Source organism: Scyliorhinus canicula, chromosome 2, assembly GCF_902713615.1.
Source record: "Scyliorhinus canicula chromosome 2, sScyCan1.1, whole genome shotgun sequence".
Taxonomy (NCBI): Eukaryota; Metazoa; Chordata; class Chondrichthyes; order Carcharhiniformes; family Scyliorhinidae; genus Scyliorhinus; species Scyliorhinus canicula.
The window spans coordinates 99139052-99283230 of NC_052147.1; the positions used below are offsets into that span (position 1 = coordinate 99139052).

Here is a 144179-nt window from a genome sequence, read left to right on the forward strand (position 1 = left end):
AACCTTCTGTCTACAGAGGAGACAATGAATGATTTCTAAAGGAAATTGAATGTGCACTTGACGAAAATAAATTTACACAGCTATGGGAATAGAATCCGGGAGTGGGGCTGTTATCTGGAAATTATCAGACACTTCGACCAGTTCATCAGTAAAATATTTTACCCAGGTGCCCTCATTTGCGACATGAACAAAGGACAAACACAGGTTCACGATTCAACCCAAATTTATTCACCAACACAATTCAACAGTTTCCTCCCAAACTATCAAAAGTATTCTGAATTGGATGGATTTGTTTATTGTTCCATTTACCAAGGTACAGTGAAAAGTATTTTTCTGCGAGCAGCTCAAACAGATCATTTAGTACATGAAAAGAAAATACATAATAGGGAAACATAAGGTAGTACGGTTATAAGAGATGTAAAAAGAGCGCCATCTTGTCCACTCAGCCCAAGATTCTAATACTACCCGTGCTGATGAATTTGATCGAGCTGAGGGTCCAATATCTGCGCCTCAGTCATCTCAGGGCCCTCGTCTGCGAAGGTGGGTCTTGCACGAAGAGTGCTTGTCACCTAGGGATGTGACCTCAGTTACTTTTGCTTGTTGAGCTTCAGCCCATTTCTCCTGACGCTTGTTAGAACTTTAAGCAACCACATATTGTGCTCTTCTACGGTTGAGCCCCAAACGATGATATCATCCATGCACACATGTACACCTTCGGTGCCTTCAATTATGGCACGGTGAAACATTTCTTATGCCGAAATTATGCCAAACGGTATTCTCAGAAAACAATGCCGTCCGAATTGCGGATTAAAAGTGCAGTACTTTGTACTTTGTTCCTCTAGCTTTAGCTGCCAGAAACCTTGAGATGCGTGAAGTTTCATAAAGAATTGTACACCAGCCTGTCAGATGTGACTTCCTCACGCTTTGGTATTTGGTCATGTTCTCTTTTGATATTCCTGTTAAGATCTTTACGATCCATGCGTATGCGAATATCGCCATTCTTTTTCTTTACACAAACCATGGAGTTTACCCAATCGGTAGGTTCTTCTATCTTTCTGATTACTTTTCATTTTGTCAGTCTGTCTGGTTCCATTTTGAAGCGATCCCGAAGAGGTGCAGGTACTCTTCTTGGTGCATGCATCACAGGTTTTGCATCCTATTTGAGTTGTATCTTGTAGGTGAATGGTAGCATACCAAAACCTGTGAACACATCGCTGAATTTGCTGATAATGTTCTCAGAACAATTGGAGTGTTGATCCAATCCTTTGTGGATGTTATATACCAACTGCATTAGACCTAATTCTTCACAGGTCTGATCACTTAATAATGAATCCAAGCCCTCGGATACAATATAGAATGGGACAGAATGTTCTTTACCACTACACTCAGGTCATAAGCTCCATAACATTTGATGCTTGAACCACTGTAATCTCTCAGAGATATTTTGTCATTTATTCTAACCGGCTGAATTTTTAGATTTTTTAAATCAGTCATGCTGATTAAGTTGGCTTTGGCACCAGTGTCTAACTTCAATCGGCCACTGTACCGTTCACTTCAAGTGGTAGCAGCCATTTGTCCTCATGAACCGTATTTATTTCAAATGGAGTATCAGTTTGCATTTTTAAGTGCTAGCGAATTTTTTGATGTCTCCAAAAAATTCTTCTCTGTTATTACTCCAACAAACAACGATGTTTCATCACTGGAGACTGTGTCTCCCAATGTGCTGACTCTTCTGGGGTTGAGCTTAGAGTAACAATTCTGAGCAAAGTGATTTTTTTCCTTTGCGTCTGGAACAAAACCTGCCAAACGCTGGACACTACCTTAATTTGTGCCTTTGACCACATCTTTTACACAGAAATACTTTGTCCCGATCTTTAACCTGTTTGCTGGTGTGCGGGGAGCTGCAGGAACTTTCCCACCTTTTTAAAAAGTTTCCTGCCTTTTCGGAACAAGGGCGGCAACCGGGGTGTTTTCCTCCAAGAAGACGCCGCCATTATTGGGAAACATTTTAGAATACCATGCTGCTATCTCGTGAGCCTGACAAATCTTAACTGTTTGTTCCAAATACAACTCCGATTCCCTCAGCAACCGTTCCCTCAGCAACCGTTCCCTCAGCAACCGTTCCCTCAGCTTATTTTCATTCACACCAAACACGATGTCCCGAATCATGGAAGATTCCACTGCAGAAAAATTACAGGTTTTAGCTTTTAACTCTGAATCAGTGAGAAAATGATGTATGGACTCCCCTGTCTTCTGTAAACCCAATCTAAACACATAGCGTTCATACATTTCATTTATTTCTGGGGCGGCGATGTGCATCAAATCTTTGAATTACTTTGTTAAAATTTTTCTTATCTTCGTCGTTTGCAAATTTAAACCTATTAAACATTTGCTTTGGGCCCTGCTGCTGTTAGGAGCATTGCTACCTAACACAAACATGATTGATCTCCTAAATTTACTGCAGTAAGAAACAGATTAAATTGTTGTTTAAACATTTGCCAGTTTCTGACCACATTATCTGAGACTCATTGGTGGCTTCAAGGACTCCATTTTTGCAGTCTGAAAATTCTTCAAATCTCTGTGAGCCTATTGGCAGGCTTGTTTTTTTTCCTCAGTGTTTTAATACCATCCAATACTGACATGTAATGTTTTTGTCAGATGGCCTGATTTATATTACAAGAACACTTGTAGCTAAAGCAATAAATGATTTATTAACTTTAACTGTGGGTAAACTATATACAAAACAACAGATGAATAACAATAAGATCAAGCACAAGCAACCTCTCCCTCCAGCTTCCTCCAGCCAGTCTGAGGGGTCACCTGACTCTGACAATCACTTATACACTAATGACACTCCTAATGGTCAGTCGGTGAATTACAACACAACCATGATATCACTACAAAGTCTAGTTCTAGTCTTACATAGTTAATCTTTTCTCCTAAGGTTGACACAGTGGCGCAGTGGTTAGCACTGGCGCTGAGGACCCGGGTTCGATCCCGACCCTGGGTCACTGTCCGTGTGGAGTTTGCACATTCTTCCCGTGTATGCGTGGGTTTCACCCTCACAACTCAAAGATGTGCAGGTTAGGTGGATTGGCCATGCTAAATTGCCCCTTAATTGGAAAAAAATAATTGGGTGCTCTAAATTTATTTGAAAAATATATATTTTCCCTTTAGTTCTCCTCAATCTGTTAAACTGGAATGATATCTCAATAGGCACGCTGTACAACCCTTTCATGGTGGCATAGTGGTTAGCACTGCTGCCTCACAGCTCCAGGGACCAGGGTTCAATTCCGGCCTCGGGTCACTGTCTGTGTGGAGTTTGCACTTTCTCCCCGTGTCTGCGTGGGTTTCCTCCGGGTTCTCCAGTTTCCTCCCACAGTCCAAAGATGTGCAGGTTAGGTGGATTGGCCATGTTAAATTGCCCTTAGTGTCCAAAAGGTTAGGTGGGTGGGTTACTGGGATAGGGTGGAGGCATGGGCTTAAGTAGGGTGCTTTTTCCAAGGGCTGGTGCAGACTCGATGGGTTGAATGGCCTCCTTATAAACTGTAAATTCTATGATATCTTGGATCTTACCTAAATCTGGGTTACTCTAACATAAACAGGCTGAAATCTATCTGAATAGCTGAGGCTCTTCCAGCTAGGAATCAATCACAGCTCTCTGGTTCTTTTTCAAGCCCAATATATCACTCACCATGTCAGACATGGTTATAATCAACTCAAATAGTTTTGTCCTCTGTTGTATAGTTTTGCAATATAATATCCTACAAATCTTCGGCATAATATAAACATTTAACAGCGTAATATCTACTTCAGTGACTAGTCAATGTTATAAAATAAACATCTTCCCAGCCTGAGCAGCCAGTGTTAACATCCAATTTCATCAGGAATAAAAGGACACTCAAACCCTTGAGTATGTTCATGGCTGGTCTGTATTTTAACTCTTTTTACCCACTGTGGCTCCATAACTTTAATAGTCTTTCCCAAAAAATATCTATCAATCTCAGTTTTTAAATTTAGGGGGATAGTTCCAGATTTCCATAACATTTTGGAGACTGAGTGATTTTTGACTTCAGCCCCAGAACGGCCTAGCACTAATTTTGAGGTAATTCCCCTTGTCCTGGACTCTCCCGCTATAGAAAACATGGTTTCTCTCTATTTATTCTATCAAATTCTTTAATCATCTTAAACAACGCAGTAAGTTCACCAAACTTGTGTACTCAAGGGAATACACGTTTAGTTGGTGAAATCTGTCTCAGCCCTTTTAGCCGGGATTATTATGGTGACATTGTGCTGCATCTGCTCCAAGGACAATGGGTGCAGTTGTCCGGAACAACTTCGAAGTGTGGTAGTGAGCTGGAATTGCCGTGAGCTTCCCGCTGCTCGGCCCAGCGAGGTCGGCAACACAATTCAATGTTAATTGGTCCACTTAACAAGGCCCCAAGGGCTTCTCGCCGCAAATGACGGCCCGCCAGCTGATTCACCGGGACCCCTCATGCTGGCCCCCCCCCCGCTCATAAGGTCGAACATCACTTAAGCTGCACTTGCTCAGCCAATCCCAGCCAGCTCGCAAGAATGGCGCCGAGGAAGTCGGCCCCAATATTCGGGAATGCTGACCAGGGGAGGCTCCGAGACGCATTGGAGGCCAGGAGGGCTGTCCTGTTCCCCCGAGGGTCCAGGAGAGTCAACCACAAGGCAGCCAGTGGTGCCTGGGATGAGGTGGCAGCAGCTGTCAGCTCAGGGAGTTTGACCAGGAAGACTGGCCTTCAGTGCCATAAGAAGCTCAGCAACCTACACCGGCAGCACGAGTATGTAGACACCACCCTCCACATGCTACTTGACCTGCCCACCCATGGGAATCCACTTGGCATCTGTAAATGCTCACTTAACCATGATTGCCAATTCCCTATTGGCAATAGCCTTCAGCCATGCATCCAGAGGCCTCAGCAACTGGTGGGGGTTATGGGTGGTTGTTGGGGCAGACGGGCAGGGACAAGGGTGGTCCGCGGAACGATTAAATGATCCAGCGGTTGGCATGGTGGTGTCGCCACTGGTTGCCCGCCCAGTTGCCCCCTCAGCACATTCACCCAGAATCTCCCAAGGCGGCCCACCCCTGTGGCCCAACCCCAGCTGAGTGTCCCCCCCCACCCCAGCCGGGGTCCCTCACACCCCCCCCCCCCCCCCCCCCCCCCCGAGCACTGGGGTGGCAATCCCAGCATCCCCGGGGCTCTTTGCCTGTGAGCAAAGATGGCTACTCACCTCCTCAGCTCCCCACAGAAGCCCTTCTGCCAGGTTCACATTTTTCAAAAGGAGCACTAATCAGCACCAGCGTGGGCACTTGCTGGGGAGGCCGCTGAATGACAGGAGACCGTTAGGTATGGGGTCGCTCTCGTTAATTGAATGGAAATGGGGCTTATGTGGTGATAATCTCTTGTTAAGAGGAAGAAGGAGGCCTATGTGAAGATGAGGCGTGAAGTTTCAGTTGGGGCGCTTGATAGTTACAAGGAAGCGAGGAAGGATCTAAAGAGAGAGCTGAGACGAGCAAGGAGGGGACATGAGAAGTCTTTGGCAGGTAGGATCAAGGAAAACCCAAAAGCTTTCTATAGGTATGTCAGGAATAAAAGAATGACTAGGGTAAGAGTAGGGCCAGTCAAGGACAGTGGTGGGAAGTTGTGTGTGGAGGCTGAGGAGATAAGCGAGATACTAAATGAATACTTTTCGTCAGTATTCACTCAGGAAAAAGATAATGTTGTGGAGGAGAATGCTGAGACCCAGGCTATTAGAATAGATGGCATTGAGGTGCGTAGGGAAGAAGTGTTGGCAATTCTGGACAAGGTGAAAATAGATAAGTCCCCGTGGCCTGATGGGATTTATCCTAGGATTCTCTGGGAAGCCAGGGAAGAGATTGCTGAGCCTTTGACTTTGATTTTTAGGTCATCATTGGCTACAGGAATAGTGCCAGAGGACTGGAGGATAGCAAATGTGGTCCCTTTGTTCAAGAAGGGGAGTAGAGATAACCCCGGTAACTATAGGCCGGTGAGCCTAACGTCTGTGGTGGGTAAAGTCTTGGAGAGGATTATAAAAGATACGATTTATAATCATCTAGATAGGAATAATATGATTAGGGATAGTCAGCATGGTTTTGTGAAGGGTAGGTCATGCCTCACAAACCTTATCGAGTTCTTTGAGAAGGTGACTGAACAGGTAGACGAGGGTAGAGCAGTTGATGTGGTGTATATGGATTTCAGTAAAGCGTTTGATAAGGTTCCCCACGGTCGGCTATTGCAGAAAATACGGAGGCTGGAGATTGAGGGTGATTTAGAGATGTGGATCAGAAATTTGCTAGTTGAAAGAAGACAGAGAGTGGTAGTTGATGGGAAATGTTCAGAATGGAGTTCAGTTACGAGTGGCGTACCACAAGGATCTGTTCTGGGGCCGTTGCTGTTTGTCATTTTTATAAATGACCTAGAGGAGGGCGCAGAAGGATGGGTGAGTAAATTTGCAGACGACGCTAAAGTCGGTGGAGTTGTAGACAGTGCGGAAGGATGTTGCAGGTTACAGAGGGACATAGATAAGCTGCAGAGCTGGGCTGAGAGGTGGCAAATGGAGTTTAATGTGGAGAAGTGTGAGGTGATTCACTTTGGAAAGAATAACAGGAATGCGGAATATTTGGTAATGGTAAAATTCTTGGTAGTGTGGATGAGCAGAGGGATCTCGGTGTCCATGTACATAGATCCCTGAAAGTTGCCACCCAGGGTGATAGGGTTGTGAAGAAGGCCTATGGTGTGTTAGCCTTTATTGGTAGAGGGATTGAGTTCCGGAGCCATGAGGTCATGTTGCAGTTGTACAAAACTCTAGTACGGCCGCATTTGGAGTATTGCGTACAGTTCTGGTCGCCTCATTATAGGAAGGACGTGGAAGCTTTGGAACGGGTGCAGAGGAGATTTACCAGGATGTTGCCTGGTATGGAGGGAAAATCTTATGAGGAAAGGCTGATGGATTTGAGGTTGTTTTCGTTAGAGAGAAGAAGGTTAAGAGGTGACTTAATAGAGGCATACAAAATGATCAGAGGGTTAGATAGGGTGGACAGCGAGAGCCTTCTCCCGCGGATGGAGGTGGCTAGCACGAGGGGACATAGCCTTAAATTGAGGGGTAATAGATATAGGACAGAGGTCAGAGGTGGGTTTTTACGCAAAGAGTGGTGAGGCCGTGGAATGCCCTACCTGCAACAGTAGTGAACTCGCCAACATTGAGGGCATTTAAAAGTTTATTGGATAAGCATATGGATGATAAGGGCATAGTGTAGGTTAGATGGCCTTTAGTTTTTTTTCCATGTCGGTGCAACATCGAGGGCTGAAGGGCCTGTACTGCGCTGTATCGTTCTATGTTCTATGTTCTATGTTCTAATTGGTTTCTTGCCTATGGGAGTGGGATGGTTGCATCGCAAGCTATTTGGCGCCTAGCACAGATCTCGTTTTTGACCTCTCCCGCTATTCACCGACCTTTTTACGCTTGAGCGAGAGCGTAACGAGGCCGGAGAATCATGTCCTATATATTTTCCCTGAGTTTCAGTACTCAGAATTCAATGTAGTGCTCCAGCTGGGGCCTAACCATCCCTTTGTCTTCGAGAGATAACGGTTAACATTTCATTAGCCTTATGGTTGTTTGGACTAGCTTTTAGTAATCTTTGTACTTGGAATCATTAAATCTTTCTCTCACAGAACAAAACTCACACTTTCGCCTCATTGAACTCCACCTGTCACAGTGTTGAAAAATTCATTCATTGAATATCGACGTCACTGGCCCACTCCGAATTCTTGAGTGCTTGCTCAGCCGTTTCAGAAGGCATTTAAGATCATTGATCTTTTAAAAATAAATTTAGAGTACCCAATTATTTTTTCTCCAATCAAGGGGCAGTTTAGCGTGGCCAGTCCACCTCACCTGCACATGTGAGGGCGGAACCCATGCAGACACGTGGAGAATGTGCAAACTCCACACGGACAGTGACCCAGGGCCGGGATTCGAACCCAGGTCCTCAGCGTCGTAGTCCCAGAGCTCACTACTGCGCCACGTGCCGCTCCTGTCCACATCATTGATGTGGATCTGGTGTCACATGTAGGCCAAACCAGGTAAGGGTGGCAGGTTTCCTTCCCTGAAGGACATCATTGAACCATTCTTGGGCTTTCATGGCAATGCTTTTAGTCATCGTTAAACTTGTCATTTCACATTTTTATTGAACTCAGATTTCACAGTGCTGTGGTGGGATTCGAACCCCAGTCTCCAGAACATTAACCTGGGTCTCTGGATTACTAGCCCAGTGTCAATGCCACTATGTCACCCCCCTCCCTAGCTTTTCCCATTCACTTTATCAAAGACCCTTTTACAGATCTCTGCTCTTATTTGTGCCACCTAATGTAACATCACCAGCAAACTTAGATAGATGGTTCTCTATTTCTTTCTCCAAGTCATGTATACATTCAGTGAAAAGATTTAAACGAGATTAGGGAGGTGGAATTGCTCTGAGCCTAGGGTCTCAGCATGTTGATTGCCTGGCAAACACGTCTCTCCACATTCCCACCAGGCACTGCTCCTGCCTCCAGTTCAAATTGCATGGTAGATTAGCCACATACCCATGTGGGAGCATGCACACATGTAGCAAGCACATGCTTGGAATACACAGAAAAACACGTACGATTCTCAGCCAGGCCATTGTTACCTGTGGGCTCGACTACTTCAATGCTCTCCTGGTTGACCTCTCACCTTGCACTTTCCATAAACGTTAGCTCATCCAAAGCTTCATCGGTGGTTTTTCTGCACCCCGCGGTGTATTTCATGGCGGCGGAGGCAGCCTGCCCATTTGCCAACTGTCAATGGGGTTTCCTGTTCTATATAAACCCTCCCATTGCTGGGAAACCTGCTTTGGAGGCTCTCTGTCAGATGACTGGATGATCCCATTGGCGAGAACGGCTGAGAACTTCCAGCCCATATCTTACCTCATCCATCACTCTTGGCCCAGCAATGCCTCAATCTAGCATTTATGACCTTATTTTTAAACCCCTCCTTGTCTTTGGTCCTTCCTGTGTCTTCTCCAGCCCTACAATCCTTTGGGATCTCTGAGCTATTAAATTCCAACCTATTGCACATTCCCGATTTTAGTTGCTCCATCTTTGGCAATCATGCCTTCAGCTACCTTGGCCCTAAGTTCTGGAAATCCCTCTTCAAACCTCTCCACTTTTCTCTTCCCCCTTTATCAGAGCTCTCTCTGAAAACCCACAACAACATAGAACATCTTTGATCAAACTGTTGGTCTTCTTCCCTGACATCTCCTCATGTTGCTGAGTATTAGATATTGTTTGATAATAAAGAATTATACAGAATGTGCAGCACAGAAACAGGTCATTTTGGCCCAATCAATCTATGTCGACATTTATGCTTCACTCAAGCTTCCTCCCATCCATCCATATTTAACTCCATCTGTATAACTCCCCGAATCCCTTTTCCCCAGTTGCCCTGTAAATGTATCTATACTATTCACTTCAACTGCTCCCTGTGGCTGAGGCTTACACATTCTCACCACTCTCGCAGTACAACGTTTTCCCTTTTAGATTTCTTGGTCGCTGCCTTGCATTTTTGGCTTCTAGTTTCACTATTCCCCATGAGTAGAGCACTGTGTGTGTGTGTTTGTGGTGTGTGTGTTTGTTTGTGTGTGTGAGTATATGTGTGTGTGTGTGTGAATCTTCAGGTACCATGCTTTCAGAGGGTGTTCCAGAGGTGTGGATCATCTTTGTTTTTGGTGCATTGACCCAGTTTGCGAGGCTCATTAGAAAGGCCGTTCTTTGTCTCTCTCTTTTGCCATCGATCTTTCTCATCAGCAATAGAATTTCAAAATCATGATTTCATACTACATGCTCAAGAAATTCAAGAACTCGCTCTTCCTGATCTTGGTCAGCAGAGTTCTTTTGGTCTCAGATTTTACTAATATCTTTTCATTGGCAGTGTGACTTGCCTGAGACGGACACTAAGGGGCAATTTTAGCATGTCCAACTCACCTAACCTGCACATTTTTGGACTGTGCGAGGAAACCAGAGCACTCGGAGGAAACCCACGCAGACACAGGGAGAACATCGTGCAAACTCCACACAGACAGTCACCCAAGGCCAGAATTGAACCCGGATCTCTGGTCCTGTGAGGCAGCAGTGCTAACCACTGTGCCACCCTTTCATTAGTCTTTCATTAATTTTAAGGTCCCTATTAGGTTCTAGTAGAAAGTTCATCAGTAAAGGTTCATCCTTTTCTGACAGGAGGAATGCTCTTGTCGATGGTTTCGGGCCATTCTACTACGTTAGAAATGCTACATACATGTAAGTTGTTGTTGTTCCACACCATGTTCTGCCTTAAGCGGCTGTTCGAGTCATTGAGTCATTGAGTTCTACAGCACAAAAAGAGGCCGATCGGCCCATCCTGTCTGCGTCAGCCATCAAGCAACGATCTATTCTAATCCCATTTTCCAGCGCTTGGTCCATAGTCTTGTATGCTATAGTGTTTCAAGTGCTCGGGCGCGATTCTCCGACCCCCACGCCGGGTGGGAGAATCGTGGGAGTGCCAGGCGATTCATGCCACGCCGCCTTGGCACCCACGTGCAATTCTCCCACCCCCCCCCCAAAATGGCGTGTCGCGTTTTGCGGCATGCCACTCGGCGAATCGCTCCGGTCGAGCGGCGATTCTCCGGCCTGGATGGGCCGAGCAGCCTGCCTAATCCGACCGGTTCACACCGGCGCCAACCACACCTGGTCGCTGCCGGCGTGAACAGCGCGCGAACGCTGCATGTGGGGCCTGTGGGGGGCGGAGGGAGGATCGAGCACCAGGGGGGTGCTCAGGAGGGGTCTGGCCCATGATCGGTGCCCACCGATCGTCGGGCCGGCGTCTCTGAAAGACGCACTCTTTTCCCTCCGCCGACCCGCAAGATCAATGCTCCATGTCTTGCAGGGCGGCGGAGGTGAGGACGGCAACTACGTATGCGCGGGTTGGTGCCGGCCAACCTGCGCATGCGCGGGTGACGTCATTTAGGCGCCGCCGGCCATGTCATTCAGGCGGCGGCGCTTTGATGCGGGCGCCAAGGCCCGGCGCGCAAAATTGACGCGGCGCCGCTCCTAGCCCCCTGGGGGTGGGAGAATAGGGGGCTGGGAGCGGCCTCCGACGCCGGAGTGAAACACTCGGTTTTCACTCCGGCGTCGGCACTTTGTCTCCCTTTGGGAGAATAGCGCCCCTCATCTAAATGCTGCTTAAATGTTGTGAGGATTCCCGCCCCTCCCACCCTTTCAGGCAGGGAGTTCCAGATTCCCACCCCACCCTCTGGGTGAAAACATTTTTCCTCAAAGCCCCTCTGAACCTCCTGCTCCATACCTTAAATCTATGCCGTATCCACCCTAATTTTATACTCCTGTACTGTTACCCACAACCTCAGCATATTGTAACTGGAATGGAATTCTCAAAGCAACAAACCTGAAAAAAAATACACTTTTTCAAAAAATATTGAAGAATGCAATTTTCTGCATTCTTAATTTTCTGTTAAGGAAGCCCACTCATCTTCATTAATAGGTACGTGGATTTCTTTCTAATTATACTGGGTTGTTAAAATCCCCTGGTAACATCACGATGAAAAAAGAATGAATTTCCTACACATTTGAGTCAATTCTTCAGGGACTGTTGGGCTGAATTGTTTTTCAGGGATCACTGGAATGAAGGCATCAAGTCTAATAGAACGTGATTAGTTATTGTGAGGGGAAATGAATACAAAAGTAGGGAGGTTATGCTTCAGGGTGTTTGTGAAACCGAATTCGGAGTATTCTCTACTTGAGAAATGATGTTTAATGTATTGGAAGCAGTCCAGGTTTACTGGACTAATACCTGAAATGGGCGGGTTGTATTATGAGGAAAGGTTAGACAGGCTAGACATGTATCTGCTGGAGTTTAAAAGAGTAAGAGGCAACTTGATTGAAATATAGAAGATCTTGAGGGGTCTTGACAGGGTGAGAGTGGAGAGGATGTTTCCTCCAGCGGGAGAGTCTAGAACTACTAGGGGCTAATGTTTAAAAATAAGGGGTCGCCCATTGAGGACACGAATGAGGAGAAATCTTCTTCTCTCAGAGGGTTATGAGTCTTTGGAACTCTTTTCCTCACAAGTAGCCTTAACCATTTATGTGTTGTCAGGCCACTAGGGCCCCTTCCATCCTTATCAAGGGGAGTGCTAACCTTCCCTCCTTTCATACAACTCGGGCTGGATTCTCCGCCCCTCCACGCCACTTTTCTTCCTTGACCCGCCGGCGGGATTCTCCGTTACTCCGGCCGGTCAATGGGGTTTCCCATTGTGGGGCCGTCGGGAAGCCCCGAGCGGAGAATCCCGCTGACGGAGAATCCCATTGCACGTCTTTTCCTCACAAGGTGGTGGAAGCAGAGTCTTTAAATATTTTTAAGGCTGAACTAGATAGATTCTTGATAAAAATTCATTTACTGGATGGCGCTGGCTAGGCCAGTATTTATTGCCCATCCCTAATTGCCCTTAAGAAGGTGATGGTCAACTGCCTTCTTGAACCGCTGCAGCCCCTGAGGTGTAGGTACGCCCACAGCGCTGTTCGGGAGGGAGCTTCTGGATTTTGACCCCGTGACAGTAATATATTTCCAAGTCAGGATGGTGAGTGACTTGGAGGGGGACCTGCAGGCGATGGTGTTCCCAGGTTTCTGCCAGTCATGTTCTTCTAGATGGTAATGGTCATGTGTTTGGAAGGTGCTGACTAAGGAACCTTGGTGAGTTCCTGCAGTGCATCTTGTAGATGGCACACATGGTTGCCACTGTGTGTCGGTGGTGGAGGGTTTGATTGTTTGTGGAAGGAGGAGCAATAAAGCGGGACTGCTTTGTCCTGATGGTGCTGAGCTTCTTGAGTCTTGTTGGAGTTGCACTCATCCAGGCAAGTGAAGAGTATTCCATTGTACTCTTGATTTGTGCCTTGTAGATTGTGGACAGGCTTTGGGGGGGGTCAGGAGGTGGGTTACTCACCACAGGATTCCCAGCCCTTGACCTGCTCTAGTGGCCACAGAATTTATATAGCTAGTCCAGTTCAGTTTCTGGGCAGTGGTAACCCCCAGGGTGCTGATAGTGGGGGATTAAGCGATGGTAATGCCAGTGAATGTCAAGGACTGATAGTTAGATCCTTTCTTGTTGGAGATGGTTATTGCCTAGTACTTGAATGGCATGAATGTAACTTGCCACTTGTCAGCCCAAGCCTGAACAATGTTCAATTCTTGCTATATTTGGACATGGCCTGCTTCCATATCTGAGGAGTCACGGAAAGTACTGAACATTACGCAGTCATCAGAGAACATCCTCACTTTTAACCTTATGATGGAAGGAAGATCATTGATGAAGCAGATGAAAATGGTTGGGCCTAGGACACTACCCTGTGGAACTCCTGCAATGATGTCCTGGAGCTGAGATGATTGACCTCCAACAACCACAACCATCTTCCTTTGTGCCAGGTATGACTCCAACTAGTGGAGGGATTTTCCCCTGTTTCCCATTGACTCCAGTTTAGCTAGGGCTCCTTGATGCCACACTTGGTCAAATGCTGCCTTCATGTCACAGTAAGAAGTCTTATAACACCAGGTTAAAGCCCAAAAGGTTTCTTTCAAACACGAGCTTTCGGAGTACTGCTCCTTCCTCAGGTGAGCATCTGTGAGCAGGTTGTTGCTGGGCAAAAGTTACTCGATAGCACTGTTGATGGCCCCTTCCACCGCTTTACTGATGATTAAGATTAGACTGATGGGGAGGTAATGGGCCGGGTTGGAGTTGTCCTGTTGCTTGTGTACAGGACATACCTGGACAATGTTACACATTGCCGGGTACAAAGAACAAATAACATTATAGCACAGGAACAAGCCCTTCGGCCCACAAAGAGTGCGCCAATCCAGATTCCTTAGTTATACCCACCACTTATTGGCCAAACGATCTGGATCCCTCCATACCCCGCCCGCTCATGTGTCTATCAAGATCCATCTTAAATGTTGCTACCGTGCCTGCCTCCACCACCTCCACTGGCAATCCGTTCCAGGCTCCCACCACCCTCTGCATGAAACAAATTCCCCACACATCTCCCCAAAACTTTACCCCTCTCACCTTGAATCTCTGCCCCCTTGTAATTAAGCCTTCCACCATGGGAAAATGCTTCTGACCATTCACCCTGTCTATACTTCTTATAATTTTGTAGACCTAAATCAGGTCCCCCCTCAGCCTCCGTCTTTCCAATGAAAACAATCCGGGTTTATTCAACCTCTCTTCATAGCTAACACCCTCCAGACCAGGCAACATCCTGGTAAACCTTCTTTGCGCTCTCTCCTTCTGGTAGTTTGGCTACCACAACTGCATGCAATATTCCAAATGTGGTCTAACTAAATTTTAATCTAATTGTACTACGACCTGCCAACCCTTATACTCAATACCCCGGCCGATTAAGTCATGTATGCTCCTCCATGTTGAACACCACTTGGAGCGAGCCTTTGCCTGAATTCCCACCTGTGGCGGCTGGAAGTTGTCAGGTACGTCTAGGCTGCGGCTGGTCCTTCAGGCAGCGATCGCGGTTCCTTGAACTTGGCTGGCTGATGTGCTGCAGTTGGTGGGGCGGAGGCCACTCCCAAAAGGGACAGAATATTGGTCGCGCAGTGCTTCTTATCCTCCGATCTTTTGCGCTCTTTTGGGCGGTCCCAACTCGGGATCCAATGGATCGATAGGGTTTTGATCACCCTAATCAATTCTGGCCAATTAGGGGCGGGTACCTTGCTAGCTGGCGGGTCCTAGTTGTTATTGTCCAAGGCACGTATGCACTCCAAATAAGGTAAATAGGCGCCCCCAAGTCTGTTACCACTGCTATGTTTCAATCTGTTTCCCATTGTCCTGGGGAAATCAATGATTGACCTTTAACAGGTGCAGGTTTCTGTGTACGTCTGGTGTCCTCTGCACATTACACAGATGCTGTGCATCGTCTGTGACCCAACCTGACCACAATTCCCATTATCCTTTGCAGGTGGCCATTTTAGATTATCTTGATCCTGAACGCGAAGCATGGTGGATCATAGACTCGAGCCAATATCGTCCCTGTTTTTCCCCAGTCACCTACCGGTCAATTCAGGTCCTACTCTACTCTATCCTAAATGAATCATAGAATTTGCAGTGCAGAAGGAGGCCATTCAGCCCATCGAGTCTGCACCGGCTCTTGGAAAGAGCAACCTATCCAAGGGTATTGCACAATTGTACCTAAGTCATTATTACATACATAGTTTATAAAATTAATTTGTTTCACTTCTAAATTACATTCATTTTAAAGACAGGTCATTTCTAAGCTAACCTACTCTCATGCTGCTTGCTCATACATTAAAGAACTTATTTACAACACAAAATTTAAAACCTGCAGCATCCTCTTCCAACCTACTTATCTTCACATTAATACAAAGGCACAAATGGCTCATTGCAGCAGCGGTTGTTTTACATTCGTTCAGCGTCTGCGACAACGGATGAACGGACATCACGCGACAATTGCCAGGCAGAAATGTTCCCTTCCAGTTGGGCAACACTTCAGCAGTCAAGGGCATTCAGCCTCTGATCTCCCGGTAAGCATTCTCCAAGGCGGCCTTCAAGACGCGCGACAACGCAGAATCGCTGAGCAGAAACTTATCGCCAAGTTCCGCACACATGAGTACGGCCTCAACCAGGACCTTGGATTCATGTCTCATTACATTCATCCCCCACCATCTGGCCTGGGCTTGTGAAATCCTACCAACTGTACCTGGCTTGAGACAATTCACACCTCTTTAACCTGTGATTATCCCTCTCTCCAGTTGCTCCATCTGGACCTGTAAAGACTTAATTACCGGCAAAGACTCGCAATAAAGTATCATCTTGCATCATTGACTTTGTCTGTATATATGTTTCTGGAACCTACCTCTTCATTCACCTGAGGAAGGAGCAGTGTTCCGAAAGCTAGTGATTCAAAACAAACCTGTTGGACTTTAACCTGGTGTTGTAAGACTTCTTACTGTGCTCACCCCAGTCCAACGCCGGCATCTCCACATCAATGCTGTACAAAGGCATGGACTACTTCAGTGTCTGAGGAGTCATGAATGGAAGTGAAAAATGTGCTATCGTCAGCGAATATCCCCACTTCTGACAGAATGAACATCATTAGTGAAGCAGTTGAAGATAGTTGGATTGAAAACATCTCATGCATTCTAATCATGATGAAAATGAAAATCGCTTATTGTCACAAGTAGGCTTCAAATGAAGTTACTGTGAAAAGCCCCTAGTCGCCACATTCCGGCACCTGTTTGGGGAGGCTGGTACGGGAATTGAACCGTGCTGCTGGCCTGCCTTGGTCTGCTTTCAAAGCCAGCGATTTAGCCCTGTGCTAAACCAGCCCCTGATGTGATGAATGTAAGACATCGGTACATACCTTGAATTTTAGATCTGTTGCTGGAAATTTTTAATGCCCGAGTTCATAAGACCATAAGATCAAAAGACATAGAAGCAGAATTAGGCCATTCGGTCCATCGAGCCTGCTCCACCATTCAATCATTGCTGATATATTTTTCATCCACATTCTCCTGCCTTCTCCGCATAACCCCTGATCCCCTTATTAATCAAGAACCTATCTATCTCTGTCTTAAAGACACTCAGTAATTTGGCCTCCACAGACTTCTGCGGCAAGGAGTTCCATGGATTCACCACCCTCTGGCTGAAGAAATTCCTCATCTCTGTTTTATTGGGGTCGTCCCTTCAGTCTGAGGCTGTGCCCTCGAGTTCTAGTTTTTCCTACAAGTGGAAACATCCTCTCCACTCTCTCCAGGTTTCTCTGTATTCTGTAAGTTTCAATTAGATTTCCCCTCATCCTTGTGAACTCCAATGAGTACAGACCCAGTGTCCTCAACGACTCCTCATATGACAAGCTCTTCATTCCAGGGATCATTCCTGTGAACTTCCTTTGGATTCTTTCCAAGGCCAGCGCATCGTTCCTGAGATACGGGGTGCAAAACTGCTCACAATACTCCAAGTGGGGTCTGACCAGAGCCATATACAGCCTCAGAAGTACATCCCTGCTCTTGTATTCTAGCCCTCTTGACATGAATGCTAACATTGCATTTGCCTTCCTAACTGTCAACTGAACCTGCACGTTGACCTTAAGAGAATCTTGAACTAGGACTCCTAAGTCCCTTTGTGCATCTAATTCCTAAGCATTTTCCCATTTCGAAAATAGTCTCCATTATTCCTACTAAAGTGCATAACCTCACACTTTTCCACATTGCCTTTCATCTGCCACTTCTTTGCCCACTCTCCTAGCCTGTCAAAGTCCTTCGCTTTCCCCCTGCTATCTCAATACTACCTAACCCTTGAATATCTTTGTATCATCTGCAAACTGAGCACCAGTGCCCTCAGTTCCCTCTTCCAGATCATTAATATATATTGTGAAAGGTTGTGCCATCCTGAAAAAGAACAAACAACAAAGAACAAAGAAAAGTACAGCACAGGAACAGACTCTTCGGCCCTCCAAGCCTGTGCCGACCATGCTGCCCGTCTAAATCTAAAATCTTCTGCACTTCTGGGGTCAGTATCCCTCTATTCCCATCCTATTCATGTATTTGTCAAGATGCCCCTTAAACGTCACTATCGTCCCTGCTTCCACCACCACCTCCTCTGGCAGCGAGTTCCAGGCACCCACTACCCTCTGTGTAAAAAACTTGCCTCGTACATCTCCTCTAAACCTTGCCCTCGCACCTTAAACCTATGCCCTCTAGTAATTGACCCCTGTACCCTGGGAAAAAGTCTCTGACTATCCACTCCGTCTATGCCCCTCATAATTTTGTAGACCTCTATCAGGTCAGCCACTCAACGTCCATCATTCCAGTGAGAACAAACCGAGTTTATTCAACCGCTCCTCATAGCTAATGCCCTCCATACCAGGCAACATCCTGGTAAATCTCTTCTGCACCCTCTCTAAAGCCTCCACATCCTTCTGGTAGTGTGGCGGCCAGAATTGAACACTATACTCCACGTGTGGCCTAACTAAGGTTCTATACAGCTGCAACATGACTTTCCAATTCTTATACTCAATGCGCCTGGCCAATGAAGGCAAGCATGCCAGTACTGCCTTCTTGACTACCTTTTCCACCTGTGTTGCCCCTTTCAGTGACCTGTGGACTGTACACCTAGATCGCTCTGATTGTCAATACTCTTGAGGGTTCTACCATTCACTGTATATCCCCTACCTGCATTAGACATTCCAAAATGCATTACCTCACATTTGTCTGGATTAAACGCCATCTGCCATCTCTCCGCCCAAATCTCCAAACGATCTACATACTGCTGTATCCTCTGACAGTCCTCATCGCTATCCGCAATTCCACCAACCTTTGTGTCGTCTGCAAACTTACTAATCAGACCATTTACATTTTCCTCCAAATAATTTATATATACTACGAACAGCAAAGGTCCCAGCACTGATCCCTACGGAACACCAATCGTCACAGCCCTCCAATCAGAAAAGCACCCTTTCCATTGCTACTTCTCTGCCTTCTATGACCTAGTCAGTTCTGTATCCATCTTGCCAGCTCACCCCTGATTCTGTATGACTTCACCTTTTGTGCCAGTCTGCCATGAGGGACCTTGTCAAAGGCCTTACTGAAGTCCATATAGACAACATCCACTGCCCTACCTGCATCAATCATCTTTGTGACCGCCTCGAAAATCTCTATCAAGTTAGTGAGACACGACCTCTCCTTCATAAAACCGTGCTGCCTCTCGCTCATATGTCCATTTGCTTCCAAATGGGAGTCGATCCTGTCTCAAAGAATTCTCTCCAGTAATTTCCCTACCACTGACGTAAGGCTCACCGGCCTGTAGTTCCCTGGATTATCCTTGCGACCCTTCTTAAACAAAGGGACAAGATTGGCTATTCTCCAGTCCTCCGGGACATCACCTGAAGACAGTGAGGATCCAAAGATTTCTGTCAAGGCCTCAGCAATTTCCTTTCTAGCCTCCTTCAGTATTCTGGGGTAGATCCCATCAGGCCCTGAAGACTTATCTACCTCAATATTTTTCAAGACGCCCAACACCTCGTCTTTTTGGATCTCAATCTGAACCAGGCTAAACACCCTTCTCCAGACTCAACATCCACCAATTCCTTCTCTTTGGTGAATACTGATGCAAAGTACCTCGCCCATTTCCTCTGGCTCCACACATAGATTCCCTCGCCTGTCCTTCAGTGGCCAACCCTTTCCCTGGCTGCCCTCTTGCTTTTTATGTATGTGTAAAAAGCCTTGGGATTTTCCTTAACCCTATTTGCCAATGACTTTTCGTGACCACTTCTAGCCCTCCTGACTCCTTGCTTAAGTTCCTTCCTGCTTTCCTTATATTCCACACAGGCTTTGTCTGTTCTCAGTCTTCTAGCCCTGACAAATACTTCCTTTTTCTTTTTGACGAGGCCTACAATATCTCTCGTTATCCAAGGTTCCCAAAATTTGCCGTATTTATCCTTCTTCCGCACAGGAACATGCCGGTCCTGAATTCCTTTCAACTGACATTTGAAAGCCTCCCACATGTCAGATGTTGATTTACCCTCAAACATCCGCTCCCAATCTAGGTTCTTCAGTTCCCGCCTAATATTGTTATAATTAGCCTTCCCCCAATTTAGCACATTCAACCTAGGACCACTCTTATTCTTGTCCACCAGCCAGCATTTTAAAACTTACTGAATTGTGGTCACTCTTCCCGAAATGCTCCCCTACTGAAACTTCTACCACCTGGCTGGGCTCATTCCCCAATACCAGGTCCAGTATAGCCCCTTCCCTAGTTGGACTATCTACATATTGTTTTAAGAAGCCCTCCTGGATGCTCCTTACAAACTCTGCCCCGTCCAAGCCACTAGCACTAAGTGAGTCCCAGTCAATATTGGGGAAGTTAAAGTCTCCCATCACAACAACCCTGTTGCTTTTACTCGTTTCCAAAATCTGTCTACCTACCTTCTCCTCTATCTCCCGCTGGCTGTTGGGTGGCCTGTAGTAAACCCCCAACATTGTGACTGCACCCTTCTTATTCCTGATCTCTACCCATATAGCCTCGCTGCCCTCTGAGGTGTCCTCCCGTAGTACAGCTGTGATATTCTCCCTAACCAGTAGTGCAACTCCGCCACCCTTTTTACATCCCCCTCTATCCCGCCTGAAACATCTAAATCCTGGAACGTTTATATTCCAATCCTGTCCTTCCCTCAACCAGTTCTGTGTAATGGCAATAACATCATAGTTCCAAGTACAATTCCAAGCTCTTAAATTCATCTGCCTTAAAGACCCCTTAATCCTCACACTTTGTCTTCTGCCAGTCAGCCAATCCTATAACCATGCCAGCATCTGACCCTTAACACCATGGGCTCTTAACATATTTAACAGCCTTCTATGACTTCATGGCTCTTAACATATTTAACACCTTGTCAAAGGCCTTCTGGAAATCTAATTAGATCATGTCCACTGGTTCTCCTTTGTCTTGCTTCCTTGTTACCTCATCAAAGAATTCTAACAGATTTGTCAGACATGACCTCCCCTAGACGAAGCTGTGCTGACTCAGTCCTATTTTATCATGCATTTCCAAGTACTCCGCGTTCTCATCTTCAATAATGGACTCTAAAACCTTACCAATGACCAAAGTCAGGCTAACCGGCCTATAATTTCCTGTCTTCTGCCTCCCTCCCTTCTTAAACAGTGGTGTTACATTAGCCACCTTCCAGTCCTCTGGGACCCTTCCTGCCTCCGATGATTCCTGAAAGATCACCCCCAATGCCTCCACAATCCCCTCGGTTATCTCCTTTAGAGCCCTGGGGTGTAGTCCATCTGGCCCAGTTAATATATCCACATTCAGAACTTTCAGTTTCCCCAGAACCTTCTCCTTAGTGATGGCCGCTACATTCACCTCTGCCCCTGGAGATATCCTGGAGTTCTGGTATCCCACTGGTGTATCCCACCACGAAGGCTGATGCAAAGTAACTATTCAGTTCCTCTTCCATTTCTTCGTTTCCTATTACTACTTCTCCAGCTTAATTTCCCAGTGGTTCAATGTCTATTCTTACCTTTCTCTTACTTTTTAATATATTGAAAATAACTCTTGCTATCTTCTTTTATAATACAATCTAGCTTACTCTCATATTTCATCTTTGCCCCCTCCCCCGTTATTGCCTTTTTAGTTATCTTCTGCTTGCTTTTGAAGGCTTCCCATTCCAATCCTCTAGCTTCTTTCTTTTGCTTTTATGCTGTCCTTGACTTCCCTCATCAGCCATGGATGCCTTGTCCTCCCCTTAGCATGTCTCCTCCTCCTTGGGATGAATTTCTGTTGCGTATCCTTAATAACCCCCAGGTATTAATAAACCCGCAGTAATTTGTTGCAGTAATATTATTAAAGAACCCAGGTTAAGACACTGTGGCTGCATAAGGTGCAATTAAGATGTTGTAACAGTAAGATCATCATTTATTCCAGCCATATATATTTTACCTGTATAGGGCTAATGAAATGTTGTTCTGGAAAAAATGTTTCCCGGGGTTTAGATAATTGAGGGATTGAGATTAGCTTTATTAAGATTGTCATAACCCAGTTAGTGTGATAGAGATTATGTAATTAATGGGAAGAGCCAGGTCTGTAGCTGGCAGTTTAGTTTGATCTTTGTGGGGAGCTTTTGAGCTGAGCAGCAACTTTTGCAAAAAGCTGTCAAGTTAAGCAGTAGTCTGACACAGACAAGAATCTGCAGGCTGTTTCCTGACAGGAACAATATCTTCAAGCAGTATTTCCAAGATATCTTCATTTGAGCATATAGCTGGTAACCCTGTGTTAGCTAACTGTATTTACAAATGGCCTTTGACCTGTGATGGGTTTTGCTTAATTGGATATAGAGAAGGTATTAGTTAGAAGTTAAAGTGTTTCCTTTTACTGTGAAGAATTGGTTAACTGTTAATTGTAAGCTATTTTCTGTGATGTTAATATAGTTTAAGCCTTTGTTTGGGGTTGTTATTGAGTATCCTAACAAATCCTAACAAATGTTTGGGTCTGGTCTAGGATCTTAACAACAGGCATCCAATAACAGATTCACATGGAGTTTTGCAACATATGTAATTCAAGTTGACATAAAGAGAAAAATATTCCATTAGCACAGTCTTGCAGCGTCATTAATGTTCCTTCACTTGTACAAGGCATCTTAGATTCAGAATCAGCGCCAATGTGTTACTCAACACTTTATTCAAAGTTCCGCTAAGATGCCTTGTACAAGTGAAGGAACATTAATGACGCTGCAAGACTGTGCTGAAGGAATATTTTTCTCTTTATGTCAACTTGAATTACATATGTTCCACTCTGTCAGAGTGACTCCAGTTCCACTCTGTGTCAGACTGACTCCAGTTTCACACTGTGTGTCAGAGTGACTCCAGTTCCACTCTGTGTATCAGAGTGATCAGATGACTCCAGTTCCATTCTGTGTGTCAGAGTGACTCCAGTTCCACTCTGTGTATCAGAGTGACTCCAGTTCCATTCTGTGTGTCAGAGTGACTCCAGTTTCACACTGTGTGTCAGAGTGATTTCAGGGTTCTGTCTGTCTTGCGAATACGTGTTATCGTCTCACCCTCCAGTCCCAGTGTTTTCCGGAGAATGCAGCCTGAGCTGCTGTTTTCTCCTTTTGCTCTCTGCTCTCCCGAATCTTCACTTTAAATTGTGTTGCATTGCATCCTACCCGGGCAGAATACTGTGATTCATATCAGAGGGATTCTTTGAGGATCGTTGAAAATAAACCTACAGGTCAGTTTAAAGCTTTCTCATTAACGCAGTAACAAGCATATTGAACAGGTAGTAACCATAGATCGATTTTTATGTTGTCGTTTATGTGTGCAACTTCGTTTAAAGCTATAAATAGCGATTTTATTTGGACGGTACTTTTTCTATTATTTATGTTTTGAGTTCACTTAAAAACTTGTTAAATCTGTGCTGGAGATAAATTATTTTGAAATTAGCTCTCGTAATCTAATGTGTGGGCGCTTATTTATGTCAGTGTTAAGTCTGGTGTTTTTGTCGCAAAGAACTCACTGCAGTTTCGTACAATGGACAGGGATGGTTGTAAGAGAGATGATGGGTTTACATTTGCTCCATCACGGATCTTGCTGCCTGTAATGCAACCTGAGGCAAAGTGCTGTTGAAGTATTTCAGTTTGAGGTATTACCCAGGGTGACAATTGCAATCTAACCTCTCCGTCTGTATCAAGAGCTCACGGTGTTGGGGGCATGGTTTAGCACACTGGAGTAAATTGCTGCCTTGTAATGCAGAGTAAGGCAGCAGCATGTGTTCAATTCCCGTACCAGCCTCCCCGAACAGGTACCGGAATGTGGCGACTAGGGGCTTTCCCCAGTAACTTCATTGAAGCCTACTTCTGACAATAAGTGATTATTATTATTGACAAACTGTGACTGGTGAGGTGCCACAGGGATGAGTGCTGGGACCTCAACTGTTTGCAATCTATTATTGACTTGGATCAAGTCATTTAGGTGGGATAGTGGCATTGTGGTAAACAATCCAGAGGACCCAGGCTAATGTTCAATCATGGAATCCATACAGTGCAGAAGGAGGCCATTCGGCCCATCGAGTCTGCACCGACCCTCTGAAAGAGCACCCCAGCTAAGCCTGCCCTATGCCAATAACCCCTTAACCTAACCTGCACATCCGTGGACACCGAGGGACAATTTAGAACGGCCAATCCAGCTAACCTGCACATCTTTGGGCTGTGGGAGGAAACTGGAGCACCCGGAGGAAACCCACACAGACACGGGTAGAACGTACAAACTCCACACAGAGTGACCCAAAGCCGGAATTGAACCCGGGTCCCTGGTACTGTGAAGCAGCAATGCCAACCACTGTGCCACCGTGCCGGGGTAGCCGAGGTTGGAGCTGCCTTGGTTGGCTGGTGTAGTGGATAGGTCCCCATAGACATGGTTCCCCCGGGGAAGGGCAGAGGGGTCAGTCAGAGGGTGCTCCTAGGGCGGGAACAAGGTTCAAATCCGGTCCCTTACTCTCTCTGGCAGGGAATGGGTGCTCGTAGGGTGGGTACAAGTTTCACATACTGTCCCTTACTATGTGGCGGGCAGAGAAAGCTCCTTTGCGGGGACATGGGTTCAAATCCCACCATGGTAGCTGGAGTTTGATACTAAATCTGGAAATGAAAGCTTGTCATCGATTGAAAACATCGATTGCCATTTTATAAAAAAGCATCTGGTTTGCTAATGTCCTCTGCCACCCTTACCATGGCCTACCCCCCAGAGTCACCATAATGTGGTCGACTGAAGTAAGCCACTTAGTTCAAGGTAAATAGGGGTGGGCAACAAATGCAACAACCACATTCCATGAAGGAGCAAAGAAAAGTTATGAGAATGATGCTAAGGGGTATGGATGGGTTAAGTGAGTGGCCAAAAAGCTGGCAGATGTGGGGAGACTATGAGATTGCAATGGAAAAGCAAACTATTATTGAAGTGGAGAGCGATCATAGATGTTACAATGCAGAGACCTGGGTGCCCTCATATATGAGTCACAAAACGATAGCCTTCAGAGTCAGGAAGCAATTAAGAAGGTCTTTATTACAGAACATATTAAATAGGGAGGTCTTGCTCCAACTATGGAGGGCATTTGGTGAGGCCACATCTCGAGTGCTGTCTGCAGCTCATTTAAGAAGGGATACAATGACATTGGAGGAGGTTCAGAGAAGGTACACTGGGCTGATTCCTGGGATGATGGGGTTTGTCTTATGAGGGAAGCTTGAGCAGGTTGGCTAATACTCATTGGTGTTTGAGACGACTGAGAAGGGCTCGTATTGAAATGTATAAGATTCTGAGGGGTCGCTTGCTGTGACGATGCTCTCCCCTTGTGTGGAATCTACAAATAGGGGGAACAGTCTCAGAATAAAGATCTTCCATTTAAGATGGAGATGAGGAAGAATTTCTTCTCTCAGAAGATCATCAATCTTTGGAATTCTCTTCCTAGAGAGAAGCGGAGGCTGGATCATTGAATACATTCAAGGCTGAGATAGACAGATTGCTGGCAAGTTTTAGGGGGACAGGAAGGACATACTGGCACTGGAGCGGGTCCAGCGGAGATTCACACGGATGATCCCAGGAATGGTAGGCCTAACATACGATGAACGTCTGAGGATCGTGGGATTATATTCATTGGAGTTTAGGAGGTTGAGGGGAGATCTAATAGAAACATACAAGATAATGAATGGCTTGGATAGGATGGACGTAGGGAAGTTGTTTCCATTAGCAGGGGAGACTAGGACGCGGGGGCACAGCCTTAGAATAAAAGGGAGTCACTTTAGAACAGAGATGAGGAGAAATTTCTTCAGCCAGAGAGTGGTAGGTCTGTGGAATTCATTGCCACAGAGGGCGGTGGAGGCCGGGACATTGAGTGTCTTTAAGACAGAAATTGATAAATTCTTGATTTCTCGAGGAATTAAGGGCTATGGGGAGAGAGCGGGTAAATGGAGTTGAAATCAACCATGATTGAATGGTGGAGTGGACTCGATGGGCCGAATGGCCTTACTTCCGCTCCTATGTCTTATGGTCTTATGGTCTTATGGACAGGCAGAAAGGCAGATTTGAGACTATGATCAGATCCAGCCATGATCTATTGAATGGTGGAGAAGACTCGATGGGCAGAGAGGCTTACTCGTGCTCCTATCTCTTATGTTTCTGTGAATACTAATTCCAGTTTAGCTCTCCCTGTCCAGGTCAACTACATGGGTGTTAGCCGTCTGGGCTGACTGACAATAAGAAGGTCACTTCACGTTCCTTCAGAGATGGACTTACAATGAAACCCACCATACCTAGGCACAGGGCCTTGGCCAATGGGGAGGCCCCGTACTGGTCAGTGTCTGTGGCTGGTTCTTGGGCACCAGTCAGAGCTCAATAGCTCTGTGTTTGCTGATAGGCCAAACAGCAGGCAAGGCAGAACAATATCAGACGCTGATTGGTGAGTCCCCTGAGACCAGGAAAGCACTGATCTAAAGTCATTGAGGTGACCAAGAGAGAGAGAGTTGCAGCAGTGAAGGTGAAGATCTCCTGTGCTTTTGCCTGAATCAGCAGCAAAGCAATGTCATTGCGATGAGGAGGGCTGACTCGACCCCGCCAAAGCTGAGGAGGGTTGAGAATGCGAGGCCATAGCCAGGCAGCCAGCAGCGAGGCAAGGCCATCGTGCAAGGTGAGGTGAAAGGCACTGGTCGTCAAGGGGAGCAGCAAGGCGAATCGACCCCCAGGCCAGGGCTGAGCAGGCGAGGCAACAGCCAGGCAGCCTGAGCCAGCAGTGAGGCGAGGTAGTTGAGGTGTGAGGCGGGGCAAGGCTGGAATAGGGGTGGCAAAACTGGGAGAAAGGAGAATGGGGAAAACCTGTGATGGGGTTGATAACTGGGGGTGAGGTACAAAACTGGGAGTGAGGGGGCTATGCTAGGAGGAGGAAAAGTTGAGAGAAGGGACAAAGGCAGTAAAGCTATGATGGGGATAAAGTTGGGAGAGAGGGGGCAAAATTCGGAGAGAGGCCAAATTAGGTGGGGGAAAGACTGGAGTGGGGGGGGGGGGCAAAGCTGGAGGGGGAACAAAACTGGAAGGGGATCGAAATGGAAAGTTGTGTTTTACAAGTTAAAAAGCATTAAAGCAGTTAAGCAGTGATCAATTTCTGTTTTTGCGTTCTGTGGGGCGAGGGTGGGCAGGGTCAGGAAAGGCGCAACACCATTGAGGGAGGCCCTGAAATGGGGATGAGCACTGGGCTGCACAAAGTGTAAGTCCGCCACTGTGCTCCACAGAGCCACTGCCATTTCTCCAGGGTAGGGGCCTCAGCAATCCTAGTATTACAGCAGTAATCCGAGTAAAAGGGTGGCACGGTATCTCCATGGTTAGCACTGTTGCTTCACTGTTGTGCTAGGGACCCAGGTTCTCCCTCTGTGTACCTGAACAGGCACCAGAATGCGGAGAATGGGGCTTTTCACAGTAACTTCATTGCAGCGTTAATGTAAGCCTACTTGTGACAATAAAGATTATTATTCCTATAAAATGCTGAAGCCCAAGTTAATGGACTGCTGAGAGAGACCGGTGTCCACAGCCACGGAGGCAGCAGTTTGTAGCTGTGTGGGACCAATCTGGGCTTACAGGGCCACAAACATGGATCTCATGACCCAGGCTAAGTTTTCAACGTGGCACTCAGGTGTTGGGTGGTCTCTATCTGAGCAGCAGTGGCAGCTCAGACTGCAGGCACCAGGCCCACATCATGTCTGGATCCACAAGTGTTCTCATTGGAGTTGGCCACCAGCATGGGTTTCAAGCTCTGAGGGAAGCCCTGTGCCAAGATGATGCTGCACTCCACCATGCTCCTTGACAGTAACTGTGAGCCATCTTGCTGTACTTGACCATTAGTGTCTGCCCCATTGAGATCCTCAATTCGCCTTCTGTGGAAGAATCTATCTGTGAACTTGCCCTCCAGGGAGATGTGACCCAAGCTCTCTTTCGCCCTGGTCTGGCTGAAGCCCACTGATGATTCGCCACATGCAGCTTCCAAATTGAAGCTACCCTGGAAAGTACACACAGTGCCAGTAACAGATATGGTGGCTGCAAGGGTCAGATCAAGTGTGAGTGCTGCTTCCTCAGGGGTCTGTTATGTCTATCACTGACCGGCCAGATGGTAGTCCATCAGCATCTGAAAGCAAAAAAAGGGGAAGGGCTATCCTGAGGGAAGGTGCTGGTGGAAAGCAAGGTGTCTATGATCACACCATCTGCAGCTTGCACTTCAGGTGAGGTGGGATTTGAAAGGGGGCACAATGCGGGAACATTCCCTCATCCGGAATGTTCTTGGTAATTCTGGAAACAACAGGTTCGGTCACAGCTGTCCCCAGGATGTGAGACACTGTCTTCTCTCGAGGGCATGATGCAGGGGTGCTTGACCCCACTCTGGTTTTACCCCTCCCGTTATGGGCCACCTTTACCGCCGCTGTGTTTCCATGTGTTCTGAACCTGAAGTGCCAACCACAGTTGAATAGCTGGGGGAAGGCTGGTGGGGGTTCTGAGGAAACAGCAAAAGGAGGATTGTGAGGCTGACTAGAAGGTGTGTGAGGGTGAGGTGAAGTATCTGAATGTTCAGCTTGAATCCTGATTTTGAGAGGCTGCTAATGGGTGAGTTATGAGTGGTGGGGTGGGGGTGGGGGAGGTGCTGCACTGAGCATCAAGAGAGGTCAGTGGTACAGTGGGCAGGAGATGTAATGAGATGATGTATTCACTGACCATGATCACCCGTGTGAGATCATTGAACTTCTTCTGGCACTGCTGTCAGCTCCTGGACCAGACTCCAGGAATTGACCCCCCTGACTACCTGATTCCATTCCCTCCCCAGGGTTTGGGACCTTGAGGACTTCCTGATTCCCTGTGGAATCATTGCTTCTCTTCCCCTGCCCCCCACCTGTACGAATACCTCATAATGTCACGTGGGAAAACGTGAGATCTTTCTCTTCTCCCTGTTGCTCCACTCAGTGTGTTCCTGTTTGTGGCCAATAACTACACAGCACAGCTTGTGTGTGATGAGTGCGGCTCCCCTTTGAGAGGGGCAGACGAGCTGTAGCAGATGCTTGCCACTCACACCTCTGGCCCTCCCCGTCGAGCCTGCAACCCGCCAGCACTTGTGTTCGGTGCAAGGCACACGGATATCATTGAAATGAGATACGAAGGTGAAGTTTGTGTGCTGCCTATGTCTCACCTTGTCTCGGGGCAAGCTAATCTCGAATGGGCCTTGGAGGTGGCTGCCTGTGACCTGTGTGATTTACACACTCCAACCCAAACGGCCGTAAAGGATTTGTGGTTTTACTTCTGAGAAGAAGGACTTGCTTAAAGTAAAATCCCAGCCTGTACAGCAGAAAGGCAATGGAGCTGAACTCCGTAATGTCTCTCTGGGTCTGCTGCTGGGACAAAACAAATCTAAGACTGACACTAATAAATCCGTGAAGGAATTCAGCCTTGGTCCAGGGAATTGTTAGAATGCACAACTCACTCCCGGGTAACATTTAAGCGGGACTGAAGAAAACAGGAGGGGGGAAGGGAATAGAGGGAACTACACTTGTGTGGTTAGATTAATTAAAATAGGAGGAGGCTCATGTGGAACATAAACACCAGCGTAGACATGGCTGAATTCATTGGATGTGTGCGCCATTGGCTGGGCCAGCTGTTGTTGCCCATCCTTAATTGCCCTCCATTCCAGAGGGCAGTTAAGAGTCCATCACATTGCTATGGGTCTGGAGGCACATGTGGGCCAGACCAGACGAGGGCAGCAGATTTCATTCCCTGAAGGACATTAGGGAACCAGTTTTTACGACAATCCACAATGATTTCATGGTCATCATTAGACTTCCAGATTCTTAATGAACTCAAATTCCACCATCTGCCATGGCGGGATTTGAACCCGGGTTCCCCAGATCATTGCCCTGGGTGTCTGGACAATACCACTACACCACCGCCTTGCCTTATATTGGACACCTTTACATATCTTAGTTTGCAATTGAGCCTGTGGGAACATTAGGATTGAGGAATGCCATTCAGCCCTTCGAGCCTGAACCAACAATCAGTTAGATCATTGCCGATCTACTCTATATTCCTGTCTTTTTTATCATGTCCCCATGTACACTTAATGAACAAACATGTATCGATCAGAGTCTGGAATGCTCCAGTTGTACCCCAACATCGACAGCCTTTTGGCATCAGTCTTGTCACTGAGTCAGAAGGACATGGTCACAAGGTCCACTCCAGAGACTGAGCACTTAACCCACACCCCAGGGCTGCACTGAGGAGGGACTCAAGATGTTAAACTCGGGCCTTGTTCATCTACTGAGGTGCATGCAAATTCACTCAGAGAGCAATTCAAGAAGAATCAGGGAATTGTCCCGCTCCCCTTACCAACATTCAAGCCTCAGGTAACATCACTGATGACCGGATTTATCTGGTCATTGGAATTTCTTTTGGTTCACTGCTTTTTACCTATAAAATTATGACTATGCTTCATTAGTAATTAATTGGCTGTGAATTACTTTGGAATGCCTGAGGGACGTGAAAGGAGCTGTATAAATACTGAAAAAAGAAAAGGAAGGACTTGCATTCACACAGCATCTTGCACAACCTCAGGGCTCCTCAAAGCTGTTCAAAAACAGTGGAGTACTTTTTGAACCATCGTTACTCTTATAATGTAAAAAAAAACAGCAGCCAATTTGCATGCAGCAAACTCCTGCAAGTCGGCAAATGCGATAAAGGATCAGATACTCGGCTCAGTTTCATTGATTGAGGAATAAATATTGGTCAGGACATGAGGGAGAGAGAACTCCCCCCCCCCCCCCCCCCCCCCTCCCCCCTGTATCGGATAGCACTTTTGGAGCCTTTATATCTACCCGAGAGGCCAGACACGGTGCCACAGTGGTTAGCACTGCTGCCTCTCAGAGCAAGGCGCCAGGTTCAATTCTGACCTTGGGTAACTGTCTGTGTGGAGTCTGCACATTCTCCCCATCTGTGCATGAATATCCTCTGGGTGCTCCGGTTTCCTCCCACAGTCCAAAGATGTGCAGTTTAGGTGGATTGACCATGTTAAAATTGTCCCTCAGTGTCCATAGGTTAGATGGGGTTACGGGGATAGGATGGGGGAGTGGGCCTAGGTTGGGGTGCTCGTTTGGAAGGTCGGCGCAGATCCGATGGGCTGAATGGCCTTCTTCTGCACCGATGGGATTCTAAGATGACAGGATCTCGGTTTAAGGTCCTCATGCAAAAAACAGTCTGGCACTCTATCTCTCCCTCAGTGCAGTACAAGCCCTAGATTTTGTTTTAGTGCCAGGAGTTAGGAGCTAACGTGTTTTTACTTATTTTCTTTTTGACTGTCGTGATGAATAACCTTGCCACCTTTGCTTTGAGCTCCAATGGATGGTTGGCTGAATCGCAAGTGTCGGTTTTGTAATCTGTTTCATGATTGTTTTTCTGATCTCCCTTGTTTGCCTGCAAAGCCCTGACCACACTACACAGGACATGCAGCCAGTGGCCAAGTTCTGTGCAATATTCTTTTTCTTAACCAGGAAACGGCAATGGACACATGCTGAAATCTTTATGCTAAAACCTCTGCATGATCTTGCCCTACCCAATTCTTCACCACAATATCCTCTGACGAATGGCTCAGGGGGGGTCTCGTGACTTAGTCAGAAAGGACGGCATCTTGGTAAAGGGATTTCTATGCAAGCGTCCCAATGACAGCTCCCCATATGCAGAGCAACGAGCCTATGAGGCCAATCTGTGTATTGCATTAATTCAACACCTTGGCTGCTATTTTTAAACTCCATATTCCACACTCCCGCCGACATCCTGCCCTAACATCACACAGCTGACCATCACATTCAATGGCATTAAATACCTACCTCATCCTGCCACCCACCCACCCCGCCGTCGGCCCTATTGAAAGTGATCATGAACAACCTACTGTTGAGTTGCTGCATTCTATTTTCCTCTTGGTTGGTTTGGCAGCTTGTTCGAGCTTCCTCACTCTGGGAGTGGTCTGGCTGACCTTGTTTGTGCCATTTAAACTGTTGCATTGAAAGAATTTGCTCCCAGCCACGGGCAATCTGGTCGGGTTTCCTTTGGGCATTGAGTATGGCAGAAAGAATGAAGAGCGGCCACGCAGAACAGACCAAGCTTCGAGGAGAGGGAGGAATTGGAGTGGGGGTGGGAGGGCTCTGAGCAGGGGGCTGCATTGACCCAGGATCTTTAAGACCAATTCTCTTATCTAAACTTCAGCGACCCCGGTGGATGAGCCTTCACTAAGAAAGTTGTGGCCGAAACCTGTCAAGACTAAATTCAAAGCAGAGCAAGGACAGCCTGGTGGTTGTCAAGGAGACCATTGAGGTCAATACTGTGCCCTTAAGCCATTTTGTTTTTGTTTTTACCCAGTGCACTTCTTTCTACATAAGATTGGTTTTAAAAATACCCAGTTGTTTCACTGTGCTATGCTCTTTCCAACCTTGCAGATTGTTGCTCAAGTGTTCTGCCATTTCCTAAATGAAGGCCCCTGACAACCCGGAAATAGCATTACATTTGAAGGCAGGTTTGATTATAAGAGTCAAGTCCAATTGAGTCCAGCCTGACAAAGGAGGCAAGGGCAGCACGGTAGCATGGTGGTTAGCATAAATGCTTCACAGCTCCAGGGTCCCAGGTTCGATTCCCGGCTGGGTCACTGTCTGTGCGGAGTCTGCACGTCCTCCCCGTGTGTGCGTGGGTTTCCTCCGGGTGCTCCGGTTTCCTCCCACAGTCCAAAGATGTGCGGGGTAGGTGGATTGGCCATGCTAAATTGCCCGTAGTGTCCTTAAAAGTAAGGTTAGGGGGGGGGTTGTTGGGTTACGGGTATAGGGTGGATACGTGGGTTTGAGTAGGGTGATCATTGCTCAGCACAACATTGAGGGCCGAAGGGCCTGTTCTGTGCTGTACTGTTCTATGTTAGTCATGCCTCTCTTTAGAAAATTAGAAGCTTTCGATACTGCTGCAGAGGACTGGGTACAGTATGTGGAGTGTTTGAAATATTTTTTTAGGGCTAATGAAAAAGAAGGGTAGGACAGAAAGAAATCATTTTGCTGGCTGCATGTGGGGCCCAGACGTATAACTTGATCTGGAGTTTAACATCCCTGGATGCTCCTGACACAAAGACATTTGTTCAACTCATTGAGCTAGCAAAGGGGCATTACCACCTGATGCCCTCAATAATGTTACAAAGCTACCCCATCCCCAAAATAGAGGATCTTTATGCCAAGTTGGCTGGAGCTTTGACAAATATCAAGGACATGAACCACACTACCAACAGTTAGAACTAAAAAATACCAAGAGGATTTGTCACCATAAATACTAACAAGGAGTTCTTCCAACTATACACGACTACCGTTTGGAGTTTCAGCAGCTTGTGCTATTTTCCATGGGAGAGTTTGCTGCAGGGCTTTCTCAGGGTTGTCATTTATTCAGACAACGTTTTAATGACGGGATCCACTGAAGAGGACCATATGGCTAATTCGGACGAAGTTTGGAAGAGGTTTCAGGAGGCAAGCGTGTGCTTGGAGAGAGAAGTGCACCTTCGAAGTAAATAAGGGGGTTTACCCTGGTTATTGAGTGGATGCTCAGGGATTACACGCCATAGAAGAAAAAATGAGAATGATTAAGGAGGCACCGGCCCCTAGGAAAACCTCAGAACTCAGATCTTTCCTGGAAATTATCAACTATTATGGGCAATTACTCCCAAATCTATTGACATTGCTAGCACTATTGCATGTGCTGTGAAAGAAGCGGCAGAGATGCGGTTGGAGAACACTACAGGAAGAGGTTTTTAACCAAGTTAAGCAGGCACTTCAGCCTTCATGTTGACTGGTACATTTCAACCTCTCTAAGACGATACAACTTACATGTGATGCATCACCATATTGAGTAGGGATTTCTTATCCCATACACCGGAGGATGAGTCCAAGAGGCCCATTGGATACGTATCAAGAACCCGAACAGACATGGAAAGAGGATGCTCCCAAACTGAAAGGAAAGGCCTGGCTATTTCCTACGACATCAACAAGTTTCATCAGTACATCTACCGGAGGAATTTCACTATCATCACAGACTGCAAGCCACTTTAAGGGTTCTTCAAATTGATTCTACCAATTGCTTCCGTGAGGATGAAGCATTGGATGCTATTCTTATCGGCCTACTAATATACGTTCCAACATCAGCCAGTGTAGATGCCTCAAGTAGACTTCCGCGAGCAGAAAGCACGACACTCCCTCTAGTACCGGAAGAGATTGCAATGGTCTTAAGCTTTCTGGACTCTAATTACCTGTGACGGTGCAACAAAGTAAGTACTGGACTAATAGAGACTCATTGTTAGCGAAGATTAAACATATGATACTGCATGGATGGCAGAATGAGAAAACTTCAGAGGAAATTAAGCCTCATTAGCTCAGGAAAGATGAAATTAGTTGCGAGGATGTTAGCTGTTTGGATACGAAGAGAATCACTGCTTGATGAGTTATATGCACCTATTTGGGTGTCCCCAAGATGTAAATGCTGGCGATAAGCTACATATGTTGGCCTGGCATCAATGCGGGTACAGAAAGGATTGTGAAACAATATAACCCATGTGAGTTATACCAAAAGTTGCCAGCCATAGGTCCCTTGCACCCCTGGTAATGGTCGGTTCAACTTCGGGTGAGAATTTAAGTAGATTACGTTGGCCCATTCATGGGGGCTATGTTCCTTTGGCTAGTGGGCAGCCATTCAAAATAGATGGGAGTATTTGAAATTAGGTCAATGGGTTGGATTCTCCAAAAATAGGGCTTTGTCCCCACGCCAGCGTCAAAACGCGGGCGTTTCACTCAGGTCTTTCCTTAAGAAAATCCAGAGTGACCTGCAGGTGGCTAGCAGGCCCCGGAGTGCTCCTTGCAGCTCTGGCTGTGGATATGGGGCCCTGCATTTCTGGTCCAGAGTCCGCGCATGCGCACAGCGGTGGCCTGCGGCGGCCGCCCTGTGCGACATGGCGGACTCACACCGCGGACCATGATGAACGAAGTAGGTCCCCCCCCGCCCGAGATCGCGCGTGCCCGTGGATAGGTGCCGCCTGATCGCTTGCCTGGCCGTCTGTGAGGCCCTGCCCCCTGGTGAAGGATCCGCCCCGCCCCACCAGGGCAGCCGTGTACTGAGTCCACAACCGCCACTGGCCGTTCCCGACGGCTGATAGGTAGTTAGAACCACGCCATCGGGATCCTGGCCAGTATTCTTTGGAGAATCGTCACGGGGGCCTCTGTCAATGGTGGCCTACCCACACCGCGTAGCTCACGCACAAGAGACTTCCGAGCAATTCTCCAGGGACCGGAGAATCGCGGGAGCAATGTCGGACTGGATTTCGGCGTAAATGCCCATTCCCTGCCCCCGTGCCAATCGTGATTTTGGCACGGTGGCTCAGAGGATCCAGCCCAATAACTTCATTATCCACATTTGAGAAACTGCGCAAATACTCCGTCACCCATAGTGTACCAGAGGCACTTGTCTCAGACAATGGTTCAATTCCCGTACCAGCCTCCCCGAACAGGTGCCGGAATATGGCGACTAGGGGCTTTTCACAGTAACTTCATTTGAAGCCTACTTGCGACATTAAGCGATTTTCATTTTTTTATTTTTTCGTTTCATTCACAAGTGCGGAATTCCAGCAGTTCATGACGTTTACCAAAATAAAACATATTTGTATTGCATCATATCACCCATTGTCGAATCGGTTTCTGAACGCGCAGTTCAGACGTCCAAGGCTGGTCTCAAGAGCAGTCACCTAGTGTTACTAGGAACCAAAATAGCACGGTTTCTGTTAGTCTTCAGAACCACCCCTCCATACCACTACAGGCATAGCCCCAGCTGAGTTGCTGATGGGTTGCCACTCGAGAACCCGATTGAACCTGGTCTTTCCAAATTTGGCGGGGAGGGTGGAGACAAGGCAGAGTTGTCACAAAAGGAATCATGATTCGGCAAATGTGGAAAGAACATTTGAGATGGATGGCCCAGCTTTCGTAAAGAGATTTGGAAGTGGGCTAAGTTGGGTACTGGGCGTTGTGGTGACCAAGCTGGGACGCTGCCTTATGCGATGAAAGTGCAGGACAAGTTTTTGAAGAAACACATGGGTCACTTGTGAAGAGGGGAACCATCTCAGTGTTACAGCCTGATCCAGTTGTGCCAGCAAGCAGTGTTGAGCCCTATGAGTGAAGCGGTGGATCAGCCAGTGGCCAGCCAAAATATTGCTCCCAGTGGAACTGAGGAAACAGTGAAAAGTGATGAACTGCCACCAAGTGGGAATTTCAGTCAAGCAGGCCCAACTAAAGCTAGCTTCAAAAAGTATAAATTGTTGTTTCCTTTACATTTGGTACTCTTGTGAATTGTCCTGATGAGTCCCAGATGAAAAGCTTCAACAACATGTGTCTTTTTTCGCAGTTTCAATCGGTGAAGCCGGTTGCCAGTGTCCACTGCATTGCCAGTGAACACTGTGTTGCCACTGCCCACGGCGTTGCCAATGTTAGATACAAAAGCGAAATAGTGCGGATGCTGGGAGGGGAAAGTTGGGTTTGATTGGTGTTTTGTATGTAAAACTGCAATGTCGGGATATTTACCATTGACTTTGTCAGAATTTCAAGGGAACTGAACTCGATATCAATTGGTCACAGCAGAAATCAACACATTACAGTGCGTAGGCAGTAAGTTACAGTTCCGAACAGATCCAACCTGCTAGGTTACTGGACAGAGTAGTCTGCTTTGCTACTTCATCTTGTACAGCTTCTTCAGCAGGTGAGTGTTAGAGGCTCCTGCCAACATGATTCCTTATCCTTTTTCTCCTGAACCTTATTGTTGAAATTCTCTCTTTATACCTCAAGGTGATGGTCACCTGACCCAATAAATTTCTTATTTTTGTCCACAACGGCTCAAACTCTGCTGGTTCAGAACATTTACACATCTTGAGCTCAATCTGTGTGGGCATTTCCTGCTGCTATCCATCAGAGGCATTCCATTTATCCTGCCTCTCTTTGAATGGGATCAACAAGCAGCCACTGGTACATTTATTATCGATCCTTGACAGACAGTGATACTTGCTGAAGTGGTCCATGGGTTTCAGTAATTAATCACCAGCAGCTCCTTATTTACGCCATCCTGTTTTGGCAGACGATCCATTCAAATATGCAGGTTACATTTTAAAACTACTGCTTTTCCACATGAGTTGCTGCACCGTTGAAAGTTACCCAGGTTATTAGAAGGTAGAAGAAAACGAGATAGAATCCCGACAGGAAAGAAGGAGGCCATTCGGCCCATCAAGTCTGTACAATCCTCCAAAAGAAGACCGTACCCATGCCCACTCCCCTGCCCTATCCCCGGAACCCCACCTAACCTGTACAACTTTGGACACTAAGGGCAATTTTAGCATGGCCAACCCAGCTAACCTTCACATCTTTGGACTGTGGGAGGAAACCAGAGCACCCGGAGAAAACCCACGCAGGCACGGGGATAATGGTTCTGACTAGGTGGAGCAGTGAGTCATTACAAAAATGTGTATCTGTCCATATTGATGAAATATTAACAATATTATAATAACTTGTGATTACAGATCAACATCCCTAAGGTGGCATGAAGACTCCAATTAGTTCAGGTGAGCATATACGATGCAAATAAGCCTGTGCCTGAATCTTAGTACCAAGGTTTAGTAGTGTAGTTATTCTGCCTGGCTTCGTCTGCATTCACTATAGATGTACTGTCACCATATACCATAATATTTATTCATAATAGACTCGCTGATTAAGGAATCTGTCTTTAGAAATCTTTGTGGGTGACATTAAAAGGAAGAGAAATGGGATAAGTGATCAGAGAGATGGGACCGGCTGGAAAGCAATGGGGACCTAGGTGATGTGGAGCTGGAAAGAAAGGTGGTCCAGGGCTGGGAGGTACTCGGACTGGGAAGAGGTAGACCGAGAGAAACAGCTGTAATTATAATAACTTTGAGTTGATAACTTTCCGAGATGGACAATTATTATATGTAAATATCGGCAATCTCTAAAAAGAGCTGGAACACATTTCCCTCGGTTATGAAAGGACATCTTTGAGGGCAACTGAAAGTAACACTGATTTCACACACTGTTGCCCTCTTTTCCTTTCACAATCGTGTTTTAATTTAAGATTAGAAAAGTCATTAGTTGCAGCTATTTTTCTCGTCGCCGACACCAATCTTTCGCTCCGCCAAATTTGGCTCACTGTCTGACAACAACCTAACTCACCCCAAGTTTCATTCACCCATCGCCCTGTGCTAATTGTTTCACATTGGGTCCAGCAATTGCTTGATTTTAAAATTCACGTCCTTGGGTTGGATTTTATGGGGTGCTGTGGCCTCCAACCCCTTGGCTAAAACATCAGACTGTGGGGCACTACCCTCGTTCCCACACATTGCCTTGCTGCACTTCTGTCTCAGGGGAAAGTTCCACCTTAGAAAGCTCCCAGCCAGTCGGGTGGCTGACAGCTCTGCAGTCCCAGGAGCGCCGAGGAGTGGGAGCCACGGCTGGACTACAGATGGTCTCACCCCCCTGAGGAGCCAAGGTAAATCTGGGATTAGGTGTCTCCGTGAGGGAGTTGAAGAGTTTGGGGGAGCAGGTTCAAGAGGCTGGAGGGTAGGGTTAAAAGGGGAGCGGGGGGGGGGGGGGGGGGGGGGGGAATTACCTTGAGGGTTGGTGCCTCCAATGTGCCAAGAAGACTGGCAAAGGAGGCCGCTTCCCATCTTGCCCCTCACCAGTCTGGCCAACTTCCCGCTTCACCTAGGCTTCTGTCACCATGGGTAAAAAAACACCTGAGGCAGGATAAAGCATTTGAGTTGTTGTGTTCTATGGCTCCCCTGATCATGAAGACATGCGTAGGACATGTGTGGTTGGCTATAAGAAGTATTTATTATAAACACGTGGACAGGTAACCAACATGTACGGACAATTGGATCTAAGTTACTGGAGAGCTACGGTGAGATGCGACTCTCCTGTTGTCCGTCCTGCCACCAACTGCCATGTCCCATTAGTCACCTGATGTATATCTGGCACCATGTGTGTCTGGCTCCACTACTGGCAGGAGGTCATAACTGTCACTACATGTATTGATGATCAGCTTTATACATTGATACAATTATATACAGATTTGCATTTGTGTATTTCACCACATGAGTGACCATTCATTGGCAACTTTAAGGCTTCAATGGGTCCACAGGTGAGCGGACCCATGCCCCCATAACATTTCAGGCAGGTCAGGGGCAGGCAAGTAGGTGCATGAAGGCCATCAGCTGGATTATGTGTTCTCCCCCCCACCTTTAAACCTCCTGGAGGGGCATCGTAAAATCCAGCCCCTTGTTTTCAAATCCCTCCATAGCTTCCCTATCTCTGCAAACTCCGCCAGCCCTACAATCCTCTGTGATACCGGCACTCCATTAATTCTGGCCTCTTGTATGCCCACTTCCTTCACGTCACTATTGGAGGCCGTGCCCCAGGCCCTAAGCTCTGGAATTCTCCTCCCTAAACGGCTTTTAAAGCAGACCAAGCAGGCCAGCAGCACGGTTCGATTCCCGTACCAGCCTCCCCGAACAGGCGCCGGAATGTGGTGACTAGGGGCTTCTCACAGTAACTTCATTGAAGCCTACTCGTGACAATAAGCGATTTTCATTTCATTTCATTTCATTTCTCTGCGTCTACCTCCTCGGAGCTGCTCCTTCACACCTACCACTTTGATTATGATTTTGCTCGCCTCACTCTTTCTATAGCTAGGAGTCAGTTTCTTCTGATTTACAATCCTGTGAAGCATTTGAACATATTTGATTACAGTAAGAGTGCAATATAAACACACGTTCTCATAGTGCTTAAGAATTCTCAGTCGAGTAATTAATTCTGGGTCATTGCTCAATAAACCCACTGCAATGATGTCAGCGGTTGAAGCTTTGTGTAACCTTATATTATCCATCAAGATAATTGAGTGCAATCAAACTTAGTATTCGTTCAGACAATTGCTACTTCTGAATAAAAATGAACAATAATCTATCAACCACCTCCTCGCGAGTATGAAGCAAAAACTATGTATTACAGTCTAAACATCAGAACAGATGTGGGCCATTCAGCCTATTCTACCATTAGAATTATTGGAGTCTACAAAACAGGCCATTCGGCCCAACTGGTCTTTGCTAGCGTTTATGCTCCACACAACCGTCCTCCTGTCCCTCTTTATCTAACTCTATTGACATTCCCTCCTATTTCTTCTTCCCTCAATGTACATATTCAGCCTCGCTTTATGTACATCTATGCTTTTCACCTCAACTACTCCATAACGATTCTGCATTCTAACGACTCTATGGGAAACGATTTTCTGCCCATTCACACTGGTGGGTTCTTACGGTCCCACTGACGGCAATCCCTCTGCCGTGGGTTTCCCGGCTGCACGGACACGCCATTGACAGCGGCGGGGCCAGAAGACAGCGCCGCCAGCCACTGACGAGCTGCCCCCTCCCGCTGCACGGGGAGGAAAATCCTGCCTGAGGTTTTCCCCAAATTCCCTCTTATTGATGTCCCATGTTTATGGCACCCAAGTGTCGTCTCCCCGTAAATGACAGCATTTTCTCTACCTCAACCCGATCAAACCGTTTCGAAATGTTAAAAATCTCTATGAGGCCACTTCTCAGCGTAACTAGTCCCAACCTATTCATTAAGTAAATACTCTCAATTCTGATCAGATCACAGCTCATCCTAATCTTAAATCCATCAACCCGCCTTGGTTCTAGCTCTCTCAGTTTGGAATTTTCAGTTGATGCTCTCAACCTTTATATCGCTTTTTAAGGGAGAAGTCCAGATTCACACCATCCATCCCTCCCCATCCTCTCCACTTTTATCCTGAAGGCTGGGAAATGGGACAGGGGCACCCACCTTTCTTGTCCAAGGTGTTCATCTTCACACATGCGTTTAAACAGTCCCATGAAGCTATTCTTCTACAGGAACCATCACAGACGAGTGCAATCCAGTCCTGATCTGATTTGTGGAGGGTGCCTGCGATCGAGAGTAGGGATTCTGGCTAGTTTCCTCTTTGTCCGACGCAACTCTTTTGTTTCCTGCCGCCCCCAAAAGTACCGGCACTGAGGCCAATGGCGGTGCTTGTCACATTGAGGTTGAGATGTGGGAGGCAAACCTTGGGCCACTTGGTCCCTGCAGCTTAGTGCGATACTGGGAGGTACCTTTATCCACCAAACAACAAACCAGTTTTACACACGGACAATCAAAAATATTATTGTCCCATTTTTGACTCACCCTCGGCAATGCTACAGCACAGGTAGATGGGACCAAGGCTTCATCAGTGAATACTGATTTCAATTCATCTACACATGTTTTTCTTTTATTCGTTTATAGGACGTGGGCATCACTGGCGAGGCCAGCATTTATTGCCTATCCATAATTCCCCTTGAGAAGGTGGAGGTGAGCTGCCTTCTTGAACCGCTGCAGTCCATGTGGGTGTAGGTACAGGCAGTGCCAGTAGGGAGAGAGTTCCAGGATTTTGACCCAGTGACAGTGAAGGAACAGTGATAAAGTTCTAAGTCAGGATGGAGTGTGACTTGCATAAGAACTTCCAGGAGTTGGTGTTCCCACAATCTGCTGCCCTTGTCCTTCTAGGTGGTAGAGGTCACGGGTCTGGAAGGTGCCGTCAAGGGAGCCTTGGTAAGTTGATGCGTTGCATCTTGTGGATGGTTCACACAGCTGCTAATGTGCGTTGGTGGCAAAGGGAGTGAATGTTTCAGGTGGTGGATGGAGTGACAATCAAATGAGTTGCTTTGTCCTGGATGGTGTTGAGCTTTTTGAGTGTTGTTGGAGCTGCACTCATCCAGGCAAGTGGAGACTATTCCATCACATTCATGACTTGTGTCTTGTGTGTGATGGACAGGCTTTGGGGGGTCAGGAGGTGAGTTATTTACCACAGAATTCCCAGCCTCTGACCTGCACTTGTAGCCAGAGTATTGATACAGCTTTTCCAGATCAGTTTCTGACTATCGCATCTCCCCCCCCCAGCCCCGGCCTCACTGGCTCGATTATTCCAGCCCTGGACCCGACCCAACTACCTTCCCAACCGAAGTATCCGCCTACCCCTACAATCACCAATGCGCCCCCCCATGCACCTATCCCACACAATCTGACCTGACTGCTAACCCCCCCCCCCCCCAAACAGGGCCTGACTATCCCACTGAACACAACTACCTCCGACCTGACACAACTGCCTCCAACTTGACCCCTACCTTACCCATGAAAGACCTTACCCATGAAAGACAATTAAAACCTTATCTGAATATGTTGTGAAAAGTGGGCGTGTGCGCTCCCTATTCATCTTTTCTTGCATCTGATGGTCATTTGCAAGGATGACTGTGCTCACCATTCAATACTTCAGCTGGGATCGAGTTCCAGCTGAAAAACCCCAGAAAGGTTCAGTCACAGGCAGCGTAAATGTGTGCAGCCATTGCTGCTAACTGGAAGATCTGGCGGGACGGAGCATAACTACAGACCATCAATGCAAGATGGTCACCAAGAAACCTAATCAGGAATTCAGAGAGTGGTGAGAATATGGACCTGCCGACCACTGGGAGTGCTGGAAGTGAATAGTGTAGATGTATTTAAGGGGAAATTAGGCAAGCAAGTGTGGGTGAAGGGAATAGAAGGTTACAGTGATAGGTTTAGACAAGGAAAGATGGGAGGAGGATCGAAAGAGCATAAACGTCAGTGGTTGTGCTGAATGGTCTGTTTCTGTGGTGTATACCCCATGTATGTTTGCAATGAAGACTTTGCATTGAGGTTATTCATGAAGGCCCCACCTTCTCAACCTTGCCTCCTCAACTGAGGTGTTGTGATCCTCAGGTTAAATCACCACCAGTCATCTCACCCCCCCCCCCCCCCTCCCTCCCCCCCACCCCCTCCCAAAAGGGGAAAGCAGCCTGTGGTCATCTGGGACTAGGATGACTTTACATTACAATGTAGCCAAGCAGAAAATTAGTTCTGTGTTGATTTTTAATTGTTACATAAGTTTTATGGGATTTGAATATATTCCGCTTCAGGCGCCACCCATACTTCTGAATTGATGGATTTGTACATTGTAAATTCTGTTCCACAATGTCTCAGAACCTTCATGAGTCATACTGGTGTCAAAAATTGACAGCATCTGGCAGCAATTTGCCCGTCTATTCCTTGCCTTCCTGTGTTTTGTGAATCGCGTTATTACTTGCGTCAAGACCTTTTTAATTCTCCTCTAGTCCCTTGTTCGACACATGGAAACAGAAGGAGAACATTCAATCCCTGAAGTCTGTTCTGCTAGTCAATTAGATCATTGCCTGATCTAAATCTTAACTCTGCTAAGCAGCCTTCTTTCCACATCATCTGTGAACGATCTAGATCTAATTTTAAGGTGATGTCCCCGTTTTCTACACTCAGACACCAGAGCAAAGAATTTTTCTCCAGCTAACCTTTTAGTCCCTTTAATCATCTTAAACACTTCATGTAGGTGACATCCTGCAACCAACTGTCACCGAGGCTCCAGCCATTCGGTGTTGAGAGGGCCTTGACCATCTCTGGACATCTTCTGTGATGTTTCTCCAGAACAGCACCCCTTCTCCAAGATCAGGAAATTAGTTGTTGTATGGCACTGAGCTCAGGTCCCACATCCTTACAGGAAATACGCACTAGAATCATCGGAACAGGAGCAGGCCATTCTGCCTACTTGAGGCTGCTCTTCCATTTAATGAGGTCATGGCTGATTTGTATCTCAGCTACATTTTGCCTAGGCCCATATCCCTTGGCCCTCTCACCTGCCAATCACAGTTGTCATGGCACCCAGGCTAGTCCACGGTCAATTCCAGCCCCACTTGACCCAGAGACGCAACACCAGTGAAATTCTGAGTGATTTTAAAATACCTGAGGAGCTTGGCTGAGCCCAATAAACTGCAGCCAGGTTTGTAAACTGTAAACACAAATAACCTTTTATTATTTAACAGTAATATAATTAAACTGACAAAATTGTAACTGACTACCTAATACCCCTTTCCCAACCCCCCCCCCCTTCCTAATTACCCCCACTCTCTCTACACACACACACACACAAACAACACAGAAGGAAAAGAGAGAATCAGGGGTCAAGAAAATATTAATAAAACTAAAAGGATAAAGGATCTATGATGCACTAGGATGGCTTCCACTTCATGTCTTTCTGGAGTTCAAATTTATGTTTCATTATTTCTTCCTTCTAGGTTTGAGATGGTTGCCTCTGGCAAGAGTATCTACTTTCTCTGTAGATTTAAGGTCATTTCAAGTTTATAGTAAAGATATGCCAGACAATAACTGGTTTTAGAACAATAAAGCAGTTACTTCAGTAGCACGCGAGAGAGAGAGAGAGAGTTCCTTCTCCTTTCAAGATCTAATCACTTCTGCCCAGCTCTCTGAGAAGCATCACTCAGGGACTCTGACTATTATCAGGCAGAACACTGTCCCTGGCCAACCCACAGGTTGCCAGCCAGCCAACTGAACAGACTTCCTCCAAAGCTGGTTGTTGAGATTCCCTCGGTGCCGACAAGTCGGCTTCCTCCTCCCCAAATACAAAACCTGGAAACACCCTATCCTGCCTAGCAGGCCGCTTCAGCTTCAGTCCTCTGCTGAAAGACACATTCTGAATATGGGTCCATGGACCAAAAATAATAAAATACGATAAAAGGAATGGGAACAAAGGAAACAACAGGAAGGCCTCTTCCACAGTTTTGAAAGCTTAAATCATCCCCAAGCACCCACAGCCTTTTGAGGTAGTGAGCTCCATCTTTCCATTTTTCTAATGAACAATGCCTCCTGATTTCTCTTCTGAAGGCCTGGCTCTAATTTTAAGATTGTAGACCTTTGTTCTTTATTCTCTGCCAGAGGAAATTGTTTCTCTGAGAATCTTTCCAGTTGAATCATTTCAAAAAATGTAAGCACCTTCATCAGATCACACCAAGGTCTTCTATTCTTCATAAAACACTCACCATTTTCAAGATATTTAATATCTCATGTACAGAAATAATTAATTTGTACAAACATGTCCTTGGAGTCGTTGGCAACTGGTTAACTTAATTTGTATAAGGTTTCCATCTCTGCACTTTCAGGTTAGTAATACACAAAGTGGTAATAAATCATTCCTGTTTAATTAACGCAAGACAAGTCTGAGAAACGAATTGTTCCAATATATAACAAAAGTAAATATGAAAATTAATTGACTTTATATAACATAGTTCATGACGTCAGGAGTGATTTTACACTCTCCCCCTGCTTCAGTTACCATGGCCTTACAAGGGCGTAAGCTGCCATGGACTTCCATTGGATTGGTCCATGAGGATGTTTGGCAAAGTATTGCAGTGTTGCCTTCTGCAGTACGGCCGACCTGGAAACTCTCCCACTCATACCACCCACCATCCAGATTATTGGAAGGATTCACAGGCTGATAGTCAACCACATTACCAACACACCTTCCATGGCCATCAAATTGAAGTGGGACTTGAACCAAGAGTTTCTGATCCAGAGGTAGCGATGCTACCACTGTGCCACAAGACCTCTGCTTTGCGCTGTGCACTTTTAGCATAGTCATGATGGCATGATCCCATGGACAGCAACATTTGAAATGATCAGGTCACTTGTGTTTTTGTGTTGTTGGTTGAGGGGGGAATATTGGCCAGGAGCCGGGGAAAATGCTCCTGTTCATCTTTACAATAGTGTTGCAGGATTCCTCACGACTACCTAACTAGCCAGTTCAACATCTCTTCTCAGAGGCACTTTCAAAGCCCCCCCCCCCCCCCCCCCCCCATGCATGTTTGGGTCTCTCCCACCATGCCCTCTTTCTTGTTGGACTTTCAAAATCCCTACATGATTCAGGAGGCACAAAGTTAATTTTAAAAAGTGTATTCTGTAAATGCATATGGAACTGGAGAGATTTCCTGAATTCGTGGGATTCTCCTGAAACTTTTTGTTGGGATTGCAATCTTGCTATTGAGGGGTTACATCCGTTTTCTCAGTAGGTAAAACCAGAACATGGGAGGGTCCTCTAGCCTACAGATCAGGATAGTCTCAACTTAGTTGACATCCATGGCAGAAATGCTACAGTTGGATTCAGTGTCCCAGCGGTAGGCGGGGAGCAGGGGATGTTCACAAAATCGTTCTGGATTTCAGCTCCTGGTGATATGGGAATGAGGTCAGCTTGCGAGGTCAGCTTTTCAAACCCACAACTTACACCACCGAAAAGGTCAAAACCCTGGCACTCCCTACCTAACTGTGGGAGCACCTTCACTATATAGACTGCAGTGGTCCAGGAAGATTGTGTAATACCACCTTCTGAAGGGCGACTAGGGAGCCAGCAACCCCCTATCTCCCAAGAGTAAATGAAACAAAAACTAGCGAGAGGGTTTGGGTATTTGAGGGATTGTATCTTAATTTGATTAACAGTAGTGGAAGAAAATGAGAGAGGAAACGATGCCCAATGCTTCAAAATAAGTGAGGGTGAATGAGTGGTTTACAACATTTTAATTCTTTGTATTTGTTTTTATACAGGTGATCTTGCATTAATCTTGAATGAATCTGGCACATCAGCCATGACCCTGAATGCTTCAATGGACAATGTGACTATGGTTCCTTTGTTCTTGGGCCTTAACCTCCTCTTTGAGTTGAAACCTCTCTTCATTCCACTGTATACGTTGCTGGTGATTGTGGCTTGTGCGGGTAACCTCCTCCTCGTGGTCCACATCTCTGCCACCAAGAAGCTTCACACCACCACTAATTTTCTCATTGGCAACTTGGCAGCCTCCGACTTGGTGATGTGCATCTTCTGTGTCCCAATGACCGTTTCCTATGCATTTGAAACCAAAGGGTGGCTTTTTGGAATCTTCATGTGCTATTTTATAACCCTCATGCAATCTACCACTGTCTTTGTGTCTGTCTTGTCGCTCACTGCCATAGCTGTGGATAGGTATGTGGTCGTGGCATATCCAATCCGCCAGAGAATCAGGCCTCGGTACTGTGCCTACATTGTCGCATTCATCTGGCTGGTCTCCATCGGTGTTTCAATGCCTTCATCTTTGCACACAAACTATATAGACCTCAACCAGATTGGGTATAATATGATCATCTGTGAGGAGGCCTGGGTCGACTTGGAGAGGCAAAGGCTGCTCTACTCCTGTATCATGCTGCTGCTGTCCTACATGCTCCCTCTCTGTGCGGTCTCCATCTCCTACTGCGCCATCTCGTGTCACCTGAAGAAGAGAAATATCCCGGGAGCGGCCTCGTGCAGCCATGAGAAATGGTCGAAGAAGAGAAGGAGGACCTTCTGGATGCTCGCCATCTCTGTCCTGTCCTTTGCACTCTGCTGGATCCCCCTGCAGACAGTAAACCTGATCCGGGACATTGACCTCAACATTATAGACAAGAGCTACATCAATGTGATCCAGGTGTCCTGCCATTTGGTTGCCATGAGCTCAGCCTGTTACAACCCCTTCATCTATGCCTCCCTCCACAATAAGTTCCGATTCCAGCTGGACAACCTTGTGTGCTGCAACAAGAGACGGGCAAACGGCACAATATCCAGCCAAACATCCCGCTTGAACACATGTATCTCTCTAGATGACCCCACCATCATCAGCTTAAAGGGGAAGCTCTTTGTGAAATAGAACGACATGTCTCTGCTAGATAGGACTAAAATGTTTCTTTGCCCCACTGAGTCTTCTGGAACCCACCTCTTCATTCACCTGAAGAAGGAGCTGCGCTCCGAAAGCTAGTGATTCGAAACAAACCTGTTGGACTTTAACCTGGTGTTGTAAGACTTCTTACTGTGCCCGCGCTGACATCTCCACGTCGGGTCTTATCAAGGCACAGTACCGCAAGACAAATTGGCTGGTGCCTTCCACCAGAGCCCACTGGAAGGACCACTCCACTGGACCACAAGTCAAGTTGAATGAGTCCAACTGTATTGCTTTTAAGAAACTGTAGCATTGGGCAGAGGTTGTTGATTAGTCCCAACACCCACGCTCAACACATCCCAAGAGAGCGGAGAGCGGGGGTTCGAACCATTGGACTGAACTCTAAAATTCGCTGTACTAAGAAACAAAATAATTGGGTGACTTCCAGTTGCGGTGATGCGGAGCTAAGCCGCATGTTCCATAGCTCCCGCTATTTTCGGTCTTTTGGGCTCTTTTAAGGGCCCGTAGCGGTACTGGTTGGACTTTTCCCCGTGTGGGAACACTTCCTCTAAGATTCTCCGCCAGTGGATGGCCTGGATCAGGAGCGGAGCGGTCAAAAAATCGGCTTTGGAGCAGAGAAAGGTGCGAGGCAGGAAAGGCAAGATGGCGGCGGGCGGGGAAGCAGCAGGAGCGTGGCAGCAGTGGGTGCAAGAGCAGCAGGAGCTGCTTCAGCGCTCCTTCAGGGAGCTGAAGGCAGAGATCCTGTACCGCTTAAGGCCTCACTGGACAAGCTCATGGCGACCCAGACGGCTCAGGGTGCGGAGATCCGAGAGCTTCGGCAAAAGGCCTCGGAGAGCGAGGACAAACTCCTGGGCCTGGCAGTGAAGGTGGAGTTGCACGAGGCGCTCCACAAGAAGTGGTCAACGAGGATGGAGGAGATGGAGAACCGGGCCCGTCGGAAGAACCTGCGGATTCTAGGCCTCCCAGAGGGGCTGGAAGGTTCAGATTTGGGGGCCTATGTGACTATGATGCTGAACTCGCTAATGGGCGCGGGGTCGTTCCAGGGACCCTTGGAGCTGGAGGGTGCCCATCGGGTGCTGCTGAGGAAACCCAGGCCAAACGAGCCGCCTCGGGCGGTGCTGGTCCGTTTTCACCGCTTTGTCGACCGTGAGTGTGTGCTGAGATGGGCGAAGAAGGAGAGGAGTAGTAAGTGGGAGAAAGCGGAGATCAGGATCTACCAGGACTGGAATGCGGAGGTGGCAAAGAGAATGGCTGGTTTTAATCGGACGAAGGCAGTGCTCCACAAGAAGGGAGTCAAGTTTGGCCTGTTACAGCCGGCACGCCTCTGGGTCACTTATAAAGACCGCCAGCTCTACTTTGACTCTCCGGAGGAGGCCTGGGCTTTCGTCCAGGCAGAGAAGCTGGACTTGAACTGAGGACTGGGGGCTGGGGAACGGTGTACACAGCCCGGAGGCTTTGTCCTCCTTGGTATCCTTTCGCTTTTATCAGTTCTATTTGATGTCTTTTTGCTGTTCTGCTTTTTCGCTTTTTTGGGACTGTTACCTGTTTACTTGGGCGTTTTGTCACGTCTGTTTTTTTTTCACTGGTTGAGAGTTAGGGAGTGGTTTGCGGTCCTGATGGGTCATGTGCCCGTCTTTTCCCGCGTGTTGGGTCGGGGGGCGGGGCTTGGGATGGAAGCGCGGGCTTCTCTCCCGCGCTGGAGGAGCAGTGGGCTGGGCCAGCACGGGGGGTGGGGGGGGGGGGGAGCGTGGTGGTTGTGTTGCACTGGGGAGGGTCATTGGGGTGGCGGGAGCAGCCGGGGTCAACAGGAGTCGGCTGACTGACGGAAGTACAATGGAAGGGGTTACGCAGCTAGGGGTTCCCTAGCTGGGGGGGGGGGGGGGGGGGGGGATGTGGTGGGAAGGCTTGGGGGGGTGGAGGGGGGGCGGAATAAGGGGGGGTACCAGGTTGCTACTGGAATGGCCGTGAAGGAGCTGGAGCATGTAGAGGGGGTCGGGATGGGGGTCTGTCGCCGTGGGGCACGGGCTCAGCGGGGGGGCGTAGGCACGTGGCGGACTGAGGCTAGTCGATGGGGGAGGGGGGCAGGTAGCCCCCTGATCCGGCTGATAACCTGGATTGTGAGGGGACTGAATGGGCCGGTCAAACGGGCCCGCGTGTTTGCGCACCTGAAGGGGCTGAAGGCGGATGTGGCCATGCTTCAGGAGACGCACCTGAAGGTGGCGGATCAGGTTAGATTGCGGAAGGGATGGGTAGGCCAAGTGTTTCATTGGGGGCTGGATGCAAAAAATCGGGGGGTGGGGATCCTGGTGGGGAAGAGGGTGTCGTTTGAGGCGTCGAATGTGGTGGCAGACAGCGGCGGGAGGTATGTGATGGCAAGCGGCAAGCTGCAAGGGGAGCGGGTGGTGCTGGTCAATGTATACGCCCCGAATTGGGACGATGCGGGTTTCATGCGGCGCATGTTGGGTTGGATTCCAGATTTGGAGGCGGGGGGCTTGATAATGGGGGGGGGGGGGATTTCAACACGGTGCTGGATCCACCACTGAATCGATCCAGATCCAGGACGGGTAGGAGGCCAGTGGTGTTGAGGGGGTTTATGGAAGGGAGGGGTTGATCCATGGAGGTTTGCGAGGCCGAGGGCCAGGGAATTTTCATACTTCTCCCATGTGCATAAGGCCTATTCCCGGATTGATTTTTTAAATTATGAATAGGGCGCTGATTGCGAGGGTGGAGGATGCTGAGTATTCGGCGATAGCCATTTCGGACCATGCCCCACACTGGGTGGACCTCAAGCTGGGGGAGGAGAGAGACCAGCGCCCGCTTTGGCGCTTGGAGGTGGGGCTAATGGCGGACGAGGAGGTGGGCGGGCGGGTTCGAGGATGTATCGAGAGGTACCTGGAGGCCAATGACAATGGGGAGGTCCGAGTGGGAGGCGCTGAAGGCGGTGGTTCGGGGAGAGTTGATCTCCATTCGAGCCCACAGGGAGAGGAGAGAGCAGAGAGAGAGGGAGAGACTGGTGGGGGAGATGGTGAGGGTGGACAGGAGATACGCAGAGGCTCTGGAGGAGGGATTGCTGAAGGAGCGGCGTAGTCTCCAGGCTGAGTTCGACTTGCTGACCACCAGAAAGGCGGAAGCTCAGTGGAGGAAGGCACAGGGAGCGGCGTATGAATATGGGGAGAAGGCGAGCAGGATGCTGGCGCACCAGCTCCGTAAGCGGGATGCGGCCAGGGAGATTGGTGGAGTTAAGGATAGGGGAGGAAATGTGGTGCGCAGGGGGGTAGACATTAACGGGGTCTTCAGGGACTTTTATGAGGAACTGTATCAGTCCGAACCCCCAGCGGAGGAGGGGGGGGGATGGGGCGCTTTTTGGACCGGCTGAGATTCCTGAGGGTGTAGGAGGGACAGGTGGAGGGACTGGGGGCGCCGGTTGAGTTGGAGGAGCTGGTCAAAGAGATAGGGAGAATGCAGTCGGGGAAGGCGCCGGGGCCGGATGGGTTCCCGGTCGAATTCTATAAGATGTATGCAGACCTGTTGGGCCCCCTGTTGGTTAGGACCTTCAACGAGGCAAGGAAGTGGGGGCTCTGCCTCCGACAATGTCTCGGGCGCTGATTTCCGTGATCCTTAAGCGGGACAAGGACCCCCTGCAGTGTGGGTCATGTAGGCCGATCTCGCTGTTAAATGTAGATGCCAAGCTGTTGGCCGAAGATTTTAGCCACAAGGATAGAGGACTGTGTGCCGCAGGTTATCCATGAGGATCAAACGGGGTTCGTGAAAGGGAGGCAGCTGAACACGAACATACGGAGGCTTTTGAATGTTAGAATTATGCCGGCGATAGAAGGGGAGGCGGAGATAGTGGTGGCGTTGGACGCGGAGAAGGCCTTTGATAGGGTTGAGTGGGGGTACTTGTGGGAGGGGTTTGTCAGGTGTGTGGGGCTGTTATATGAGGCCCCGATGGCGAGCATGGCCACGAATAGGAGCAGGTCGGAGTATTTTCGGTTATACCGAAGGACGAGGCAGGGGTGTCCCTTGTCCCCCCTGCTTTTTGCACTGGCAATTGAACCCCTGGCCATGGCGCTGAGGGAGTCGAGGAACTGGAGGGGGCTGGTGTGGGGTGGGGAGGAGCACCGAGTGTCGCTCTATGCGGATGACCTATTGTTGTATGTGGCGGACCCGGTGGGGGGAATGCCGGAGGTGATGTGGATTCTCCGGGAATTTGGGGATTTCTCGGGGTATAAGCTCAACTTGGGGAAGAGCAAGCTGTTCGTTGTACACCCGCGGGCCCAGGAGGGGGGGATTGGTAGGCTCCCACTAAAAAGGGCGGAGAGGAGCTTCAGGTACTTGGGGGTCCAGGTGGCCAGGAGCTGGGGGTCCTTGCATGAGCTTAACCTCACAAGGCTGGTGGAGCAAATGGAGGAGGAGTTTAAGAGATGGGACATGTTGCCGCTGTCCCTGGCGGGTAGGGTGCAATCAGTCAAAGTGACGGTGCTCCCGAGATTTCTGTTCCTGTTCCAGTGCCTTCCCATCCTTATCCCGAAGGACTTTTTCAGGCGGGTTAACAGGAGCATTATGGGGTTGGTGTGGGCGCACGGGACCCCGAGGGTGAGAAGGGTGTTCTTGGAGCGGGGCAGGGATAGGGGGGGCTGGCGCTGCCCAACCTCTGTGGGTATTATTGGGCTGCCAACGCAGCGATGGAGCGTAAGTGGGTAATGGACGGGGAGGGGGCGGCATGGAAGAGGATGGAGATGGCGTCCTGTGTGGGCACGAGCCTGGAGACGCTGGTGACGGCATCGCTGCCGCTCCCTCCAACGAGGTATACCACGAGCCCGGTGGTGGCGGCTACCCTCAAAATTTGGGGGCAATGGAGATGTCATAGGGGGGAGGTGGGGGCCTCGATGGGGTCCCCGATACGGGGGAACCACCGGTTTGTCCCGGGGAGAATTGATGGCGGGTTCCTGAGTTGGCACAGGGCAGGTGTTAGGAGGTCGAGGGACCTGTTTGTAGACGGGAAATTTGCGAGCCTGGGTGAGCTGGAAGGGAAGTTCGGGCTCCCCCCGGGGAACACCTTTAGGTACATGCAGGTGAGGGCGTTTGTCAGGCGGCAGGTGGAGGACACGGGGGGTCCAGGACAGGGTGCTCTCGGGGGTGTGGGTTGGAGAGGGGAGGATCTCATCAATGTACCAAGTGATGCAGGAGGTAGACGAGGCCTCGGTGGAGGAGCTGAAGGGTAAATGGGAGGAGGAGCTAGGTGAGGAGATTGAGGAGGGGACATGGGCGGACGCCCTAGGAAGGGTGAACTCCTCTTCTTGTGCTTAGCCTCATACAGTGTAAAGTGCTGCATAGGGCTCACATGGCCGGGACAAGGATGAGCCGGTTCAAAGGGAACGAGGACAGGTGTATTAGGTGCTCAGGGAGCCCAGCAAACCATGCCCATATGTTCTGGGCATGCCCAGCACTGGGGGAATTTTGGAAGGGCGTAGCAAGGACGGTGTCAAGGGTGGCAGGATCCAGGGTCAAACCGGGCTGGGGGCTCGCAATATTTGGAGTTGCAGAGGAGCCGGGAGTGCAGGAGGCGAAAGAGGCCGGTGTTCCGGCCTTTGCGTCCCTAGTAGCCCGGCGGAGGATTCTTCTTCAGTGGAAGGATGCGAGGCCCCCAAGCGTGGAGGCCTGGATCAACGATATGGCGGGGTTTATAAAATTGGAGAGGGTGACATTTGCCCTAAGGGGATCAGTGCAGGGGTTCTTCAGGAGGTGGCAACCATTCCTAGATTTCCTGGCAGAACGGTAGAAAAAGGCCAACAGCAGCAGCAACCCCGTGGGGGGGGGGAGGGGGCTTTTTGTTTTGGGCTGAAGGGACGTGTATATTTGTTCTTTGCTAATGACGGCCATTAATTTATTTCTGTTTTGTATACACGGAGGGGGGGGGGGGGGGGGGGTTGTTTGTTCTGTTCTTAGTATTTTCTGTTATTGATATTTTGTGAAAATTAGAATAAAAATTATTTTTAAAAAAAAGAAACAAAATAATTTACTGCTTCCCTGTTGTGTAACAGAGAGGCAGAAATTGTCTAATCATGTTGAAAACCAGTTGACATTTCACTCAAAAATAGAATGTTGACTTTTGGACACCAATCCAAGAGCCGTGTGACAGCGCAGGCCAACCAAAATGTACAAAAGAAAAGTGCACATGAAGGGATGGAGGGCCACCCGGCGTTTTAGTTCCATTTTGCTCAAGTAAATTCTGAGCTGAATTCTTCAGAAAGGAGGCAAAATGAAACTTGTGTTTAATTGAAGAGGTAAAACACGGGGACAAAGGAACAGGAGGGCATTCAACCCCCAGTGCCTGTTCTGCCATTTAATTAGATCCTGATTGATCTGTATCTTAACATCACCAACCTGCTTTGGTCTCATAATCCTTAAGGTTTTGGGAGGAGTGAGTTCCAGGTTGCCACTACCCTGTGTGTGACTGAGTTCATCTCAGTTAATTGAATTAAATATGGAAGTGTGGTGAATATAACTCTGTAATTCACACTGTATTGTATATACATGAGACCATGCATTTGTAAGTGCAGTTGCATTGCCCGACCACTAGGGGAAGTAGCGCTGGGAATGCTTAGGAGTTTGAACAGGGCTCCACCCTTGGCTCCGCCCACGACTCCTCCCCCTGGACTGCTGTATAAATACCAATGCTCAGAGCCAGTCGTTCAGTTCATCGAGAGTTCAACGCGGAACAGTCTGGCTCTGTTGTAAGTAGATTAAAACCACTGTTCATATCTTAAAGCACGTGTCTAGTGAATTGATGGTTCCATCAGGAAGTTAAAGAAGCCAGGCCAAAAGAGACAACCGCAAATGGCAGTCAATTCTGATTAAACATGCAAGGGCAGGGAGAGCAACACTTCTGAGTTAAACTTGCTGGATGCTTGGGTTCCTACTGTGGAATAAAAAACGATGTTTGTGGCTGACTGAGCGAGTTTGGGAAATGTGGTAGTAAAGCCTTGGGGTTGATCAGAGAATCCTGACTTCTTGCAGCTAGCGCTGGGTCAATGTACCATGTCCACACAACATTCCAGGCTTGAAGCTGCCAACCCGCAGGGGTTGCTCTCCATCTCAAGGACTGAAAGACAACTCTCTGGTGCACTGCAAACCTGGGACAGAAATCCTGTGGTACTTAAAAAGAGAAGTGATGCGTTTGGGGAAAAAAAACATATTTGAACACTTATTTATTGGAACAAAAATGATCAGACATGGGAATAAAGACAGTTGGACTGATAGTGAAGCATTGTCCAATCAGGTTGGCGGGACCAGGCGACGCATCATCAGGATGGACAGACAAGGTGGCCAATGGCAGGAGAGTGAGGCGCACAGAGATCATATGATGAATACTCCTGAACAAACTCGGAAAGGAAAAAAATAACCCCATCTTGAGAATTCAATCTATTGTTCAGACTGAGAGACCGTTTTTAATGCAACATTGGACCTGTGGTCAGATCACACGTATTGTATCCAAGTGTTAAGATATGAGAAGGCAGCTACAGTATAGTCAATGACTTGGGAACTCTGTTAGGGAAGAAATGGTCTCGCTGGGACCTGTCTGTGCCAGCTTCTATCATCGTACAGCTTGAGGTGCAACTGTGATCATTGCTGTCGTATTTACATTGGATTATCGATTGTACATGGAATAAAGATCTAACAGCCAGTCGAACCGAGAATTGTGCTGTCTTTTCACAAGTAGAAACATCACTGACATAGCCGAGGATTGGGAGACAAATAGAGTCTGCTTTTATCTTCACTGGTTCCTGATAGCATCCCTACGGAGCAGAAGGAGGCCATTCGGCCCATCGAGTCTGCACAGACCACTCGAAAAACCACCCTACCCAGGCCCAATCTCCAACACTGTTCCTGCAAATTCTGCCCTAAGGGGCAATTTTAGCATGGCCAATCCACCTAACCTGCACATCTTTGGATTGTGGGAGGAAACCGGAGCACCCGGAAGTAACCCACGCAGACACGGGGAGAACATGCAGACACCGCACAGTCACCCAAGGTCGAAATCGGACCTGGGTCCCTGGAGCTGTGAGGAAGCAGTGCTAACCACTGTGCCACCCTGCCACTCAGATAGAGGTATTTAAAATTCTGAAAGGGTTTAATAGGGTAGATGCCAAGAAGCTTTGGGGAAGTCCAAAACTAGAGGTTACAAGTATAGGATAATCACTGATAAAAACCCAATTAGGAATTCGGGAGAAACCATTTTTCTGGAACATGGTTAACATGTGGAAATCACTGCCACATGGTGAGGTAAAGGCAAATAACATAGTAGCGTTTAAGGGGAACTCAGACAAGTATGTGAGGAGAAGGAAAGAGAAAGATATGTTGGTGGGGCAGATTAGAGCAGAGAGTAGGGAATGCTTGTAGGGAATAGAAGTATCCGTGTAGTCTAGTTAAACTGAATGACTGATTTCTGTGCTCTGTTAGGAGTCAGAGCAGAGCACCTCAGAGTGCTTGCAACTTCTACCTGGGGGTGCACAAAATTAAATATCCCTCAGTTCAAACATCCCTCCCTTCTATGTGACAGAACATTTATTTAAAAATTGTTGAAAAAGTAGAAATGACGTTGGATTATCTAGAATTAAATACTAATCGCTCTTATTAATTCTCAATAATCTGACATAATTTGTACTCTTTCAATCACTTTTGAAATAAATGTTCTGTCGATAGAAGGGAGGGATCTTAAAACTGAGGGACAGAAGACTTTCGCATGCCCCCCCCCCCCCCCCCCAGGCAGCAGTCTCAAGTACTCAGGTGAAACTGTCCCTACTCTGACACTTATCCAGTGTTACCTGCCTCACTAAAGCATCTTTTCAGTCTCACTATCCCATAACTCCTTTGGTTCCGCTGGTTTAGCTCACCGGGCTAAATCGCTGGCTTTTAAAGCGGACCAAGCAGGCCAGCAGCACGGTTCAATTCCCGTACCAGCCTCCCCGGACAGGCACCGGAATGTGGCGACTAGGGGCTTTTCACAGTAACTTCATTGAAGCCTACTCGTGACAATAAGCGATTTTCATTTCATTAGAAACATGTAACTTTAATTGACATATTGGAGGACTGTCTGAAATCAACCAAAATTGCATTGAGCATTTTTCCTCCACTTTAAAACCAGATTACATTATTTTTACTGCCCAATGGCTACTTTGCATTCTTTCCCCACATTGTTAATGTCTCGTGCTTGCTTTCCAATCCTTCCATATCCTCATGTTCTTCCCTATCTTTGCAATCTTTTCTGGCCCCACAACACCATGCGATATCTGCACTCCTCTAATTCTACCCTCTTGATCATCCGCAATTTTATTCGTTCCATCATTAGCAGCTGTGCCTTCAGCTGCCCGGGTCCCTAAGATCAGGAATTTATCTCCTTCAACCTCTTCCCAACACACTTTAACTAATTTTTTCCTGTTCTTTCTTTCTCGTCTTTATTTATATATAAATTCCGCCCCCCCATCTTACCTTTTCTCCTCTTTGCTTCCCCCCCCCCCCCAACATCTGTCACAGTTTACCCTTTGATTTTAGTTTCTCTGCTGTTTGGCTGTTCACACCATTTATTCTCTCTGGGGACTGCCATCAGCACTCTTTTCCATTAGTTTCTGTGGCTATTAACACTCTTTTCCCTAGGTTTCTGTGGCTATGATTCATCTTTCATTCCCTCACTCCACAGTATAAATATCTCCCATTTTTTATGTCTTTTGCTGAACCTGCTCCCATCCCCTTTCAGACAAAGCGTTATCCCCAGACTATCCCCTGTCTCCACACAGCTTATAACAGTTGTCACACTCCAGTAGATTTTGATTTTGATGGGGAGCACACAAGTGTTAGGTAAGCAATGCATATATTGGGCTGTTTTTTGAAAGCACCAGTTGCTCTTGTTAATGAAACTCTTGTACTTCTATGGATAAGGTACGTGAGAAGATATTTAACAGCGTAACACACAGAGTATATCCAGGTACCATTCCCTTTGCTTGAATAGCTCTGCCAACTTTTGAATGTTGCCTTAATGTGACTATTGTTAACAATCTGTTATACTACTAATGCATCTGTGATTCACTCCTTCCCACCGTAACACTTCGGGTGCGATTCTCCGCCCCCCACGACGGGTCGGAGAATAGCGGGAGGGACTTCCTGACATTTTTCCCGACCTCCCGCTATTCTCCCCCCCCCCCGCCCCCCACGGCTGCCCCCCGACACGAATCTCCCCTATCCGATGGGCCGAGTTCCCAGGCCTTTACGGCTGTTTTCACGAACACCAACACACCTGCTCTCACCGTTCGTGAAAACGGCCGCAAATTGCCGTTCTGGGGAACCATGGCACCGATTGGAACGGCCGCACCACGGCCGTGCCAAGGGTGCCATGGGCCCGCGATCGTGTATTATCTCCCGCAAATTGACTTAATCTACCTCAGGGCACGGTAGATATACAATGTCATGAGGCTGTGCTCATTTTCCCAAGATAAATAGTTTCCCCCATTCAAGTCAGCATCACTTTATTTTATTAGTTCAGCACACAGTACAATATCACAAATAATAATCCTGATTCCTACTGAATAAACAAGGACATCACATCAAACTGCTTAATAAATAGGAACATTGCACTGTTACGCAGTGATTAATCCTTCCTTTGAAAAAGAAACAGGAAACTCTGTGCAGTTTTACCTCAGAACCATGCCGAGTCAGTAAATAGCAAGATCACGCAGCCACACATTACAATTATACAGTGACGAACAGGAACTGCACACTGAGTTATCCTTCTGGTGCTGAATTTAAAAGAATCATAGAAAAATAAAGCGCAAATGGAGGCCATTCGGCCCGTTGAACACATGCCTATGTCAGTTCTTATGTAGAGTTATTCAATTAACTCTTTACCACACAGCCCTGTAAAGCTTTTCCCACAGCCTCTTTTGAAAGTCACGATTGGGTCTGCTTCTGCCGCCCTTTCAGACAATGCACTCCAGATCACAACTTGCTGCATAAAATAATTGATTCGTCATGGCCGCCTCTGATTCCTTTGTCAATCAGCTTAAATCTGTTATGGTTGCTTACTGACCCTTCTGCCATTGGTAGCAGCTTCTCCTTATTTACCTCATCAACACAGCTCATGATATTCAATTCCTCTATTAGGTATCCCTTTAACTTTCTCTGCTGTAAGGAGAACACGTGCAGTTTCTCTATTCTTTAGATGGCACGGTGGCGCAGCAGTTAGCACTGCTGTCTCACAGCACCAGGGACCCAGGTTCGATTCTGATCTTGGGTCACTGTCTGTGTGGCGTTTGCACATTCTCCCCGTGTCTGCGTGGATTTCCTCCGAGTTCTCCGATTTCCTCCCACAGAGTTTGCGCGTTCTCCCCGTGTCTGCGTGGATTTCCTCCAGGTTCTCTGGCTTCCTCCCACAGTACAAAGATGTGCAGGTTAAATGGATTGGCCATGATAAATAGCCCTTCACTGACAAAAGCTTTTCAGAATAGGTGGAGTACAGAGATAAAATGGGGGAGTGGGCCTAGGTTGTGGTGCTTTTTTGCAGGGTCGGTGCAGACACGATGGGCCGAATGGCTTCCTTCTGCACTGTAGGGATTCTACGATTCTTCTATGATTCTCCACAAACCTAGTGAACTGACTCCAAGTACCTGAATTCTCTGACCCACAGCACAGCAGTCTCCACCACCGGTAGAACATAAGAAAGGAGGTCCCAACTCCACCCCAGCTGAATGGGGGAATTTGACCTCTGTGCTGTTGGCACCAATCTGATCCACATAGACTGTCCAACCAACTGCACCAACTGGTCACCCAAGGAGTCAGAGTTGCAGCATGTTGTAATCTGGGGCTATGAATAGGCTCCAACTTCCTTTCTGTCACATGGCTGACCAGGAATCTCTTCCATTGGTATATATTGGAAGGAATTGAGACCGATACTGTTATGAATGCTCCTTCCTTGGCCATCAAGTTCTGAAGTGGGACTTAAACCTTGGAGCTTCTGGCCCAGAGGTAGGCACATAACCCACTGTGTCACAAGAACTCCTAATGCAAGAATATACACCTCCCTCAATAAGACCAAATCTGTGTGCAGTGTTCATAACATGATACATGGTGTGGTCCCACTAGTACCCTGTGTAGTTTGAGCTAGATATCCCTACTTTTGTGTTCCATCCCCCTTACAATTAAAACCAACCATTCACTATCGTCCCTGCAAACTAACCTTTTATGATTCATATCCAAGGACACCCAGATCCCTCTGTACCACAACATTCTGCAGCCTCTCTTCATTTCAATAATTTTCTCCCCACAAAAGTGGACAAACTCACATTTTTCCTCATTATACTCCACTTGCAAAATTTGTGCCTTCTCCCATAATCTATCTATATCCTTTGCAGAATCTGTGGGTGGAGTTTCCTCATATTATTGCAGAGTGCAGCTTATAAACGACTCCCAGAGGGCAGCACGGTGGCCTAGTGGTTAGCGCAACCGCCTCACGGCGCTGAGGTCCCAGGTTCGATCCCGGCTCTGGGTCACTGTCTGTGTGGAGTTTGCACATTCTCCCCGTGTCTGCGTGGGTTTCGCCCCCACAACCCAAAAATGTGCAGAGTAGGTGGATTGGCCACGCTAAATTGCCCCTTAATTGGAAAAAATAATTGGGTAATCTAAATTTAAAAAAATAAAATAAATGACTCCCACCAGGAACTCAATTGAATCCAATGAAAAGCCGTGTACCGTTTGCCGGGGCCGCCATTGCCACTCGAGAGGCTGACAAGCTGCAGCCGCGAAATAGCGATCCACTCCCCACACGCACTCATCCCAGCCAACAATGTGGTACACAAAGAGCAGCACCCCGGTTTGCAGATGCAGAGCTGGAGACCTTGCTGGACATCATGGAGGAAAGGCAGTCCAGCCTTTTCCCCGGGGTGGGAAGGAAGGAGACCACCGGCGGCAATGCATTCTACTCCGCATGTACAGTAAACGCCTTTGACAATGCGATCCATTTTAAATTTTACACTCCAGATGCTTGTTTGCTGCTGACAAAATGGATGAATCGCAATCGCGCCCAGAGCACGTGACGTCAGTGCTCAGGGCGTGTGACCTGCTCTCTGCCATCGCTTCAGGCAGGAAGACTGCATTGAATTTAAAGGAAAATCTTTTTCTGAGTCATGGCGCTGACGTCAGCAGTAGACGGTCTTTCCCACTGGGCTCCGGGCTTGGGCACTGATGGATGGGATCACGTGTGCAGCACGGCCGGTGTCTTGTTATGCTCTTGGCGTAGCATAAGCTGCTTCCTTGATGTTCACTCTGACAAAGGAAGGTTCAGGCGTGGAGATAACTTCAATACGTTTATTAAACTATTTATAATTCTCCTACTCGGATTCACCTCTACTGTTAATCCTTCTATAGCTACTCAGACTGACAAACCAGTCTGCTGCAATCCACGTGGTAGGTGTAATATTGAATCAACCCTGTGTCTGTACTCACGGAGTGTCTCCACTGGAAAGAGGAACATCATGTGTGCTGTGTCCTTTATATATGGGTTGGTGTAATGCCCTCCTGTGGTAGTGTCACCTCTGTGTGTATCGTGAATGCCCATTGGTCGTGTCCTATCTTACTGGCCTATTGGTTGAATGTCTGTGTGTCATGTCTCTGGTGCTCCCTCTAGTGTCTATCTAGTCTACGTGTATTTACATTAACCCCTTGTGTATTTACAGTGATGCATATCACCACAGCCAGCGTTTTGAATGCCAGTCGCAGCTGTTATTTTTAAAAGCCGGCTGCTGCGGCTGTTGCACATTAATTCCCGCGATCGGGAACGCCGTGATGAATGGCTCTGCAACCCTCCTGACGCCCATGGGTCCTGACCCCGACTTTGAAAATGACTGGTCTACAGGACTCACACTCTCGGCTACTGCCACTACATCCCTTTCTCGTCTGCCCACTTGACTAGCCCCTGTACCATGGCGCTGGGCCAATTTGCTGATCCTCACTGAAGTCCCTTATCCTCACAGGCCACACAAGAGGTTTATCAAGAGTCAGTGTGCACGTTTGTTTTCCTCTGGCAGGAATACAGGTAGGGGCCGGAACATTCCGGTCGCCACGATTCACTGTTCTCGCTAGCAGTGCAGCCCCCCCCCCCCCCCCCCCCCCGTGAGTGTCCCGGCGGCATGGGGTATTTTCAATGGGAAATCCCATTGTCAAGCGATGGGAGTAGAGAATTCCATCGCCAGCGAACGACGTGTCGCTGAGATACAAGCAGCCGGGGAACGGAGAGTCCCGCCCATGGTGTCCATTGTATCAAGACAGAGATGGTTGCCGAGCCATTGAAGTTACTGTAGCTGCTATAGTTAAACACCAACTTGCACCTTTGCATGCTCATACCTCCCAAGGTGCTTCACAGAAACCTTACTGAACAGAATTTGACACAGAGCCATGTAAAGAGATATTTAGCCAGGTGTAAATATACTTTATTCATGAACTATATAAAAGACTAGGTTATAGAGGTAGTTTCTAAACTGCATCGTCAAGGATGAGAGTGAGGTAGAGAAGCAGGAAGGCTTGGAGAGGTAATTCCAGCGTTCCTTAGTTTATATTTGTTTTGAATGGTGAACAGGCTCAAATGGCTGAGGGGCCTACTCCCAATTCACACATTTTGCTTTTTCTCCGGTTTCCTTCACAGACTGCATTCCAGGTCTCAATATTATCCACCCGTTTGATTCTTCTTCTTCCTCTTGTGTTTTTATCCTCAATTTCTCCTTCAGTTGTTGTCGGATCTTTGTTTCCAATGTCTACAGTTGGCTGCCTTTCTCTCGCGAACTGTACTTAGCAACTCTTTCCATTCCTCAAATACTGTCGATCTAATGCACTCCTTTGTCTTTCTGTCCATCCAGCTGGCTCTGGAATCTTTCACCATTCCCAGATTTCAAAAGCTGTTATCCTCCTCCCCATCCTCCTTGTTCCGAGTCCAAATCTCACATCCGTCGACTTCAATACTCCACACCAGTAACTGCACAGGATAGTTTTACAGCTTCGTGCTGATGCTTTTGCATTTCCAGACACTACTCACTCTCTCGTCACACCTCTTGCTGTCGCCAATCTAACCTGGATTTCATTCCTGGATGTAATTTTGGTGCTTATTATTGGTGCTTATTATTGAACCAAGGTACAGGAATTTTCCCATTGGCTCCACAGTAGCATTGTGGATAGCACAATTGCTTCACAGCTCCAGGGTCCCAGGTTCGATTCCGGCTTGGGTCACTGTCTGTGCGGAGTCTGCACATCCTCCCCGTGTGTGCGTGGGTTTCCTCCGGGTGCTCCGGTTTCCTCCCACAGTCCAAAGATGTGCCGGTTAGGTGGATTGGCCATGATAAATTGCCCTTAGTGTCCAAAATTGCCCTTAGTGTTGGATGGGGTTACTGGGTTATGGGGATAGGGTGGAGTTGTTGACCTTGGGTAGGGTGCTCTTTCCAAGAGCCGGTGCAGACTCGATGGGCTGAATGGCCTCCTTCTGCACTGTAAATTCTATGATTCTATGATTCTATCTCAGTGCTTCCAATGTTGACTTTCTCATTGCCATTTAGAATGCTGGTTTTTGTGCTGTTTTCAGTTCTAAAGAAGCATTGTGTCTTTTGAAGTGACCTGCCATTATCACAAACTCTTTTTTTAAAAACATTTTTCCAAAAATAAACTTTATTCATGAACTATATAAAAGTACATAACAACATATTTCCTCTTGTAAGCCTTTGACAATGCAGTAGGATATTCAACTTGATTTTCTTTCAGCATGTTACCTGTCTGAGGTCCTTCAATACAATTTCAGTGTCGTTGATATTGAGAATAAAAACAGAAAACGCTGGAGAAACACAGCAGGTCTGGCAGCACCTGTGGGGAGAGAAACAGAGTTGACGTTTCGAGTCCATATGACCTATCTACAGAACAATATGCATTGGCTTGCCAGACATACAGCCAAGAGGATCCACCCAGTTTCTAGGCCCTCGGTGTGCTGAAAGATCTTAGACAGTGACTTTTCCCCATTGCACCCTGCAGCGGCTACCCCAAGCTTTATTGCCCCAACCTTTTTAGCACACAGTTCTGGACATTGAAGCATAGTTCATCCTTTGTTCATGTATGAGTGTGATACCATCTGCATGCTTGAGATTCCATATGCTAAGACCCCCACTGATGCAGCCACCTCTCTGGTAATTCTTTCTGCAACATCCTCATTATCTTCCAGCCCAAAGTATTAAACCGGCACGTGTGGCAGAAGTCAGGGGTCCCATCTGTATTTTTTAAATCAGCCTTCTGAACTTGTTCTGCCATCTTCAAATGTTTGTAAATGTACACCCCTAGGAATCTCGGCTCCTGCAGCCAGTTTAGTATTGCACCCTTTATTGCACCCTTGACTCCTCTCATTCTTCCAACCAACATGTATCTCTTCACACTTCTGCGTTAAAGTTCATGTGCTTCTACCTGCCCTTTGCACCAGTCTATGTCATCCTAACATCTGTGACTGCCCTCCTCATTGTTCGCTATAGAATCCCTACTGAACAGAAGGTCATTCAGCCCATCAATTCTGCACTGACCCTCTAAAAGAGCACCCGACCCAGGTCCACTACCCCGCTCTAACCCCACCTAACCTGCGCATCCCTACACACTAAGGGGCAATTCACCTGAACCTGCACATCTTTGGACTTTGGGAGGAAACCGGAGGAAACCCACACAGACACTGATGTGTTAGGCAGGTTGGTTCGATGTGGACTGCACTCGATACAGGGAAGTTAGAAATAGACGTCTAACACTGGAGAAGATCCAACACTGTTTTATTCAACTATAGAACTGCTATACATATTCAGCTGTGGGTCGACACTATACTGAACTGACTGGAGACCTAGTAGTAGCCTGACCAGACTTACTAGCTACCGCATGGTGTTTGCACTTGCTAGCTCGTGGACTCTGACTGTCTCAGTAGCTGGGTCCCGAGAGAGTGGGAAACCTAGTCCCCTCTGGCTTTATAGTGGTCGTGTCCTGTCTGGTGATTGGCTGTACTGTGTTGTGGGCTTACTGGTCATCCTATGTGTCAATCACTGCCTGTCTGCATCTCATTATATACATGAGTGGATATTATGACAGACACAGGAAGAAAATGCAAACTCCAAACAGACAGTCACAAGAGGTCAGAATCAAACCTGGGTCCCTGGCGCTGTGAGTCAGCAGTGCTAACCACTGTGCCACCGTGCCATCCAAAGAATAAAGAAATTGCATGTGCTCTTCTTAGAGCAGAGAAAGTTAAAGGGAAACCTAATCGAGGAATTGAATATCATGAGCTGTGTTGATGGGGTAAATAAGGAGAAGCTTCTACAAATGGCAGAAGGGTCAGTAAGCAACCATAACAGATTTAAGCTGATTGACAAAGGAATCAGAGGCGGCCATGAAGAATCAATTATTTTACGCAGCAAATTGCGATCTGGAATACATTGTCTGAAAGGGCGGCAGAAGCAGACCCAATCGTGACTTGGCTGTGGGAGGAAACCGGAGCATCCGGAGGAAACCCACACAGACATGGGGAGAAAGTGCAAACTCCACAGACAGTCACCCAAGGCCGAATTGAACCCGGGACCCTTGGGCAGTGAGGCAGCAGTGCTAACCACTATGCCATGTGCTGCTCATACTATATTCATAAATTTCATTTCTTCTGCGAGTTTTGAAATTGTGCCCTCTATACCAAAGGTAAGGCCATGAATGTATATGAGAAAGAGCAGGTATACATACTCCTGGGAACATCACTGCATGTATCCCTCAAGTCTGCTCTCTGTCCCTTAGACAATGTGGTATCCACGCTACCACCGATCCTCTAATCCCACCAGACTTCACTTTGTTAAATAATTCTAGGATTGATATTTTGCTCTACATGCTGGTTGACGTATTGGTGTGTGTTACTTTAACCATCAAAGCCCTGTCCAGAAAACAGGATGTAAGTACAGGCAATGAATACATTTCAAAAGTAATTTATTTCTGGAGGGAAAGGATATGCCACTAGTTTAAAGAAGACAGCCAATTATCACTTGTATCCACAGAGCGGTTTCCAGAGCTTATATCCACACTAGCTGGCTAACACAACTGAATTCTATGTGTAAAGAAGCTTTGCCTGCCTTCTTCAAATTTAATCTTGGACTTTGACCATTTGTTTTGAAGTCCTTAAGTACTGGAAATAATCCTTACACCAGCCCTTTCTAACATTAGAAATTCCGATTATACCACCTTGTAACCCACATTGTGCGAACAGAGAAAGAACATTTTTTTCTTCAAGTGTGTATGTCCTCATGCCAGACATCCTCTTAACTAAACTGTGGTGTGTAGTTAATTCCTTCAAAGCCTCAATATTCTTTCTGTGGTGTGGAATGCACTGCACACTCTAATCTGAGAAGAATTTCTTGTTATACATCTAAGTACACATACCTTCATATCGGGCTGTTCCCCATGCATTTTAGTTTATTCTTCTATCCTATATCCTTCTTTTTAAATTGTTTCTAAGCTCACATGGTGTAGGCACACCCTCAGTGCTCTTAGGAAGGGAATTCCTGGACATTGACCCAGCGACAGTGATATAGACCAGGATTCTCCGTTGTGAGTCTGCCCCCCCCCCCACCCCAACTGCTCTGAGCAAGGATGGAGAAGTTTGGCAGGGCTGGTGGTGGGATCCTCCACCCTGCTGCTTGTCAGTGGGATTTCCCATTGAAGCCACCCCATTCCCTCAGGAAGCCCGCAGGCGGGGGTGCACTGTCGGCAGGACCAGAGGATCCGCCGACAGCGAACGGCCGGAGAATTCCTGTCGTAGTTTCAAGTCAGGATGGTGAGTGCCTTGGAGGGGAGCTTGCAGGTGGTGGTGTTCCCATGTGTCTGCTGCCCTTGTCTTTCTAGATTATAGAGGTAGCAATTTTGGAAGATGTTGGAAAGATGCAAGTTGCTCCACTGCATCTTGTACATGGTGCACACTCTGCACCACGGGTGGAACAAATGAATGTTTACAGTGGTGGAAGGGGTGGAAGGACTGCTTTGACCTGGATAATGTCGAGTTCCTTTAGAGTTTATGGAGTTACACTCATTAAGGCAAGTCACACTCCTGACTTGTGCCTCATGGATGGTGGACAGGCTTTGGGGGATCCAGTGATGGTCATGCCATTTAATATCAGGGGAGATGGTTAGATTTTTTCTTGTGGAGATGATGACTGCCTGGTGCTTTTGTGGCGCGAGTGTTAGTTGCCACCTATCAACCCAAGATAGAATATTGTCCAGATTTTGCTTCATTGTTAGGAGGATGCACCAGATCCCATGGACAATTATTTCGAAGAGGACCAGTTGAGTTTTCTCCAATGTCCTGGTCAATATTCATCCTTGTACCAACACGTAACACAGATTGCCAGGCTATTGACCACTTGGGGCTGGTTTAGCACAGTGGGCTAAACAGCTGGCTAGTAATGCAGAACAAGACAGCAGCGCGGGTTCAATTCCCGTACCAGCCTCCCCAAACAGGTGCCAGAATGTGGCGACTAGGGGCTTTTCACAGCAACTTCATTGAAACCTACTTGTGACAATAAGCGATTATTATTATTATGACATTGTTGTTTGTGGGATCTTGCTGTGTATAATTTGGCTGCTGTGTAACCCACATTAAAACAGCGACTACACTTCAAAAACGGTGTCATGAATGTGCTTTGGAATGCCCTCAGGCTGTGAAGGGCATGATATAAAATACACATTTTGCCATTCCTTCCTAAGTACACCGGACAATATTCAAAATGAAAGATGTATCCTCTACATTTGCCAATGGCTGGTTAATTTGCCTCTGGCAGTGAGGGAAGAATCTGTTTTGACTGGATCTCCAACCCTGGTTTTTAAAATTCCAATTTCTGCTTGGAGAACATGGCAACTATCCTTCGCCTCCATCTCTCCCCAGCTCCCATCACAAAGGTCTTTATTTTCCACCTCGCGTCTCCTCTTCTCCGTCTCTAAAGCAATAAAGGAAAGTCTAAATGAAGATACAAATTTATAAAGACAATGAAAGGAGGAGGGGAGAGAGCATAGGTCAGCGTACATCCAGGTTCAAAGATAATTCAAATATTCTGAGTGGACCAGGTTAACAAAAAAACTGTTGAGAAAAGCAGGAATAATGAAAAATAGAAATATATTAAATTGCCTGTACAGCATCAGAAGCTAAAAGTGTGATTGGACAAAATCAGAATATATAAAGCATGAGGAAGACTACACAGGTAAGTATTCTGTTCTTAAGTGCATGCATCATAAGAAAGAAACAAATCTAGCTTAAAGAATAGATACTATTGCAGAAACCTGGCTACACACTGAGTATAATTGGTTGATAAATATTCCAGGATATCGGATCTTTTGGAAGGACAAGAAAATTGGAAAAAAGGGACAGAGGCTGTGATTTTCTGAGCCCGCTTGCCACAGCCAGCAACCTTGTTATGGCCGTTAATGGCGCGAAGGCCAAAACGGGATTTGCGGTGGTGAGATCACACTTTGAGATCTTTCCCGTCCTCCCATCCCTCCGCCGATGATGTAATCAGGGCGTGAACCTGATTATCATGAATTTGAATGTATGTTAATATTCAAAACCAGTGTGGGCTTTGCTGCTTCTGGGGTTGCCAGATGTTCTCCTCAGCCGGTGTGGAGGAAACCAGTCGTCATGACCATGCTGGGGGGCCTCGGAGGTGAGTATAGCCCCCGGGTGGTGAGGGACATGGCCAGGAAGGGCCCTAGCACAGCTCCCTGACATTCCAACTCTGGCAGTACCAACCTGGCATCGCCAAGTAGGCAGTGCCAGGGGACAGGTGGCACTGAGGGCCTCGACAGAACCCCATTGGTGGGGTTCCCATGATGTGGGGTGATGGTGGCGGGGGTAGTGGTTGTGCATGTATGGTGGTGGGGGCGGACATTTAGAATGGAGAGGTGTCCCCAGGCCTGTGAGGATGACGAGGGGGAGTTGTGTCACCGTGATGCACCTCTGGTGTGAGAGGAGGGGGGGGGGGGGGGGGGGGAGCCGACCACTGAGTGGTGGTCAGATGAGGGGGGGGAATTGTCCTGCTGCGTTGGAGGGTTGGTTGTGTTCCCTTTGGTGGTGGGGGGGGGGGGGGGGGGGGAGGCAGGGTGAGGCCTTTAACTTCACTTTGAGATGAGATTGAATAAGGGCGCCTCGATCTTTGAATCGCTGCTTTACCGAGGGGTCTAGGCGCCAGGCCCCAGCAGTGTGATCCTTGCCAACACTTTGAAATTGCACAGAGTGCCGTTAGAAAAGGCAGCTATCAAACCAGCGAGATTCAGACTGCTTGTCTCACTGCACGCTGCGCAATGTTTGGAAACTTCCACCCAGAGTATCATAATGTGACTCAGAAGCAGACCATTCAGCCCTTTACGTCAGTCCTTCGAACAAACTATCCAATTAGTCCCAATCGCCTGCTCTTTCTCCCCAATCGGTTCTATGTTCTATGTATATAATCATGCAAACTTCTCCAGTTCAAGGACAATATTGAAAACCCTGCCCAAAGAGTGGGAAGTATTCAATAAATTGTGTGATACAATCCAAGCCAGTGAATACCCTGACAAGGGAAAAGGTTCCACTTGTGTCATTACGTCAGGATAATCAACAAAGGAGATAAGAGAAAGAATCAAGCTAAAAGGAAAGACTTTCTCACAGTGTAAGGGCAAGTACAAACCTAGTGGGTTGAGAGAGGAATAAAAGAAGCAATAAAGTGCTTCAGAGAAAGCATTCAGAAGCTGAATATTTCCTTGAATGGAAGGTAGTGGGTGTCTGCTGAGGGTCAGTTGGCAGGAACTCTCAGCTGAGCCAGAGCTTTGTGGGATGAAATCCAACTCCAGAATATTTTCTACAGGCACTTCCAGCATTGCACTGAAGGCAGGCTGCACTGAGGGCAATGCTGCACTGAGGGAAGGCTGCACTGTTGGCAATGCTGCACTGAAGGCAGGCTGCACTGAGGGCAATGCTGCACTGAGGGAAGGCTGCACTGTTGGCAATGCTGCACTGAGGGAAGGCTGCACTGTTGGCAATGCTGCACTGAAGGCAGGCTGCACTGAGGGCAGGCTGCACTGAGGGAAGGCTGCACTGAGGGCAATGCTGCACTGAGGGAAGGCTGCACTGTTGGCAATGCTGCACTGAAGGCAGGCTGCACTGAGGGCAGGCTGCACTGAGGGAAGGCTGCACTGAGGGCAAAGCTGCACTGAGGGAAGGCTGCACTGAGGGCAATGCTGCACTGAGGGAAGGCTGCACTGTTGGCAATGCTGCACTGAAGGCAGGCTGCACTGAGGGCAGGCTGCACTGAGGGAAGGCTGCACTGAGGGCAAAGCTGCACTGAGGGAAGGCTGCACTGAGGGCAATGCTGCACTGAGGGAAGGCTGCACTGTTGGCAATGCTGCACTGAGGGAAGGCTGCACTGTTGGCAATGCTGCACTGAAGACAGGCTGCACTGAGGGAAGGCTGCACTGAGGGCAGGCTGCACTGAGGGAAGGCTGCACTGAAGGCAGGCTGCACTGAGGGCAGGCTGCACTGAGGGAATGCTGCACTGAGGGAGGGCTGCACGGAGGGAAGGTTGCACGGTGGGAAGGCTGCACTGAGGGAAGGCTGCACTGAGGGTGGGCTGCACTGAGGGAAGGCTGCACTGAGGGCAGGCTGCACTGAGGGGAAGGCTGCACTGAGGGCAGGCTGCACTGAGGGAAGGCTGCACTGAGGGAGGGCTGCACTGAGGGCAGGCTGCACCGAGGGAGAGCTGCACTGAGGGAAGGTTGCACTGAGGGCAATGCTGCACTGAGGGCATGCTGCACTGAGGGCAATGCTGCACTGAGGGAAGGCTGCACTGAGGGCAAGCTGCACTGGGGGCAGGCTGCACTGAGGGCAGGCCGCACTGTTGGCAATGCTGCACTGAGGGCGGGCTGCACTGAGGGAGGGCTGCACTGAGGGCAGGCTGCACTGAGGGAATGCTGCACTGAGGGAAGGCTGCACTGAGGGAAGGCTGCACTGAGGATAGGCTGCACTGAGGGAAGGCTGCACTGAGGGCAGGCTGCACGGTTGGCAATGCTGCACTGAGGGAAGGCTGCACTGAGGGCAATGCTGCACTGAGGGCAGGCTGCACTGAGGGAAGGCTGCACTGAGGGCAATGCTGCACTGAGGGAGGGCTGCACTGAGGGAAGGCTGCACGGTTGGCAATGCTGCACTGAGGGAAGGCTGCACTGAGGGGAAGGCTGCACTGAAGGAGGGCTGCACTGAGGACAGGCTGCACTGAGGGAAGGCTGCACTGAGGGAAGGCTGCACTGAGGGCAGGCTGCACTGAGGGAATGCTGCACTGAGGGAAGGCTGCACTGAGGGCAGGCTGCACTGAGGGAAGGCTGCACTGAGGGAAGGCTGCACTGAGGGCAGGCTGCACTGAGGGAATGATGCACTGAGGGAAGGCTGCACTGAGGGCAGGCTGCACTGAGGGAGGGCTGCACTGAGGGAAGGCTGCACTGAGGGAAGGCTGCACTGAGGGAAGGCTGCACTGAGGGAGGGCTGCACTGAGGGCAGGCTGCACTGAGGGAGGGCTGCACTGAGGGCAGGCTGCACTGAGGACAGGCTGCACTGTTGGCAATGCTGCACTGAGGGAAGGCTGCACTGTTGGCAATGCTGCACTGAGGACAGGCTGCACTGAGGGAAGGCTGCACTGAGGGCAGGCTGCACTGAGGGAATGCTGCACTGAGTGAAGGCTGCACTGAGGGAAGGCTGCACTGTGGGAGGGCTGCACTGAGGGCAGGCTGCACTGAGGGAAGGCTACACTGAGGGGAAGGCTGCACTGAGGGAGGGCTGCACTGAGGAAATGCTGCACTGAGGGCAGGCTGCACTGAGGGCAAGCTGCACTGGGGCAAGGTTGCACTGAGGGCAATGCTGCACTGAGGGAAGGCTGCACTGAGGGAAGGCTGCACTGAGGGCAGGCTGCACTGAGGGAAGGCTGCACTGAGGGAAGGCTGCACTCTTGGCAATGCTGCACGAAGGAAAGGCTGCACTGAGGGCTGGCTACACCGAGGGAAGGCTGCACTGTTGGCAATGCTGCACTGTTGGCAATGCTGCACTGAAGGAAAGCTGCACTGAGGGAAGGCTGCACTGAGGGAATGCTGCACTGAGGGAAGGCTGCACTGAGGGAAGGCTGCACTGAGGGAAGGCTGCACTGTTGGCAATGCTGCACTGTTGGCAATGCTGCACTGTTGGCAATGCTGCACTGAGGGAAGGCTGCACTGAGGGAAGGCTGCACTGTTGGCAGTGCTGCACTGTTGGCAGTGCTGCACTGTTGGCAATGCTGCACTGAGGGAATGCTGCACTGAGGGATGGCTGTACTGTTGGCAATGCTGCACTGTTGGCAATGCTGCACTGAAGGAAGGCTGCACTGAGGGAAGGCTGCACTGTTGGCAGTGCTGCATTGTTGGCAATGCTGCACTGAGGGCAGGCTGCACTGTTGGCAATGCTGCACTGAGGGAAGGCTGCACTGAGGGCGATGCTGCACTAAGGGAAGGCTGCACTGTGGGCGATGCTGCACTGAGGGCAGGCTGCACTGAAGGTGATGCTGCACTAAGGGAAGGCTGCACTGAGGGCAATGCTGCACTGAGGGATGGCTGCACTGAGGGAAGGCTGCACTGAGGGCAATGCTGCACTGAGGGCAGGCTGCACTGAGGGAAGGCTGCACTGTTGGCAGTGCTGCACTGAGGGCAGGCTGCACAGAGGGAAGGCTGTACTGAGGGAATGCTACACTGTTGGCAATGCTGCACTGAGGGCAGGCTGCACAGAGGGAAGGCTGTACTGAGGGAATGCTGCACTGAGGGAAGGCTGCACTGAGGGAGGGCTGCACTGAGGGCAGGCTGCACTGAGGGAGGGCTGCACTGAGGGAGGGCTGCACTGAGGGAGGGCTGCACTGAGGGAATGCTGCACTGAGGGAAGGCTGCACAAAGGGAATGCTGCACAGAGGGAAGGCTGCACAGAGGAAGGCTGCACTTTTGGAATGCTGCACTGAGGGAAGGCTGCACGGAGGGAAGGCTGCACAGCGAGAATGCTGCACGGAGGGAATGCTGCACAAAGGGAATGCTGCACAGGGGGAAGGCTGCACAGAGGGAACACTGCACAAAGGGAATGCTGCACAAAGGGAATGCTTCACAAAGGGAAGGCTGCACAGAGGGAAGGCTGCACAGAGGAAGGCTGCACCCGAGGGCAGGTTGCACTGAGGGAATGCTGCACTGAGGGAATGCTGCACTGAGGGAATGCTGCACTGAGGGAGGGCTGCACTGAGGGCAGGCTGCACTGTTGGCAATGCTGCACTGAGGGAATGCTGCACTGAGGGAATGCTGCACTGAGGGAATGCTGCACTGAGGGAATGCTGCACTGAGGGAATGCTGCACTGAGGGAAGGTTGCACTGCTGGCTGATGTGTTCGGCAGGTTGGTTCGACATTGACTGCAACTGGATTCAGGGAAGCTAGAAACAAACAAATCCAACACTGTTTTATTTAACTAGTTGACTGCTGTACATGTTCAGCTGTGGGTTGACACTCTACTAATCCAACTGATGACCTCTTACTGGCTTGACCAGACTTACTAGCGACCACATGGTGATGGTTCTCACTAGCTTGTGAACTCTGACTGTCTCAGTAGCCGTGTCCTGTGAGAGAGGGAGAGTCTTAATGCCCTGTCGGCTTAATAGTGGTGGTGTCCTGTCTGGTGATTGGTTGTTCTGTGTTGTGTGTTCATTTGTCATCCTGTCTGTCAATCACTGCCTATCTGCATCACATTATATTCATAAGTGGATATTATGACATCTCCCCTTTTTTAAAATAAGTTTTGAAACATGGAGGTAAATACATGCCAGACTATGTACAAGTGGTGAGTTAATGAACATATGTAATGGGAAGGTGTCTATCCTGTGGACACGGAGCAAACTGAACAACATTTACAAGAGTAAAGTCTATAGATTCAGTCTTTGAGGCGGGCGACGAATTCTGGTCGATCGGCGCAGAGTGAAGCAGGAGACGTTGGACAGGGGGGATTGCTGGCATTGCGGCGGTGTCGTGGACATGGTGTGGACTCACTGGACCACATTCAGGAGCTTGCAGGCGCGAGCACCGAGCAGGGATGCCCTGTCAGGCCGGACGATCTCGAATCGTAAGGTTGCCTTGATTGCCTTGTGAGATACCCCTAGGCGACATGATCCACTGGCAGCTATGGCATTGCCATTGTAGTCAAGGAGTTGGCAGGCTGGTGGAAGAATGCTTGGTTGGTCATGGATGCCGTCGAGATCTGACTGTGATAAGAGGTTCGCAGACATGCCGGTGTCCAGTTCAAATCGGATGCGAGCCTGGTTGACTGTGAGGATAGCGCACCACTCGTCGTCAGGATCCACACTGAGGATCGAAAGGCGGGTTGTCGGTGCAGTAGACACCAGCTCGCGTGTGGTTATGATGCCCACCCGATATGGAGACTTGAGGCAGTCAGCATCGGGATCCGTTGGGCTGTCGGGATCAGAATCCTGCATGTCTTGTTGTACCGAGCGGACACTTCTGCACCATGTCTGGGATCGCTGGCTGATAATCAGTGGAGCGGACCTGCAGAAGGCCGAGTAATGGCCAGGCTTCCCACACTGTAGACATCGCCGTCCTTTGGCTGGACATTGCCGCTTTAAATGGGCGGAGCCACAATTTGGACACGTCATAACGTTGCCATCAGCGCGTTCTGTGCGCCAACGCACATGCGCAGTGCGGTCGGCCGATGTGTGCACCTGCGCATTAGGGTTTACGGCCTCGTCGTCCACCCGGTCATGGCGCGCATGCGTAGGGACCCGGGAATAGCGCACGAAACGGCCACTCTCCTCGATACTCAGGACTTGCATTTTTGCGATGGCCTGTACCCATTCTGCCTCGTGGGAGGCTAGTTTTGCAGTTTCTGCTGCCCTGATGCGGGAGTAACGATTCCTGGCATACTCATGGACTATGCACGTCTTGATAGCGACGGAGAGGGTCAGCTGTTTGATTTTGAGGAGCTGCTGCCGCAGGGAATCGGAGTGGACCCCGAAAACGATCTGATCCCAGATCATGGAATCAGCCGTCGAGCCATAATTACATGACTGCGCCAGGATGCAGCGATGGGTCAGGAAGGACTGAAAAGGTTCATCCTTACCCTGAAGCCTCTGTTGGAAGATGTACCGTTCAAAGCTCGCATTCACCTCAAGGTCGCAGTGGCTGTCGAATTTTAGCAGAACTGCCTTGAACTTCGTCTTGTCTTCGCCATCGGCAAACGTAAGCTAGTTGTAGATATGGATGGCGTGATCCCCCACAGTCGAGAGAAATAGCTCGATCTTCCTGGCATCCGATGCTGCCTCGAGTTCGGAGGCCTCGAGGTACAGGAGGAACTTTTGCTTGAAGATTTTCCAATTGGCGGCGAGGGTGCCGGAGATGCAGAGCTGCAGAAGAGGCTGGATGTTTTCCATTTCGCTGGATGGCGACTTGCTGGTCAATGCAGATTCACTCGAGGTAGGTTCGGTAGGATTAATAGCACTCTGGTACCATGTTGTGTTCTGCAGGTTGGTTCGGTGTTGACTGCAACTGGATGCAGTGAAAATAGAAACAAACGTCTGACACAGGAGATGATCCAACACTGTTTTATTTAACTAGTGGACTGCTGTACATGTTCAGCTGTGGGTTGACAGTCTACTAATCTAACTGATGACCTCTTACTGGCTTGACCAGACTTACTAGCTACCTCATGGTGATAGTGCTCACTAGCTTGTGTACTCTGACTGTCTCAGTAGCTGGGTCCTGAGAGAAAGTCTTAATGCCCTGTGGGCTTTATAGTGGTGGTGTCCTGTCTGGTGATTGGTTGTTCTGTGTTAGAACATAGAACATAGAACAGTACAGCACAGAACAGGCCCTTCGGCCCTCGATGTTGTGCCGAGCAATGATCACCCTACTTAAACCCACGTAACCCATATACCCGTAACCCAACAATCCCCCCATTAACCTTACACTACGGGCAATTTAGCATGGCCAATCCACCTAACCCGCACATCTTTGGACTGTGGGAGGAAACCAGAGCACCCGGAGGAAACCCACGCACACACAGGGAGGACGTGCAGACTCCACACAGACAGTGACCCAGCCGGGAATCGAACCTGGGACCCTGGAGCTGTGAAGCATTGATGCTAACCACCATGCTACCGTGAGGCCGTGTTGTGTGTTCATTGGCCATCCTTTGTATCAATCACTGCCTGTCTGCATCTCATTACATACATGAGTAGATATTATGACACTGGCAATGGATTGGATTGGATTGGATTTGTTTATTGTCATGTGTACCGAGGTACAGTGAAAAGTATTTTTCTGCAAACAGCTCAACAGATCATTCAGTACATGGAAGAAAAGGGAATTAAACAAAATTCAAGAAAATACATGAGAATACATAATAGGGCAACACAATATATACAATGTAACTACATAAGCATTGGCATCGGTTGAAGCATACAGGGTGTAGTGTTAATGAGGTCAGTCAATAAGAGGGTCATTTAGGAGTCTGGTGACAGTGGGGAAGAAGCTGTTTTTGAGTCTGTTCGTGCGTGTTCTCAGACTTCTGAATCTCCTGCCCGATGGAAGAAGTTGGAAAAGTGAGTAAGCCGGTGGGAGGGATCCTTGATTATGCTGCCCGCTTTCCCCAGGCAGCGGGAGGTGTAGATGGAATCAATGGATGGGAGGCAGGTTCGTGTGATGGACTGGGCGGTATTCACGACTCTCTGAAGTTCCTTGCGGTCCTGGGCCGAGCAGTTGCCATACCAGGCTGTGATGCAGCCCAATAGGATGCTTTCTATAGTGCATCTGTAAAAGTTGGTAAGGGTTAATGTGGACATGCCGAATTTCCTTAGTTTCCTCAGGAAGTATAGGCGCTGTTGTGCTTTCTTGGTGATAGCGTCGACGTGAGTGGACCAGGATTTTTGGTGATGTGCACCCCTAGGAATTTGAAACTGCTAACCATCTCCACCTCGGCTCCATTGATGCTGACAGGGGTGTGTACAATACTTTGCTTCCTGAAGTCGATGACCAGCTCTTTAGTTTTGCTGGCATTGAGGGAGAGATTGTTGTCGTTACACCACTCCACTAGGTTCTCTATCTCCCTCCTGTATTCGGACTCGTCGTTATTCGAGATCCGGCCCACTATGGTCGTATCGTCAGCAAACTTGTAGATGGAGTTGGAACCAAGTTTTGCCATGCAGTCGTGTGGGAGTAGAGTAGGGGGCTAAGTATGCAGCCTTGCGGGTATTGGGGACTATTGTGGAGGAGGTGTTGGTGTTCATTCTTACTGACTGTGGTCTATTGGTCAGAAAGTCAAGGATCTAGTTGCAGAGTGGAGAGCCAAGTCCTAGGTTTTGGAGCTTTGATATGATCTTGGCTGGGATTATGGTGTTGAAGGCGGAGCTGTAGTCAATAAATAGGAGTCTGATGTAGGAGTCCTTGTTTTCGAGATGCTCTAGGGATGAGTGTAGGGCCAGGGAAATGGCGTCTGATGTGGACCGGTTGTGACGGTATGCGAATTGAAGTGGGTCAAGGCGTTCCGGGAGTATGGAGGTGATGCGCTTCATGATCAGCCTCTCGAAACACTTCATTACAACTGACGTCAGGGCCACCGGGCGGTAGTCATTGAGGCATGTTGCCTGGTTCTTCTTTGGTACCGGTATGATGGTGGTCTTCTTGAAGCAGGTGGGGACCTCGGAGTGGAGTAGGGATAGGTTAAAGATGTCTGTGAATACCTCTGCAGCTGGTATGCGCAGGCTCTGAGTGCACGACCAGGGATCCCGTCCGGGCCCATCGCCTTCCGTGGGTTCACTTTCAGGAAGACAATGCTGTCTTTTTGATGAAATGGTAAACCTATCCTCTTTCTTTCAGTCAGCTGTAAAAGATCATTGGATTCTTTTGAAGAAGAGCACGAGCAGCTAGCCCTTGTTTATCCTTCAACCAACACCACTGAAATAGATTACCTGGTTACCTGCTGCGATTGTCCAGTATTTTCTGTTTCTGTACCTGGTTACCCAGCTGTCCTTGAGATCTTGCTTATGCTCATTTCCGAGATAACCTCAGTGACTAAATTAAAAATCAATTACTTCATTGAGTCTAAAGATATTTGGGCCAACTAGAAATGATGGCAGGTGTTCAGGAATATCCTTCTTTATACTTTAATCTTGGATGTTGGCATAGTTTCTGCCTGGCTTTGAGAATTTGTTTCCTAATCTTTTCCTACATTTCCCATGGCTTGAGAACTCCTCTTTTCAACCACGCGTTCCGTCACTTCCCCAGCCCAGTTTGTGACTCCCCTGCCATCTGCTCCACCTTACCTCGGGGCATGTTAGTGTCAATGGCTGTTGCTGTTACCAGACTAAGACTGGGAAGTCTTCCTACTCCGAGTGACCTTCCGGATAGGCAGAGCTCACCACCACCAAAGCTGTGAACTAACCCAGGGACCAGGTGAGGGCGCCCTTCAGCTATACTTCAGTTTTGCACAAGTTCAAGCCTCAGGCACACTTTAACTGAGGGTACAAGAACAATGAACAAAAGGAAGTACAGCACAGGAACAGGCCCTTCGGCCCTCCAAGCCAATGCCGACCATGCTGCCCGTCTAAACTAAAATCTTCTACACTTCCGGGGTCCGTATCCCTCTATTTCCATCCTATTCATGTATTTGTCAAGATGCCCCTTAAATGTCACTATCGTCCCTGCTTCCACCACCTCCTCCGGCAGCGAGTTCCAGGCACCCACTATCCTCTGTGTAAAAAACGCGCCTCATACATCTCTAAACCTTGCCCCTCGCACATTAAACCTATGCCCCCTAGTAATTGACCCCTCTACCCTGGGAAAAAGCCTCTGACTATCCAAAGGCTATTGGTAACTACATTGGTAACTGAGTTTGCATGAGTGTTCACGCATGTGCAAGTGTGTGAATGTGTGTGTCTATAAGTGTGCATGTGTGTTTTTCAATGTGTCTGTATATGAGTATGTGTGGATGAGTATGAGCGTGTTTGTGAATATGTGAATGTCTGTATATGAGTGAGTATGAGTGTTTGTATGTGTGTGTGAATGTGTGAATGTCTGTATATGAGTGAGTATGAGTGTTTGTATGTGTGTGTGAATGTCTGTATATGAGTGAGTATGAGTGTTTGTATGTGTGTGTGAATGTCTGTATGAGTGAGTATGAATGTTTGTATGTGTGTGTGAATGTGTGAATGTCTGTATATGAGTGAGTATGAGTGTTTGTATGTGTGTGTGAATGTCTGTATATGAGTGAGTATGAGTGTTTGTATGTGTGTGTGAATGTCTGTATATGAGTGAGTATGAGTGTTTGTATGTGTGTGTGAATGTGTGAATGTCTGTATATGAGTGAGTATGAGTGTTTGTATGTGTGTGTGTGAATGTCTGTATATGAGTAAGTATGAGTGTTTGTATGTGTGTGTGAATGTCTGTATATGAGTGAGTATGAGTGTTTGTATGTGTGTGTGTGAATGTCTGTATATGAGTGAGTATGAGTGTTTGTATGTGTGTGTGAATGTCTGTATATGAGAGAGTATGAGTGTTTGTATGTGTGTGTGAATGTGTGAATGTCTGTATCTGAGTGAGTATGAGTGTTTGTTATGTGTTGTGTGGCATGTCTGTATATGAGTGAGTATGAGTGTTTGTATGGTCGTGTGCATGTGGTGAATTGTCTGTATATGAGTGAGTATGAGTGGTTTTGTATGTGTGTGTGAATTAGTCTGTATCATGAGTGAGTATGGTTTTGTATGCTGGTGTGATGTCTGATATGATGGCGTATGAGTGTTGATTGTGTGTGTGAATGTTGTTATGAGTGGTATGAGTGTGTGTATGTGTGTGTGAATGTGGAAGTTGTATATGAGTGCGTATGAGTTTTTGTATGTGTGTGTGAATGTCTGTATATGGTGAGTATGCGTGTTGTTATGTGTTGTGAATGTGTACATGAGTGAGTAGAGTGTTGTATGTGTGTGTGAATGTCTGTATATGAGTGAGTATGAGTGTTTGTATGTGTGTGTGAATGTGTGAATGTCTGTATATGAGCGAGTATGAGTGTTTGTATGTGTGTGGGAATGTGTGAATGTCTATATGAGTGAGTATGAGTGTTTGTATGTGTGCGTGAATGTCTGTATATGAGTGAGTATGAGTGTTTGTATGTGTGTGTGAATGTCTGTATATGAGTGAGTATGAGTGTTTGTATGTGTGTGTGAATGTCTGTATATGAGTGAGTATGAGTGTTTGTATGTGTGTGTGAATATGTGAATGTCTGTATATGAGTGAGTATGAGTGTTTGTATGTGTGTGTGAATGTCTGTATATGAGCGAGTATGAGTGTTTGTATGTGTGTGTGAATATGTGAATGTCTGTATATGAGTGAGTATGAGTGTTTGTATGTGTGTGTGAATGTGTGAATGTCTATATGAGTGAGTATGAGTGTTTGTATGTGTGTGTGAATGTGTGAATGTCTGTATATGAGTGAGTATGAGTGTTTGTATGTGTGTGTGAATGTCTGTATATGAGTGAGTATGAGTGTTTGTATGTGTGTGTGAATGTCTGTATATGAGTGAGTATGAGTGTTTGTATGTGTGTGTGAATATGTGAATGTCTGTATATGAGTGAGTATGAGTGTTTGTATGTGTGTGTGAATGTGTGAATGTCTATATGAGTGAGTATGAGTGTTTGTATGTGTGTGTGAATGTCTGTATATGAGTGAGTATGAGTGTTTGTATGTGTGTGTGAATGTCTGTATGCGAGTGAGTATGAGTGTTTGTATGTGTGTGTGGATATGCGAATGTCTGTATATGAGTGAGTATGAGTGTTTGTATGTGTGTGTGAATGTGTGAATGTCTATATATGAGTGTTTGTATGTGTGTGTGAATGTCTGTATATGAGTGAGTATGAGTGTTTGTATGTGTGTGTGAATGTGTGGATGTCTATATATGAGTGTTTGTATGTGTGTGTGAATGTCTGTATATGAGTGAGTATGAGTGTTTGTATGTGTGTGTGTGTGTGAATGTCTGTATATGAGTGAGTATGAGTGTTTGTATGTGTGTGTGAATGTGTGAATGTCTGTATATGAGTGAGTATGAGTGTTTGTATGTGTGTGTGAATATGTGAATGTCTGTATATGAGTGAGTATGAGTGTTTGTATGTGTGTGTGAATATGTGAATGTCTGTATATGAGTGAGTATGAGTGTTTGTATGTGTGTGTGAATGTGTGAATGTCTATATGAGTGAGTATGAGTGTTTGTATGTGTGTGTGAATGTGTGAATGTCTATATGAGTGAGTATGAGTGTTTGTATGTGTGTGTGAATGTCTGTATATGAGTGAGTATGAGTGTTTGTATGTGTGTGTGAATGTGTGAATGTCTGTATATGAGCGAGTATGAGTGTTTGTATGTGTGTGGGAATGTGTGAATGTCTATATGAGTGAGTATGAGTGTTTGTATGTGTGCGTGAATGTCTGTATATGAGTGAGTATGAGTGTTTGTATGTGTGTGTGAATGTCTGTATATGAGTGAGTATGAGTGTTTGTATGTGTGTGTGAATGTCTGTATATGAGCGAGTATGAGTGTTTGTATGTGTGTGTGAATATGTGAATGTCTGTATATGAGTGAGTATGAGTGTTTGTATGTGTGTGTGAATGTCTGTATATGAGCGAGTATGAGTGTTTGTATGTGTGTGTGAATATGTGAATGTCTGTATATGAGTGAGTATGAGTGTTTGTATGTGTGTGTGAATGTGTGAATGTCTATATGAGTGAGTATGAGTGTTTGTATGTGTGTGTGAATGTGTGAATGTCTGTATATGAGTGAGTATGAGTGTTTGTATGTGTGTGTGAATGTCTGTATATGAGTGAGTATGAGTGTTTGTATGTGTGTGTGAATGTCTGTATATGAGTGAGTATGAGTGTTTGTATGTGTGTGTGAATATGTGAATGTCTGTATATGAGTGAGTATGAGTGTTTGTATGTGTGTGTGAATGTGTGAATGTCTATATGAGTGAGTATGAGTGTTTGTATGTGTGTGTGAATGTGTGAATGTCTGTATATGAGTGAGTATGAGTGTTTGTATGTGTGTGTGAATGTCTGTATATGAGTGAGTATGAGTGTTTGTATGTGTGTGTGAATGTCTGTATATGAGTGAGTATGAGTGTTTGTATGTGTGTGTGAATGTCTGTATATGAGTGAGTATGAGTGTTTGTATGTGTGTGTGAATGTCTGTATATGAGTGAGTATGAGTGTTTGTATGTGTGTGTGAATGTCTGTATATGAGTGAGTATGAGTGTTTGTATGTGTGTGTAAATGTCTGTATATGAGTGAGTATGAGTGTTTGTATGTGTGTGTGAATGTCTGTATATGAGTGAGTATGAGTGTTTGTATGTGTGTGTGAATGACTGTATATGAGTGAGTATGAGTGTTTGTATGTGTGTGGTGTGAATATGTGAATGTCTGTATATGAGTGAGTATGAGTGTTTGTATGTATGTTGAATATGTGAATGTCTATATATGACAGAGTATGAGTGTTTGTATGTGTGTGTGAATATGTGAATGTCTGTATATGACAGAGTGTGAATGTTTGTATGTATGTATCGGAAGAATATGATATTTGAAACATGAAAGTAACACTAAGAGTGTCTGAGGCTTTATGAATCAAAGAGAGAAGTCCCACAAGGGGTTAACAGCAGCAGCCTGTTTTGAAAGCAGACAACTTCACAGACAGGGAAGAGAACAGATAGGAGCTTCATTATAAACTACAAATTTAAAAAGTCTTTGGATTGACTTAAATTCTTAAAAATTATATGAAAGGAAACAGTATTTCACAAATCTTGAAGCAATGGAATTTATTGAACAATTAAGAAAGACAGCCAAAATCTAAAGTGTAAAAGATAAGGAACAACTGCCAAGTATGAAAAGTTGCTGATACCGGTAATAAAGTGAAACAACTGATTTACAAATTAAGAAAACTAAAAGGTGACAAGGCCACGCTATAGTTTATATAATTTTGAAGTTAAACCTTGTAGAAGATGAACAAGGCAGATAAAGTTGGAGTCGGAAGGGATAACCCTAATATGACATTAGCTTAACCCAAAAATGACCCGAGTCAAATCTAAGAAAACTCATTAAGAGACACATAAATCCAAAGGAAATGCTAACTAAGACACAGACAGATTAATTACATGTCATGAAGAGCGAGAAAAGTTAGTCAGGAATGGCGAGCTGGTGAGGAGGTATCTGCACGGTTGCGGTTAGGGCAGCGCCACGCTTCTAAATCGATAAAATTTAACTTTCAAACTGTCAAGCAGACAGGCTGCAGGATGCCGGGTGCAGAGATTAAGTGGCCCCAAATTGCTATAAAAACTGGGGGAGATGAGCAGAGAATTCAAACTATCTTCCTTGGTGTTGGGACAAGCAACATCGACAGACCGAGCAGCCCAGAGAAGCGAACAGAAGACCAAAAGTTAAAGAAAACTGATTGTCAAGAGAGACTTCAAAGTCTGCAAGTGGTCCAAACAGGAAAAGACCTTTTTCCCTTTCTGTAAAAGTAGTTATTCTCTTTTAACTTGAAAATAAAGTTAAGTTCAAATTGATAACCTGAAAAAGTGGTTATTAGTATTTTCTTTAAAGTTTACTTTACTTCACTTAGCAAGGTGGACCCGTGTGTAAGTTACTAAGTGGTGAGTAAATAAAAGTCTTCTGCGAAGATACGGGTTATACCGGGGGATAACTTGAAACACTAGTTTGACCTGAACAGCACCCACCTAAGTCTGAGTAGGAGTCGGGGAGTGAGAATCTCTGCTCACCATTTAGAATAAACCGACCCTTTTTGGTATAGGGGGAATTCTAAGAATAGTGGTGAGGTAAAAACTACACTGTATATGAGTGAGTAAGAATGCTTGTGTGAGTGAGTATATTTGTGAGCATATATTGATGAGCAACAGTACACAATGCTTCAAAATGAAGAATAAAATTATCTCATAAAAATGCTTTCTCTATGTTTTCTGTGTTCACTTTTCTTAAGACATTCCTCACCAAATACCATTCAAATAGCTGACATAAACTAGAGATCCTTACTCCATGGCCAACCAGTGAGATGTGTGTGTGTATGTGTGTCCACCTGTGTGTGTGCGTGTGCACCTGTGTGTGCATACCTGTGTGTGCATATCTGTGTGTGCGTCCGTGTCTGTTTACCTCTATAAGTGTGTGTATATATGTGTACTTATGTGTATGTGCACTTAAGTGTACACCTGTGTGTATCTGGTTTAAACGGGCTGGTTTAGCACAGGGCTAAATCGCTGGCTCTGAAAGCAGATCAAGGCAGGCCAGCAGCACGGTTCAATTCCTGTACCAGCCTCCCCGAACAGGCGCTGGAATGTGGCGACTCGGGGCCTTTCACAGTAACTTCATTTGAAGCCTACTTGTGACAATAAGCAATTTTCATTTTTCATATCTGTGTCTATGTGTGCGCACCTGTGTGTGTTTGTGGATGTATGTGTATGCACCTCTATATGTGTATGTACCTCTACCTGTGTGTATACCTGTTTGCATGTATTGTTACAGAACCTGAACTAGACCCCAATTTGTACAAGGACGCTGGACAAGATACCCCAGGTAGTTCTCAATTATTTGAACAGTGAGGAGAGGATACTTCACTCCAGGAGTGATTCCAATGACAACCAGAGATCTTGGGTAGGATTCTCCGTCCTGCCAGACCCGTGTTCTGGCGTTGCACCCCCCCCTGCACCCCCCCCCCCCCCCCTGCACCCCTTGCCGGCAGTGGGACCCTCCGTCCCAGTAGCCAGCCAATGTGCTTTCCCATTGAGGCCGCCCCCACGTGTTTGGGAACTCCACGGGCTTGAGTCCGCTGCCGGCGAAGCAGAGGATCCGGCAGTCAGAGAATCCTGCCCCTTGTACATTAAAACAGACTTTACTACTGTATTAACACAGGATTAACCTAATTAACATCAGAGGAAAAAACACTTTTCAATTAGCAGTTTAACAGTTCTAAAACATAAAGTAAGATCTTTGAGCATAGTTTTCCATCTACTTCTAAAACTTCAATTAAACAAAATCCACACATAAAGGTCAAATGCCATTTATGAATAAAGTTAACAGTGGCTCACAGATTTATTCACAATGTCCTTGAGAGAGAAGCTTTCAGATGTCAGTCTGAGAAACTCACTTTTCCTCAGAAACTGGTGCAGAACTCTAAAAAATGAAACCAGAAAGACGAGAAACAGGCCGGGCTGAAAACAAAACTAAAAATAGACCCAGCCCCTTCCACAGGTGACACCATAGTCTACCTAGCTGTTGACCCCTTAATCACAGCTTCAGCAGACATATAATCTGGATACCTTGACCTAAGTTCTTTAAATAACATTATGTAATACAATATAGATATGTTAAAAAAATCTACAGTCATCACAGTATGTATAGTCATGGTATGAATGTCCCTCCAATTTTCTCTAACTAGCTGTGGGTGAATGAACCACCTTCATTCAGAGTTGGCACTAAGATGTGTCTCCCTCTGCTTCTCCTGTAGTTCCTCCTCTTCCCTTATCTGATGAAACTCCTTGAGTGTCTGGAACGCCTCTGGAGTTGAGGTACAGAACAACCATAATCTGACAGAATAGACTCAAATGGCTGAATGGCCAGGTCCTGGTCCTGGTTAACAAGATTGAAGTTGAATGCAGCACCTCCCAGGATTTACCCAACACCCCAGCGGGAAACCAGGCGGGCGTGGTTTGGTCCTTCCTTTCAAAAGCATTAAGCTGACACAATGGCTTCTGAGGGGAAAGGAAGAGGTGAGTAGCCATATCCATTTTCCAGCATGCAGCTCAAGAGCAACAGAGCAGCTGCCCCAGTGCATGGGGTGGTGGAGGTCCTTTCAGTGGGGCTGGACTTGGTTGGGGGTCAGAGGAGGGGGAGGCCGGGGGCGGGGGAGGGGGGGGGCTTTCCATCTGTGAGGCCTTCAAACCATCTTTAAATATAGTGGAGACCCATAACAGGGACAAACCAGCTGCAGCCTGCCAGTCCTACCAAACTCTTCCAGGACAGAGTCCTACTGCAGCTTCTATCCTGAAAGTCAATTTCACTCCCTTTGACTGTGAGCAGCCTCTAGCTTCACAGCTGATGACTATTTCAAATTAGGGATTAGCCTTGTTTGCTGTGACAGCACTTCATGCTCCTCAACTCCAAACTGCCACCTCGAAGGAACAGGTGTCATGCCTTAGAGTATGATTAGTGCATGTCCAGCGGCCTGAACAGTGTGCCTGAACTCTAGGAGCCCCAACACCGTCGAGGCAGCTGTGGAAAATCAAAGACTGAAGTTCAGGGCCTCACCACTGATGACCCTCTCACAGCCAAAGGGGAAGAGTGTGGATGAGCGGAGGAGGACAGCTGATCATGGCCTCCCTATGCTCCTGGAGTCTAGAAGCTCCAGATGTGGCCAGAGGTGAGTGTGCAGAGTGAGGTTTTCCAGCACAACTGGCTTGCTGGTTGGTACTCAGAGAAGTTGGGATAGTCATGGTAAGGTTTGGGAACGCTTGGGGGTGTTTTGAGGGTCCCATGGAATCCCTAACTGATTGCCAGGCTCTCTCCTCCTATTCCTCCCACATAAAACAATGTTTGCTGGTGTGGACCCCACAGAGGCTGCCCTCACAATGCTTGTGGTAGCCGAGTTGGGCAGACGATATAGAAGGCAGCAGCGCCAAGACAGGCTGGAGGTGGCACTGCATCTGCAGGGGGCCACCACACCCCTTGAAGACCTGGCCGCCCATCAGGCTGAGGAGGGAGCCAGAAGGGGAGGCCAATCATGGCCGAAGGTGTTTAGGCGTTGTTGGTCATTCCATGAGTTGACGGTCACCATGTGCTGCAGAAGACTGCATGAGACACAAAGAGATAGTGCCGCACCTGTGCCACATCTTGTGGACATGGCACCCAGTGGAGGATGAGGACACTCACTCCCGGTGGCTGTGAAGGTCAATGCAGCCCTAAACATCTATGCTAGAGGGTCATTCCAGGGAACGAGCAGGAACTTGTATGCCATATCACAGTCATACGCTCTGTATGCCCCGCAATCTGACTCTATTAAATTCAACCAGGACCAGGCCTACCAGGATGCCTGGGCTTCAGGATTTGCCGCCATTGCCGGGATGCCCCAGGTCCGGGGTTGACTGATGGCACGTAATTCGCCCTGCAAGCACCGGGGCATCAGGGAGTGCCCTATTATAATAGGAGGGTTCTACTCCCTGAATGTTCAGATTGTGTGTGACCACAGCTCCAGTATCATGTATGTATGTGCCCACTACCCTGGGAGCGTGCATGACAGCTAGATCCTGGGGCACTCGGAGATCTCCGGTGTCTTCAAGGACCATCCCAAGATGTCAGATTGGTTTGTGGGGGATGAGGGATACCTGACAAGGTCATAGATCATAGAACATAGAATTTACAGTGCAGAAGGAGGCCATTTGATGACACTGGTGCAGAGGCCTGAGACAAGGGCAAAGACCCAATACAATGATACCCACTTTGCCACCCTCACATCGACAGTGTTGAGCAGCCTTGTCAGGTTGCCATCGCCAAAGCGAGGAGCAGGTCTGTGCACTGCCAATGCTAGTGTGTTGACTGGGAGTGAGTGGTGAGGGAGCATTTAAAAGCAGCTCCTCATTGTTAGGAGCAGGCTGCTGATGCATAAGTCAGGTGTATCAGACTGCGAGGGTACCAGGAATGTCGAGATCCTCATGGGGGCTCATTTTTGGCATAAAGTGCTGTTGAATGCGGGCCACGATCTCACCAACATGGCCAATGCGAAACCTCCAAAATTTCCCAATACTGAACTTTAACCTTTATCTGCTGAAGCACGCCGGTGGTCTCCAATTCATAAACTGGAAATTTTTAACAACATCATGTAAAAACATTTGGAAAACTCAAATCATTTCATACCAGGAGAATGGTAAGTAAAATATGAAACATTGTTCCAATAGGTTACATTCTGCAAGGGAAGAGAGATTGAGGATGAAATGAAACAATGAAGGAGATCGACTTGCATTTATATAGCACCTTTCTCTAGCCCAAAAGCATTGCTAGCCAACGAAATACTTTTACAGTGACACCATTTGGACGGCACGGTGACACAAAGCACTGTTGCTTCACAGCGCCAGCGATCCGGGTTCAATTCCTGTCTGTGTAGCGTGTGCGATTTCTCCGCGTATCTAACTGGATTCCTCCGTGTTGAGAAAAAAAATACCAGCACTTCGAGTTTTTGCCAAAGATCCTTTATTTAACACGAAGTTCGTGGAGGGAGTTAGAGTGACCACAGTCTTTCTAATTGTCCCCACTTTACAAAAAGTAAGGCAGTACTTTATATGGTACAATCAGCAATATTTAGAAAAACGAGGCATTCCTTTGATAAGCCCAGAGACAGAAAAGCGAGCAGTTTTTAAAAAAAATAATTTTTATTGAAAAATGTTGTATTTATATAACAACAACGAACAGCAATAAAATACCAACAATAACAATAACAATAACAGTCATAAACATTCTCCCAACGTCAATGAACAACAAAACATATTAACAACAAATTAAATTAACACAATATTAAGTTAAATAACCATAGAAAAAATAAAGAACACCCTCCTCCCCCCCCCCCCCCCCCCTCCCCCCTCTCCCTCCGCCCCCCTCCCCCCCGGGTTGGCCAAGATACCTATCTTTGAGTCAGAAAGTCCAGAAAAGGCTGCCACCGTTTATAGAACTCTTGTACTGATCCTCTCAGGGCAAATTTGACCCTCTCCAATTTTATAAATCCTGCCATGTCACTGATCCAGGTCTCCACCCTTGGGGGCCTCGCATCCTTCCACTGCAGCAAGATCCTCCGCCGGGCTACTAGGGACGCAAAGGCCAGAACACCGGCCTCTTTCGCCTCCTGCACTCCTGGCTCCGCCGCAACTCCAAAAATCGCAAGTCCGCAACTTGGTTTGACCCTGGATCCAACCACCCTCGACACCGTTCTCGCCACCCCCTTCCAGAATTCTACCAGTGCCGGGCATGCCCAGAACATATAGGCATGATTCGCTGGACTCCCCGAACACCTGGAGCCTCACCCCCAAAGAACCTACTCATCCGAGTCACAGACATATGGGCCCGATGCAGCACCTTAAATTGGATGAGACTAAGCCTCGCACATGAAGAGGAAGAGTTAACCCTCTCCAAGGAATCTGCCCAAGTCCCATCCTCTATCTGCTCCCCTAGTTCCCCCTCCTATTTAGCCTTCAGCTCCTCCACTGACGACTGCTCCACCTCCTGCATTACCTTATAAATGTCAGACACCTTCCCCTCTCCGACCCACACCCCCGAAAGCACTCTGTCCATCGCCCCCCGCGAGGGCAGCAAAGGAAATTCCTCCACCTGTCGCCTAGCAAACACCTTTACCTGCAAGTATCTGAACATGTTCCCTTGGGGGAGCCCAAATTTATCTTCCAATTCCCCCAGGCCCGCAAGCCTCCCGCCAATAAACAGGTCCCTCAATTTACTGATGCCCACCCTATTCCACCCCCTAAATCCCCCATCAGTGTTCCCCGGAATAAACCGATGATTTCCACCTAATGGAGCCTCCATCGAGCCCCCTGTTTCCCCCCATGCCGTCTCTACGTTCCCAGATTCTTAGGGTCACCGCCACCACCGGGCTCGTGGTATACCTCTTAGGAGAGAGCGGCAACGGCGCCGTTACCAAGGCACCCAGGCTCGTACCTCTACAAGACGCCATCTCCATTCTTTTCCACCCCCCCCCCCCCCCCCCCCCCCCCCCACCCCCCGGACTGGGGGATTCTTCACAAGCGTAATTTCACCAGGCTTGTGGATCAGATGGAGGAGGAGTTCAAAAGGTGGGACATGTTGCCATTGTCGTTGGCGGGGAGGGTGCAGTCCGTCAAAATGACGGTGCTTCCGAGGTTCTTGTACCTCTTTCAGTGCCTGCCCATCTTCGTCCCCGGGGACTTCTTTAGGAGGGTGACTAGCAGTATCTTGGGCTTTGTGTGGGCGCATGGCACTCCGAGAGTGAAGAGGGTTTGTCTGTAGCGAGGGAGGGATAGAGGTGGGCTGGCGCTGCCCAACCTTCTGGGGTACTATTGGGCGGCCAATGTGTCAATGGTGCGTAAAGCGAGCAGAGTTAAACAACAGGCCTTGAATTCCTAATCTAAGGAAAATAACAATTGTCTGCTGTCAGCAACAATGTGCAGCTGTACAGTTGTTTACATGGTCTGACCTTCTGCCTATTACATGCAGAACTTCTTGACTGAAATAAGGCTAATATATCCATCATGCTTTGCCAAGTACCTATTGCCATGAAATATAGTCAAGCAGCTGGTTAAAAAAGAATACAGGGTATTAAGGCAACTAATCCGCCAACTAAAGTCGCTTCTACAATCCCCTCCTTGTTGATCATATGATCAACACATTGTTAGTACATGACAGTGTCCTCAGCAGCAAAGGGTGGGTTATAATGTAAGGGGAATGGACGTATGATAGACACCTGTTTGTTAAGTGGCTGGGACCATGGAGGCAATGCTGACATACTCGCCCCCATGCCCTGACAACATCCCGAGCAACATTTAAACAGTAACCATACGACAATCAGGATTACAACAATGATTACAATCCAAATCACAATTCTCTGTCCTAATGATCCCAACCACCCAAAGCCAAAGTCCCATCTCCCGTCCTCATGCAACCGTGCTACCTCTATACGAATGTGACCCACCAAGTTATCAATCTTCTCTGAGTTATCAGGGGTGTATGTGCAACAGTCACTGCCAATCAGGACACAATTACCTCCCTTTTCAGCTAACAAGAAATCAAGGGCCATTCTATTCTGCAGGGCAACTGCTCTTATAGCAACCATCTCAGTTTCGATCTGGTTAACAGCTTCCGCTGTGTCATTACCTACCTGCTCAAGGATGTCTGTAATTCGTGTAGTTCGTATGCATTAGCGGCTATTCCTAATGGTGGCAGCATGATTCCCAGCATTTGTGCCCATGTCATAACACTTCGTGTCGTCCTTTGATGGGGCTGGTCCTGCAGTTGCTGGACGTGATGTACATAAGGGACCACATATCCCAAACAGCAGGAGCCCTCCCAATTTTCTGGTAACCAGAAGAGTTAACCCTCTCCAAGGAATCTGCCCAAGTCCCATCCTCTATCTGCTAGTTCCCCCTCCTATTTAGCCTTCAGCTCCTCCACTGACGACTGCTCCACCTCCTGCATTACCTTATAAATGTCAGACACCTTCCCCTCTCCGACCCACACCCCCGAAAGCACTCTGTCCATCGCCCCCCGCGAGGGCAGCAAAGGAAATTCCTCCACCTGTCGCCTAGCAAACGCCTTTACCTGCAAGTATCTGAACATGTTCCCTTGTTCCCTTGGGGGAGCTGTTTCTGGTAGCCTTACGTCCACTGATAAAATAGGTGCCTTTATATGCGGTCAGGTTTCCTTTACTATCAGTCATCATTAGTCTAATCGGATCCCCTCCCCAGGGACCGCCACTAGTTCGATTTTCAACCGCTGATCAGTCAAAGATAAATAGCCCTTTAACTCTAAGGTGGAGCATAGGGAGTTGCCAATTCAAGATCTGGTCGCACTGGCTCGTGCCGACTGGGTAGGTCCCATATGTTTTATGTTTCCTAAAGCATATACTACCTTTTGGGACTCCAGTACAATTGGGAAGGATCAGACAGGGTGGCTGGCGTGTTGCATTAAATCTAGGCCACCACCATCCTTTAAACCTATTCATATCGTATCTAGCTGATCTCCAATCTAACATATCCTGTGTATGCTCATCATGCCCTGTATGATTCCGTCGCAGGGCCCACTCTGCTATCTCGTTACTGGTAAATGGTTGGGTCGCACGGGGATGTCCTCCACCCCAGCATCTGGGACTTTGTGTACAAACCCAACAACTGGATGTATTTACCCTTTCTGCGTATGAGTGGGACATGTATATCAAGGTGTTAGTGTTCAGTTTATTAGTGTTCAGTTTACCCTCTACATGATGTTGGACTAGCATGATAATATATAAAAACATCAACGGCGTCATTCTCTTCAGGTTAGCGTTTCGCTAATACTCTCAAAGTTCCATATGATGTAGTTTACATGAGTTGCGTGGATTCAATCTGGCTTTTCTTTTACTTTAATGGCTGTTCGGGTTGTTAGCAGCACTTGGTAGGGTCCTGTCCACCTAGGATAAACAGAATCTTTGTTTAGTGCTTTCACATATACTTGATCTGCAGGTTTAAAGGGGTGTATATTTCCCTTTTTTGGATGCATCTGAGCCTGTCCCACCTTTTCATGTATTTTTCCAGCGGTTTCACACATGGCTTTTGCATATTTCAGTGATGCCTCATCTGCCCATATTAAGGCTACTGCCGCTGGGGTCATTGGGGGGTTAGTTCCAGTTGTCATAGGACGTCCCATTAATATCTCATACGGGGTTAGGCCTGTATTGTGATTTTTCTGATTTCTCAGGGCGCACATTACTACGGGTATTGCATCTGGCCATAGCAGCCACTTTTAATTATTTTAATTATTCCATTCACTTGTTCCACCATCCCTGAAGATTGGGGCTAATATGGGATATGCAATTTCCAATCAAATCCCATGGCTTCGGTGAGGGCTTTGGTCAATTTGCTAGTGAAATGAGTTCCCCTGTCACTTAATACCCATCGGTATTCCAAACCTAGGTATTATTTCTTTCAATAGAATATTTTCCACTGTTCTAGCATCATCTCTTTTGGTTGGAAAAGCCTCCACCCACCGTGAAAACATGTCCACTATCACCGGCATGTATTTGAAACCTTTAGCCATCGGCATGTGCACAAAATCTATCTGCAAATTTTCAAAAGGCATTTCAGGCTGTGGGAAATGATCAAAGACAGCGGGTGTTTTACCCCGATTATTCCTCTGACAAATCATACACGTGCGGGCTACTTTTTCAATTGTTACCATAATTCGTGGAGCATACCATTGTTGGCATATGGCATGTGTCATCCCTCCTCTGCCCACATGAGCCTGCCCATGGGCAAGGCGGCATAGTGGCAAAAACAGACTTCTGGGGCAGACTGTGCGAGTATCGGGGTGGATCCAGATTTGATGATTGTCTTGGTAGCAATCGGCTTTGAGCCAAGAGCGATGCTCCTGTAGCGAGATTTGCTCCTGTGCCTGCTTTAACTTTGGTTCTGTTACGGTGGACAGAAGTTCAATTGCAGCAGCTTGCAGTTGTGGCTGCTGTTTGAGAGCCACTTCCTTAGCTGTTTCATCAGCAAATCTATTACCACTGGAGACTTCATCGTCTGCAGTAGTATGTGCTTCGCACTTTAAAACGGCTATTTTGCTGGGCAGCTGAACAGCATCTAGTAAATTTAAAACCAATTGAGCATGTTTCATAGGTTGGCCGGAGGAAGTTATAAACCCCCTGTTTTTCCATAATTGGCCAAAATCATGTACTACCCCAAAAGCGTATTGAGAATCAGTGTAAATGTTGACTGTCTTATTTTTAGCTAGAATACATGCCCGAGTAAGCGTGAATAATTCAGCCGCTTGGGCAGACGTTCCCGAAGGCAGAGCAAAAGCTTCCACTATCTCGAATGGAGTCACTATTGCATAGCCGGCCAGGAGGGTCGTATCATTTGGTCGGTTCGCGGACCCATCGGTTAAAAAAAAATGATGTCTGGATTTTTGAGTGGGTGACTCAGTAAATCAAGGCGAGGGGATGTGGTGGCTTCAACCAATTGTACACAGTCATGATGAAACAGATGTTCTTCTTCCGAGGGCGCGGGTAAGAGTGTAGCAGGGTTGATAGCTGGTGCTTGTTTGGAGGTAAAGTTAGTCTTAGAGAGAAGGATTACCTCGTACCCAGTGTGTCGAGCCGCAGTAAAATGCTGCGTTGCGGATGAATTAAGCAGCAGCAAAACAGAGTGAGGAACTAATACTGTACACGGATGGTCGAGTACAAGGGGTACTGATTTTTCTACTATGGCGGCCGTGGCTGCTACTGCCCTTAAACGACTTGGCATACCCTTTACCACTGCACATAGGGCGACCGAGTAATAGGCAAGGGGTCGTTTCCCTCCTCCATGCTCTTGCACCAGGACCCTTTTGCAAATCCCCCTGCTTCATTCACATAAAGAGTAAAGGGCTTGGAGTAATTAGGAAGTCCCAAGGCTGGGGCGCAAATCACGGCTTGTTTCAAGTTACGAAATGCTTGCTCCCTCTCTGGGGTCCAGGTAACAACTGAAGGGGCGTCCTGTAGGGTAGCCTTGCGCAGTACTGCGTCCATCTCCCTAAAGTCCGGTATCCACTGCCTGCAATAGCCCACCATGCCGAGGAAGGTGAGGGTTTCCTTTTTTGTACGCGGAGTTGGAACCCTTGCTACAGCCTGTATTCTTTCAGACCCAAGCCTCCGCTATCCTTGCTGAAGCTGAAATCCCAAATACTGAACTGTGTCCTGGCAGAATTGCAGCTTCTCCATGGAGGTCCTATGCCCTCTTTTTGCCAGATGTGTCAATAACAAAAGGGTATCCTGTTGGCAAGTTAGACCCCCCTCTGAGGCCAATAATAAATCATCCGCATATTGCAACAGCGTTGAGTCGGACGACAACTGGCACTCATCCAAGTCTCTCTTAACCGCCGCAGCATATATTGCCGGGCTTTCTGTGTAGGCCTGCGGGAGGTGCGTCCAAATGTACTGTTGATTCCGATATGTAAAAGCAAATAGATATTGACTGTCCGGGTGCAGTGGTGTGGAGAAAAAGGCTGAGCATAAATCTATGACAGAAAAAGTGTCTGCTGTTGGTGGTATAGAAGAAAAATCACATTTGTGTCCGGCACCAATGGAGCAATAGGGATAACAATTTTATTGATGGCTCTGAGATCCTGTACAAATCGTTGGGTCTTCCCACTTTTGGAATAGGGAGTATAGGGGTGTTAGAGGGGCTTTGTGTTCTCTTCAGCACCCCTTGCTGTAATAGTGCATTGACCACTCCCTCTATCCCTTTTTCTGCGTCTCGTGCTAGCCGGTATTGTTTCAAGCATGGCAGGGCAATGTTCTTCTGTAACTGTACCCTATGCGCTTGAACAGAATGTACCTTTCCAACATGATTTTTATGCCCATAGATCTGCTGGTACCTGAGCCAGAACTGAAGGGAGTAAATGATGGCTGTTTTGGGGCGGTTGTTGTCTTTCAAATGTAGCGGGCCATTGTTCCGCCTTCCAGGTCACTCTGCCCTCCTGTATGCCATAAAACTCTATCAGGCAATTGTGTCCGTCTATTTCAACATCAATCTGATGTAGTACTTTGTTTTCTCTGGCCTCTTTCATCGATTCTCCCATTTGCTTTGCGGGATGTCTTACGGCCAATGTTAAATGGGGTTCTGTAGTTTGACCCATCCTAAAGACGTCCCTCTGACTATCGGTCAACTGTACTAACATTCCTAATCCCACAACAGTGAAAAATAAAAATGGGGTGACATGTAATGTTGTCAGCTTCCCTAGGTGCCATTGCGCTTGTAGATTGTATGCCTGCTCATCCTTACGAGCATACCAAGCTGTGCAGTGGGTCACTATGGTCGCTCGGCTGGTCTCTGTCAGGTGTTTTAATAGCTGCGCCCAAGGGTCAGTAATCTTTTGTAATGCTTCCTGCAGTTTTTAACGATGGTGCTGTAAGGGTTAATGCTCAGCTGCCAGCAATATAACACAGACACCGAGCGATCTGGCTCTTGGTCAGAAGCTATTAAATTCAACAACTGATGAGCTGGTATGTGAGGCAGTTCCATGAACATGCCCTTGTTAGTGCAGTGTATTATTGCCCCCAATTTGCAGAGGGTCTGTCTGCCAAGCAGAGGGAGGGGCGTAGTTTTTGAAATAATCATAGTATCGACCAGGGGAATATCGTCAATTTCCAGGTTAGTCGGGCGTGATACATGGGAATACCGGCTACTCCCACAGTGACAATAGAGGACTCACCGGGGGTTATTTCCACGGAGGGGGGCACAGACGACATAGTAGCGCCGGTATCGCCCAGAAGGTCCACATAATGATCTCCTATTTTAACCGTTGTCATCGGTTCGTCTCTTATTGAGTTGGACAATCTGATCATAGCCGCCTGTGTCACCTTTTCTCCGTGGCACCCCTATTGGCTTTGGTTGGGGTTCAGGTCAGAGTACGTAAAAGGAGGTGGGGGAGGAGGCATGTCTTCGAGTGGGGCGCCTCCTTCCTGGGGGTTAAAGTTATAATCACGAGCCCAATGTCCCTTTGCACCACATCTTCTACATTGATCCTGGGATCTATCCCTCCCTTGCCAATGTCCTCTGCCTCTACCCCTGCCTCTCTGCCCCCTGCTGGCTTGCTGACCCCGACCGTGCCCACCCTTTCCCTGGTAGAATTGCTCTGCGATTCTAGGCTTTTGATGTTTGAGGGCTATAAACAGTCCTTCCCGGTCCATGTTTATCAATGAGGTAACCACTGCCGTCCATGGCTGTGTTTTCCAGGTGAGATTAATCAATTTGTAACTTTGCGCATGCTCTGGTAGCATGCAATTCAACAATGTCTGCACCGCTAAAGGTCCATTGTCTTCCAATGCAACACTGGCATTTTCCTCTCAACAGTTCTTATATCTGGCCACAAATTCGGGTAGTCTCTCATCCTTTTTCTGCAAACACCGTGTCACCTCGCCTATGTCACTCTGCTTCTTGGCCCCTTGCATGATAGCCTCTTTCCCTCTATTTGCTAATCAGTGTTCAAGGGACTCATTTCCTTCATTCAAATAATCATCATTGTGAGCCCAGTCCCCGTTTATACCAGGTGGGACCGCGATTCTGTCTTTTAAAGCTGGCCAAGATGCACCATAAGAGTATTTTAAAAGCAGTAAATCATCCCCTGGTAGGGGGCAATAAATACCACACATTTGCTGTAACAGTTGTGGAATGCGAGAGGTTTCTTTATTGGGTCCGGAGCCTCATGAACCATAGTCCTTACTTCTGCAGGGGTCCAAGGTTTTAAGACAGGTACATCTCCTATCATTATCTTGGGGTTCTGAGTAACAGGTCCGGCTGAGCACAGCTGTCTGTCGGACACCGTGCTGTCAGGCAAAGGCACACTCCCACTAGAGGACAGTCTGGCGGCCGCTGTTTCCACCTCTCCTGCAGGGGTGGCGGCTACATCAAGCTGATTATGTAGCAAACTGCTCTGTGCATTATTCCCTATCACCGACTGCCGGGCCTACCGTCCCACCGGCTGCCGGGCCTACCCTCCCACCGGCTACCGGGCCTACCCTCCCAATGGCTGCTGTGCTCTCATTGCAGCTGCCATCAGTAAAGGTCGTTAAAGTCTTCTGAAGGTGCAGGTGCCTCAGTTAAAACTTTAGGATATAACCCTGCTGCTGCCGTCTCTGGCTGTTTATTGTCATTCTCAATTTTTACGTTATCTTTACTCACTTCGCTATTCTTACGTTTGATCTTTGGGGGCTGGTGCCTCTTAGCCACTTCCTTCCATTCCTTAAAGCGCCACAGCATATAATTATAATCCCAATTAGGGTCTCCACTCCCTTCCCTTCCCATGTTTCAATCAGCGGTATTTTAAAACTACCCCCGTACGGCCACGCCCCGTGGGACCACGCATACAAATCGCTACTGAATGTTACCGCATAACGAAGTTCTCCGGGTTCTCTTATCACAGTATCAGCGGGTGATCCCGGTGGGACGAGGGGATCTCCTACTTTCCTCCGTTGCCTTACGATTGTTTTTATCCTCTGTTCCGTTATCTTACTTATTTTCACTCCCTCATCCTCTCCTCTGCAGAGTTCACTTTACGTATCGCTCCGGACGTCTTTACCGTGGCTTCAGGGTGACCTGTAAGGGGGCGCCTGAGTTTATTGCCCATTGTGGCCTCTGGAAAACACTTTAAAGCACACACAAGTAACAACAAGGGCCATGGCAAATTATTACCAAAAACTATAAGGAGCGCTCACCCGTGTCCTTTTGCGAATCTCAAAGCTTGCTGATCATTCAATTTGGGTTTTTTTCAGTCTCTAAGGCACCTTTGATCTTCTCATGCAGCTATCAGTAATTTATTCATTAAGATAACTCTCCAAGCATGAGTCACTGGCCAGTAATGAAGGCTGCCCAGCCGCAGACGCCCCTTTCAGCTGAGGTCGTGCTACGGCTCTCTCACTTTCAGCTGAGAGAGTCCTGTTTAGAGATTTGTTTCGGGGTTCACTTCCCGTTAAATTAGGTAAACTCCTGCCGCCTACGCCAATTGTTGAGAAAAAATACCAGCTCTTCGAGTTTTCGCCAAAGATCCTTTATTTAACACGAAGTTCGTGGAGGGAGTTAGAGTGACCACAGTCCTTCTAATTGTCCCCACTTTACAAAAAGTAAGGCAGTACTTTATATGGTACAATAAGCAATATTTAGAAAAATTAGGCATTCCTTTGATAAGCCCAGAGACAGAAAAGCTTGCAGAGTTAAACAGCAGGCCTTGAATTCCTAGTCTAAGCACAATAACAATTGTCTGCTGTCAGCAACAATGTGCAGCTGTGCACTTGTTTACATGGCCTGACCCTCTGCCTATTACATGCAGAACTTCTTGACTGAAACAAGGCTAATATATCCATCATGCTTTGCCAAGGGCCTATTGCCATGAAATATAGTCAAGCAGCCGGTTAAAAAAGAATACAGGTTATTAAGGCAACTAATCCGCCAACTAAAGTCCCTTCTACACTCCGGGTGCTCCGGTTTCCTCGCACGAGTCCCAAAAGATGTGCTGTTAGGTGAATTGGACATCCGGATTCTCCCTCCGTGTACCCGAATAGGTGCCATAGTGTGGCAACTAGGGGTTTTTCACAGTAACTTCATTGCAGTGTTAATGTAAGCCTACTTGTGACAATAATAAAGATTATTATTGTTGATGTGGAGATGCTGGCGTTGGACTGGGGTGAGCACAGTAAGAAGTCTTACAACACGAGGTTAAAGTCCAACAGGTTTGTTTCAAACACTAGCTTTCGGAGCACTGCTCCCTCCTCAGGTGAATGAAGAGGTATGTTCCAGAAACATATGTATAGACAAAGTCAAAGATGCAAGAAGATACTTTGAATGCAAGCATTTGCAGGTAAATAAGTCTTTACAGATCCAGATGAGTAACCCCAGGTTAAAGAGGTGTGAATTGTCTCAATCTAGGACAGTTAGTAGGATTTCGCAAGACCAGGCCAGATGGTGGGGGATGAATGTAATGTGACATTAATCCAAGGTCCAGGTTGAGGCCGTAATCATGTGTGCGGAACTTGGCTATCAGTTTTTGCTCGGCGATTCTGCGTTGTCGAGCGTTCTGAAGGCCGCCTTGGAGAACGCTTACCCGAAGATCAGAGGCTGAATGCCCTTGACTACTGAAGTGTTCCCCGACTGGGAGGAAACATTCCTGCCTGGTGATTGTCGCGCGATGTCTGTTCTTCCGTTGTCACAGAGTCTGCATGGTCTCGCCAATGTACCACGCTTCGAGACATCCTTTCCTGCAGCGTATGAGGTAGACAACGTTGGCCGAGTCGCATGAGTATGTACCACGTACCGGTTGTAATGTAGATAACAGACCAATCAATTTATGCACAATAAGTTCCCACAAATAACAATTTAAATAACGGCGGGAAATTGGTTTTATGTTGTTCAGGAGGTCATCATCAGGCAGGGGCACCTGCTCTTCTTTTAAATGACAGAATGGGGCTGTATATTGCAGGGACGCATCCACTGCCTGACCTTCCCTTCCCCCACCTGAAGTAAAGTCAGCGGGCCATGCAGCCACAATGTGCTGTGGCTGGACGCAATTGCCCGACAGTGGGACACACGCCCCTCACTGGGAAGTAAGCCTTTGTGAGCTGCCAGCCAATCCAATTGGCAGACCCGCAGTGCCAAGATCATTTAGTAAGGCCACTGCTGGGATTGAAATCAGGCCCAATGGACTCCAGAGTAAAACAAGTCTGGACAAATGGGCAGGGAGTATTTGACCATGTTATGGGGGTGGTTGGTTTTGGAAAGCAGGCGGGTTGTGAGCAAGGGGTGGTTGGTGGGTACTAGCCTAAGGGGGAACCGCCGGCCCAATTTGTGAAGGGCATCCCCTGAAGATAGTATCCTTCATGCCCTTTATAAAAGATTTTTAAAAGAAACAGGCTTGCCCCCCCCCCCCCCCCCCCCCCCCGCAGCTGCTCACACCAACTGCATCAAACTCAGTTGACCCTTGACTATTTATTTTAATTTAATCGGCAGCCCACCCACCTACTGTATCATGGGGATGAGCTCAGGGATGGGAGAGAAAGTGATGGGGACCCTATTTTAAGTGCCCATCCCAGCCACAAACACGCTCATCGGGGGCACTTAAACTGTAGCCCATCCACCTGTAAGGGAAAGCAGAGCCGCAGTTCAGTGTATTATCTGATGGGCAGCACCTCTGATGACAAAGTGGCTTTCTCTCAGTGCTGCATGTTATGGTCCCTGGCCAGATCCCAGGGTGTTGCGGGGGGAGATCCAGTTCGGGACCAGTAATATTTTGTTTAAAGTAGATAAAGGTTGAGATTCTTACTTAATGGGTCTTATTCCTGTCCCTATTTTTTTGACACTTCAAGCTGGCAATCTGCCTCAAACTGACTGTCTCACTGACCGTTGAACTGATCTGGGGACTTATCAAAACACTTCCAGAGGCGCACACCCTTGTCACTAGGCAGGAATCAATGTAACAAACATCGGAACATTATCTTAAATGTTAGAATCTCCACTAGCTGCTCATTTATCGTGTAGTGACACAAAGATCAATGGATCTCATCACATGCACTTCAGTGTCACCCTCAATGATGGACTCAAGTCTCTGTAAATGGTGAGGGAGGGGGTGGTGAGCTTGAACCCATAGCCTTCTGACTCAGGTGTGAGCCACAGCTAACATCGATTGTTATAATAACCAATGCACTACTTTTGAAGGTTGAGCTACAATTCCTGTCATTCTGTAGATCTTCAAAGCGTTTCCAGTGAAAGTCACAGGAAACAAAAGGTCATGTTAAGTCAACTCGAAAAGCAAATCCACAGCAAACTCTACTTTTTTTATTGTCAGGACAAACAAGTCTCCCTCTTTCATATTACAATAATTGACAGATTTAAGAAAGGTAATAAATTCTCCCCTTTGAAAGGGCCACAATTAATAAACTGCAACAAAAAACAAGATGTTTAAAGGACATTTAACACATTAAATGACACAAGCTCCCAGTTACGATAAAGCACTGAGTAGCCTCCTGCCCACCGACGGTAGAAGTCCTCAAATGTACCTGTGGACACAGCATTCTTCCTCCCCGGACGCCTGGGCATAAACATAACCGTGGAATAGAGGCAGCCAGTCGGTCCAAAGGCGCCTCTCAATTCCCCAATGCCTAGACCTGTTAATGGCCACTTTGCCTCGGAGAGCCAAACTCTATGGTACATTTTTGATTGGTCAGGAAAGTGTCATGTGAGAGTACCTTTAAGAAATGGGTGTCTATAAATGGGTGTGTATATAAATATCTGTAGTGAGAATACCTTTAAGAAATATGTATTTATTACTGCAGTGATGTCAGAGAGTGGGTGGAGCTGGGCTGTCTGTCAGCTTTTTACTTTATTTTTTGAGCAGGCTGCAGGGTGTGTTTTAATTTTATTTTCAGTGTTGGAGCTGAAGCCAGACCAGGCAGGTGTACTGCTGTTCTCTCTGCCATCAAAAGACTATCTCTTGACCATTTGGTGAATGCAGAATTATAAATGTTTTCAGTAGTGACTTTAACCTGATGTGCTTTTGTTTTTAAGTCGTATGGATGTTAAAAAGGAAAGCTTAAAGGTTTACTTAGTGTTGTAGTCTTTGGGGGTTGTATTTGAATTAATGGTTGCTAAGATGTTCACTGCATGTTTTAAAAAGGTTAACTTGAGTTCATAGAATAAACATTGTTTTGCTTTAAAAAATACTTTTAGATTTCTGGTGTATCGCACCTGTAGAGTGGGTCGTGTGCTCCCCATACCACAATCTATTAAAAGTTCAGGTGAACATCACACGAGGCGCTCCACAAGAAGTGGCAGGACCGCTTCGAGGAGCTTGACCACCGCATGAGGTGGAAAAATCTGCGGATCTTGGGCCTTGTGGAGGGGCTGGAGGGGTCGGACCTGACAACCTACGTGGCTACGATGCTGAACTCGCTAGTGGGGGCCGGGTCTTTCCATCTGCCCTTGAAGCTGGAGGGAGCACACAGAGTACTGGCCAGGAGGCCTAAGGAGAATGAACCCCCGCGTGCGGTGCTGGTGAGGTTCCACCGGTTCAGTGATCGGGAGTGTGTGCTGCGCTGGGCCAAGAGGGTGAAGAGCAGCAACTGGGAGAATGGGGTAGTACGGATCTACCAGGATTGGAGTGCGGAGGTGGCTAAGCGGCGGTCTGGGTTTAATCGGACAAAAGAGGTGCTTTACAAGAGGAAGATAAAGTTCGGAATGTTACAGCCCGCGCGCCTGTGGGTAACTTATTCGGACCGGCATTATTATTTCGATTCCCCGGAGGAGGCGTGGGCCTTCGTGCGGACGGAGAAACTGGACTTGAACTAGGGGTTGGGGGTTGCGGGGTCGGTTGTGATGTTTTATTGCTGGATTCTGCTGTTGCTGTGTTCTCTTTTCAGTACTTTTACAATTTTGATATAGCTTTATTGCTGGATTCTGCTGTTGCTGTGTTCTCTTTTCAGTACTTTTACAATTTTGATATAGCTTTATTGCTGGATTCTGCTGTTGCTGTGTTCTCTTTTTCAGTACTTTTACAATTTTGATATAGTTATTTATGGGGGTGATGTTCTGTTATGTTTTTTGCTGTGGGGCATTGTTTGAGTTTTGTATCTTGCGGGGAGGGTTGGGGGGGTTTGTTGTATTCTATGTCGGGTTGGGGGTATGGAGTGGGGCTGCTATTTGGGAGCTGCGTCAGAAGGGTGTGGTGGGGCAGTACAAAAGCGCGGGCTTTCCTCTGGTTTCCCGTGCTGCGGGGCTGGGGGGTGGAGATGGTGACGGGGGAGGCGGGGCCTTAACTGGTTCTTCCCCGCGCTGGAGCGGTGCCTGGAGGGGGGATAGGATGGGGCATGATCCCACGTTGGAAGGGGTCGGGTTATTGGCGGGAGTTTCCGGGGTCAGCAGAAGTTAGCTGACCCACGGAAGTACAATGGAGGACGGTTCGCGGCTAGGAGGGTTCCTAGCCTGGGTGGGGGAGGGAGGGGGGGGAAAGGGGAATACAGGGTTGCTGCTGGCAGGGTCAGGAAGGAGCTGGTGGGGGCCGGGGGGACAGAGGTGAGGTGTTGTCACCATGGGGACTGGGTCGGGCAGGGGGTGCTGGCCTGGTGCGGGCAGTCGACGGGCTTTGGCTAGTCAACGGGGGAGGGGGGCGGGACGCCCTCTGATCCGGTTGGTCACCTGGAATGCGAGAGGATTGAATGGGCCGGTGAAGCGGTCGAGGGTACTTGCTCATCTGAGGGGGCTAAAGGCAGATGTGGCAATGCTTCAGGAGACCCACCTGAAGGTGGCGGACCAGGTCCGTCTGAGGAAGGGATGGGTGGGGCAGGTTTTCCGCTCTGGGTTGGATGTGAAGAACCAGGGAGTGGTGATTCTGGTGGGGATAAATGTGTTGTTTGAGGCATCGGAGGTGGTGGCGGATAAGGGGGGTAGGTATGTTATGGTTAGGGGCAGGCTACAAGGAGAGAAGGTGGTACTTGCTAGTGTGTATGCCCCAAATTGGGACGACGCGGTCTTTATGAGGCGTATGTTGGGACGGGTCCCGGATCTGGAGGCGGGAGGTCTGATCATGGGGGGGGGACTTTAATACGGTGTTGGATACTTCACTGGATCGGTCCAGCTCTAGGACGGGTAGGAGGCTGGCGGCGGCCAAGAAACTGAGAGGGTTTATGGACCAGATGGGTGGGGTGGATCCATGGAGGTTTGTGAGGCCGAGGGCACGCGAGTACTCTTTCTTCTCCCACGTACATAGGGTCTACTCTCGGATAGACTTCCTCGTGGTGAGTAGGGGACTGATTCCGAGAGTGGAGGAGGCCGAATATTCGGCCATTGCAATCTCCGACCACGCTCCGCATTGGATGGAGTTGGAGATGGGGGAGGTGCGGGACCAGCGCCCGTTGTGGCGGTTGGATGTGAGGTTGTTGGCGGAGGAGGAGGTGTGTGGGGGGGTCCGGGCAAGTATTGAGGGGTACCTCGAGGTGAATGATACGGGGGAGGTTCAGGTGGGGATGGTCTGGGAAGCCCTGAAGGCAGTAATTCGTGGGGAGCTGATATCCATCCGGGCACACAGGGAGAGGAGCGAGAGGAGTGAGAGGGATAGACTGGTGGGGAAGATGCTGGAGGTGGACAGGAGGTATGCAGAGGCACCAGAGGAGGGACTGTTGGGTGAGAGGCGCAGCCTGCAGGCTAAGTTTGATTTGCTGACAACTGGAGGGGCGGGGGCACGATGGAGGAGGGCATGTGGGGCAGTGTATGAACATAGTGAAAAGGCGAGTAGGATGCTGGCTCATCAGCTCCGCAAGCGGGATGCGGCTAAGGAAATTGCTGGAGTGAGAGACAAGGGTGGGTGTGTGGTGCGGAGGGGGGTGGAGGTGGATGAGGTCTTCAGGGACTTTTACGGGGAACTGTACCGGTCGGAGCCAACGGGGGAGAGGAGGGGAATGGAGAGGTTCCTTGACGGGCTTTCTTTCCCGAAGGTGCAGAGGAGAAGGTGGAGGGGCTGGGTGCGCCGATTGAGCTGGAGGAACTAGTTAAGGGGATCGGGCAGGTGCAGTCAGGGAAGACACCGGGGCTGGATGGGTTCCCGGTGGAATTCTATAAAAAGTTTGTGGACCTAGTGGGCCCCTTGCTGGTGCGGACACTTAATGAGGCGTGGGAAGGGGGGACTTTGCCCCCGACGATGTCACGGGCGCTGATCTCGTTAATCTTGGAGAGGGACGGGGACCCCCAGCAGTGTGGTTCATACAGGCCCATATCTCTCCTCAACGTAGATGCCAAGGTGCTGGCAAGAGTCCTGGCCACCAGGATGGAGGGCTGTGTGCCAGGGGTTGTGCACGAGGACCAGACAGGTTTTGTGAAGGGAAGGCAGCTGAACACGAATGTGCGGAGATTGTAGAATGTCATCATGATGCCGGCGATTGAGGGGGAGGCAGAGATAGTGGTGGCGCTGGATGCGGAGGGGGCCTTCGATGGAGTGGAGTGGGGGTACTTATGGGGGGTGTTGGGGAGATTTGGATTTGGTGAAGGGTTTATTAGATGGGTGGGGCTGCTGCGTGGGGCCCCGATGGCATGTGTGGCCGCGGGTGGGAGGGGGTCGGAGTGCTTCCGGCTTTGCCGGGGGACCGGGCAGGGTTGCCCCCTGTCCCCCTTGTTGTTTGCATTGGCAGTCGAGCCGCTGGCGATGGCATTGAGGGATTCAGAGAGGTGGAAAGGTTTGGTGCGGGGTGGGGAGGAACATGGGGTGTCGTTGTATGCCGATGACCTGTTGCTGTATGTGGTGGACCCAGTGGGAGGGATGCCGGGGGTGATGGAGCTGCTAGCTGAGTTTGGGACCTTTTCAGGTTATAAACTAAATTTAGGCAAGAGTGAGGTGTTTGTGGTGCACCCTGGAGACCAGGAGGAAGGAATTGGTAGGCTCCCGCTTAGGCGGGCAGGGGAGAGTTTTAGGTACCTGGGGGTGCAGGTGGCCAGGGACTGGGGGACTCTTCACAAACATAATTTCACCAGACTTGTAGATCAGATGGAGGAGGAGTTCAAGAGGTGGGACATGTTGCCATTGTCGTTGGCGGGGAGGGTGCAGTCCGTCAAAATGACGGGTTCTTGTCCCTCTTTCAGTGCCTGCCCATCTTTGTCCCCAGGGCCTTCTTTAGGAGAGTGACTAGCGGTGTCTTGGGCTTTGTGTGGGCACGTGGGACTCCGAGGGTGAGGGGGGTTTTCCTGGAGCGGGGGAGGGATAGAGGCGGGCTGGCGCTGCCCGACCTTTTGGGGTACTGTTGGGCGGCCAATGTGTCGGTGGTGCGTGAATGGGTGATGGGGGGGGGGCGGCGTGGAAAAGAATGGAGATGGCGTCATGTAAAGGTACGAGCCTGGGTGCCATGGTGTCGGTGCCGCTGCCGCTCTCCCCCAAGACGTTTGCCACGGGCCCGGTGGTGGCGGCGGCCCTGGGGGTCTGGGGACAGTGGAGACGGCATCGGGGGGAACAGGGGGCTCGATGGGGGCTCCACTGGGTGGCAACCATCGGTTCATCCCGGGGGGCAAGGATGGGGGATTTGGGGGGTGGCAAAGGGTGGGCATCAGTAAATTGAGGGACTTGTTTATTGGCGGGAGGTTTGCGGGCCTGGGGGAACTGGAAAATAAATTTGGGCTTCCCCGAGGGAACATGTTCAGATACTTGCAGGTAAAGGCGTTTGATGGGCGACAGGTAGAGGGTTTCCCTTTGCTGCCCTCGCGGGGGACGATGGACAGAGTGCTTTCGGGGGTGTGGGTCGGAGAGGGGAAGGTGTCTGACATTTATAAGGTAATGCAGGAGGTGGAAGAGTCGTCAGTGGAGGAGCTGAAGGCTAAATAGGAGGGGGGACTAGGGGAGCAGATAGAGGATGGGACTTGGGCAGATTCCTTGGAGAGGGTTAACTCTTCCTCTTCATGTGCGAGGCTTAGTCTCATCCAATTTAAGGTGCTGCACCGGGCCCACATGTCCAGGACTAGGATGAGTAGGTTCTTTGGGGGTGAGGACAGGTGCACCAGATGTTCGGGGAGTCCAGCGAACCACGCCCATATGTTCTGGGCATGCCCAGCACTGGAAGAATTCTGGAAGGGGGTGGCGGGGATGGTGTCGAGGGTGGTTGGATCCAGGGTCAAACCAGGGTGGGGACTAGCGATTTTTGGGGTTGGGGTGGAGCCGGGAGTGCAGGAGGCGAAAGAGGCCGGTGGGAGAGGGGGTTGGGGTGGGAGCAAGGGGGGGGGAGCAAGGGGGAGGGTGTTCCTAACTATAGTTTCTATATTGTTTTTTGCTATGGTTGTGTAACTTAATAATGGGTTAACTTAAGTTGTTGTTAATATGTTGGGTTGTTCATTGAGGAGGGGTGAAGATTTATGATTGTTGTTATTACTGTTATCGTTGGCATTTTAATATGGTTTGATGTTGTGTAAATTAAAAAATTTTGAATAAAAATTTTTTTTTTTTTAAAGTTCAGGTTGACTCCATGATACACTTTGGGGTTCTCTAAACCCTGGCCCATAACAAAAGTGAGTCACCGATAGACAACTAAGGGATTGGAAACCGTGAATATTTACAGAGACAAGAATACAGATTAAGAGGCTGTCAGGAAAGAGAACTGATGAAGGAAGGAAATTCAAGGTCACATTGTTGCATTCTTGGGAACGCATTCTCCAATTTATGTGCTTCCTGTTATTTTTCACATCAATCTTTTTTCAAATTGACGGGCTTCCCTTGCCCCGGCTCCATTTCATAACATGAGGCCATCCAATATATGCAGATCGAAAAAGGCACCAGACCTCTCACACCTTGGTTGTGACTTGAAGCCGAGAGTCAGGTTGCCTGTTTTTTTGAACTCAACAAGGAGGAAACAACATTGGCGGCGTTTTCTCACTATAATCATAGAATCATGGAATCCCTACAATGCAGAAAGAGGCCATTCAACCCATCGAATCTGCACCGGCCCTTCGAAAGACAAACCTATCTAGGCCCAATCAACCTCCCTGTAATCCTGCCTAAGGGGCAATTTAGCATGGCCAGTCCACCTAACCTGCACATTTTTGGACTGTGGGAGGAAGCGGGAGCACCTGGAGGAAACCCAAACAGAGACGGGGAGAAAGTGCAAACTCCACAGAGACATCCAAGGTCAGAATTAAACCTCGGTCCCTGGTGCTGTGAGGCAGCAGTGCTAAAATAGACATAGAATTTACAGTGCAGAAGGAGGCCATTCGGCCCATCGAGTCTGCACCGGCTTTTCGAAAGAGCATCCTACCCAAGGTCAACACCTCCACCCTATCCCCATAACCCAGTAACCCCACCCAAAACTAAGGGCAATTTTGGACACTAAGGGCAATTTATCAAGGCCAATCCACCTAACCTGCACATCTTTGGACTGCGGGAGGAAACCGGAGTACCCAGAGGAAACCCACGCACACACGGGGAGGATGTGCAGACTCCACACAGACAGTGACCCAAGCCGGAATCGAACCTGGGACCCTGGAGCTGTGAAGTGATGGTGCTATCCACAATGCTAACCACTGTGCTGCACATAATGTTCTGCCACCTTGTTGCTATGCATCTTCCCAAATGCCATTGGTGTGTGTGTATGCATACATGTATCTGTGTGGACATGGAGCAGGGGAGGGAATGTGTGGTCTGATCATTAGGCCAGGAGAAAGCACTTCTTCTCTCCCTGGGCCAAAAGCAGTGCCCAAAAGGTTTCTGGGCCAGGTGCAGTGCTGGAAAAGCCCCTGGGCCAGGTGCAGTGCTGGAAAAGCCCCTGGGCCAGGTGCAGTGCTGGAAAAGCCCCTGGGCCAGGTGCAGTGCTGGAAAAGCCCCTGGGCCAGGTGCAGTGCTGGAAAAGCCCCTGGGCCAGGTGCAGTGCTGGAAAAGCCCCTGGGCCAGGTGCAGTGCTGGAAAAGCCCCTGGGCCAGGTGCAGTGCTGGAAAAGCCCCTGGGCCAGGTGCAGTGCTGGAAAAGCCCCTGGGCCAGGTGCAGTGCTGGAAAAGCCCCTGGGCCACAAACAGTGCTGGAAAAGCTCCTGGGGCAGGTGCAGTGCTGGAAAAGCCCCTGGGCCAGGTGCAGTGATGGAAAAGCCCCTGGGCCAGGTGCAGTGCTGGAAAAGCCCCTCGGGCCAGGTGCAGTGCTGGAAAAGCTCCTAGGCCAGGTGCAGTGCTGGAAAAGCCCCTGGGCCAGGTGCAGTGATGGAAAACCCCCTGGGGCCAGGTGCAGTGCTGGAAAAGCCCCTGGGCCAGGTACAGTGATGGAAAAGCTCCTGGGCCAGGTGCAGTGCTGGAAAAGCTCCTGGGGCAGGTGCAGTGCTGGAAAAGCCCCTGGGCCAGGTGCAGTGCTGGAAAAGCCCCTGGGCCAGGTGCAGTGCTGGAAAAGCCCCTGGGCCACGTGCAGTGCTGGAAAAGCCCCTAGGCCAGGTGCAGTGCTGGAAAAGCCCCTGGGCCACTAACAGTGCTGGAAAAGCCCCTGAGCCAGGTGCAGTGCTGGAAAAGCTCCTGGGCCAGGTGCAGTGCTGGAAAAGCTCCTGGGCCAGGTGCAGTGCTGGAAAAGCCCCTGGGCCAGGTGCAATGCTGGAAAAGCTCCTGGGCCAGGTGCAGTGCTGGAAAGGCCACTGGGCCAGGTGCAGTGCTGGAAAACCCCCTGGGGCCAGGTGCAGTGCTGGAAAAGCCCCTGGGCCAGGTGCAATGCTGGAAAAGCCCCTAGGCCAGGTGCAATGCTGGAACAGCCCCTGGGCCAGGTGCAGTGCTGGAAAAGCCCCTGGGCCAGGTGCAGTGCTGGAAAAGCCACTGGGCCAGGTGCAGTGCTGGAAAAGCTCCTGGGCCAGGTGCAGTGCTGGAAAAGCTCCTGGGCCAGGTGCAGTGCTGGAAAAGCCCCTGGGCCAGGTGCAGTGCTGGAAAAGCCCCTGGGCCAGGTGCAGTGCTGGAAAAGCCCCTGGGCCAGGTGCAATGCTGGAAAAGCTCCTGGGCCAGGTGCAGTGCTGGAAAAGCCACTGGGCCAGGTGCAGTGCTGGAAAACCCCCTGGGGCCAGGTGCAGTGCTGGAAAAGCCCCTGGGCCAGGTGCAGTGATGGAAAAGCTCCTGGGCCAGGTGCAGTGCTGGAAAAGCCCCTGGGCCAGGTGCAGTGCTGGAAAAGCCCCTAGGCCAGGTGCAATGCTGGAAAAGCCCCTGGGCCAGGTGCAGTGCTGGAAAAGCCCCTGGGCCAGGTGCAGTGCTGGAAAAGCCACTGGGCCAGGTGCAGTGCTGGAAAAGCTCCTGGGCCAGGTGCAGTGCTGGAAAAGCTCCTGGGCCAGGTGCAGTGCTGGAAAAGCCCCTGGGCCAGGTGCAGTGCTGGAAAAGCCCCTGGGCCAGGTGCAGTGCTGGAAAAGCCCCTGGGCCAGGTGCAATGCTGGAAAAGCTCCTGGGCCAGGTGCAATGCTGGAAAAGCTCCTGGGCCAGGTGCAGTGCTGGAAAAGCCCCTGGGCCAGGTGCAGTGCTGGAAAAGCCCCTGGGCCAGGTGCAATGCTGGAAAAGCTCCTGGGCCACAAACAGTGCTGGAAAAGCCCCTGGGCCAGGTGCAGTGCTGGAAAAGCCCCTGGGCCACAAACAGTGCTGGAAAAACCCCTGGGCCACAAACAGTGCTGGAAAATCACGTCCTTGTTCCATCCCTTCGGCTGCCGGGTTTTCTGAGGTTCGGTAAAGCTGGTCGGCCATTGTTTTTTTAAAATATTTTTATTCTCCTTTTTTGCATTTTCATCCAAATTTACACCCACCAACAAACAATGCACAATAATAAATATAATGTCAATGCCCTGGCCAACAATCCTTTCCTCTCACCAACTCCCAAACAACCCTCAACATTTTAAATACAAATATCAGCGAGAAGGAATGAGGAATCCATCCTCACCCCATACATAGTCGGCAACAACATACACAGTTCAAACCGCCCCCCCCCCCCCCCCCCCCGCCTCCCCAACTCCCCCCAATGTTCGATGTCATCCAACACCTGAAAGAGCATAATAAACAAAGCCCATGAATTATAGAACTCTTCCATCCTTCCCTTCAACTCAAACATCGCTTTCTCGAGTGTTTAAAACTCCAACAGATCCCCCCGCCACTCCAGGGCACAGGGTGGAGAGACTGGATCCACTTTCGGGCGATCAGCGAGGTAAAGGCTAAGACATCTTCCTCCGCACCCGCTTCCAACCCCGGCCGATCGGATACCCCGAATATGGCCTCCAGAGGACTTGGCTCAAGCCTCACATGTACCACCTTCGAAATTACCTTGAAAATCTCCCTCCAATACCCCTCCAGCTTTGGACAGGACCAAAACATATGCACGTAGTTTGCCCCCCCCCCCCCCCCCCCTCCCCCCCACTGCAACATTCACACACATCCTCCACCCCTCAAAGAGCTGGCTCATCCTCACCTTTATGAGGTGCACCCTATACACCACCTTCAACTGTATCAGCCCCAACCTCACGCACAAAGTTGAAACATTTACTCTCAGGAGCACCTCACACCACAACCCCTCCTCCACGCCCTCTCCCAACTCTTCCTCCCACTTTGTCTTAATCCCCTCCAGCGGTGCCTTCTCCCAGAATCGTTCCATAAATCTCCGACACCACCCCCTTTTCCATTCTGCCTGCCGTCAGCACCTCCTCCAACAGTGTGGAGGCTAGCGCCACCGGGAAACTCTGTATCTCCTTCTTAGTGAAATCTTGGACCTGCATATACCTAAACATTTCCCCTGCCCCAACCTATATTTCGCCCCCAGCTCCTTCAGTCCTGCAAACCGGCCTCCTAGAAACAAATCTTTCAGTGCCCGACTCCCTTCTCCTCCCATCTCCGAAAACTCCCATCTCATTTCCCTGGCTCAAATCTGTGATTTCCCCGAATCGGCATTTCCCTTGACCCCACACCCAACCTAAAGTGCTCCAGATTTTCAATGTCGCTACAGTAGTCCCCCGTTATACCGCGCTCCGCAATACCGCGGTTCGCGATATACGGCGGGGGGGGGCTTATGGACCCCAACTGTCAGCTTCCCTCTCCGGATCAAAACGGCCGCTGAAATTGACACTGCCGGCTGATTGGAGGGAGAGAGCAGAGAACACAGGAGGGGGTCATACAGGCCTCTGCAAGACCAGCATGGTCTCACATCGCCCCTCCCCTCTGTAGCCCTGTATTCTAAAATTAAACCCCATCGTGGATATCCGCGGCTCGGATGCAACGCGGGTGGCTGTCTTGGACCCCAACACCCGCGTTATAAAGGGGGACTACTGTACTACCACTGGACTGCCTGAGTATTTCCCCGGGGCCATCGGGAGTGGCGCAATTGCCGATGCCCTCAGCCCCGACCCTCTGCACAAACTCTCCTCCATCCTGACCCACTGGGAGTCCCCCCCCCAACCCAGCTCCTCACCTTCTCAGCACTCACCGCCCAGTAATAATACAGTAAATTCGGAAGACCCAACCCCCTGACTGCCGCCCTCTCTGCAACAGCACCTTCCTAATCACCCCCCATATAAACGAGGTAATCATCTTTTCAACCTCCTTGAAAAATGCCTTTGGCAGGAAGATTGGCAGGCACTGAAAAATAAACAAGAATCGCGGCAACATGTTCATTTTAACCGCCTGTACCCAACTCGCCAGTGACAGAGGGAGACTATCCCACCTTGTCAGATCTGCTTTCACCCTCCCCACCAAACTAGTAATGTACCTACGAAGCCCCCCCAATCCCATGCCACCTGTACCCCCAGATGTCTAAAGCGAGTCCTCGCCCTATGGAACAGCACCCCCCCCCCCCCTCTGCCCCCACCCCTGGCTGAGACACCACAAAACATTCACTTTTATCTACATATAGCTTATACCCCAAAAATGACCCAAACAGTCGAAGCAACTCCAATATGCCCCCATCGACACACTTGATTCCGATACATACAACAGCAAGTTGTCGGCATACAAAGAGACCCTATGTTCCAGCCCCCCCTCTCCCCCCACCCCCCGCACTACCCCTATCCACCCCTCCGGACTCCCCAAGGTGATGCCTAATGGCTCAATCGCAAGTGCGAACAACAGGGGGCACATAGGACATCCCTGCCTGGCCCCACGGTGCAGAGCAAAACATCCCAAATTCATGTTATCTGTACGGATACTCACCCTCGGCTCCCTAGACAGCAATCTTACCCAATCTACAAATCGTGGCCAATCCCAACACTGCCCCGGAACTGTCATCAAATACCCCCCACTCTACTCAGTCAAACGCCTTCTCGGCATCCAATGCCACAACCACCTCTGTCTCCCTCCCCTCCGCCAACGCCATAACCACATTCAATGTGGTCCCGATGCCTGATCCTGATTATTTGAGGGCACCGGCATTCCTGGCAACTCCTCCCACCAGCCTTAAAATTGAGTCTGGGCGGGAAACGGCCCTTAAATGGTCATTAATTCACCACTTAAGGGCCTCAATTGGGGCAACGGTGGCTAGCCCAAGATAAAATTGTAGCGATACTGTATCAGTAGAGGCACGAACCAAGCAGGAAGCTCATTGGAGGCATTTTGCAGTCCCCCTCCCCCACCTACAAACACGTCAGCGGGGGGGGGGGGGGGGGGGGGGACATACACAGGCTACAATCTCCAGTTGTTCCAATTGCGTTGAGTTAAAATTGGTTGTCACCTGTTTTGTCAGTAGAAATCGTTCATGCCCCATTGGTTTTCCCAACTGGCTCCAACTGATTTTTCCTCGAGGGTGGGAGCTATTCAACCATGGCAACCACATTACCCAAAGAGATTGCAGAGTAGTCACTGATAGGGGAGAAATTGGGATGTAACAGAGGGTGGGGGGGGGGGGGGGGGTGGTAACAGGAGTGAACAAGAAGAGGACGACAAGTATACCTGAATGTTTTAACAGCTGTGGGGAGAACCGTGCTAGCCACTATAGGAAGAGATATTGCTGCCTGTGGTCACTGGCAGGGATGGAGGGTTCGATGAGAATCTACAGGGAAAATCATCCCCCTCTCATCTCATTTCTCCCTCATTGCACAACTCACCAACTGCAGGTCACGTAAACCACACAACTCTGACTTTTCCCCTCCTCCCTTAACATAACCTTGTCCTCTTCTCATTGCAGATGCCCAGGACCTGGTACCTTCCTTGCCTGCAGAGGAAGAAGACAGTGAAACTGATCAGTGTCACACGACCTCAGCCACTGACACCAGCTCTGATACTGGCGCTGTGCGCATTTTAGAGGTTAAGATAGAGGAGGGGTCTGCATGGGCACAGGTGGGTGGGAACCATTGCCATGGGAGCAAGGATAACCTTGGTGCCAGCTTGCCGGAGAGTGAGGTGGCACATGACGTCATGCCAGAGGGGAGCCTGCAGAGGGATGACATTTATCAGGATTTTCAAAAGGCCTTTGATAAGATTCCCCACAATAGATGAATAAATAAGGTCAGAGAATGTGGAGTCTGGGGACAAGTGGCAGAATGGATTGACAGTTGGCTTCAAGACAGAAAGCAGTGAGTGTGGAGTAAAGGGTAGTTACTCAGCGTGGCAGAAGATGGGAAGCAGTGTCCCACAAGGATCAAGTTAAACCAATAGAGAAAAATAATAAACAAGCAAATAAAGCATCAATGCTGAGGGACAGGTTAGGGGGTATAGCCCAATTAAGAGTTCAATATGCTAATACACCGAGTGTACGAGATAAACTAGATCAGCTGCAGACACAAATGCAAAGATTATGATGTGTTAGCTATTACAGAGACATGGCTGCAGGATGGTCAGGACTGGGAGCTAATACACCTGCTTATAAAGTTTACAGGAGGGACAGGGAACATGACAACGGATGGAGTAGTCTTACTGGTTAGAAATACTATCACTTCAACGGTGAGGGAGGATATAATGAGGGGAAAGTATTCCGTGGAGACCACATGGGTGGAATCGAGGAACGAAAAGGATCTAAAACTGTAATGAGTATTTTGTATAGATTCCCTAGTAGCAGTTCGAAGGTGTCAGATTGTATAAATGCAAAATTGGGCAAATGTGTAGCAAAGGCAGAGTAGTAATAATGGGAGATTTTAACTTGCACGTAGGTTGGGAGAGGCAGACAAGCGCCTGTCAGTATGGTAGTGAATTTCTAGAATGTGTCTGGGATAGGTTCCTGCAGGATTATGTTCTAGATGCAACAAAGGTACGGGCGATATTAGATTTAGGACTGGGTCAACAGGAGAGAGGATCAATAGGGGAATGGGTCAACAGGGGAGAGAATCAACAGGGGAGAAGATCAACAGGAGAGAGAATCAACAGGGGAGAAGATCAACAGGGGAGAGGATCAACAGGAGAGAGAATCAACAGAGGAGTGGGTCAACTGGAGATAAGATAAGCAAGGAAGTGGATCTACAGGGGGAGAGAATCTACAGGCGGAGAATTCACAGCAGAGTAGATAGCCTGGAGAGGGGATCTACTGGATAGAGGATCAAAGGGGCAGTGGACATAAAGGTAGGTGGGTAGAATGAATAGCATATGTACGGAGGAGGGGTTCTACTGGATAGAGGATCAACAGGATAGCTTATCAACGGGGGAGTGGATCTATAGAGAGAGGAGGGACAGGGGAGTGGATCTACAGGGGAGAGGTTATACAGGGGACGGTAGCTACATGAGAGAGGATCTATATGAGAGGTGGCTGTGCAGGAGCATGGATTGAAATGGGTGGGTCGACAAGAGGCCGAATCTATATGGTAGTGCATCAACAGGTGAGTGGATCTACAGGTGAAAGGATGTACAGGGCATTGCTTATACATGGGAGAGAATCGACATGAGGGGTGGCTCTACAAGAGTATGTATCAATATAGGTGGATCTATAGGAGAGAGAATTTACATAGGAGTGAATCAAGAGGGGAGCAGAACTACATGAGAGGATCTATAGAAAAGATGTTTGACAGGAGAGTGGATCTACAAGGGATTGATCTGCATGGGAGTGGGTCTACGGGAGAGAGGATTGACATGGGACTAGATCTACATGGGTGTGGGTGTACATGGGTGTGGGTGGACATGGGTGGGGGTCTACATGGGACTAGATCTACATGGGAGTGGCTGTACAAGGGGAGTCGGTCAACATGGGAGTGGGTCTACATGGGTGTGGGTGTACATGGGAGTGGGTGAACATGGGAGTGGGTCTACATGGGACTAGATCTACATGGGAGTGGTTGTACAAGGGGAGTGGGTCTACATGGGAGTGGGTCTACATGGGTGTGGGTGTACATGGAAGTGGGTGAACATGGAAGTGGGTCTACATGGGACTAGATCTACATGGGAGTGGTTGTACAAGGGGAGTGGGTCTACATGGGAGTGGGTCTACATGGGTGTGGGTGTACATGGGTGTGGGTGTACATGGGAGTGGGTGTACATGGGAGTGGGTCTACATGGGAGTGGGTCTACATGGGAGTGGGTCTACATGGGAGTGGGTCTACATGGGTGTGGGTGTACATGGGTGTGGGTCTATATGGGTGTGGGTCTACATGGGAGTGGGTCTATATGGGAGTGGGTGTACATGGGAGTGGGTCTACATGGGGGTAGGTGTACATGGGAGTAGGTCTACATGGGTGTGGGTGTACATGGGGGTGGGTGTACATGGGAGTGGATCTGCATGGGAGTGGGTGTACATGGGAGTGGGCGTACATGGGAGTGGGTGTACATGGGAGTGGATCTATATGGGAGTGGGTCTACATGGGGGTGGGTGTACATGGGAGTGGGTCTATATGGGGGTGGATGTACATGGGAGTGGATGTACATGGGAGTGGGTCTACATGGGAGTGGGTGTACATGGGAGTGGATCTATATGGGAGTGGGTCTACATGGGGGTGGGTGTACATGGGAGTGGGTCTATATGGGGGTGGGTGTACATAGGAGTGGATGTACATGGGAGTGGGTCTACCTGGGAGTGAGTCTACATGGGAGTGGGTCTACAGGGCATAGGATCTATGGGAGTGGATTTACTGGAGAGGGGACCAGCAATATAGTGGAGCTATCGGGGAGAGTATTGATATGAGGAGTGGATGTACGGGAACATGTATCAATATGGGTGGATCTACATGGGAGTGATCAAAAGGGGAGTGAATTTACATGAGAGAGAGGATCTACAGTAAAGATGATTAACAGGAGAGTGGATCTACAGGAGAAAGGATCAACAAGTGAGATGGGTCAACAGGTGAGAGGGCCTATAGGGGAGAGGACCTACATTGGAGTGGGTCTCCATGAGGGAGGATCTATGGGAGTGAATTTACTGGAGGGGGTTCAGCAGTAGAGTGAATCTATGAGGGAGAGGATCAATAAGAGAGTGGATCTACAGGAAAGAGGATCAATGGGGTTTGGATAAACTGGAGTGGGGATCTACTGGAGTGAGGATCTACAGGAGTGAGGATCTACTGGAGTGAAGATCTATGGGGGAGTTAATCAACAGGAGAGAGTTTCAATGGGGGAGTGAATCTACAATAGAGCATATCAAAAGGGGAGTGGTTCGGAAGGGGAATGAATCAACTGAAGAGCAGATCTGCAGAAGAGTGGATCTACAGGAGAGAGGGTGTACAGGAAAGAGGATTGACATGAGAATGGATCTATGGGAGAGAGGAGCAATAGAGGAGTAGATCTATAGGAGAGGTGATATACATGGGAGTGGATCTGCAGAACAGAAGATCTACATGGGAGGGGATCTTTGAATCTATGGAGGGAAGATCTACAGAGGAGTGGATAAACTAGAGAGAGGATCAACGGGGGAGTGGATCTACAGGTGAAGGGATCAACAGGAGAGTGGAACTACTATAGAGAGGATCTACAGGGAGAGAGAAGCAACAGAAGAGTTGATCTGCTGAAGAGCGGATCTACAGGAGAGCAGATCAACATGGGAGTGAATCTATAAAGAGACAATTTATACTAGACCGGATCTATAAGAGAGAGGATCTACATAGGAGAGAGGATCTACAGGAGAGAGGATTTACAAGAGAGGAACAATATGGGAGTGGATCTACAAGAGAGGAAATCTAGAGGAGAGAGGATCTGGAGGAGAGAGGAGCTAAAGGGGAATGGATCTGGAGGACAGAGGATCTATGGGAGAATGGAGCCTGAAAGAGTACTGTCGACAGAAAAGTTATCAGTTTGGATATTTTCCTTCTGCTGTGAACCAGTGTTTCTTAAACTTTGTACTTTGTCCAATGTTAGGAGTAAGTCGTTCAGCCCCGTGAACCCTTGAATTTGATCATGGTTAACTCAATTTTTTCACATTTTCTCCTTATCCTTTGATATCCTTACCTCATAAAAATCTATTGATCTCCGTCTGAAAATCTCCAATTAACTTCCAACCTCTGCAGCCTTTAGAGGAGGGTGAGTTCTAACATTTCATTACCCTTGGTATCAATTTTTAAAAACCGATTTCCATCTGGAATGGCTGCGTTCTAATTTTAAGATTATTTCCACCTGTTCTTGGCTTCCCCACCAGAGGATATAGTTGCTCCCTAGCTACCCGATCAAATATGTTATGGATTACTGGAATGGTGCGGAAACAAATTTCCACATTCAGGACATATGTTCTCAAGCAAAGAGTTGAGAGATTGAGGGCAGCTGTATTTGTTAAAGGTTTTATTGTGATTTTTGTTACGGCATGTTTTTTAAAAATAGGTAAAATGAATTTCACGATTCAGCCACTGAGTCATTGCCTAAAAATCATGAGTGTGATTCTGTCTGCGTTGATCCATGATCGGTCATTTCAATCATTGCCTGATTCAGATGTGCCATTGGTTTGTCAACACCTAACATTGTTAAAGAGACATACTCTCAATACAACAAAGGACTGGCCTTGAACCTTGTACTTGTTCGAAAATGTTCTTTCATTGGATGTGCACATCACTGGCACAGTCAGCACTAGTTGCCCATCCCTAAATTGTCCTTGGCCCAGAGATGGTTTTATAACAATCAATGATAGGTCTATGGTCACTATGATTGAAATTAGCTTATTAATTCCAATTTTAATTCATTGAATTTAAATTCCTGTCCCCAGAGCAGGGTTTCCCAAACTTTTCCAGCCCAGGAACTCTTTTAACTTCCCAAGAGTGTGGAAGGAACCCCTGACAAACATTCTTATTGTGTTGAAGAGCCAAAGACATGCAGGTTAGGTGGACTGGTCATGATAAATTGCCCTTAGTGGCCAAAAAGGTTAGGAGGGGTTATTGGGTTACGGGGATTGGGTTGAAGTGAGGGCTTAAGTGGGTCGGTGCAGACTTGATGGGCCGAATGGCCTCCTTCTGCACTGTATGTTCTATGTTCAAACTAGAAGAAAATGGTTGTTTTTGCACAATATGTACCAACATACAAAAATCTAATTGAAAGAAGTATTTTCAACATTAGGAGGGTATTGAACGTGGTATGGCACCGGCGGAGGGGAAGGAAACAGAGGTGGTTGTGGCATTGGATGCCGAGAAGGCATTTTACCGGGTAGAATGGGGGTATTTGATGGCAGTTCTGGAGTGGTTTGGGATTGGACCCAGATTTGTGGACTGCGTAAAGCTACTATATAAGGAGCCGCAGGCCAGGGTCCGCACAAATATCATCGGTTCAGAATACTTTCCTCTCCACCTTGGGACTAGGCAGGGATGTCTGATGTCCCCCCATGCTGTTTGCACTCATGATTGAGCCGTTGGCCATCGCATGAAGAAGTTCGGGGATATTGAAAGGAATAGTGCAAAGGGGGATAGAGCATAGGGTGTCCTTATAGCCGATAACTTATTATAATATGAGTTGGAACGGAGTGTATCAATAGGGGGAATGCTGGTGACTTTCTTGGATACAAATTAAATCTAGACAAGAGTGAATATTTTGTGGTGTCTCGGCCAGTGGTAGGGGCAGAGGTGGGAGGGGATGCCATTCCGTAGGTCAGGGGCTCACTTTAGACACTTGGGGGTGCAGGTTGCTCGAGACTGGTGGGGGGGGGGGGGGGGGGGGGGGAAGGTGTGGCGGCTAGGCACAACATTCCTAGGTTTTTTTAAAAAAACTTTAGAGCACCCAATTCATTTTTTCCAATTCAGGGGCAATTTAGCATGGTCAATACACCTGGCCTGTACATCTTTGGGTTGTGGGGGCGAAACCTACGCAAACACGGGGAGAATGTGCAAACTCCACATGGACAGTGACCTAGAGCCAGGATCGAACCTGGGACCTCGGTGCCATGAGGCAGCAGTGCTACTCACTGCGCCACTCTGTTGCCCCCTCATTTCTAGTTTGGTGGGGAGGGTGTAAGCTGGTTTGGCAAGGTGGGATGGTCTCCCTCTGTCACTGGCGGGTCGGGTACAGGCGGTTAAAATGAATGTGCCGCCGCAATTTCTGTTTATTTTCCAATGCCTGCCGATTTTCCTGCCAAAGGTGTTTTTTAGAGAGATTGAAGGGATGATAACCTCGTTCATCTGGGGAGGGAAGGTGGCCAGAGTTAGAAAGGTGCTACTACAGAGAGGAAGGCAGGCAGGGGGTTTGGGTCTTCTGAACCTGATGTATTATTGCTGGACGGCGAATGTGGAGAAGGTACGGAGCTGGGTCAGAGGGGTTGACTCCCAATGGGTCAGAATGGAGGAGAGTTTGTGTAGGGGGTCGGGATTGAAGACGCTAGCAACAGCGTCTCTCCCGATAGCCCCGGGGAGATGCTCAGGGAGTTCGGTAGTAGTAGCTTTGTTGAGAACTTGGATGCAGTTTCACCAGCACTTCGGGTTGGGAGCAGGGTCAAGGGAAATGCCGAGTCGGGGGAACCATAGATTTGAGCCAGGGAAGTGGGATGGAAATTTTCGGAGATGGGAGGAGAAAGGAATTAGAACACTAAAAGATTTGTTTCTTGGGGGTCGGTTTGCAGGATTGAAGGAGCTGGGAGCGAAGTATGAGCTGGAGCAGGGGGAAATATTTAGATACATTCAGGTTCGGGATTTTACCAGAAAGGAGATACATAGCTTCCCAGTAGAGCCGGCTTCCACATTGCTGGGGGAGGTGCTGACGATAGGGGGACTGGAGAAGGGGGTAGTATCGGCAGTTTACGGGACTATTTTGGAAGAGGAGAAGGTGCCTTTGGAAGGATCAAGGCAAAATGGGAGGAAGAGTTGGGAGAGGGTATGGAGGAGGGGTTCTGGTGTGAGGTGCTCTGGCGGGTGAACGCCTCCACCTCGTGTGCGAGGTTGGGAGCTGATACAGCTGAAGGTGGTATACAGGGCGCACCTTACAAGGCGAGGATGAGCCGACTGTTTGAGGGGGTAGAAGATGTGTGTGAACGTTTGCGGGGGGAGGGGGGGGGGGTCCCACAAACCACGTTCATATGCTTTGGTCCTGTCCAAAGCTGGAGGATTACTGGAAGGATTTTAGGGTAATCTCTAAAGTGGTGCACGTGAAACTGGATCCAGGCCCTTGGGAGGCCATATTCGGGGTTTCGGAACAGCCGGGGTTGGAAATGGGTGCGGAAGCAGATGTTGTAGCCTTCGTCTCGTTGATCGCCCGAAGGTGGATCCTGTTAGGGTGGAGATCAATCTCTCCACCCTGTGCCTCTGACATGGCGCCTGCTGGAATTCCTGACGCTTGCGAAGGTCAAATTTGAACTGAGGGGAAGGATGGAGGGGTTCTACAATTCATGGGCGTTATTCATTATGCACTTTCGAGAATTGGATCACATCGAACAATAGTGAGGGGGTGCTGGGAGGTTTGGGGGGAGAGGGACTGTATGTGTTAATGGTGACTATGGCTGATTCCTGATTCCATTTTGTCGTTTATTTATGTCAACATGTGGGCTAATGTTTAGGGGTTTCGGTGGGAGGATGGGATCGTTGTTATTGATATGGGGATTGACATTATATTCGTTACTGATAATTGTTTATTGTTGGGTGTAAATTTGGGAGAAAATGTGAAAAAGGAGAATAAAAATATTTTTTTTTAAAAGAAAGAAGTATTTTCTATTTCTTATATGTACACTGTTAAGAATCCGCTGATGTTAAATGCAAGGTTATCCCAAAACCCAAAAGAGCAACTCGGAATACCTGTTTAGTGATGTGCATTTTCAATTTGTTATAATATGAGAAAAGATACGCAAAGGAGGGAGGAAGAGTATAGTCGTTGTGCAATCAATTAATCAAGAATATATATGTATTTTTTTAAACTCACAATGAGAGGGATTGTAATACACTACAACACTTAATTAAATGATGGCTAGACACACACAGTATTACATCAAGTTACCCCGTGGTTCCCAACTACCCACATTTCCTGAACTCTGATATGCCCCTTTGTCCCCAAATAACATGCAATATTATATAAAAGCAAATTACTGCGGATGCTGGAATCTGAAACAGCACCAGAAAATACTGGACAATCTCAGCAGGTCTGACAGCATCTGTGGAGAGAGAAGGGAGCTAACGTGGGCAGCACGGTATCACACGTGGTTAGCACTGTGGCTTCACAGCACCAGGGCCCCAGGTTCGATTCCCTGCTGGGTCACTGTCTGTGCGGAGTCTGTACGTTCTCCCCGTGTCTGTGTGGGTTTCCTCTGGGTGCTCCGGTTTCCTCCCACAGTCCAAAGACGCGAAGGTTAGGTGGATTGGCCATGATAAATTGCCCTTAGTGTCCAAAAAGGTTAGGAGCGGTTATTGGATTAGGGTGATAGGGTGGAAGTGAGGGCTTAAGTGGGTCGGAGCAGACTCGATGGGCCGAGTGGCCTCCTTCTGCACTGTATGTTCTATGTTTCTGGATGACTCTTTGTCAAAGCTAGGGAGTAGGATGTGGGATCAGATTAAATTGTAGTGGGGGGGAGCAGTGGGGCTGATAAGGGGCCAGTGATAGGTGGAAATTGACAAAGATGTCGAAGACAGAAGACAAAAGGAATGTAAATGGCGATGATTAAGGCTAAGAAAGGAGCTGATAGTGGCACATAAAGAGATTAGAATGTGTGAATGGCAGAAGAAAGGTGAGCAGTGTGTCAAAGGGCAAGTAGGAAAAGATGGCCCAAGAGGGGGAGGGGGGGGGGGAGGGGAGACAATGATGAAGAAAATAAACAGATCAATAGAAGAAATGAAAATAAATTGATAGAAATCAAAATGGAGTGAAGCTGATCTGAAGTCGTTGAACTCAATGTTAAGTCCAGAAGGCTGTAATGTGCTTTATCGGAAGATGAGGTGCTGTTCCTCCAGTTTGTGCTGGGCTTCACTGGAACATTGCAGCAGGCTAAGGACAGTCATGTGGACGTGAGAGCAGGACGGTGAGTTGAAATGGCAAGTGACAGGAAGGTCTGGGACCTGCCTGCGGATGGACAGGAGGTGTTCTGCAAAGCAGTCACCCAGTTTGCGTTTAGTGTCTCCAATGTAGTACACCGCACGGGAAGCAGCAAATGCAATAGACCAAATTGAAGAAGGTGTGCACGTGAAGCGCTGCCTCACTTGGTATAGTGAGCAGGGAGGAGGTAAAGGGGCAGATGCTACACCTGCTGCGATTGCAAGGGAAGGTGCCATGGGAAGGGGTGAGGTATTAGGGGTGATGGAGGTACAACGTTGAATAGTATTCCCGGCCTCACCGGGTCAAGCACCGTGAAGCTCGCGGAAGGTCCCGCTCGCTACCAACTTAAAAATCTTTCTGGAGAATCGCACTCTAAGTGTTCAGTTTGTTTCGGTGTTGCAGATGTTTTTCCCAACTTCGATTAAATCATCAATGTACACTGCACAGTGACTCAGTCCGTGAATACCTTTTATTTGTTAGTCTCTGAAATGTAGAGGTGTGTTCTCCATTCCATACTGCATAACTTTAAATTGATAAAGTCCATCTGGCATCACGAATACTGACATTTTCTTTGCCCTCTGGGACAAAGGTATTTGCTAATATCCAATTAGCAAGTCTATTTTTGTGATGAATATAGACTGTCTAATTTGTCCAATCCAATCGTCAACCGTGGTACAGGAAAGTAATCCCTCCTGGCAACAACATTCTCTTTTCTGTACACCACACAAAGTCTTTGTGTTCCATCTGTCTTCGGCACCATGACGATAGGTGAACTCCAATCACTAGAACTCAATTCAATCATGTAATTTTGGAACATATATTCAATTTCCTTCCATACCTGTGATAACGTTGCTGGATTTTACCTTCTGGACGTTGCTTTATGGGAACCGTATCTCCCACATCTACATCATGCATTGCTGTCGCCGTTCTAGCTAATTTATTCCCACAACTACATTTATAAGATGACAGGAACTCATCCAACTTGCTTCAGTTCTTTCTGGAAAGGTAACCAGTTGTTTAAATTTCCCAATACTTCCTCATTGCCCAAATGAATTAGAGGAAAGGCACTCTCAGAATTTAAGCCTTCCTTTTCTCCCTGCTTCATTACTACCGAAACCTCATGCTTGTCCTCATCTCCTCTATCCCAGTGCCTCTTAGACATGTTAATATGACATACTCCATGAGATTTACGTCTATCGGCTGTGCATATCAGTTATTTACTTTGCTTAGTTTTTGTTCAATCTGATATGGTCCACAAATTCTAACTTTTAACGGCTCACCCAACACAGGTAATAACACTAGCACTTTCTCCCCTCTATAAAACTACGAGTCTGTGCTCTCCTATCAGCCATTGCTTTCATTCCCTGCTGTGCTATCTTTTAATGTTTCCTTGCCACCTCAGAAGCCCCCCCTGTCTTTCTCTGAAATTCGATACTTATTACAAAAGTCTAGTCTCCGATTTCTTACTTCCAACTTTTCTTGGATTAATTTCAGTGGTCCTCTAACTTCATGTCCATAAACCAATTCACCAGGATTAAATCTTGTAAAATCGTTTGATGCATCCCTAGTGGCAAATAATAAAAATGGAATTTCCTTTGTCCCAATCATATATCGCCATTCCTTAACAGTCACTGGTGCAAAATCCTAGGGAGCAATTCTCCGACCCCCACGCCAGGTGGGATAATCGCAGGACTGCCGGGCGATTCCTGCCGTGCCGCCCTGGCACCCGCACGCGATTCTCCCACCCCCCCCAAAAGGGCGTGCTGCGTTTCACAACAGGCCGCTCGGAAAATCGCCGCTCGCCGTTTGTAGCAGGCGAGCGGCGATTCTCCGGCCCGAATAGGCCGAGCGGCCTGCCCAATCCAACGGGTTCACGCCGGCGCCAACCACACCTGGAACTGCCGGCATGAACAGCACGCGAACGCTGCGTGTGCGGCCTGTGGGGGCGGAGGGAGGATCGAGCACCAGGGGGGCTCAGTAGGGGTCTGGCCCGCGATCGGTGCCCACTGATCGGTGGGCCGGCGTCTCTAAAGGACACACTCTTTGCCTCCACCGCCCCGCAAGATCGATCCTCCATGTCTTGCAGGGCGCCCGCGGGGAGGACGGCAACCGCGCATGCGCAGGTTGGCGCCGGCCAACCTGCGCATGCACGGGTAACGTCATTTATGCGGCGCCGGCCGCATAATTTACGCAGTGCCGCTTTCACGTGGTGCCACAGCCCGGTGCGCGTAATTGATGCGGCACCGCTCCTAGCCCCCTGGGGGTGGGAGAATAGGGGGCGAGGAGTGGCCTCCGACGCCGGAATGAAACACTCCGGTTTTCACTCCGGCGTCAGCACTCAGTCTCCCGATGGGAGAATTTCGCCCACGGAATGTTTTAAATAAAGATAATCTTGACGATATGCTTTCATTGTTGTTTTCAAAGTTTGATGCCAGTTCTTTAATGCTCTCTGTGACTCTGGATGACATGCCGATGATTTATACTGTTCTATTTCCAGGCTATTCATGACCTCTTTAAATAATCTCGGCATTAAATTTGACCCTTGATCTGATACCTCTTTTGGTAAGTCATATCTAGTAACGAACTTGGTTAATTCCTCGACCACTCTCTTGGTTGTAATGCTTCTTAACGGTATGGCTTCAGGAAATCTAGTGAACATATCCATAATAGTTAACAAGTAAAACTTTTTCTGTATCTTTGCTTGCGTTTTCTTTATTCCTAGATGTCCCCCAATGGAATTTCTAGAGCTATCCTTAGAACTTCTTTCCCATACTCAGGAGGTCAAACAATTTGATGTATATCTGCCCATTTGAAATCTGCACTACTAGGTGCTGGAAACCTTTTTCTCATAATATGCGATCGTTTACATAATATTCATGAATACTTTGAGCCTCCAATTCTGAGTAAGCTGTTTGATAGATTTGTTTTAATTTGGTATCACCTTGCTGTAATTCTATCAATCTCTTTGAGACAAACACTTTCTTTCCCTTTGTCTTTTCCATCTTCATTCAGCTTGCTAAAGATAGTATCAGATAAACTTAGTTCATCTTTCTCACCCTGTGCTCTTAACTCCTTCCTCTCTTGTCTCATTTTATGTGCCTGTGATCATTACCACACAATCAGGAAACACCCCTGGATTGGATGGTCCGTTTGCAATTCTTCTGCAGCTTGATTTTCTTACTGGCTGTTCAACCACAGTAGGAATCACTACTCTCTGTGATCCAGCTATATTATCCCCTAGAATGAAATGAATCATTGCAGTGGCAGCATTTCCACCATTCCTACAACCTCTTCCCCCATCTTCAAGCTACATTTTAAGTTTACTTTCACCAGAGAAATTTGTTTGTCTCACTGTGAATATTGCTTACCAGAATCCCTTCCTTCAATATCCCTTCTGGCTAACAAATATATTTATCCCACAATGTTAAGAATTGACTACTCCTGGATCTCTTAAAATTCACAAGTCTTTCTCCATTCCATTTTAGAAATATGAAAAAGCTTTCCCTTCACATACAAAATCATTAAACACATCAGCCACCTGCTGTTCACCTGTCCCTGTACAAGTCATGTGCATATTTTCATCCCTTTATTCAGTCGTATTGTTTTTTCTCCTCAGTGCACAAACTCTACCAAGTTCTCTTGTTCTCCAGTCTCTGATTTAATATTTCCTTTCTGAAGATTATAACTCCAACCAGTTTGCCATTTAACCACCAGCATAACAATTTGGTATGGCCCTGTCTATCACAATGAAAGCATCTAACTTTTCTCAAATGTCTCATTCCCTCCGCACTTTCTTTTTATAATAAAATAATCTTTATTGTCACAAGTAGGCTTACATTAACACTACAATGAAGTTACTGTGAAAATCCCCTCGTCGCCACATTCCGGCGCCTGTTAGGGTACACTGAGGGAGAATTCAGAATGTCCAATTCACCAAGTACTGTAGCATGTATTTTGGGACTTGTGGAAGGAAACCAGAGCACCCGGAGGAAACCCACGCAGGCACAGGGAGAATGTGCAGACTCCGCACAGATAGTAACCCAAGCCGGGAATCGAACCTGGCATACTGACGCTGTGAAGAGACAGTGCTACAGTGCAGCCCATACATTTTACTTTGCTTTTTACTTGTTTAATTTAAGCTGAAGTCTCTGTAGAATTTTCAACAACTCCCTGTCTTGCTTGACTGTCTTTTCTTGCACCTTCCCATTTTCTCTCTTTCTCAGATTTAAAAATGTATCAAAAAATGGCTTTGCCCTATGAACCAGTTCATAATCAACCACAAGCTCCGCTGATTGCCTTGCAGTTTTAACTCTTTGTTCCTGCATGAGTTCTTATCACTATATCTTTGAATTCTTCCAAAAGAATTACTTCATTAAGAGCCCCATATGTTTCTTATATCTTTATGCTCTCACCCACCTATTGAAATTACTTTGTTTAAAACTTTCAAATTCAATATAAGCGTGTCCAGACTGTTTTCTTACATTTCAAAACTTTTGTCTGTAAGCCTCCGGTGCCAACTCAGAAGCACTCAATATAACTTTCTTCACTATATCAGTACGGTAGCATTGTGGATAGCACAATTGCTTCACAGCTCCAGGGTGCCAGGTTCGATTCCGGCTTGGGTCACTGTCTGTGCGGAGTCTGCACATCCTTCCTGTGTGTGCGTGGGTTTCCTCCGGGTGCTCCGGTTTCCTCCCACAGTCCAAAGATGTGCAAGTTAGGTGGACTGGCCATGATAAATTGCCCTCAGTGTCCAAAATTGCCCTTAGTGTTGGGTGGGGTTACTGGGTTATGGGGGTAGGGTGGAGGTATTGACCTTGGGTAGGGTGCTCTTTCCAAGAGCCGGTGCAGACTCGATGGGCCGAATGGCCTCCTCTGCACTGTAAATTCTATGATAATCTATGATACTCCCCAGACCTTTCCTCTGACAAAGATACATAGACGTCACTAGCTCTACCTACACATTTATGCTGTAAGAGCAGCATCCAAATATTTTGCAATCATTTAATTTGTCTCGTTATTTTTTTAAATGCCTCAAAGTCGTTTTTGTCAAATTTTGGAAGCGTCTATACAAATTTAAACATCTTAAAACTACTTCCTTCCTCACCCTGCTCTCGTATCTCTGCTTTAACTTCCAGCATTTTAAGTTGAAATGCTCTCTCTTTCTCCTTTTCCCTTTCTGCATTTGCTGACTTTTCCATTTCCCTTTGAAAAGCTCTCTGTTTGTCTTTCCTTTTTTTTTGCTTTTCTGCACGTCTGGTTCACGTTTTTTCATTTCTATATCTTTTTAATAATTGGATTTTAGCCAATTCACATTTTGGAGAATTTGGTCTATCTGGCACTTTTGTGCATTTAAGTGCTTTGCTGTACTTTCAATAATCTCACCTTTCCTTATCCCGGTAGGTAATCCCAAATCCAATGTATCAGGCGGTTCAGTTAATTGACTTTTGGTTACTTTCTGTAAACCAGTCAGAGTTAAATCTTCCATCTACTCCCATTGCTACGGCAAAAGTCATGTTGCCGTCACCTTATTTTAACTCACACACCTCCCCACTTGGTTCCACTCTTTCCTTGCTCTTGTTATGTTTAAAAGTCACAAATTGCCCTACACACAAGGAATTGTGTTTTTCCAAGTGCGGCCAAGGAGCCACCAATTTTTGTTAAGAACCCTGCCGATGTTGAATGCGAGAGTATCACAAAACCCAGAAGAGTAACTTGGAACATCAGCGGTATACGGTGAGAAAAGATATGTGAACCAGGAAGGAATAGTCCAGTTAGTGTGTGAACAATTAATAAAGAACATTTATTAACTTAAAAGAAGAACAACACACAATGAGAAGGACTATAATATACTACGACACTTAATTGCATTGATGGCGATACACACCCAGTATTACATGAGGTTACCCCATGGTTCCCATGGTTCAGCTCAGTGGTTAACACTGCCGCCTCATAGGGCCAGGGACCCGGGTTCAATTTCGGCCTTGAGTGACTGTGTGGCGTTTGTACTTTCTCCCTATGTTCGGGTGGTTCCTTCCACAGTCCTAAATTGTGCAGGTTAGGTGGATTGGGCATGCTAAATTGTCCCTTAGTATCCAAAGGTTAGGCTGGATTATGGGGATAGGGTGGGGGAGTGGGCATAGATATGGTGCTCTTTTGGCGAGTCAGTGCAGGCTTGATGGGCCGAATGGCCTCCTTCTGCACCTTATGGATTCTATGATTCTATGATGCCTACATTTCCTGAACTCTGAGACGCCGTTTTGTTCCCAACAACATCCAATATTTTATAACTCGAGCTAAGTCCAGAAGGCAATTAGCACGCACAGGTCATTTGGCCACATTTGGGAAAACCGTCTTCAATTTGAGTCCCTGGAATGAAGAACTTGTCGCATTAGGAACATTTGAGGACTCTGGGTCTGTACTCATTGGAGTTTAGAAGGATGAGGGGGGATCTTATTGAAACTTACAGGATACTGCGAGGCCTGGATAGAGTGGACGTGGAGCGGATGTTTTCATTTGTAGGAAAAACTAGAACCAGAGGACACCATCTCAGACTAAAGGGAGGATCCTTTAAAACAGAAATGAGGAGGAATTTCTTCAGCCAGAGGGTGGTGAATCTGTGGAACTCTTTGCCGCAGAAGGCTGTGGAGGCCAATTCACTGAGTGTCTTTAAGACAGAGATGGATAGATTCATGATTAATAAGGGGATCAGGGGTTATGGAGAGAAGGCAGGAGAATGGGGATGAGAAAATATCAGCCATGATTGAATGGCAGAGCAGACTGGTTGGGCCGATTGGCCTAATTCTGCTCCTGTGTCTTATGGTCTTATACAGACACACACACATCCTCACATAAACACACACGTCCTCGCATACACATCCTTTCTCACATACCAAGGCCCAGCTGGCACCGTGACCGAGGTCCACAATGCGTGCCAGCGGAGGGATGTAAATAAATGCAAATGGCGCCCTATGCTCCTATGGCCAGGAATCACGTGAGCGTGGATCATTTTTAGTTTTACCAGCGTTGCCCTGACAAGGTAGACCTCGCGGTGGGCTCAGGGGACAGCAGTTACCCCCTTGTCCCACCACGAGGTTTACCACAGCAGGGGCCATGCTAGTAGAGACCATCCAATTCATCCAAGGGCCATCCCCCCAACAATGCACTACCTGCCAATGACACCTCCCCCCCCCCCACACACACGCACACAGGGAGCCCTGTAATAGGGGGACACACCACTGGGACCCCTGTAAGAGGGGGACCCCCCATACAGGGACCCATGTAATAGGGAGACCACCCCACAGACCCCACCCCACACACAGACCCCACAACCCCCACACAGACTCCGCCCCCCAGAAAAGGGACCCTTTTCTGGAAGTTAGAGAGCAGCCCAGGCAGGGGCAGTTGGAAACATTATGGCTGTAAAACTTACATTGCAGCTCCATGTGTCCATTGAAGGAGAGCAGCAGTGCCTGCCTGGTTCCCACAGCTGCAAGACATTCATAACTTTGAATGCTGGTCTATGATTGACAGCTTCTACAAACCATCAGCAGCTTTGATCCATTCATATCCCTTCACCTTCAGTGGCCTAAGTGGAGAAGCCCCAATAGTTGTAAACATTGGCAACATCAAAGAGAGTTACATGTCTTGAAATCACACGCTTGAGTGATTGGAATGCATTTAGTGCTAGGAATGCACATACATAATAATAATATGGGGATGGTTTCGCACAGTGAGCTTAACAACTGGCTTGCAATGTAGAACAAGGCCAGCAGCGCGGGTTCAATTCCTGTACCGTGCTCCCCAAACAGGTGCCAGAATGTGGCAACTAAGGGCTTTCCACACTAACTTCATTGAAGGCTACTCGTGACAATAAGGGATTATTGTTATAACCTTTCTTGCCTCAAGTAGGCTTACATTAACACTGCAATGAAGTTACTGTGAAAAGCCCCTCGTCGCCACATTCCGGCACCTGTTCGGGTACACTGAGGGAGAATTCAGAATGTCCAATTCACCTAAGTAGCACATCTTTTGGGACTTGTGGAAGGAAACTGGAGCACCCGGAGGAAACCCACTCAGACACGGGGCAGAACGCACCGACTCCCCACAGACAGTGACCCAAGCCGGGGACCCTGGCGCTGTAGTGGTTAATGTTCACAAACATTGGGGTTTCAGCACTTAGAGTCACTCATCCATGAAGGAAGATGAATAAATCAAGGCTGCAGCTGTTTTGTGGAAGCTGTCAATCACAGCCCAATACTAGAAATGAATGAATGGCTAATGAATGAGGGGTTTAAACATGGGTCACAGCTGTTCGCCTCCAGAAATTAACACCTGGAGCTTGCCTGGACTGCTCTCGAGCAGAAATGGGGTTTCTTTTCTGGGGGGGGGGGGGGGGGGGGGGGGGGGGTCCATGGGGGGTGTCTTTAGTCAGGGGTCCCTATGGGAGGTCCCTTTAGTTAGGGGGTCTCTTCAATTAGGGAGTCCTGGGGGTGATCCCCCTATTCATGGGGTCCCTGGGGGAGTTTCCCCAGTTAGGGAATCCTGGCGGGGGTGGCAGGTCACCCTCGTACTTATTAGAAGGGGGTGCACTCAGGTTAGCCGTGGGATGAGGGTTGATTTGCGGTGCGTGAGGAGGGGGGGATGGTCGGCTGCGGACTTCGCCATAGGGCTGCCAGCTTGAGATGATGCCCCAATAGTGGGATTCCCTCAGCAATCCCTCGTATTCATTGCCATGCATAAAAATCCATGGCAAGGCATACAGAATTGCTTCCCGATTTATGCTCCCAGGTGAACATAAATCGGAAGCAATTCTTCTCCAGTGGGAGAACATCGTGAATTCCACCAGTGGGATTCTCCTTTCCGCCGGCAGCACACCCCCACCAGCGGGTTTCTGCCAGTGTGGGTGGCCACAATGGAAAATCCCATTGGCTGGCGCCAGGAAGAATCCCGCTGCTGGTAACGGCACGCCGTCGAGGAACACATGGCTGGGAGGCAGAGATTTCACCTCATCATCTCCCAAATCGGGAATCTCGCCCGTACTGATTTTTATTCAACCACTTTCCTAACACCGGTTGATTGCTTTGTGATTAATTTGCTTTGTGCGATAAAACTGAAATAAGTACCTTGGGCTGGATTCTCTGACCCCCTGCCGGGTTGGAGAATCGGCGGGGGCGGCGTGAATCCCGCTCCCGCCGTCTCCCGAAGTCTCCGGCAACAGAGATTCGGCGGGGGCGGGAATCGCGCCGCGCCTGTCGGTGCCCCCCCCCCCCCCCCCCCCCACCCCTCCGCGATTCTCCAACCCGCAATGGGCCGAAGTCCCGCTGCTGTAATGCCGGTCCCGCCGGCGTGAATCAAAACACCTCCCTTACCGGCGGGAGTGGCGGCGCGGGCGGGCTCCGGGGTCCTGGTGGGGGGTGCACGGGGCGACCTGGGGCCGGGGGGTGCCCCCACAGTGGCCTGGCCCGCGATTGGGGCCCACCAATCGGCGGGCGAGCCTGTGCCGTGGGAGCAATCTTATCCTTCCGCGTTGGCCATGGCCTTCACGATGGCCGACGCGGAAGTGTCCCCCTCCCCTGTGCATGCGAGGGGATTACATCAGCAGCCGCTGACGCTCCGGCGCATGCGCGGACCTCCGCCTGCCGGCGAAGTCCCTTCGGCCCCGCCTGGTGTGGCGCCAAAGGCCTTTCCCGCCACTGGCGGGCGCCAACCACTCCGGTGCGGGCCTAGCCCCTCAAGGTTAGGGCTTGGCCCCTAAAGGCTCGGAGAAATCCGCACCTTTGGGGCGGCCCGAGGCTGGAGTGGTTCATGCCACTCCATCACGCCGGGACCCCCCGCCCCGCCGGGTAGGGGAGAATCCAGCCCCTTAATCTGAAATTAGAGGTCGGGAACTCCAGTTCCTGGTAAACCTTGGGTCTTTTGCGCAGTTGCCTGCAAGGAAATTGCCGCGCCTGCACAGTTTGAGGTTTTCACATCTGCAGGCGCGGTACCGGCCTCGCACATGTACGCAGAAGCAAAAAAGAACAAACGGCATGGAAAGTAGGTCAAGTTTTCTTTCGTTCATAGAACGTGGGCTTTGCAGGCCGGGTCAGCATTTATTGCCCATCCCTAATTGCCCTTAAGGGGACAGTTAAAAGTCAACCACGTTGCTGTGGATCTGGAGTCACATGTGGGCCAGACCAGGTAAGGATGGCAAATTTCCTTCCCTAAAGGACCATTACTGAATCAGTAATGGTTTTGTGGTCATCATTGGGCGACACACTGGTTAGCACTGTTGCTTCACAGCTCCAGGGTTCCAGGTTCGATTCCCGGGTCACTGCCTGTGCGGAGTCTACATGTTCTCCCCGTGCCTGCGTGGATTTCCTCCGGGTTCTCCGGTTTCCTCCCACAAGTCCCGAAAGATGTGCTTGGTAGGTGAATTGGACATTCTGAATTCTCCCTCTGTGTACCCGAACATGCGCCGGAGTGTGGCGACAAGGGGATTTCCACAGTAACCCCATTGCAGTGTTAACATAAACCGACTTGTGACAATAATAAAGATTATTATTAGAGTGTGGCCCGGTCACAGCGGGCAATGGCTGAGCATGTTGCCCATATTGCCCGGGTGCTGGTCGATGTTGTACAGACCTAAACGGAGCTGGTGCAGTCACTAGCTGATGCGGCATAGACCCAGAAGGTTGGGGCACAGTCACAGTGTCATGTGGCGCAGTCCAAGGCGGAGGTGGTCCACTCCCTGTGCTCCATGGCCGTGAGCAGTGAGACCAGAGCGGGCCTCCAGGACTGGCAGCACCGGAATTCGGGGGTGCCTCAGGGGTTAGCTCCGCTCCCATTCCTGTCCCATGGAGTAGCCTGGAGGCCATAGGGCCCCACTGAGGGAGGGGTAGGAGATGGAGCCCTTACCGGTGTCATCCGCAGGGGAGATGCCGGAACAGAACAGAGGCTCGGACTCCCCCCCCCCCCCCCCACCCCAATTGTCCCCGGTGCTCCTGATGGGCAGCATAGGAACAGGGCAGCACCCACGCCACCTGGGACACCAGAGCAGCAGTCCAGTTGCCCCAGAAGACTGCCGGCAAACGGGACCAGGTCACAAGTCAGGAATTGCAACGGGCCAGCTCCACTCCTGATGTACCGCTTGGGGATCCACCTCAGCATAGTGTTAGGGCCCATAAGGCCAGAAAAATAGACACCAGTTAAATTGGCATAGGTGCAGTGCATAGGATTGCATTAAGGGCTAGGGCACAAACCTGTTTATATATGTTCACTGGTTCACATTAAACACTTGTTCACAATGTTACAACCTGTCTCAGTGATCTGTTAGAAGGGTGCGAGGAATGGGCTTGTCTGGGCTGCCTGCAGAGATAATGTGCCAGGGATCCCAGTTCAGCCAGCGGTCACTGCTCCGGTGTCCCAACCCCATTCCCCCCCCCCCCCCCACTTCCCTCACACATTAATAGGTATAATATAGGCAATGTTAGCAGATGGCAGAGTGGGCTCAGGGGCTGAGTGGCCTACTATTCTCACAAGTAGGCTTACATTAACATGGCAATGACGTTACTGTGAAAATCCCCTAGTTGCCCTCTTCCGGTGCACTAAGGGAAAATTCAGAATGTCCAATTCAACAAGCACAGCTTTCGAGACTTGTGGGAGGAAATCGGAGCACCCGGAGGAAACCCACGCAGATACAGGGAGAATGTGCAGACTCCGCACTGACAGTGACCCAAGCCAGGAATTGAGCCCAGGTCCATGATGCTGTGACTACCACTGTGCTGCCATGCTTCCAATGAGAAGCAGCATTCAGAGACACCTGAGGGCTCCAAGGCTTCTCATTGACAGTTTTTTGGTAAATTGATCAGTGGATCCTGAAAGAGGAAAAAAAAATATCCTGCTTGATTGAGGGGGAGGGTTAAAGTGTGGGTGGAGGAAGAAGGGACCCGGAAACAGGAGAAGGACGAGGGTCCATGGTTTCTCTCCTGGGTCCCGACAGGGAGAAGCTCTGTCAGGACCAGTCCACTTCTGAGTTAGAAGGCTGTGGCTTCAAGTTCCACAAGGGCTACCACTGAGTCATGTCTGTGTAATCCTCCAAGATGGCTAAAAGGCGTAGTGCTGACAAAGAACACTATGTATTATTAATAATAATAATAATAATAATAACCTTTTATTGTCAAAAGTATGAAATTACTGTGAAAAGCCCCTAGTCACCATATCCCGGTGCCTGTTTGGGTAAGCTGGTACGGGTATTGAACCCACGCAGCTCGCCTTGTTCTGCATCACAAACCAGCCCTCTAGCCCACTGAGCTAAAAGCTAGTTTATTTTACACCACTTTAAATGATTTGCACACTTTACTAAATAATAGCTAATAAAAGAACAGTACTAAATCCATGCTACAGAAATCTATAATAGTTCTAGTAATAGTTCAATAATAGTTGGCAGCACGGTAGTATTGTGGTTAGCGCAATTGCTTCACAGCTCCAGGGTCCCAGGTTCGATTCCCAGCTGGGTCACTGTCTGTGCGGAGTCTGCACGTTCTCTCCGTGTGTGCGTGGGTTTCCTCCGGGGGCTCCGGTTTTCCCCCACAGTCCAAAGATGTGCAGGTGGACTGGCCATGCTAAATTCCTCTTAGTGTCCAAAATTGCCCTTAGTGTTGGGTGGGGCTACTGGGTTATAGGGTGGAGGTGTGGGCTTGGGTGGGGTGCTCTATCCAAGAGCTGGTGCAGACTCGATGGGCTGAATGGCCTCCTTCTGCACTGTAAATTCTATGATTCTAAAACAACTAACACTCTATCTCAACCTTTCTCCTCACCTTCTCCAACACCTTCTCCCACCTTCTCCAGAGCTCCAGGAGGCAGAGCCTATTCATATGACTACTCTGTGGTGCCATTTTGTGTTGAGATACATGAACATCACCTTTACACTCATTACATTATACATATCATTACAATGTCTGGCACCTTAATGTGAGAGAACCATATTAGAAAGGAAAAATTGCATTACTATAGCACCTTCTGTGACACCAGGGGTGGGATTCTCTGATCCCCCCCCCCCCCCAACCCCCCAACCATGTGTTTCTCAGCGACACGCCGTTTGCTGGAGGTGGGATTCTCTACTCCTGCCGCCTGTCAATGGGATTTCCCATTGTAGACACCCCACACTGCCGGGGAGCCCACAGGTGGGGATGCGCTGGTTGCTCGTTTTACTGGAGTGTGATTAACACGCCTCCGTTTAAAGGCCGTGTGCTTAACACCACTATGGCTCTGTATGTGTAATTATGCTCGGAGTCGCCAGGTGCCGTATTGAGACACCGTCACAAGTATATCAAGGTCAGGTTCAAAGTAATAAATCCATACACCGATTAGTAAGTCCAAACGATTGGTGTTTATTATAACAAATATAATAAATACACATGCATACGCTAAAGAGACTAACTTACTTCTAATACTAAACAACTAAATACTTATCTAGGCAGGTACAGGCAAGGTCAGGGAGCAAGGCCTTCGTCCCGTTCTTGGTCTGTAACTTTCTGATTGGCAAAGTTGTCAAGAGCTAGCAAGGTCTGGATCACGTAGCGATCGTTGTGTTGGCACTTACAGTTCGATGGCTGATGCTCAACGGCCGGTGATGAAACTGGAGTCAGGATGCGATGCAACAGATCTGGGCCGGAGTCTGGAAGCAACAGTTGGAGCAAACAGATCTGGGAGCAACAGCAGATCTGGGCCGGAGCAAAACAGATCTGGGTCGGAGCAAAACAGACCGAACCATGTGCGGGATCTACTCTTATAGGTCCCAGGAGGTTCAGGCCCCCTTGGGGCGGCTCCCTCATCGATTGGGTCTTTCCCAATCGATATCTTTCAAACTCCCCAATCCTAGGGTCGTTCCTCGATGGGTGGGGCGGTCCCTACGGCTCTTTGTGTTGGTTGCTTTGGCGCCATTCTGTCTGGGCGTCTATGGAAAAGTATCCATTGATACTTAAATGTTTCTATTGTCCGGGGTCTGGATCTGGATCACCTCATTACTATGCAGATCTGTTTCCCATTTGCACCTTTGGCTGAAACTCTGCACCTGGCTAGAAACTGGTTTCTGTACGTGCAAAATGCAAAACTGTCTTTTGCAAGCTGTGTGTCCTCACTATGACTGTTTTCCCCTGTGTTCCTTGCGGTTCTCCATTTTGTAGCCCAGTGTCCATCTTAGATGGCTACATTCCCTCCTTGTGATCCTCACGAGAAATTGTGAAGGATCACCTATGCATGTTTCTTCGAGTGCCTTTGGGTGCCCTCTTTGGGTTCCCTGACCTTAGCAAGTTCCTGGGCGTCTACTCTGTCTTTAACTATGGCAAAAAAAATTTAACTCACATTTTCTACTTGGCGCTATGTCAAAGGGGACATGCATTACCAATAACCGGGAACCTCTACCTATCATAACTACTATCCTTATCTCATTTTAAACATTTTATTACAGTCTAAAAACCTTATCCATTCACACCACATTACATGTCACTTTCTGACTCGGCAGTCGAGTTCAGAACCAGATAATACATTAGTATCTTCTTTATTCACATATTGCTTTATTCATTTCCTAGGCATCAAGGGGTTGGGGGGATTGGTGAAAACGAAAAATAGGGGATTGAACTCCGTAAATGGTTGAGGGGCAGGAACGGGAGGCTCTCCTTTTCCATTTCCTCAACCTGAGGGTCTGTACTATGATGTAGAGAATTGCAATCACCAACAGTGATTCAATCACATACGACATTGAGTACCATGTCATGAATTTTGTGCACCAGTTCTGAACTTCGCTGATCAGTGCTGAGCACAGGGAAGTTGGTGTGAGGGAAACATTAACGGCGGGGGTTGTGGGGGAAACGTGACTTGCTTCCACATGTACAAATACAACAACGTTTAAAACTAATAGGTAGGCTTCCATCATGGTCTTCTCTTCGTTCTCCTTGTCCTCTTCCTTCTGTATGGCCGATCCTTGCCGTGAACCCTCCTTCGACTTTTGAAAGCGATGGGATCAAGCACAGTATCTGTCAATACACAGTTTAATATCCGTACTGTTAGTGTATCTGTCCTCTCATTCCAATTGACCCTTAAATGACTGTCCAAGTCACACCCTGTGACTCCCCTCATTTTTTTTTCAAAAGCGAATTTAGGAGCAGAAATACACCTAACAACTTTCCTCCTGCGAGCCGTCTCACAGGCTTTGCAAATTTACCATCCGAATGTTCCTGGATGTAAATAGCATGTGGGATGGCGGCCTAAGGGCTACCTAACGAAAAATGAAAGCAAATTTTGAAACGAAAAAGTCGAATGAGTTGCGTATGGGCCGCTACGGGTAAGATTTGGATGGAATCCCCAGGTAAGGCATGCTGTGCCGTACCCGAGCTTGGCTGATCAAAGGGGGTTCTCAGACAGGGCGGGTCCTCAGTGCCGTTTCTCCACTGCCTGAGTAACCTGGAATGAACGGGCAAGAATGTGTTAACCGTGGGATTGCAGCCTCTATTCACCGAATAGAGGGGCACCTAAAAACAAGGGTGGAGCCAAGATGCTCCAACATCTGAAAACAGGGAATAAGTCGTGAACCGTGTCGGTTCACAAGAGGAATACAACTGAAGTTCTCACAAGCCTTACAGCTGAAAAGATCTCCAATCAAACCATTGGATTGGGAACTGAAGTTCTCAAAGGTATCGGCGGACAAGCTAAAGTGCGTGCGAGGCGGTCACAAGCTTTTCAGCTGAAAAGAAGATGGCCAACCTCCAACTGAACCATTAACATTAAAAAGACAAACAAACGCAAACTTACAAACAAAACATACGTGCAGGTTCCATCAGAAAGGATATCGCTTCCCTCATGCGGTTCCTATTTTACATCATCTGGACACCTCACTTTTCCTCTGCCTCTGTGAACAGGGTCACAAAGGGGTTGCCGTATCGGGAGTCAGACACCGTGTCGTCCTGCTCTCCCGGATCCCACACCCTTGTGTGGAGTCGAGGTCGTAGTCGCTACAGTGGGGGCTGTAGGGTTGTGTGCTGTGGCTGTCCTGAAAGTCAGTGTCAGTTTCGCTGTCTCTGCTGTGGCAGCTTGTGGGCATTTCGGGGCGTGGTCTGTTGTGGTCAATGGGCGGAGTCGTGGGCGAGTCCGATGAGGAACTGGTCTGTGAGGGGGATGGTGGAAACGTGTCTCTAGTGGGCGGGGCGAGATGTTCTGCTGCGTCCAGTAAGACATGGTGTGCATGGTTAGACTGTGTTCCATATGCCTTTAGCTGGTTGATATGAAACCACGCAGTCTTTCCATTGGGGTATTTTATCCTGTAAACTGAGGGGCTAATTTTGTCCGAAATTGAGTACGGGCCGGAATATTTTGGTGCCAAAAAACTGCTGGGGTTATACACAGATAGCATTACCTGTTGCCCAACCTGAAATTCTGTGGGGTGTACGGTCTTGTTAAAACAAGCTGTGCTCTGTTTTCATCGTTTTCCGAGTTGAACTGCGGCTGCGACCTGTGCAGACCTCACAGTCTCAACTAGGTCTTTAACAGCTTTCTCATGCGTGAGGGCCGTCACTTCGGGGCTAGTCATGTCCAGTCCTAAAAGGAATTCTGTACCTTTCATAGGGCGTCCGGTCATGAGTGTGTGTGGGGTGAAACCTGTGGATGTTGAAACCGTGTTGCGGATAAACATGAGTGCGAATGGGAGTACCGAATCCCATGTTGAATTGTTTTCCTGAACCATTTTTCTGAGGGTCGATTTTAGTGTCCGATTCATGCGCTCTACAATCCCGCTTGACTGTGGGTAATACGCAATGTGAAAATTTTGTTTAATGCCGAATATGGTCAGGACGTTCTTCATGACACGTCCTGTGAAGTGAGATCCCTGGTCTGAATCTATACTTCTGGGTAGACCCCATCTCGTGAAGATGTGGTGGGTCAGGATCTTCGCAGCTGTCTTAGCTATATTGGTTCTTGAGGGGAATGCCTCTACCCATTTGGTAAAGGTATCAATCACAACCAGCACGTATTTATAGCCATTCCTACAAGGGGGCAATGGTCCTATAAAGTCGATCTGGAGGTTTGTCCAGGGGCCATTAACTGGTCGAGTATGCCGAAGCTGTGCCTTTTTGGAATACCTGTCCGGGTTATTCTGGGCGCAAATAAGGCAATTCTCAATGTAATGGGTTACATCGGTCCTTAGGTTAGGCCACCAACAGAGTCGCCTGAGGTGCCTCGTGGTCGGGTCGATCCCTTGATGTCCATGACCGTCATGGAACAAGGCAATCATTTGATTTCTATCCTGTTGTGGGACCACATAAAGCTGGTCCTTGATGATCACACCCTCATGTGTGGTCAGAGCATGTCGGAACTTATCGGACTGTGGCACAAACGTCCCTTTAAAAATCTCCCTGAGATCTCCATCCTGCTTCTGTGCCTCGGCTAAATCTTTAATGTCCGTCTGTGAGACTTGAACTGCACTCACAGGGGCGCTAGCTGGTGCGCTAGCTGGGGGTGTCCAAAAGTGTCCTCGCCTGGAACCTGCTTTTGCCAGTGCGTCGGCTTTTACATTTCCAGGGGGGGATGACCTATGGTGACTTCTAACTTTGATAATGCCAAAGGTCCTATCCTTCGCTTTGTCTAGGATGTGGCGGAGAAAAGGGGCTGATGGAAGGGGTTTCCCGTCTGTGGAGACAAAACCTCGTGTCCTCCACAGGGGTAGAAAATCCGTTAAACTGTTGCAGACATATAGACTGTCCGAATATATGTCTGCCGGGCTGGGGAAAGAATCGGGGTGGTCCATTATGTAAGCTATGGCCGCGAGCTCTGCTGCCTGCGCGCCTAAGTGACCTGGCAATTTTAATGCAATCTCCTCTAAAGCGCGACCCTGCGCGTCCTCGACATAGATGCCGCATCCAGTGATACGCTCACCATCTAAAACTGTGGATGAACCGTCCATGTATATTTTCAGTGGGCCACACGTGTCTGTGTGTTGGGGGCTTTGTCTTGGGTTCCCTATCTTCCTGGGGGGGTGTCTTCGCTATGAAGGGTCCTGTGTTGTGTAGGGGTGCTACAATTTCACAGTCATGGGGCTGTCCTGAATATTGGAGGTTGTCGGCTGAAAATGTGTGTGTCCGGGTCCGTTTAACCGTAATGTCCCGTCCTTGTAAAAGTAATGTCCACCTAGCTGCCCTAATCTGGCTAACTGAACCGTCCTTCAGTCGACCGTCTAGAAGTAACTGTGTGGGGGTGTGCTCGGTCAAAATGGTGATGGGGTTGAGTCCGGTAATGTAGGAAAAGTATTGAACTGCCCAGAAAACTGCTAGGAGGTGCCTCTCGCAGGCTGAGAATCCTTGTTCTACTGGGTCTAAAAGTCTTGAGGCATAAGCCACGGGTCGTAGCTGCTCGTGCCGTTCCTGAAGTAACACGGCCGAGAGGGTTAGATCAGTGCTCGCTACCTCTATTGCATAGGGGGAAAGTTGGTCTGGGACTTGCAGCGCGGGTGCTGCGCTAAGGGCTTTCTTTAACTCTTCCACAGCCTCTGTATGCTGCGGAAGCCATTCCCATGGGGCTCCTTTCTTAAGGAGGTCTGAGAGTGGGGCTGCCTTTGTCGCGAATCCATCGATATGGTTCCAACAGTACCCAACCAGTCCTAAAAACGACCGGAGGGCTGAAACATTCTGGGGAAGGGGCAATTTGACAATCGAATCAATCCTTTTGAATTCGATCTCGCGTTTGCCGTGCGTGATGACTGTACCCAAATACATCACTTTGTTTTCTAATATCTGGGCCTTTCTGGGGTTAACTTTACATCCAATTGAGGTTAAAAGTTCCAGGAGCTCGGCCAGAAGCGTAATGTGCTCTGCCTTTGTGTCTGTCTGCAGTAATAGGTCGTCCACATACTGTACCAGACATTCGGGGCGGGAAAATGTTTCTAAACCATTTGCCAGCTGTCGGTGGAAAATGGAGGGTGAATTGTGGAATCCTTGTGGGAGGCATGTCCACGTATACTGCTGTCCTTTGAATGTGAAGGCAAATTTGTACTGGCACGCCTTTGCCAATGGGATTGACCAGAAGCCATTGCTAATGTCCAATACCGTGAAATATTTGGAGTGGAGTCCCTGTTTGAGCATGTTCTCGGGACTTGTTGCTACCGTGGGGGCTACTGCTGGGGTTACTTTATTGAGCTCCCGATAATCAATGGTCAGACGCCATGATCCGTCGGGCTTTCTCACTGGCCAAATAGGAGCATTATTGGTCGAGGCTACTGTCCTAAGTACACCTTGCTCCAATAAGCTATCTATTACTTTTCCTATTTCTCCCTCTGCTTCTAGGGGAAATCTGTACTGTTTCTGTGGTCGGGGGTCAGGTCCGGTAACTTGAACTTGTCCAGTCATTCTGCCGCAGTCGTGCCGGTGACTGGCAAATGCTGTCCTGTGTTTATTTAAAACTGCTCTCACTTGTTTGTCCGTGCTTAGTGTAGTCAGGTCGAAAGAATAGTCGCCTACTGCGCTAATCCGATTCGCATACTCTCCTACTGTGAGAGTAGCGGGTGCTCTGTCTGACCTTGCCATTCGCCAGACACACTGGTTTACTGGGTCGAACAACAGGCTATGGGCATTCATGAAGTCTATACCCAATATGTGTTCTGCTGTACGGGGAAGATTTACTAAAACGACGGGGTGTTTGGTAGAGATGTTCCCTAGCTGAATTGCTACGGGGGCTGTAATGTGTCCCTGCTGTGAGTGTCCTGTAAAACCGCTGAGTGTGATGGTGGATATGGTCGGCCACGTGTCTGCCTGTGCCGTGGTGGTGGAATTAATTGTGGTGTGGGACCCTCCTGTGTCCCAAAGTAACTCTATGGGCTTCCCTCGAACCTTTGCTGTGACTACCGGTCTCCCGGATTGGTCCCAGAGGGTGTCACAGACCCAAGTGGGGGAGCCCGAACACCGTCAGTCCATCCCGTCCACATTGGTCTGTCCTGACTTTATTCCTATACCATGGATAGGCTTCGCTCTATTTCTGTTCAGAGTGCCTGTCTGCTGGCCTCTCTGTGATCTTTGGGGTGCATTGCATTCTTTAGCAAAATGGCCTAATTGGCCACAGTTGTAGCATTCGAGCGACTTCTGTGGAGGGCTGTTCTTCCCTTCATTTACCCATGCGGGGCTTTGGTGCGCTTTTACTGCTTGAATGTCCGCTGCAGCCTGAGCTTCATCTGGGGTCTTTATTCTACTTTTGCCCTGAACCGATTGTTCCCAAGCTCGGGACAATGTTTTCAGAACCCATTTCTCGTTATGGGCCTCTTCTGAGGGGTCATAGCTATTGCAAGCACTCTGTCCTGCATCTGTGGCATGGGAGATTATGGTTTGCGTCCATTTGACCATGTTGTCACGGTTCAAATGCGCTCTATCTAACTCGCCGAAAACTGCGGTGAAATGGATCCACAGCCTTCCTGCAAATGCTGTGGGATGCTCTGTCCTCTTTTGTCGGCACTTATTTAGTCCTTCGACTGGGTCTCCTCTATTGTATCCTACTGCATCTAAAATGGCGGTGTTCATTTCTTCTAGGGTGCCTCCGCCAACGTTCTGCGGGTCGGGGAGGGCTGCTACTACAGACGGGTCAAAGCTCAGAACCGTGAGCTTAACCTGCTCTCTCTCGTCCAGGCCGTACATGGCCTGTTGTTTCACTTTCGCGAAAAATTGGTGGGGGTCTGCGGTGGGGAGAAACGGAGTGATTTTCTCACACGCGTCCCTGAGTTGGGTTACACTTAAGGGGGTGGTGTAGGTGATATCGGGTGCGCCTTCTGTGGTCGCTTTCCTTTGGGTGGTGACTGGATTCATAGGTGCGGTAGCTATTTGATCTGTGGTGGGTTGGGGTGCTTTCCTTTTCTGCTGCGCTGCTGGCGCACATGTTCCTTAAACATAGCGCTGCGCTGTCTCGCTTAATTCTTGCCAGTCTGGGGCATTCTCCTCATCTAACTGCGTTCCAAAGGTGCTTTGGAACCCATTCTGCACTGAAAGCAGAGATTGCAGCTCCGCAATCTGCTTCCTACACTTGGCATGATCCACTGTGCTTTGTCTTTGTTCTGTGGTGGCAGCATGGAGTGCTCTTAACGCTGCCTTAAGGTCAGAGCATTGCCTCTGCAATGCCTCTACCTGCTTTTCCGATTCCTCTCTTATCAGGACGGCACGTTGCACGTCTTGATAGGCTTTTTCATACTGGGTCTGGGAATTGCTCAGATGGGCTAGACATGACTGATGTGCCCTCTTGGCATCATCCACCTCTCTACCCTTCTCTGCCAGCTTCCCTCTTAGTTCCATGTTTTCCTTTTCTATGTCCCTGACATCAACTTTGCTCATCCTATTTCTCTCTTCTAACTCTGCTCGGAGCGTCTGAACGACCTCCTCAGTGCCTCGCAACTGTGCCAAACAGGAGATGATTGCCATCGGCTTGCGTGCTTTACTAAGATTTTTCTTATGAATTTGAGAGAGGTTCTCCCACCAAGTATGTCCTATACTTCCGGGACCTGTCTCCTCATTCATACAGAACTCGTTCCAAAGGGGCCAGCCCTTTCCTTTCAGATACTTGCGGAGTTCCAACTCCCACACGGGACACTGACCTACTCGGCTACTGCTGGTCGCTGCGA

General features: G+C 48.4%; 1 protein-coding gene and 1 non-coding gene across 2 annotated transcripts; one reads left to right on the plus strand and one right to left on the minus strand.

The window, feature by feature from the left end:
• Positions 1-12153: 12153 nt before the first annotated feature.
• LOC119962519 lies at positions 12154-12274 on the minus strand. The gene has a single exon (XR_005459896.1). It is a non-coding gene; the product is annotated as a U6atac minor spliceosomal RNA (small nuclear RNA).
• Positions 12275-22798: 10524 nt separating this feature from the next.
• Positions 22799-47371, plus strand: prlh2r (prolactin releasing hormone 2 receptor). The gene is made up of 3 exons (XM_038790255.1): positions 22799-22864; positions 37265-37306; positions 46260-47371. The coding sequence occupies exons 2-3, from the start codon at positions 37285-37287 to the stop codon at positions 47369-47371; spliced, it is 1134 nt and encodes a 377-aa protein (XP_038646183.1). The 5' UTR covers positions 22799-22864; positions 37265-37284.
• The last annotated feature ends 96808 nt before the right edge of the window (positions 47372-144179 follow it).

Excerpts from the sequence above, each read along its gene's own strand:
- prlh2r (XM_038790255.1), top strand. The coding sequence starts at position 37,285 with ATGAAGACTCCAATTAGTTCAG. Across the intron at positions 37,307-46,259 it reads GAAGACTCCAATTAGTTCAG|GTGATCTTGCATTAATCTTG; the intron begins GTGAGCATATAC and ends GTTTTTATACAG.